The 144179-nt window shown below is 44.7% G+C and overlaps 3 protein-coding genes across 7 annotated transcripts; 1 reads left to right on the top strand and 2 right to left on the bottom strand.

Annotated features, from left to right (window-relative positions):
* Positions 1 to 55207: 55207 nt before the first annotated feature.
* Positions 55208 to 72318, bottom strand: MGST1 (microsomal glutathione S-transferase 1). 4 transcript variants are annotated; one of them, XM_033950757.1, is made up of 4 exons: positions 72160 to 72313; positions 68955 to 69103; positions 65339 to 65433; positions 55208 to 55933 (listed from the first exon to the last, which is right to left on the bottom strand). In XM_033950757.1, the coding sequence occupies exons 2-4, from the start codon at positions 69078 to 69080 to the stop codon at positions 55687 to 55689; spliced, it is 468 nt and encodes a 155-aa protein (XP_033806648.1). In that variant the 5' UTR covers positions 69081 to 69103; positions 72160 to 72313; the 3' UTR covers positions 55208 to 55686. The 4 variants fall into 4 exon arrangements, with proteins under 4 accessions (XP_033806648.1, XP_033806649.1, XP_033806650.1 ...); XM_033950758.1 differs by having other exon boundaries at positions 72131 to 72203; XM_033950759.1 differs by lacking the exon at positions 72160 to 72313 and adding an exon at positions 71925 to 72051.
* A 17489-nt stretch (positions 72319 to 89807) lies between these two features.
* SLC15A5 (solute carrier family 15 member 5) lies at positions 89808 to 119704 on the top strand. The gene is made up of 9 exons (XM_033951759.1): positions 89808 to 90183; positions 93900 to 94122; positions 103271 to 103440; positions 105371 to 105591; positions 108843 to 109029; positions 109928 to 110116; positions 113763 to 113894; positions 115681 to 115789; positions 119557 to 119704. The coding sequence occupies exons 1-9, from the start codon at positions 89808 to 89810 to the stop codon at positions 119702 to 119704; spliced, it is 1755 nt and encodes a 584-aa protein (XP_033807650.1).
* A 7569-nt stretch (positions 119705 to 127273) lies between these two features.
* LOC117364377 lies at positions 127274 to 134940 on the bottom strand. Of its 2 annotated transcripts, none has more exons than XM_033953514.1 (2): positions 134872 to 134940; positions 127274 to 128835 (listed from the first exon to the last, which is right to left on the bottom strand). In XM_033953514.1, the coding sequence occupies exons 1-2, from the start codon at positions 134920 to 134922 to the stop codon at positions 127606 to 127608; spliced, it is 1281 nt and encodes a 426-aa protein (XP_033809405.1). In that variant the 5' UTR covers positions 134923 to 134940; the 3' UTR covers positions 127274 to 127605. The 2 variants fall into 2 exon arrangements, with proteins under 2 accessions (XP_033809405.1, XP_033809406.1); XM_033953515.1 differs by lacking the exon at positions 134872 to 134940 and adding an exon at positions 131796 to 131829.
* Positions 134941 to 144179: the final 9239 nt, after the last annotated feature.

Here is a 144179-nt window from a genome sequence, read left to right as displayed (position 1 = left end):
CGGAGGAAGATATCTTCTTTTTCAAGGGTCCCACGACAACAAGAGGGCATCCATGGAAAATCAGGGGCGGGAAACTGCGATGTGACACCAGGAAATTCTTTTTCACTGAAAGAGTGGTTGATCGCTGGAATAGTCTTCCACTGCAGGTGATTGAGGCCAGCAGCATGCCTGATTTTAAGGCCAAATGGGATAGACACGTGGGATCTATTCACAGAGAAAGGTAGGGGAGGGTCATTTGGGTGGGCAGACTAGATGGGCCGTGGCCCTTATCTGCCATCTATTTCTATGTTTCTATGTTTACTAGGGTTATCAGATTTTCAGGAATGAAAATCTGGACCCATGGCCCCGCATCCAGGTCTGCCCTGTTCTGTCCAAGTCAAGCCCCATTCCACCCCTTGCCTCACCTTCAGCCTCGCCCCCTCAACCTGGTCACTTGTCAAGAGGGCATCGGCGTATGTGTTGGTGTGACGCGATGACATTGCACGCATGCGTGCATGTGCGTGATGTCACCGCGTTGCATCCACGCATGCGCAGATACCGTCCCGCCGACGCCGCTACCTTGAAAGCTTTTCGAAACCTGGACAAAGCGCCGGGTTTTGAAAAGCTGTCCACGGAAATTCGGACGTCTGGTAACCCTAGGCAGAACCAGCTCAGGACTTTTGTTTGTCAGGTCAAGAGACTCTTTTCCAGAGTGCCCAAGCCATGAAGCAACAGGATTTAGGGTGTTTTGGTTTTGTTGAGTCAATAAATAACTTTTCTGCACTACTGCTGGTCTTGTCTGGCTGAGTGTTTACAGGCCCAAAACCCCAAACACGGCTCATGTTGTTACAGGCTAGAAATTCTAAACCACATTTAAACCCCACTTCGATGGCCGGCCACCAATATTCAGTGACTCTTAACTGGGTAGGGCAGCTCAATATCTCCAATAACCAGCCATTCCCAAACCCAGTGTCCTGCAAACTTTTTTTTTTGCTCCGGCACACCAACGGAGCAAATGTTATTCTGGGGCACATCCACAACCCCTCCCCACTCCACCCCTCCCCCCGACGTCAATACGATGATGACGCACTCATGCACACAACGTCATCATGTTGACTTCCGCACATGCTCAAAGGCTCTCCAGACATAGCCCCAAGCTCAGGGAAAATGAGACAAGGTTCACGAGGGGATGGAAAGGAGGAGAGGCGCCGGCACCGGAAGTGACACTCTGTATACGTCATGTGTCCTTCAATCCCTGGCCGCACACCCGGAACCTCGCTAGTACACACTAGTGTGCCATGGCACACAGTTTGCGATTCACTGCCCTGACCAGTTATATTAGGGGCAGGCCAGATGCAGAGCCATAACTTAGACGGCTATTCATTCTGCTAACTGGCTAAGTAAGCGCATAAAGGTCCCCTTTTACTAAGGCACTAAATGCTCCAATACTCGTAGGAATTCCATTAGTATCGGAGCAATATCAGAGCATTTAGCACTCCGGGCCAAAACACAAAGAGTAGCAACATTCCATACAGAATCCCAAGGAATAGCAAGATTCTGGAATCCCAAAGAGTAGCAACATTCCAGGCCAAGTAAGACAAAAAAAAGGAAAAAGGCTGTCTGAAATTTAGGTGCTCGGTTAACCAAACATTAGGCTGATTATCGTCCATTGCCCAATCCAGCTTCTGGGTGCACATACCCAGTTATTCAATGCTGGGAACACACACTGCCTAGCATTGAATATCCAGGGTTAGTTCAACCCATGGGTGTGAGTAGCTTACACCTTCCCCCAGTGGAGACATTCGATGCCAAGCATTGAAGAACCACCAGAGCCTGCCTGGGAGGGACTTTTGCCAGGCCAACCCTAGACCCTTCGGTGTCTGCCAACTTTGCAAATTAAGGAGGGAAAATAGCATTGGGGAGGGGGTTCAAACTGAAAGTCTCAGACATCATTCGTTCAGCCTACCCTACCCCAGCACCTACCCTTTCTCCCTTAGGGAAATGAGTCATTTATAAAGTACTTTTTTCAACAAGATAAATTCTAGTTTGCCTGAGAAATCATTTATAAATTGCCCTATGATGTTAACTGTGTTCAAATTTCCTAAAAATCTCCTAAACAGGAAGCACTTTCACAAGACCTATCTATTTGAAAAATATACGATAGGTATTAGTTGACTTAGAGGTCTTTCATATATTATGTGAAATATTAATTTAATTGTTTTGTAATTCCTGGTTATGACCACTTTTATTGATTATTGTAAATGGCATTGAATCCTGTTTGGGGCATATTAGTGATTCATAATAAATAATGTAATATAATCTTCTGTTCATAGCTTTAAGGAAGCATTGGCAAGGCTGGGTATCTTTTAGGGAGAGGAGAAGATAGTGGATGCTGCGGATGGGCAGACTTGATGGGACTTTTGGTCTTTATCTGCCAACATGTTTCTATGTTTCTGTAACAATAAAGCTCTATGACCTCACAATGCAAGTGTAAAGAGCCAATGGGGAGATTAGATACAAATGTTAAGAGCCTTAGCCAATAGGGATATTAGTGTCTTGGCAATTGGCATTTGCACTGGCAGATATTTGCCTCCAGATATTGCTGTAACAATGCCTCCAAGAAAACGTAAGGCAATTGGCCAGATGCTATCAAAGGCTAAAAATATGAAACAACAACGTAGATAAGAAACTTCCGAGGACAGGAATGCAAGACTTAAGATGCTGCGCTAGAGAGTTGCTACATTTAGAGCTTCAGAGACAGTCCAGCAGCGTAAGTCCCAACTACAGGATATGAAAGAGAGAGCTACTACATCTAGAGCTCAGAGACAGTACAGTAGCGTGAGGCCCAACTACAGCATAGTTTTTGGGCTCGCTGAGATGAATACTGACATTCCCAATGCTATGTAAGTCCAAGTTCAGCCCCATAGAGAGGGCCATTCTTCCTTTTCCTGGGATAAATTTGAGATAAATTGAGATTGGGATAAATAACTATCCGGGCAACGCCGGGTGATCAGCTAGTGTTTCTATAATCATAAAGCTCTATGACCTCACAATGCAGGTGTAAAGAGCCTTAGCCAATAGGAAGAGGAGATGCAAATATTAAGAGCATTAGCCAATAGTGAGAGAAGGAGATAGTGGATGTTGCAGATGGGCAGACTGGATAGGCCATTTGGCCTTTATCTTGGGCAGACTGGATAGGCCATTTGGCCTTTATCTGCCATCATGTTTCTGTGTTTCTTTGTTTCTATCTCTAGGTGAACTAGAGCAGCAGAATTTGAGGGTGGCAGAGTAGCATGTAGATGGTAGAAAAGCAGCTCCTTAAAGTCACTGTCAGCATAACATGGGGTGTTTCAGGCAGGCCTATGTTCCAGCCCTGCCAGTCCCCTCTGACAGAAAGTTTGCATGGGAGGAGGCAGGACTTGTGCTGGAAAACTCTATCTCACTGAGTTACTTCTGCTTCTTTTGGCCTGAACATAGTTAGGGAGGTGGTGGCAAGAGGTGGACCAGCAGGGTGAAAGCAAGAGGGAGAGCTGCTGATACAGGGAATGGGGGGAGGGGAGATGCTGGATATGGACGATAGAGAAGGAGAGATGAGTTGCTGAACACCTTTGGGAGGGTAGGGAGGGAAAAGGGAGATACTGGACTTTAGGTAACAGAAAGAACAATGGTAGATTACAAGGGGGAATTAGGACCTTGAGTCCCCCTCCCCTAGGGGTGCATAGCTGAAGGTTCAGATAGGGTGTCAAATATCCTTCAACACCAGCATCCCTATCCAAATAAAGCACTTCACTGAGAGTTTTTGAAACCCAAAACATCTGAAAATATTAGCAGTCACAACTCTCGATAAAGCACTCTTTTGTCCAAATGCTGGGGCAGAGAGGAAGGGGAAAGGGAAGGGGTGTTCTAATTTTGACTTCCAGCACCTGGCAATACTTCCAGATTTGCATTTGTGCAATTTTTTTTTTTTCTTTTGCATACATTACATTCTAAGTGAGTCCCTGCCCAGTGATGAAAGCTCCTTTAAATCTGTGATTCCACCGTGGAGCCGGACAGGGCTGTGAACTTGGGTGGAAATAAGCCCTGCTACCTGTTTCAGTACACTTTTATCCTGGCTATAAGTGGGTATTTCAGTGCCATTGGGCTCAAATGGCACCAGTGAATATTAGCAAAGACAACAAACTTTTAAATAAATCTCAGCTCTCTACCTGCCCATATGAAGCAATTTTTGTGCCAGATGGCAGAAACGCATGCTGGCACTTGAAACACGGAAAATTAAAATGGATTTCAGAGCATAATTGATTTTAGTGTAAAATGGCTTTCAGTCCATAGCTCTCATTTTTGTTAGACTCCTTGTTTGAAAATAATATGGCAAGCGTGCAAGTGAAGTGCAAAGGAAGGATGGAAGGATCACTCTCTTGCTCTACAAAGTTAATTTGATTCAGCTATGTTAGAAAAATCCTGCACCTTTTAAAGTACACAAAAGCTGTCAATGCAGCATAACTGTGCTATCGTGGCTGCCATCGAGAGGGGCAGTAAAGAAAGGAGATACATCCATTCTCAGTCAAACACTAGACCTTCTGCTTGGGAGTCCTAAAGGTCCACTATCTCTTGCTAATGGGATCCCTTCTGTACAAGGGGTTCTAAAGGTCTCCTGTCATAAGAACATAAGAGCTGCCATACTGGGACAGACCGAAGGTTCATCAAGTCCAGGATCCTGTTTCCAACAGTGGCCAACCCAGGTCCCAAGTACTTGGCAGAAACCCACAGAGTAGCAACATTCCAGAGCTGAGATTGTGATGTCATAATGCCTCATTCCACCAATGCCTAAGAGCCAACCTCAGCAATGATGTCACAATGGCTCGATTATCCTAGACTTGGTTCACATAAGAGCATAAGAGTTGCCATACTGGGACAGACCAAAGGTCCATCAAGCCCAGTATCCTGTTTCCAACAGTGGCCAACCCAGGTCCCAAGTACCTGGCAAGTTCCCAAGGAGAAAAACAGATTTTATGCATGAATATACATGAGACATATTTGCATAGTATGAAATGCTTTGTGAGTAAGTAGGAATATTTTGAATTTAATTCTGTAACTAACTGATAACCAATGATAATGTAGAAAAAGGGGAGTTACAAGACATAGTCAAATTTATTTTGGAATCCTAATAACTTAGTGGCAGTATTCTGTAATGTTTAAAGTTATCTAATATTAAATTTTGTAAGACCTGCATAGACGACATAAAGCAGGAAATGTCCAAGTTGAACTTAGACGTCCTTTATGAAAATGACCCTCCAGGTCACATATGTTAGGCATGTAACACACACACATTTGGCTGCCCTTCCACACTCACACACCAAGCATCCCATCAATCAACTCTAAAGATCTCTCTTGCATAAAAATGTAGCTTAAATCTGAAGAAAAATGTAAAGGGATGAAATCCACAATGCAAACTTTTGTGCTATCTTGCAGCAGGACTAGCACCCCTGAAGAATCGAAGGTCACCAACATCTGGAAACAGGATACCGGGCTTGATGGATTCCAGTATGTCAGGGCTTATTTCTTTAGGTACCACAGAGGAAACCAGCTAATTATGGCAGCCTGGCTTTAGAATTTAGCATGCCTTCTTGGGGAGCAACACAAGAAATCAGGAACGAAGCCTCCCCCCACATGGTCACTCTTATTACATTGTGGTTGAAGGATTCTTTTACAGAACCAGTGTTGACCATGGGACATTATTTGTATCCTTTCACCCACTCTACATATAGAGGCAGACGGGCAATTCCAAAGTAGTAATCCACAAACCGTGATCAATCATGATTTGTTTTGGCTTATGAAACTACAGTTTCTCTATTGCAGACATAAAGGAGAGAAGGAAGCAAGTGGAAGGTGTTGTCACAGTGGCTGTGGCAGTGGCCGTGGCTGAGGTGGTGGTGACAGTGGTTGCAGCGGAGAATGTGGCGTACAATTGCCAATGTTTTCGCTCAAAGTTCCACCACAAAATTCTGCAACTATTCAAGGAGGTTTGTAATAATCAGAACAAGGCAACTTGCACATCTATGGAGAGGAGAAAAATGCAAGAATTTGACGAGCAACCTGCAATAAATATAGAGAGTTTAAAAGCAAGTTCATCTGCCATAAAAAAGCAATATTTTCCTTGTACTGTACAAGTGAGATTAATTGAAGAAACAATGAAATGAACTAAGCCCCTTCCCTAAATAAAGTTTCAGCTGTAGCTATGCATGTTAATGGAGCTATTTCATTCTTAATGTGACAGAGTTTCTATCGATTCCCACACTAATCCAGCCAGGGTTTCAGAGCGCAATTTAGTTTGGAAAGCACCGGGTCCAGCATCGAAGCTCAATTACAACTTTCAGAAGGGCAGATCAATAAAATTTAAATTGGTTATGGTAATCACCCCTTCAAATCACTGCGATCAGCATAAGCAGTCTTGCTGACCCCAGCCCGGCTCCTCAATTGAAACTTGTCATGAGTGGTCATTTAGTTCGGGGCTACTCATATTATTTCTCCTGCTCAGAATTCCTCTCTGAATCCCCAAAGTACTTAGGGTTCACATTTTTGATCTGCCTTAATGACTATTCTGTATGAATACGCAATGATGCTTCCTATGTAAAAAAAAAAAAAAGCACACCAGCCATTATAACACTGCTGAAGCAGAAGCTTTGCTAGGGAAGGATTAAGTGGCTCTGGTTGCTCAAATTAATTTATAGAACTGACAAATGTAACCAATTAAACAGAATTTCCTTTCATAAAATTCTACAATTACATAGTATGATGTGCTGTTGAATGTGGTGCATAAGAGCTTACTGAAGATATAAAAACAGACTGTGGTGTAGTAAGAGGGCCCTACTGAAACCTTCTGCTGCAACTGGGAAGTGGCCTGCTGGATTTAGGTAGGAAAACCACATTAGACAGAGATTTCCAGTAATGCCTTTTAGACAAGAGGCAGTAGAGTTAGCCTAATCACTGGGCAGACTAGGCCAGCACAATTTGGGAGCTGGTTTGGTATAGGGTTACCAGACATGTCTGGGGAAATCCGGCATCTGGTAACCCTAGTTTTCTACTCTGCATCTTTACACAGGATAGCGTGGGCGCTGCAGGGCCTTTATCACTCACACCAGTAAAGGTCTATCCTGTACATTCCTATCCCAAACAGGAGGTTTGGGGGGAAAGGAACATGGTAAACCTTCATCATGCCGGATGCTCAAGACCCTACACCAGCTTTTTAAAGACAATGACTGCCGCTCCAGTGCCTTCAAGCACATTGTACTGCCTTGGACAGGGTAGATCAGTGGTCTCAAATTCGCGGCCTGGGGCCACATGCGGCCCGCCAGGTACTATTTTGCTGCCCGCGGTCTATATTAGTGCTTCTGTGCTAGTGCTGCCTGCTCTTTGCAGCGTCCTCTGGCTTCCCCCCCTGGCCTTCCGCTCTTACCTTCAGATAATTACCGCAGCCTGCAAACAGGATTGCCGGTGCTGTAACGATTCTTGCAGGCAGTCATTGTCCTTAGCAGCACGTTTCCTCTGCCGTGATCCTGCCCCTGATGTCACTGCTTTTTCTGTACGGTTTACACAATCAAATCTAATCTAATCTTCTATTTGTGCGTCGCTCATACCTATATAGGCTCAAGGTGACTAAAGAGAGGTAAAAGGGCTGCAGGACAGAGACAGCTAACTACAGACCAGTGAGTCTCATGTCTATAGTGTGTAAGATCATGGAAACACTGATCAAACGGAATCTTGACACAATCCTAGATGAGGAAAACCTACGTGATCCCCACCAACACGGGTTCACCCAGGGTAGATCCTGCCAATCCAATCTTATTAGCTTTTTTGACTGGGTTACTAGACAACTGGATGCCGGAGAGTCACTGGACGTGGTATATTTGGACTTCAGTAAAGCATTTGATAGCGTACCACACCGAAGGTTATTGAACAAGCTGAAATCGTCCGGATTGGGAGACACTCTAACTACATGGGTTGGGGACTGGCTGAGTGGTAGGCTACAAAGCGTGGTGGTAAACGGTACCCCATCAGAAGAGTCGGACATCCTCAGTGGAGTACCGCAGGGCTCGGTCTTGGGCCCGATTCTATTCAACTTATTCATAAGAGATATAACGCAGGGATTTAGAGGAAAGGTATCACTGTTCGCCGACGACGCCAAAAAGAGGAGGGAGAGAGAGGAGGTGGATAAGTAGGAGGGAGAGGAAGGGGAGAGAAGAGGAAGGGGAAAGAGAGAGTGGAGAGGGTAAAGGAGATTAAGTATCGAACAGATGGGTTTTCAGTTTTCTTCGGAAGATAATGTGGCAAGGTTCAGTTCTGGTCCTTTCTATAAGGCCAGTCCAAGTTTTGACTTCTAAAAAGGTGAGCATGGAGTGGAAAACTCATTTATAGTGAAGATCTTTAGTGGATGGGAGATTTAGTAGCATCCAGTTGAGGGTGGTTTACATATTTTTTAGACAGGTATTTATTTTGTACCTGGGGCAATCAAGTGTGAAATGACTTCAACTTGCATAGAGACACAAGGAGCTGCAATGGGAATTGAACTCACAATCTCAGGGTGTTGAGGCATCTGCTCTAACCATTAGGCCATTCCCCCACGCCCAGTGGTCTTTGTTGCTAACTTGCCCTCGTTAGTGTGAGGAGTTTCAGTCTCTGGTCAGAGCTGAGATTGTGATGTCATAATTCCTCATTCCACTAATGCCTAAGAGTCAACCTCATCAGTGATGTCACAATATGTCAATTGCCCTTTCCTTGACTCAAACCAGTGGTTCATCTAGCCCAGTATCCTGTTTCCAACAGTGGCCAACCCAGGTCCCAAGTACTAGCTAGATCCCAAGTAGTAAATCAGATTTTATGCTGCTTATCCTAAGAACAAGCAGTGGATTTCCTCAGGCCATCACAATAATGGCCTATGGACTCACATCTCTCACTTCCCCAAAATTCCACCTTAATATTCTGTCCAGTAGACCAGTCTGCCCACCTTCTTCTGCTGAAGGATCCTGTGTGATCTCAACCTAATTCTCCCAGAAAGTCAGAAAAATTGAACTGGCACAACTCCCAAGGAATATGGTTTTCTTTAGGAAGTGCAGTCACACAATGACAAAAGCCCTTGCAGATGATAAAAACTATAAGGTGTTTGACACATCTGATGACAGAATGCTAAATATCACCTCTACCCTGTAGCCCTCACTCTCTTTGTTCAGATTGCACCTTCCAGACCAACTATCGTGTGCAAAGCACCCTGGTTAAGCAGGTAGATCAGTCTTGAAAGAAATAGCAACGATGTACACCCATTCCTACTTTGCAATACAAATGACATCATTATGTGTTCCTGGCTGGAGGGGGGACAGTTTATACAGGTCATTTTTTAAAAAGCAAATTATATTAAGTATTTCATCCCAACTAGCAAATGCAAAAAAAGGAGAACTGCCACTCTGAGACAAAGACGAAGAGCATGGCCCAAAAATAAACATTAAACTGGTAATGAAACATGAATGAAATCAGCCCACTGGAAATGGAATTGATTACACACTGAAATATGTTAACGCAGGGTAATGGTTAAATGTCAAAGTCAGCTGTACGATAATATCAAACAGAACGCTCCAAGCATAAACAGCGCGGACAAGGAGGAAAGGACTGAGGAGCTGGGACGTCGTAAGGGTTTCTAAGCTTTTGGCAGGTATGGAGTGGCAGAATGTCAAGACACACAACAAATAGTTCCGAACCTTCAGATTTGCCCCTTAAACCATCAGAATCAGATTCTGAATTGACGCAGGCAAAGGCTTCCTGAAATCAATGAAGACAGCTGGCGGTCCACCTGTTTCCCTAGATGTTTGACTTTTTTGTTGTTACCCCATACTGTTTAAGAATTGGAGTTCCTTTCATTTTACTGTGCTTTTAAATATTGTAAATACTAAATGGAAAGGAAACTGATTTTATGAAGCAAAAGCAAATGACTAAGAGAAGTGACCTAAGTCCAAAAAAATCGCTCAGAGAGCTGAAACTCTGAAGAGGGGGAGGTAACCCCCTCTTGGGGCAAGAGTTTACCATCCAGTCATAGCGTGTTTGATGATGATCTGAACTTCAACTTGTTAAGATAAGCCTGAAGACTTTCTTATTTAGCGATGCCTTTTCCTGTGTTTAGATTTTCCCTCTTATATATATTTTTTTTTTGTTGTTGTGTTGTTTTTTCTTCTCTTTCTCTTTCTCTTCTTTCTTTCTTTTTTCTTTCTTCTTTTTCTCCCCTTTATTTCATTCTTCGTCTTTTTTCTTCTTTTCATATTCAACCAACCGCTTTTATAAAGCAATCCCACCCTATTTGTTTTACCCTCTTCCCTCTTTCAACGTGTAACTTTCCCCTTGTGCACTTTTCATTATTTTTTATATTTATATTTATCTTCTTTTTTTAAAATTTTTATTGTAAACCGGCCAGATACTTGTTGATGGTCGGTATATTAAAAGTCAATAAACTTGAAACTTGAAACTTGATGTAAAAATAGGTCACTCTTCTAGACTTGCTTGTAAGTTTGTATTTTGTATCTTCTTAAATACAATAAAATCTTTCAATTATACCACTTGAATTTGTATATAAATATAACTGTATATTGTAGCATTCAGTTGTCACTGAATATAACTTAAACCTCACTTAGCTTTTAAGAGGAGTTCAATAGGGTCTCAACGTGGCCCCGATTCGGTGTCTGCTTCAGGAGACCCCACCGGGATATATGCAATGCTTGTTCAACAATTAGAATCCATTGTAGCTTTAAATATCCGTGAACATTGATCGTTTAAAGAAGTAACACTGTAATGCACGCGCCTGGCCCTTTTGGAGTTCTGGCAGCAGCAGGGGGGTAATTAAATGCAGTGGGAAGGTGGTGAGTGGCAGCGGCAGGTGGCAAGCAGGCGGCAAGAGGCGAGCAGCGGCGGCGAGTGGGCAGAGGAGAAATCGGCGGCGGGTCGGCTTGGGAGCAGGCAGGCAGGCTTTGGTGCGGCTTCAGGGGAGGGAGGGAATAGAAAGGGACAATTGTTGGGCCTGAGTGCAGAAAGAAAGAAAGAAATGTTAGGTGCACAGTCAGAAAGAAGTGCAACCAGAGACTCATGAAATCACCAGACAACAAAGGTAGGAAAAATGATTTTATTTTCAATTTAGGGATCAAACTGTGTCAATTTTGAGAATTTATATCTGCTGTCTATATTTTGCATTATATTTGTCTATTTTTCTATAGTTGTTACTGAGGTGACATTGCATATTTTAAAGTCATCTGCCTTGACATCTTTGAAAAAAAACTCAAATATAAGTGATAATTAACATTTTCTCTGCATACAGTGTGCTTTGTGTTTTTTTTTATTTTGTGGTTACCATTATGTATTAATAAGATTATATTGTGTGTATATGAAAAATGGACAGAAGAAATTGCATTACAATTAGTATTATTGTTATGGGGGTGGAGTGTGGCTGGGGGTACTCGGTTGGTATTTGTTAGGCTTTGGGGGTATTTGGTTTGAAAAGGTTGAGAAACTCTGCTGTAGGCAATCAGTCGGCACCAGTGCCTCTCCTTCTCTCCGCGTGTCTTCCCTGCAGGCACCCCGCACTGGCAGCTCAGGGCCCGTCTGGAGGGCCTTCGTGCATGCGCAGATGTCGACATGATGACATCACACATGCATGTGATTTCATCGTGTCGATGTCCGTGCTCTTCCGGATGCTTTGAGCTGCAGCCACTATGTTTAGTGTGCTGTAACTCGACAAAGTTTGCGAGACACTGCCTTAGAGAGAACTGGATATATACACGCATATCTTTTTAAGTACACTTAGGCCTGCCATAGAGCTGCTTAGAAGGGAGATACACATGAAATATGTAATAATAATAATAACTTTATTTTTCTATACTGCCTTAATCTTGCGACTTCTAGGCGGTTCACAGAGAAGAATAGCTGTACAGTCAGCAAATTACAACATACAGATAGAGAAGAGGTCACAGAGCAATCAGAGATGTATGTGTATCCTACTCGCCCTCCATCCAGACTCTGCTCATGTGACTATCTACCTGCAAAGAACATGCTATCATGCTATCTATGTGAACGAAGAAATAAATAGAATACTGGCATTTACTCATGTACATGCCACCCAGATCTACATTTCTGCCTCCACTGAGGGTGATTTTATAATAGAGCTCGACATTTAATAGGGCAGGCAGGCACCATTTTTAGAGTTTTATATAAAGACACCCAAGCAACTGCATCTCGATAAAATACCAGTATGGAATCCTGCAGAAATTGCACCTACACTGAAGGCGTTGGCCTCGACATTTACACCCATTCTGGAGCGCTGTAAATTCAGTACGTGAACACTCTAGAAAATTCATATGTAAACTGTGACTCCACCCAAGCTCTGCCTAAACTCCTCCCCTGAGCATGCCAGAGCTACAAATTTGCCCCTACTTGCACTGCCTGTACCTTTAGGCCTGGCCTACCAGCTCCTAGGATATAAGTCAGTGGTCTCAAACTCGCGGCCCGGGGACCACATGCGGCCCACCAGGTACTATTTTGAGGCCCTTGGTATGTTTATCATAATAAAATATATCCAAAATGGATATAATGGAGAAATGCTAAGGATCTCAAGCGCTCACAGCTATAAGTCTGATGTATTTTTCAAGCTAATAACCACAGGGTGAGCTATCATTGGTCCTATATATTCTCCTTATTCTTCAATTTTTATCAAAACACTTTTTCTTTTTTAATATTTTAAATATTTTCAATGTATTAAATACTTTGCCAGTCTTATTTCAATTTATGTACTGGTCTTCATTTATTAAGCAATACTCTCCCATTCAAGAATATAGTGAGCCATCCAAACCCACACAAATCCCACTGTACCTACATATGGTGGCACATCAAAAGCGCATTGGATATTGACGTGCTGATAATCCCACACCAACAACTACGCCACCGGTTCTGCCACTTTCACGCCTTACCGTTAACATTCTGAGCGTTCCCCTTCCCAAAAACACCCCCAACGGGAGCGTGACCAGTTCTAAGTGTACTGGGGGGTTTCCTCCCATCTCCCCTCAGAACGCTAACGATAAGGTGTGAAAATTGCGGAACCGGTGGTGCGCATTGGTCCTGTGTGCAGATGTTGGCAAAATAGGTGACACCTGCAGGCATAAGGGCAATTGGGGTGGTGTACAGTTGGGTTTTGGAGGTTTGTGTACCTGGGTCATTTATGTGAGGTTCACTGCAGTGCCCCCTAAGATCCCCCACTGTGCTGCTGGGAAGTCTGAAAAATGACCATTTTCAAAACAAAAAGATATTTTTCTGTTTTGAAAATAGTCATATTCGCTGCTGGATTTTTGTGCATGTTTTGCAAAACGTCCAAACTCGGATTTGGATGTCAAATCAAAAATGTCCCTCAAAGTGACATAGAGAGGCATTCTAGAAAGGACGTCCAATTCGGAATATGGATGACCAAGTCAGAACATCACAAATCGACATCCATTTCACATGTCTTTTAGAACAGGATACAGTCTTTTCTAAAAGAAATGTGAAATGGGTATCTACGAGTATGTCTAGCATGAAACCATTTTACTGAAACATCCAAATTATGACGGGGGGAAACAAGGGGCATAGATGTTCCTAGGCTTCCACATGACATCCATCTTACAAAACGGCCAGTCCATGCAAGTACTAGTGACCTGGAATGGCCACCATGAGAACGGGCTACTGGACTTGATGGACCTTTGGCCTGACCCAGTAAGGCTATTCTTATTAAGAAGGGTTTGGACAATTTCCTGAAGGAAAAGTCCATAGTCTGTTATTGAGACAGACATGGGGAAAGCCACTGCTTGCCCTGGATCAGTAGCATGGAATGTTGCTACTCCTTGGGATTCTAGAATCTTGTTACTCTTTGGGATTCCGGAATCTTGCTATTCCTTGGGATTCTGTATGGAATGTTGCTACTCTGAGTTTTTGCCAGGTACTAGCGACCTGGATTAGTCACCATGAAGATGGGTTACTGGACCTTTGGTCTGACCCAGTAAGGCTATTCTTATGTGAAGAGAAGTAGCCTAATGGTTTTTGAGCAGTGTGTTAAGAATCAGGAGAGAAAACCTTTAATAAAATAGGCCTCATAATCCAGATGCTGAGATCTACAATCCACATTGTCTTCACAGTGGTGTATCACCCTCTTTGCGAGGAAGAAAATGTGTAAAAGCTTAAGACATGGAGCAACTTGAATGGCTGACAATTTCATATTATCCTATAATGGTTTCCAGTTATACTCTGTAAACTTTAATTGTACTTCATGGGAAGGCCTTAAGGACCAGCAAATAAATAACATTTCTTCTGAATAACTTGCAAAATCAAGCCTAACTGAATCACAATAGCACAAAATATACAAATGTTTGCTATCAGGTAATGGGGCTAGCCGTGTTGGAAGAGCAGAAAATTCCATTAAAGCAATCAAAAGTGATTATCAAGTGCATGCATCTGTGAGGAAAGTTCAACAGCTCATTAACAAATTGGCACTTTTAAGGTTGCTAAAAGCTTTCTTCAGTCACAAAGGCGGCGCTAATAGGGATGGGAGTGAGACCGACTGAAGGAAATTGGGTGGCCACAAGAATCGACTTTGGATTTCCACTGCTGAATTTATTACTCTATCTTGTGGCAAGAGGTCACATTTGGAAATATTTTGCTGAAAACATATTCAAAGTTTATCTATTTGATTTATTTGTTAAAAATTTTGTGCTCATTTCTCAGGCTGCATGGGCACTTTGGATAATTCAAGGATGGAGGTCAACATTTGATCTTTTCCAGGAATGTCAGTTGGGGATAATCAAGTTTAAGCAGTCTTTATCCCACGTCGAAAAGCTAAAAATCTGGGATGAGTTGCAACCAGTTCTCCTTCCTGCACTTAGTTCCAGACAGGGCAATTCGGTTCGTGCCCCTTCACATATGTTGAGCACAGAAAAGTAGCACTAGTGTACAAGGGGCCGCTGAAAAGTTCTCAGCCCAGCCAACAAAGGCGGGGCAGTCTCCATCGAGGGCTAGACACTTAGGGCGAGATGCACTAAACATGGTCGGTAAGACCGTGTGGATTGCTGTGGGCCCGAAGTTTTGGCCGATTCTGAAACAGTGATCAATGCTCAAACAAGTTTGCAAACCTACGATTTGCATGGAAGATCGCCATAATCTCTGTTTGACCCCGTCCAATTGATCGCTGTGAGAGCGACTCTCACACATGCACGGAATAGTCCAGTTGATACAGCGACAATGTATGCAAGTGCCAGATTTGCTACGTCAGTCATGGGTGTGGATTATTGTAGCATATCATATGCATATGTCATTGGCATGCGTCAAAGGCGTCAGCCCTATGGAGGGGGTGGAGAGGTAGCAGCAGACTTCTCAGATATCGATCATAATGTGACACTATAAATCAGGGTTGTCCAACGTCGGTCCTTGAGGGCCGTAATCCAGTTGGGTTTTCAAGATTTCCCCATTGAATTTGCATGAAATCTATTTGCAAGCTCTGCTTGAAGAAACTTGGCCTATTCTCCCTTGAAAAGAGGAGATTGAGAGGGGACTTGACCGAAACGTTCAAAATACTGAAGGGAATAGACTTAGTAGATAAAGACAGACTATTCACCCTTTCCAAGGTAGGGAAAACTAGAGGGTACTCTCTAAAGTTGAAAGGGGATAGATTCCGTATAAATATAAGGAAATTCTTCTTCACCCAGAGAGTGATAACATAAGAATTGACACTGCTGAGTCAGACCAGTGGTCCATCATGCCCAGCAGTCCACTCACGCGGCTGCCCTCGGGTCTAAGACCAGCACCCTAACTGAGACTAGCCCTACCATCACACGTTCTTGTTCAACAGAAACTTGTCTAACTTTGTCTTGAATCCTTGGGGGGTGTTTTCCCCTATAACAGCCTCTGGAAGGGCGTTCCAGCTTTCTACCACTCTCTGGGTGAAGAAGAACTTCCTTACGTTTGTACAGAATCTATCCCCTTTCAACTGTAGAGAGTGCCCTCTTGTTCTCCCTACCTTGGAGAGGGTGAACAACCTGTCCTTATCTACTAAGTCTATCCCCTTCAGTACCTTGAATGTTTCGATCATGTTCCCTCTCAATCTCCTCTGTTCGAGAGAGAAGAGGCCCAGTTTCTCTAATCTTTCGCTGTACGGCAGCTCCTCCAGCCCCTTAACCATCTTAGTCGCTCTTCTCTGGACCTTTCAAGTAGTACCGTGTCCTTCTTCAGGTACGGCGACCAGTGCTGTACGCAGTACTCCAGGTGAGGGCGTACCATGGCCCGGTACAGTGGCATGATAACCTTCTCTGATCTGTTCGTGATCCCCTTCTTTATCATTCCTAGCATTCTGTTTGCCCTTTTTTGCTGCCGCTGCACATTGTGTGGACGGCTTCATTGACTTGTCGATCAGAACTCCCAAGTCTCTTTCCTGGGAGGTCTCTCCAAGTACCGCTCCGGACATCCTGTATTCATACATGAGATTTTTGTTACCGACATGCATCACTTTACACTTATCCACGTTGAACCTCATCTGCCATGTCGATGCCCATTCCTCGAGCTTGATTATGTAACGTTGCAGATCTTTGCAATCCCCCTGCGTCTTTACTACTCTGAATAACTTCGTATCATCCGCAAATTTAATCACCTCGCTCGTCGTACCTATTTGCAGATCATTTATAAAGATGTTGAAGAGCACAGGTCCAAGCACCGAGCCCTGCGTCACTCCACTGGTGACGCTCTTCCAGTCCGAGTATTGTCCATTTACCCCCACTCTCTGTTTCCTATGCTCCAGCCAGTTTTTAATTCACGTGAGTATTTCACCCTCAATTCCATGGCTTGCAATTTTCCGAAGTAGTCGTTCATGCGGAACCTTGTCGAACGCCTTCTGAAAATCCAGATATACAATGTCGACTGGATCGCCTTTGTTTATCTGTCTGTTTACTCCCTCAAAGAAGTGCAAGAAGTTCTTCAAACACGATCTGCCTTTGCTAAAACCGTGCTGACTGGTCTTCATCAGCCCGTTTCCGTCAAGGTGATCAATGATGCTGTCCTTTATCAGTGACTCTACCATCTTTCCCGGTACAGAGGTCGGACTCACCGGTCTGTAGTTCCTCAGATCTCCCCTCGAACCTGGACCTGGAACGCTCTTCCGGAATCTGTTATAGGGGAAAACACACTTCAAGGTTTCAGAACAAAGTTGAACAAATTCTTGCAAAACTGGAATATACGCAGGTGAGGCTGGACTCATTTAGAGTACTGGTCTTTGACCTGAGGGCCGCCATGTGAGCGGACTGCTGGGCGGGATTGACCACTGGTCTGACCCAGCAGCGGCAATTCTTATGTTCTTATCTCATGCCATTGGGGAAATCCTGAAAACCCAACCTGGTGAGGGCCAAGGTTCGACACTCCTGCTATAATTGGTTTGCAATGCACCAATATAATTTTGCAAACCAAAGAATATTTTCCCTTGTTTGCAAAACTGTACTGTATAACAAAATCTCCACAATTTGATATTTGACAGACATCAGACACCCTCCCCATTAAAAATCAGCACCATGCACAATCGCCATCCACAAGGGTTACTTAAAACTACCTTCGAACCTCTCAGTCTCAGCGTGCAAAGTCTTTTAAACCCAGAATATTAAAGAGGGATCAAAGAGTCACAGTTGCTTTATGTGGGGCTGATTTTTTAAGTTCTCTGCTCTCCGAGATAAATCAGTTTGCTTTGACCTTTTACTGCAAGAGAGTTTACAGGGAAGAATATGTGAAGCAGAGGAGAGATAAATAGACAGAGATATAGAAATCAATATAGGGAGATAAACACAGACAGAGAGAGTGGACATAAAAAAAAGCAAGCAGTTTTCTTCTAGAAAAGTTTTTCTCTTTTTACCTTTTCGTATTTCCTTTTCAAATAGTTCAGGGCATTTCACGGGCTGGATGTGACCTTTGCTTCTCATGACAGATACGATGCAAGGAGAAGAAATGCATAGTTTGGTCCTGCGCTCAAAGCCTTTTATTAGGCTTCTTGATGACTTATCCGCTATGTCCCATCATGCTTTACCACTGAAGTACAAATATCAAATACATCTAAGCTATATAAAGAAACTGACATGTCTGCCATTTAACTCCTTTTTTATTTTCCCTTTTGGAAGCCATTGATCACCTCTATATGTTCCCTGTATTAGCCCATTCCTTCTTTCTTTGTCCTAATCCTAATTTGTTCTGACCTTTCACTCTAATCCATCATTGGTTCCAACATGTGGCATACAAGTGACACTAAAGGACATTTTGAGGAATCTGTAAACGTACTCTGACTATATGTTTTCATGTTTGTTTGTTTTTTTTAAGTTTGACAAAGGTTTCATTATATGTTACTTAGTAAATGATGGCAGATAAAGATCTGAACGGTCCTTCCAGTCTGCCCAATAGTCAAACTCATTATATATTCATTATCTTTTCTTTAATATTTCTGGAGAATAGACCATAGAAGTCCACCCAGTAGCAAGAGGTGCACGAAAGTTCAAATTATGGGTGCTCATTGGCTCATTATTCAATTAAATTGTGTGTGCTATTTTGATCACCATTTATAGACTTGGGGGGATTATGGCCCTGATTCTATAAAGGCTGCCTAAAGACAGGCAATATCACTGATATTGATTTATAAGCTTAATCCAGGGTCTCGCAAATTTTGCGAAGCCGTGGCACATTCAACGTGGCGGCTGTGGCTCAAGGCATCCGGAAATGCGCGGATGTCAATGCATGCGTGATGTCATCACATTGCTGTCCGCAGATGCACAAAGGCCCTCCAAACGGGGCCCTGAGTCGCTAGTAGGGGGTGCTGGAAGGGAAGAGGCGCCGGCTGACTGCCTACACGCCATGAGACAGTCAGCTGGCACCTCTCTTCCTACCCGGCAACTCATGGCATACCTGGAATCTCGGGCAACACTCTAGTGTGCCACTGCACACTGGCTTAATCAATGCTGATATCGGCACTCAACACCTCGCAATCAGCTTTCATTGGACCTAATTGAAAGTTAGGCACCTAACTCAAAAACTAGATTCTATAAAAAGTAGGTGCCTAACCCAAAGGGCCTACACTAAAAGTGGGTGTGATTAGGTGTGGATCCTGGGAATGTTTTCAAGGTAGACATGTCTTTGTGAAACAGGTGCCGTTAGGCTCTGGTATTGGTGGCTAAGTTTAGGCATAGAAAGCCCTGACATCGATTGAGGATGCCTAAATATTAGGATGCCGAGTGTCTGTTTTATTAAAATGCCCCAACGGTGTTGTAGGTGAAGTTTACGAGATTAGAACTCACATGCAACAGAAGTGGAAAATCCTTCCGAGCTGTCAGTCTTTTTATTTGTCATGTGTCCTGTTGGATTTTTTTTATTGTGCATCTGGGAGATGGCTGGGGGATGTTGTCTTCCATTTTTTAATTTTCTTTTCGGAGTATTGCATTGTATTTATTGATATATTTATTTATGGGCACTTGATGACCATCGGTTATTGTACATGAGGGGCAGCAGGCTCAGGACAAATGTCAGGAAATTCTATTTCACACAGCGAGTGGTGAACTCTTGGAATGCTCTCTCAGAGGAGGTGGTGACGGAGACTACCATTTTGGGTTTCAAGCGTGAGTTGGATGCACACCTCCTTGCAAATCACATTGAGGGATACGGGTAATCAGGGTCTCCATCTGGGAGCACCTGGCTTGGCCTCTGTGTGTGCGGGTCGCCAAAATAGATGGACCTAAAGTCTGATCCGGTGAAGGCGTTTCTAGTACAGTATTGGGGTTCAAGAAGGGATTGGGCAACTTTCTAAAGAAAAGGGGATAGAAGAGTACGGATAGAGGACTACTGCACAGGTCCTGGACCTGATGGGCCTCCGCGTGTGCGGACTGCTGGGCAGGATGGACCTCTGGTCTGACCCAGCGGAGGCAATGCTTATGTGACTCTGCTTTGATTGAGAAGAGCAGGATATCGAATTTGAATGAATAAATACAAATAAAAGCAGCCTAACGTGTCTTGATCCCGTAATCTGCCAGCCAGCCTCTCTCACAATCCATACTTAAATGGGACCCGATACCCACTGAAAAATTTACAAAATATGTTGTCATAATACGTTATCACACAGCCTCCAGTGGCATCTGGATTTGACCTCATGCCTTTCAATAGGAGTTCAAGGTGAGCTACGAATATTCGGCTGTTAAGTTCTAGGTTCTTACACCTGCTGTTCACCGATCTGGAAGGAAGAAAAGTGACAGAACAGCAGCCTCACTTCCTGTTTAAGTAGCTGTACTTAATGCCATTAATGTGACAGCAAGCAGCTTCTTCGGTTCATTTCAGTCCTGAGAAAATGGAATGATCTCAGAACATTTAAAACCAACATTTTTAGCATCAGCCTTGTCTCATCAGCTGTACACTTGGTACTTAAAAAAAAAAAAGCATTATAAGATGTTCTCACCACAGAAGAAAAATGGTTTAACTCCCCTTTCCTCTGCTGGGAAACTCATGCATGTCTGTGGAGAACTGGAAGGGTAGAAGGGCTTCTGGAGCTGATCTGTGAGTGGGTTTTTGTTTATACCACTTTCGTTCTTTTTCAGTGCATGTGTGTGGTGGTGATGGGGCGGGAAGGCTGTAAAGGCGGTGAGTGTGGGAATCAAATTGAATGGAAGGGGGATATGTGTTGAAGTAGTCAAAGTGGGGGCCCCACTGGTATGCCTCTTTCTTCTGCTGGTGCCCCCTGCCAGTACAGAGCCTTTGCTGCAGGGAAAGGGTGTGTGTGGGTGGTATATGTGTGTTGTGCATAGGAGGGTAGGGCATATGGGAGAGGGAAGGGTGTGGGGGAGTTGTTGTAAGGGAGTATGTTTACAAGTTGTGTGTGGGGGTAGGGGGATATGTGGCTGTAGAAACATAGAAACATAATGGCAGATAAAGGCCAAATGGTCCATCCACAGCATCCACTATCTCCTCCTCTCCCTATTACCTAAGGCTCTTTACACCTGCATTGTAAGGTCATAGAGCTTTATGGTTATAGAAACATTGTAACATGATGGCAGATAAAGGCCAAATGGCCCATCCAGTCTGCCCTTCCCTAACATCCATTATCTTCTCTTCTCCCTGAGAGTTCCCACATGCCCGTCCCACACTATCTTGAATTCAGATACAGTCTTTGTCTTCACCACCTCCACCACCCTTTCTGTAAAAAAGTATTTCCTTAGATTACTCCTGAGCCTCTCACCTCTTAACTTCATCCTATGCTCTCTCCTTCTGGAATTTTCCTTCATTTAAAAAAGACTCACCTCCTGTACCACGAAAGTATTTAAACTTCTCCATCATATCCCCTCTCCCCCCAGTGTATACATATTAAGATCTCTAAGTCTTTCCCCATATGATTTATGACAAAGGCCGCTTACCAATTTTGTATCAGCCCTCTGGACGACTCCATTCTATGTATGTGTGGTATGGAGAGGTGGAAGGGAAGGAAATGGGACATATATTTAGTTCATGTTTTGTAACACCTTTACTGAATTATTTCAGTATTGTAACACCACTACTGAAGCTCATATATTGTAACATCATTACTGAAGCTCATGCAAACTAGTCTGAATTGACTCCCCAGTCATTAGTAGCAGTATAGAAGCTTCTAATAAACAATAAACTTGTATACTGCCCTTTTGTGGGTACATATATACAGGTATTCATTTTGTACCTGGGACAATGGAGGATGAAGTGACTTGCCCGGGGTCACAAGGAGCAGTGCTGGGATTTGATCCCACAATCGCAGCTCTACCACTAGGCTACTCCTCAAGGGAGGTATCAGATGTGGAATCTGTACAAACCAGGACCAGGACCAGAACTCTTGTCTTCAATCATATATCCCCTCAGCCATCTCTTTTCCAAGCCGAAGAGCCGTAACCTCTTTAGTCTTTCCTCTTACAAGAGGAGTTCCATCCCCTTTACCATCTTGGTTGCTCTTCTTTGAACCTTTTCTAGTGCCGCTATATCTTTTTTTTTTTTTAGATAAAGTGACCAGTGACCAGAATTGAATGCAATACTCAAGGTGAGGTTGCACCATGGAGCAATACAGGGGCATTATAACATTCTTAGTCTTTTCTAAGGGTTAAGTGACTTGCATAGAGTCACATGGAGCATGCATGCTGGGATTGAACTCACAACGTCAGGGTGTTGAGGCAACAGCTCTAACCAACAAACCTGCCCTTCCGCTCCACAGAAACTTCGTGAGAGTGCTGTGGGTTCGGTTTATATTCGAGTCAACCGTTTTCCCCTTTTTGGGGGAAAAAGTTTACCTTGGTTTATATTCAAATTGGTTTATAGTCGAGTATATATGGTAAGTAAAAAAAAATTAACTAAAAATGATGGAACTAAATTCCTAGAGTGGGTAGTCTGAAAATATTTCTGAAATGCATTATTTAAAATTGCCAAAACTTTGATTAATGAAGTTTTCTGTGTATATTTCCTATGATCTCGTGAGGGCTGCCTATAATTCAGCAGTGGGCTGAATTTGGCCCATGGTCCTCAGATTTTTATCCAGTAGTAAATAAGATCACCTGGCAAACCTTTGGTGACAGGATGTAAAGAGGGAAAGGCAGTAGCTTGAAGACAGGTGTTAAAAGGTTCTACCATACAAAGCAATTTCATGTGTTAAGATTCAGAGGAAGGGACCGAAAGGCCACAGAACCCTGGGAGACACCCACTCCTTGGATAATTCCTGTATTGCTCCAGTGAAAGCCATCATATGCCACAAAGGATCCAGTTGCCTCCAGTCCACTACTTTGGCACAACAGGTGACAGCCAGCAGGGCTCAGAAGAGGGTGAAAAAAGCTTCTGCCTTTTTAAATGAACACCCAACCGGTCTTTGGCTTCAAAGCAGCCAGAAATGTATAAATAGGTTTGCATTTCCATACTTCTAAATTGTTCTACTGTAACTGTTCTTTGAAGTCAGACATGATGGCTGGTTCCCAAAGGAGACCCAGCACTCTGGAAACAATTAAGAACAGAAAGCACTGTAGTTAAATTAAGCAGAGAATGAGCTTTCCAAGAGTCTGGGGACTAAACAAAGCCCAGAACGGCTTAATAAAAAGCACTTCCACAACACGCTTGAGCAGGGATAGAAAGTGATACATTACAAAAGGAAAAACAAAACCTGAAATTAAAGAAATTAGAGTTACAGTACTTTGGAGTATAATGAAACCAATTTACCACCAGAAACTGCCCATGGATCCTGAGAGGTATTTGAGCTGCTAATCGTGTGTGCGGTGCTTTATGGAAGATTGTTAAATCTAATTCAGCTGTGAGAAATGTTGTAACAAGTAACGTTTCGTACAACAAATACTTATCAAATCCACCTTCCTATTCCATGATGCTTCTGATTAGAACTGTTTCGTAGCAAAGCTCTATCAGTGGTGCATGAAAATCAAAACACGGGGCAGTTAATTTCACATCCTCTTGGGTTCACTTGGTGGCATCACAGAACGTTTGGTCTGCTACAGCCACTCAGTGCTCATAAATCCTAAGTCTTGGATACCATCAATGCAGATTCCTCCTTGGATACCATCAATGCAGCTTCTGTTAAATGCCATTGCGATTCCATTATTGGTAGAAGTTCAGCATTTAGGAGATTTTCTCCTTCTTTTTATTTTATTTCACTTGATCAAAGTACTACTACTTTTTAACATTTGTATAGCACTGTACAACAACATATTTAAGAGACGGTCCCTGCTCAGTAGAGCTTACAATCTAAATTAACAAACAGCAGGACAAGTAGGGACTTAAGGAGTTTCTCAGGGTGTTTAGGGTGAGGGTGGTTATGAGTTAAATGCATTTTCCAAGAGGTGGGCTTTTAGTCTAAATCTGAATAGTTCCAGCGAGGCAGTTTGTTCTAGGTGTAAAATGCAACAAGAAAGAAATCCTGAGTGGAGTAGAACAGGTACAAGTGGATCGATTTTTCACTCCATAAAAAATTACAAAGACTAGGGGACACTTGATAAAGTTACAGGGAAATACTTTTAAAACCAAGAGGAGGAAATATTTTGTTCACTCAGAGAATAGTTAAGCTCTGGAACGCATTGCCGGAGGTTGTGGTAAGAGCGGATAGAGTAGCTGGTTTTAAGAAAGGTTTGGGCAAGTTCCTGGAGGAAAAATCCATAGTCTGTTATTGGGAAAGACATGGGGGAAGCCATTGCTTGCCCTGCATATCGGTAGCATGGAATGTTGCTACTCTTTGGGATTCTAGAATCTTGCTATTCCTTGGGATTCTGTGTGGAATGTTGCTACTCCTTGGGTTTTGGCCAGGTACTAGAGACCTGGATTGGCCACCGTAGAACAGGCTATTGGGCTTGATGGTCGCTTTCGGTTTTGGCACATGCCATTTTGCCTACCCAAGGCTTCACGAACGTTTTAGGTGATGTGGGCGGTGGTACCGTTTTGGCGCTACCAGGCGATTCATCTAATTTCTTCTTGACTGCCTGCTTGATTCGGACGACTTCCAGTCGGGCCATTTGACTGACATGAAAAGGGTGATATCTTTTCCTCAGTTCTTTACACGTGCATCTTTGAATTTGCACAGCACTCTTTTCTCCTGTACTATTTATAGGTATATCGGGGTGATGTTTTTATTCATATAGGAGAGACATGTGTTTCTTTCCGGAGACTTGGGCGTGGGGTCTCGGTCTCAGATTGGTATTCTTCTTCGCTTACCATGACCAAGAGTATGGAATTCTGTACAGTTTCTGGGATCCATATTGCTGACTCCACTGGGGACTTCGGCTTGCTTTCCCCTTCTTACGCTACAGCAGTCGCTTTTGTTCCGGTGGTTCCCGGTATCTCAGGGCACCAATTATTTGGTATGCTCCTCCTGCATCACTCTGTATGATTTGGTGGCTCCGCGCGATTTCTCTTTTCAAGGCATGCCTCGGTCTTTGCTGGACTATCTCATGACCACCGACCATCCCGGTCTGTCGGGTTGGGGGGCTCCGTGGCTTCCATCCTCAGCTCCTGGAGTCTGGTCTTCAGAGGCGACTCAGTACTTGTTCATTCTTCTGCTCTTGAGCAGGGTCAGGCTACCTTTCTGGAGCTTCAGATCATTCTTCCGGATTGCCGCTGAGGGTCCTTTTGGTCAGTATTAGGATGGGGGTATTTCTCTACTGCTTGGGCAGTAAGTGTTGTACTCATTGGCAGGTGAAGTTGTTCTGCTTCAATGAGTGGACTCTCATCTTCGTCTTCTGTTGGCAGATCCTTTTATGGATCAGGATAAGAGTTTGGATAGACTTTCTCTCGGCGGAATCTGAGCATGGCCCATTTCTTGTATGTTACAGTGTACAGTGCTGTGTACGCTCTGGAAAGTGTGCATGTTAGTAATAGTGTAATCTTCTGCATCCTGGATATTGAGATTTGTGGCTCAAGCGTTCTAGCTCTTTTTATGGAAGTGAGATCTGCTTGACCTAGACCTCATGGCCTCGTCTCTCAATTCTAAGCTTCCTAGCTTCTTCGGCGGGCCCAGGGAGTGGGAGTTAGAGGGGGTAGCTGCATGGCTCCTTTCTCGCTTCTGCCTTCTCTTTTTCAGTGTTTTCCGATGGCTTGGATTTGCCACCTCGAGCTCGCTTTCCGGGCACAGTATTTGTAGAATCTCTGGATTGGCGGTGCCATCCTTACTTTGCGGATTTGATGAGTCTTTCAACAGCCGGACTAAGAAGTTTCCTGGTATCTCCGGCTTTGCTCGCCTAGGGTCCGTTCAACATGGATATTTGTACTACTTTAGTATTACAACCTAGTTTTTTGAAAAATCTTGGCTGACGTGTAAGGATTATGCGAAGCAGGTTGTTTCTTCTCTTATCCAGGTGCTACGGACGTCTTCTCCTGTGGCTTCTGCTTCCTTTTAGAGGTTTTTCCTTTCTTGGGTGCTTCTTAACGTTTGAACCACTCCAGAGTTCCTTTTTGGCACAGGTGTATTGCCGAGGGCTTAGCGTTCAATTCCCTTCAGCTTCTAGTGCCATTCTTAGCTTGTTACAAGGGCTAGGTATATTGCTCTTCGCTTACTTCTCAGCTTCATGTAGTTCAGGTCCTAAACAGAGTGCGGTATATTCATGCGCCTCTTAGAAAGCCCGGTTTGGAGTACAATCTTCACGTACTTCTTCTCAGTATACCGAAGGCTTCATTTCATCCTTGTCTTTTGGGACTCTAAAGGGCTGTGCCGTTGAACATGGGGTTTCTTGTGGCCATGGCTTCAGCTCTGCAGTTTTCTATGTTGCAGGCCTTGTTCAACGGGGATTCCTATTTCTGATTTCCGAAATATGGGGTATCAGTTCGGATGGTACCATTATTTCTTGCTAGGGGGGTGTCATCCTTTCTTTTATGTCATGCTCGCTTTTCCTTCCTTCTTCCTGGGAGGGGAAATTGGGAGCAGTGCTTTTATTCACTGCATTTTTTGATATGTACGTAGCGTTCTCTGTGAGCTCGGTTTCTTACGACTTTTAGTTGTTTATATCTCCTTTTTGCATTCTTCAAGGGACGCCTCAAACGTTTGGTGGCGTCCGAAGCCTCCATCGCTCAATGGGTCCAGGAGGACATTCTTTATGCTTGCTTGCTGGCAGGGAAGCGGTTGGCGAAAGAACTTCATGACCATTCCGCTGGAGCGATGGCTACTTCTTGGGCTCGGCCCAGAGGTTTTTTTTCCTTGGAGGAGATTTGTCTCGCGGCTAATTGGTCTTCCGAGCGTGCTTTCTCTCCCCATTTCTGCTTGGATGTGGGGGCGCATGCGGTAGGGGCGTTTTGTGTTTCGGTTGTTGTGGAGACGGCATTTGCTTCCCACCCAGATTGAGGATTGCTTTGCTACATCCCATTGGTCTCTGGATTCATCTGCTGCTGTTGCTAGGGAAGGAAAAATTATGTTCTTACCTGTTAATTTTCTTTCCCTTAGACGCAGCAGATGAATCCAGAGCCCCACCCTTTCTGGATATTGTCTCTCGGTTTTTTCTTTTGCAACTTTCGCAGTTTGTTATTATGGCAGGTTGTTTTCTGTATTTTTCAAGTACCTTTCTTATTTCTAATCTTAATGTATATTTTCTGTAAATCGCTTAGAACCTAACGGATGTAGCGGTATATAAGAAATAAATTACATTACATTACATTATTGCATTTTGAGATTTGTTATGGGAAAGAAGTTTTTTACATGCTATGCCTATTGCTGGTTACGTGTGCTTGGGCAAGGAGCTATACTGATGAGACAGGAGGAGTGCCAGCCAATAGGACCACCTGTTAATCAGTTTCTCTATCTCCGCCTGCTGGTAGATGTGAGCTATCCCATTGGTTTCTGGATTCATCTGCTGCGTCTAAGGGAAAGAAAATTAACAGGTAAGAACATAATTTTTCCTTAATGGGTATAACTGATGGGCAGAGTGGATGGACCGTTCAGGTCTTTATCTGCCATCATTTACTATGTTAGTTAGCTTGGCCATAGCAATAAACAAGTGATTGCATAACTCCTCTTATTAACTTAGGACCCCTTCTATCAAGCCGCATTAGTGATTTTATCACCAGCCACTACAGTAGAAGCTCCGACGCTCAAAGAATTCCTATCATCATCAGAGCTTTTACCACAGCAGCTGGCGACAAAAAAAACACTAACGCGGCTTGATGAAAGGGGGCCTAATTGATTTTATTTAAATGTTTCATCAGAGAAAGATTATTATCACACGGTCTGCAGACGATACCCAGCACAAATCATTTCAACATCATTTACTCACTCTGGTGCTCTCCAAACATTGTGTGCAAAGCGTATAACCAGTCAGAAGTCTACATCCTAAATACACCGAATGAATGCATTTCTGTATCCTACTTATTTTTGTAATTAACACAAAGGTCTTTACATCTGACTGTTTAGTTAAAATACCAGGGCAGATCAGAAAACGAGAGAGGAGAATGGAAAACAAGTGTATTAATTATTTGTGAGATTCGTGCTACCAACCCTTCGTTTAGCTAGGCAGCGAGCGAGGCCAAAAGACTTTGAAAGCCAGACTCCAAAAATATCACGCAGGCAACCAAGCCAGCTATAACTGGGGGAATTAAAATGTGTGTGTTCCATATGTTTGAGCTTTCAAATAAGCAGGATGAAATATGGAGAAGAGAGAGCGTGTGGAAGCAGTCTGTGATTAGCACGCAGTCCCCTGGGTACCAGCGCAGGCAGATGGGGACAGAGAAAAACTACTGAGGAAAGGAAGAACATGCAGAAAAAATGTATTGTGATGCTCCAGTGAAAGCTGGGCCCCCAAAGCAGGTTGCACTAAGACTCTCCATCAGCTAACTCCGCCAGTACTGTCAAAGCTCTCCAAACGGTTGCCTCTCAGGATTAATCTTCACTATCAGGCTGACATGCTGGGTACTCCTCCTCTGAAGGCAGGCTCAATAATCTGAAAGTTTACTGGGCTAGATGTTGAGAAACAGTTTAGAAGTGTCTCTGTGTTTTTTTTCTCCTCATGTGCTGACCGGATTCACACAATGCAATGACTTAAAGCTTCCACTGTCATTCTATAGGTTGCCTTCTCCTGAGGCATTCTGGGCTTCCTTCCTGTCACCTCTTTTTTCTGCACCATTTTGCATGCTACAAGGTATCAGGAATATCATATCACTTTGGGATAACAGTTAAATTAGTTCTTTTCTAAAAATTTTAACGGCCTCTTTTACAAAGCCGCGCTAGTGGCTGCGCTAACGGCCCCGAAGGCCATAGAGATTTAAAGGGCTTCGGGGCTGTTGCTGCGCGGCTTTGTAAAAAAGGCAATAAGTGTCCTTGAAAATGCAGGGAACACAGAGCAGGCTTCCTCAGCTATTTTCACTGTGCAGTGATTATGACTCAGTCATTCAGAAAAGATTTTTTTTGTTTTTAATTTATTTACATAGGCACATAAAACCGAAAATTCTTTTAGGAATAAAAGCCATGCTTATTGTATTTACTGAAAGGCAAACACAAGCAAAAAAATCCAACAGAACTGCAGTGGTATGTCAGACAACAAACAAAAAAGAAAACTGCAAATACATAAGATTTGGCTATAATACATGTGCTCAGGAAGCATTCTTTTGTCTATCCCTCTCCCCCAATAAAGACTAGAATTTATGTGAATTATGTAGGGTTATTTTTTTTCATAAGCCACAGTCAAAACACATGCCAGAGATGCGCTTTTCACAGTACCAGCCTCCCTAGATCGATCGCTGATTTTTGGTCGTCAAAAGCCGACGGCGCACTTAGAGAATCACTCGGTGATGTTGAAGAATCCACCAGAGTGCTCATTTAAATAATGATAAGCCCATTTGCATGGCAGAATCAGAGACTGCAAGAAAGCTGTTTTAATAATCCACCGCTAAAATACGTGTACGCTAAACTGGCTGAGAACTAGTTTAGTTCCGCGTTAAAGGCAATCTTAAGTTTTGAGAATCTAGCCCTCAATCTTTCTAGATTTAAACTGTAGAAACACTATCTGAAAAATCCCACTCTAGGATGGTCTGTCCTTGGAACCTCTGCGCTCATAAGGAAAGGGACTGGGACTTGTAGACTGCCTTTTTGTAGTTTTTCAACCACACTCAAAGCGGTTTACACATAGGTACTTCAAGCTTTTTTCCCTGTCTGTCCCGGTGGGCTCCCAATCTATCTAATGTACCTGGGGCAATGGGGGGATTAAGTGCCTTGCCCAGGGTCACAAGGAGCAGCGTGGGTTTGAACCCACAACCTCAGGGTGCTGAGGCTGGAGCTTTAACCACTGCACTACTCTAGAAATCAAAACGTAGCAAAAGTGAGCCAACTATGGGGCAATCAAGCCATTGTGACATCACTGATGAGGTTGGCTCTTATTGGTGGAATGAGACATTATGATGTCACAATACCAGCTCTGCTTATCATAGGCTGAAACTTTTCACACTATTTATTTAGTCAATTTTTTATACTGTTCTCCCAGGAGAGCTCAGAACGGTTTACATGAATTTATTCAGGTACTCAAGCATTTTTCTCTGGGGTAATGGGGGATTAAGTGACTTGCCCACAATCACAAGGACCAGCCTGGGTTTGAACCCACAACCTCAGGGTGCTGAGGCTGGAGCTTTAACCACTGCACCACTCTAGAAATCATAATGTAGTGAAAGTGAGTCAAGTACAGGACAGTGAAGCTATTGTGACATCACTGATGAGGTTGGCTCTTATTGGTGGAATGAGGCATTATGATGTCACAATACCAGCTCTGCTTATCAGAGGCTCAAAGTTTTCACACTATTTCTTTAGATTTCTATCCCATCTTCCCGTGAGCTCAGAATGGGTTACATTAAGTCAATTTTCTATACTGTTCTCTGAGGGGAGCTCAGAACGGTTTACATTAATTTATTCAAGTCCTCAAGCATTTTTCCCTGTCTATCTAATGTACCTGGGGGCGGTGAGGGAATTAAATGACTTGCCCAGGGTCACAGGAAGCAGCGTTTATTTGAATCCACAACCTCAGGGTGCTGAGGCTGTAGCTCTAACCACAGTGCAAACATTCTCCTCCTGTCTCTTTCACATGTTAACATTATATCACATCTATGTTACCTGAATGTTCTTCCAAGCTGCCTATTATGGAATCATTCATATTCTGATGACATTTATCGGATTTCAGTTATTTAAGTGTTTCACAATGCTGTTAAAGCTTTATACTGCTGACACCATTTCATGTCAGTTTGCCATTTCCAAGTTTACCTCACTGATTCTATTTATGTTTAGATTTGGTTATTTTACTGTTATGCTGTTAACAAAATTATAAGTTTTATGTCGAGCTGTAGCTGTTGTGCACTGCCTTGGGTGAATCTCTTCATAAAGACAGTTAATAAATCCCAATAAATAAATGTATTTATAGACCACCATAAACTTCAAAAGACTGGTTCCTTGGGGATGATTTTTGTAAGTTATGTTTTAGGCATTTCAATTATACTTGTTTGAACGAAATGAATTTTTTTGTGCGTAACCCGTCTCGTATCACATTTTAGAAGTGGGCCCTAAATGTCAAATTTAATTTAATTCAATTCAGCATGCAGGAAGAATAAGCCTCTGGCCCAAAACCGTTATAGCCTTCGTGGATATCTAAGTGAATGGAGTGTGTGGCACAGTGGTTGGATCTACAGCTTCAGCACCCTGGGGTTGTGGGTTCAAACCCTGCGCTGCTCCCTGTGACCCTGGGCAAGTCACTTAATCCTCCATAGCCCCAGGTACGTTAGATAGATTGTGAGCCCACCGGGACAGAGAGGGAAAATGCTTGAGTACCTGATTGTAAAAACCGCTTAGATAACCTTGATAGGCGGTATATAAAATCCTAATCAACTTGAAACAAGGCGCACCAGCTTTCTCCCGTGACTTACCCAAGCGCCCAAATGTCAGTGGAAGAAGCAGAATTTGAACCCAGGTCTCCTGGTCTCCCACCCCCTAGGCTGCCCTTTCTCCCATGGGACCCTGAACAGGCTGTCACCTCTCCTTCCTTCCAGTGCACCCTGGCTCTGCCATGACACCTAACTACTTATCACTTATAGAGACGGAGCCTGCCATAGGGATTCGGGCAGCTTGTTCCAAGCATATGGTGCAGCAAGGCAGAAGGTTTGGAGTCTGGAGTTGGCAGAGGAAGAGAAGGGCACAGATAGGAGGGACTTACCAGCTGAGTGGAGCTCACAAGGGAGGAGGGAATATAGGGGGAGATTACTGAAGAGAGATAGTGAGGGGCAGCCGAGTCCAATCAAATACAATGGAAACTGCATGTTTAATGCGCATTACCATCAATGCCTTAACACTTAACATTTATTAACATTAAAATGCATGAGTGCATTAAGGACATAAGTAAACTGCAGATAATCAGAATTGCACGCGCATTAAAAGTGGGTGTTTTACTGCACATGTCACATTATATTAATAGACCCCCAGAGATGGGGGATTATGAGATCCAGTGAAAAATAACAAAATCACCCGTAATGCCACTGCAGCAGAGCCACAGAGAGAGCTGGACTAGATGGGACTTCCAGAACTTGTCTGGCCCATTGCAGATCCTCAGAGCAGGGAGAAGCATCACACACAGACTTGTGCTCAAACTTTATGAGGACTTTATGTTGGACTCTCTAACTGAGGGAACAAGTTTCCTAGAGAAGTTTATACCATAATTTAAGCACTTTCCTTCTTCTCCTGACCTCTAAGGGGTTCTGTTTATAATTCTACTCTTGGCATCCTGCAACCAAAGCAAGCTTTAACTTTGTTTACAGAAAGGGTGGTAGATGCGTGGAACAGTCTTCTGGTAGAGGTGGTGGAGACAGAGACTGTGAAAACGCTGATCTCCCTCACTTTACAAAACAATCTAATAACAATAGTAATAATAACCAGGCATTACTGCAGCATAATTGCCCCACAATAAGTGGAAAGACATCACCTAGCTAAACTAAAAGGTTTTCAGGAGAAGGAGAGGGCAACCAGTGCTTAAAAGCCATTCACATGCTCTAAAAAGGAATTTTAAAGTCAAGCTATCGAGTTCACTAATGTTCTCTCAAAAGCATTTGTCAGAGAGCAAATTGCACAGCATAAAAATATATATATTTTTAAATGACACAGATCCATTTCCATCTTTACAATAGCGCACACGTTCTCTGGGAATTGCTTTCCACCAAAGCCACGCTCATTAGCTGACAAGAGCAGAGGCATCAGATTTCCCATGTGAAGCCAAGAGAACACGGGGGCAAGAGGGCATTTTCATGACCCCTGGTCAGTCTCAGGGCTCCAGGTCCTGTGGGGGAGGGGGAGAAGCCGTACAGTTCCCATCTGCACAGTGTCTTTCCTCCTACACCCTTCTGTTTTCACTTCTGTCTCTTGATATTAGCAAGTTCTTAGTTCAGTGGAGGTTTGATTTATGACTAGAAGCCGTCCTGCGCATTATTTCATCATATCTTAAGTTAGTCACCAGTGGCAATTGTGCTACATTTCAGAAAAACACTCGAAGGGCAATGCCAGGAGCGGGTGCCCACCTTTATGTGCTACTTAAGTGTATACTGTATATGTACGTTCACAGGTAAAATGTACAAACACCTGTCTAAGGGCTAGATGCACTAAAGTGTCCGATCGTCTAACGACTGTCGCTAAACTGGTTTGACAGGTTTAGCGACCAATTGTATTTGCTGACCCGATGCCCAAAACACCTCACCACATGGTTTTCCATGTGATCCTACATTTCTCTGATTCTGACATGCAAATCAGGTCATTAATATTAAAGCCAGGCATCCAATCGATGCCCTAATCTTGCATGCCAGAATCAGGTCAGTAAGACCAACCTGGAAAAGCACCTGTCGATAACCTGTTTTTTTCTATGGGCACAGATGTTGTGCCCTTAAAAAAAATGCTGTGCCATGCCAGCAACCCCCCTTCCAATGACCCCACCCCTGACGACCCCTGTACCAAAAAATTGGCAGGAGGGATGCCCACTCTCTCCTGCCTCTGGATGCCGACTGGTCCCCTTTGAACCATCCCCACATCCCCCGAACCTCCCCTGTACCTTAAAACTAGATGAAAGCAGGAGGGATGCCCAATCCCTCCTACTATCCAGGCCCAACACTCCAAAATGATGGGCCTTCCCCTTCCTGGTTCTGATTGGCCCTGTATCCTGGGATACAGAGAGAGGAGCCCAAGGCCCCTCCCTGTGCCTAAGGGGGGAGGTTCAGGGTGGGGGTGGTACAGGGGGCTGGGGGGCATCCAGTGGCAGGAGGAAGTGGGCATCCCTCCTGATGATGCTTTTTTAAGAAGGGGAGGGGTCAAAAAAAATCAGCCAACAGCGACTTGTACAATCTCAGCAACTGCTGTGGGCCCAATCTGTACAAATGAAGCTGAAAGAGTCCAAGACAGGGCTACTTTGGCTCGGCCCAATGTTGGATCGTTTACACACCTTCATCCCACTGCCTTCCGGCCCCACTCTTCAGCTTGAGTTTTCGAGCAGGGTCCTGGGCATCGTCATGGACTCCTCTCTCTCCTTCAATGGTCACCTCGACTCCTTGGTAGAGAGTTGCTTCTTTAGCCTTCGTATGTTGAGGAGGGTAAGATCCTGCTTTCATCATTCTCACTTCGCCGTCCTCGTTCAATCGACCATCCTCTCTAGACTGGACTACTGCAATTCCATCTATATGGGCCTAGCTGAGAGAGACCTCCGTGGACTTCAGCTGATTCGGAGCGCCGCGGCTGAGCTTATTTTCGCAGGGGACAAGTTCGATCACGTCTCCCCCACTCCTCTCCAAGCTTCACTGGCTCCCAGTATACTCCAGAGTCCTCTATAAATGTGCCTGCTTAGCCTTCAAGATCTTACATGGCGTCCTTCCTCCCGTTATCCCACTCTTTTGGAATTCCTCAAACCCACACTCCACCAGACCCTCCCAAGGACTGAAACTATCATTCCCCTCTATAAAAGGTATATCCCGCGCAGGAAAACTCGGAACATCGGGTAGGGGTAGGCTAGATGCACTTCTCTTTACGAGAAGCTTGGAGCGATATGGGGGCCAAAACTATGCCAGGGTACACCTGGCGGGGCCTCCGCGTGTGCGGATCGCCGGACTTGATGGACCTAAGGTCTGTTCCAGAGATGGCGCTTCTTATGTTCTTATGTGTTTAGTGCATCTAGCCCTAAGTGGGAGCAACGTGTCCAAGTCCTATTCTGTAAGTGGCATAGAGTGTAAATGCATGGAGGCGGAGCATGGGAGGTGCATAAGGGCATGAGTAAGTCTAAATGCATGGGGGTGCTCCCATGGGCGGAGCTTGAGAAGGCCATAAAGAGCATGTGCAAGTCTACAGTTGAGGTTACAAGGTCATTCAACTTGCTGGGTTCCAACACAACAGAAAGTTGGTTAGGGGGGGAGGGAGAGAGATATGATTGAGGTCTAGAAAATCCTGAATCATGTAGAATGGGTAAAAGTGAATCAATTTTTCACTCTTTCAAAGAGTACACAGACCAAGGGACACTAATGAAATTACATGGAAATTCTTTAAAAACAAACAAGGGGAAATATATTATTTTGCTCAAAGAATAGTTAAACTTGCTGCCAACTTGCTGCCAATGGAAATGGATATGGTAAAAGCAGTTAGCATATCTGAGTTTAAAAAAGATTTGGACAAGTTCCTGGAGGAAAAGTCCATAGTCTGCTATTGAGACAGACATGAGGGAAGCCATTGCTTGTCCTGGATTAGAAGCATGGAATGTTGCTACTCTTTGGGGATTCCACATGGAATCTTGCCACTATTTAGGATTGCTGTTCGTTGAGATTCTGGAATGTTGCTACTCTTTGGGTTTCTCCCAGGTCCTTGTGACCTGGATTGGCCACTGTGAAAACAGGATACAGGGCGAGATGCACCATTGGTCTGACCCAGTAGGGCTGTTCTTATGTTGTTATGGTGAAATTTCAGCAGTTTAGGATAAAGCCATTTACATATGAGGACAAATATTAATTAGGAAGGATGCAGGAAACGCCATGCTCTGGATGAGGGTCAGGTGGAAGACTTGGTTTATCAGGGACAGGAAAAGGACATAGAAATCAGTATGGTTATGATTTATTAGTCTTGTTATACCGCTCGTTCATTTTACTGGTCCAAGTGCTTTACAGAATACAATAAAAGTAAAAAAAAAGAACTCCATTATTCGATAGGATAGACCTGACCCATTCAAATAGCAAGCATACTAAGAAACTCCTTTATTGAGCAGGATAAATCTAACCATACAAACAACAACCGGATACCAAAAAGCATTCATTCCTAAATAAAATCATAAAAATAACATTGTGTGCTGTACAGTGCTGTGTACACTTTCCTGCATTATCTGTACTTGGCACCACGCCTAAGCAATGTTTCTCAAATCCCTCCAACTTGGTTAAAGCACTACCCTTTCTATTCTCAGTACCTTTACTGACCCATAAGACTCTGTGAAGTTCCTGAGGTCTTTCCAACACAGGCTCACGAGATTTCGGCACTACTGGCCTGGCTGCATCATGACTCTCCTCCTCTCCACCTTCTACCTCTCCCACAGTCTTTTATACTGACTGTGATATCAGTTTATGTAACTTGTAATTTTTTTTTTTTACTTTTTGAAGCACCTTGATATGAAAATGTAGGCGGTATATGAAATGCAATAAAACTCAACACTGTTGAAGTAACAGAAAAACGGGGTTTATAGCAAAGAACTTTTCTGACTGCTTTCACAGTGTAACGCTGTCACTGAGATATGAAGACAAGAATAAAGCAACTTAAAATTACCACCAAACATCTCCATGTTGGGAAGGATTTTACATAGCTTCTGCAATGAGGCAGTAGGCGACTTAGACGACCCAAGTTCTTTGGCTATTGCTGGATTTCAACCACTGGACTGGACATACTGTATATTGCCATAGAGGGTTAATTGTATAACACAAAAGCTAACATACAGTATATACATAAAGAGTAACATGAACCCTGGGCAGGGCTCCATAAAACCATGTTCTCAGTACAGGGTCCTGCTTGTTGGAACATGCTGCCGCAGGACTTGTGGCAGGCCAGCAGTGTGTTGCAGTTTAAGAGGGGGTTTGAAGACTGTGCTGTTTGTGTGCTCTTTTGCACCCTGAAGTTCAAGTTCAAGTTTATTTGATAAATCGCCTATATAAAACATTCTAAGCGATGTACAATTTAAAAACAGCTTATGGGGGAACAGACAAGCTTAAGACATTTTTAAAAACAACAATTTAAAAAACAAAAATTATTAAAACACATGTAAAAAAAACTCTGGAAATTTAAAGATTTCTCTATACATGTGGTTTAGTGACAAACAAGAAATAAAGGGAAAAGGGAAATAAAGTTACAAATATCTCAGTATAGAAAAAACATAAAAAGGGTAAAACACAAGGAAGGGGGGAGGAAAAAAGAGAGAAAAATAAATAAATAAATAAAATAAAAATAAAAAAAGGAACATTGGCATGAATAATTAGTCAGTAAAAGCATCATTAAATAAAAATGTTTTTAAAAGTTTTTTAAAAGAGATAAGATCTTTTTCTTTTCTAATAAAAAGTGGCAGAGCGTTCCAAATTTGAGGAGCTAAAACAGAGAACATTTCATTTCTCCTTGTTCCCACTATAGACTTTTTGTGCCGGTATTCTGTTTTTTTTCCTTATTGTATTAAAACTATCTACAGGACAGATGGTGGTTTCGTGGCTTGCTGAAATGTGTGATGTGTTCCTGTGTTGATGTGGCTATTGTCTGTGTTATGGTTTTTTTTGTGATTTTATTATGTGTGTTATTCTGTAATCCGCATAGAATCGCTGGATATGCAGAATAAATTTTTTTTTAAATAAATAGTGCCTGAAATTAGCTAATTCCTTTTTTCCTATTTCCTGGAATTCAGGGCTGTATCCCATCCCAGGACAGATATAAAACATACTCACTTCAAAATGATCCACTAGATTGTGTACAGCTGTACACTGTTAGCATACAGGACTGTACCCCACTGAGGAGAAAAGGAAGGTGATTCACCTCCCCAAAGTCTTATGCAGGAAAGAACATCTTTCATTCCCTTTGTCCCTTTAAAGAAACTCAAAATAAGTCCCAGAACAACTGCTGTCAAATTTATTGTAGCTCTGAAACTGCTCTCATGAAAAGCAAGTTTCCTACAGGTTATTGTCAAAGTCACGGTGTACAGTGGGAATACATTTTAAACTCATCTGAAATCACTTAAAGAATGTAGAGAACGCAGAACCTTCCTGCAGACAGGTTCAGGCATTACACACACAAGATGCAATGTGCACACAGGGAACCATCCTTTGGTCCAATGACTGTTGAAAGGCAACCATCTCAGGTCTGGAGGAAGCTAGCTCATGAAACTAGGCGGCCAGGGTTATGGCCAGCAGTTTCAAAGTTTATTTCATACTTGATATACACTTCTCCCTCTGTGAATAACCCAACCTGCGGTTTGCTCCGTACTACGCCAGGAACAGCAATTACCTCCATGAACCACCAGGAGCAGCAATTTCCAATGTGAAACGCCAGGTTAAGTGACGAAAATTAGGGGGCTGAGTCAGCAGCCAAAAAATCGTGAATAAGCGAATCCGTAGATATGGAAACCGCGGATATGGAGGGAGAAGTGAATCATCTTTCAAAGGTTACCTAGATGGTTAACAATACTAAATTTTAAAAAGAGAGAAAAAAAGGGATGCATTCATAGTTAAAATATCAAGGACAGATCAGACAAAGACATATGGTAACAATGGGATTCGTGGGTAAGGAGGAGCCTCATACAGTAATGTTTCCCAAGTCTATTGAGATGGGATGCAAGCCTGAAGATTCATCTTTAGACAGAGACTGTGTCTGATTTCAAGAAAGCCTGGGATAAGCATGTGGGGTCTCTTAAAGACAGGAAGAGATAATGGTTACTGTGGATGGGCAGACTGGATGGGCCATTTGGCCTTTATCTGCCATCATGATTCTATAACCATAAAGCTCTATGATACTCAATGCAGGTGTAAAGAGACTTAGCCTATAGGAAGAGGAGATGCAAATGTTAAGAGCCTTAGCTAATAGGGAGAGGAGGAGATAGTGGATGCTGCGGATGGGTAGACTGGAGGGGCCATTTGGCTTTTATCTGCCATCATGTTTCTATAACCATAAAGCTCTATGACCTCACAATGCAAGTGTAAAGAGCCTTAGCCAATAGGGAGAGGAGGAGATAGTGGATGCTGCAGATGGGCCATTTGGCCTTCATCTGCCATCATGTTTCTATAATCATAATCTATGACCTCACAATGCAGATGTAAAGAGTCTTAGCCTATAGGAAGAGGAGTTGGAAATGTTAAGAGCCTTAGCCAATAGGGAGAGGAGGAGATAGTGGATGCTGCGGATTGGCAGACTGGAGGAGCCATTTGGCCTTTATCTGCCATCATGTTTCTATAACCATAAAGCTCAATGACCTCACAATGCAGGTGTAAAGAGCCTTAGCCTATAGGAAGAGGAGATGCAAATGTTAAGAGCCTTAGCCAATAGGGAGAGGAGGAGATAGTGGATGCTGCAGATGGGCCATTTGGCCTTCATCTGCCATCATGTTTCTATAATCATAATCTATGACCTCACAATGCAGGTGTAAAGAGTCTTAGCCTATAGGAAGAGGAGTTGGAAATGTTAAGAGCCTTAGCCAATAGGGAGAGGAGGAGATAGTGGATGCTGTGGATGGGCCATTTGGCCTTTACTGCCATCATGTTTCTATAACCATAAAGCTCAATGACCTCACAATGCAGGTGTAAAGAGCTTTAGCCTATAGGAAGAGGAGTTGGAAATGTTAAGAGCCTTAGCCAATAGGGAGAGGAGGAGATAGTGGATGCTGCGGATGGGCCATTTGGCCTTCATCTGCCATCATGTTTCTATCTGACACAGCTGCACTGTCCCTAACTATGAACCTAGAACTCACATTTATCAGAACTCAGAGGACTAAGTACAGTACTTAAATTTCTTCCCATGCAAATTGTAAAAACAAGGCAAAGGAACAGTGAACAGGGCAATAATTTAAAGTTTTGCCTCAGGGCACTTATAAGCCTGGAGCACTTGCTCTTGGAAAAATGTCAAGGCCATAAATTTGAAGGGGCTGCAAAACCAGTACTGGCTCAGCCTGTTCCCTGTGACATGGAGTCATATGGTAACTTTAGTGAGTTAATATTTGTGTCTTTGGCATAGAAGGGCAAGCTGCAAGAGACAAATTAGAATCCCCCAAAAGGGGCAGCTGAAAGCAGGTGCAGTCAAAGCAAACTAACAGATCCCGACAGCCACACAAACTCACTTTTATCTGCCAGGAGGGTGGGTAATTTTATTTTCCATGGCAAGAGACTCCATATGCATTTTTGCTTTAGTTTTCCTTTTAACTGTCTTGGGTGAATCTCTTCCTAAAAGTGTTTAAGAATAAACAAACACGTGCCCAATTTTTCTGTTTCACAAGAGAGGGGCATGACTGCTGACCAGTGAAATTTGACCTGCATGTTTTCAAAATTAGGACTATATGTTAAATAGCCACAGAATATAATGTTAAACTCTCTGCTCATAGCTTCCTCCTCTGTAAATAATTGTATTATAAGAGTAACTTTTATCTAGAAGACCAAGACACATTTTTTTTAATTATTTAAGTAACCTAAGTGAAAGTGTGTGATGCTAAAATGTTATAAGCAACTAATGAACAGCTGCTTTTCTTCGGCAATTGATAAACAGATAAATTCACACAAATTATTTGCTAGGCATTAATCTACCTCCATGGGGTTTCTTGCAGCTACAGAAATAGCACTGCAGTTACTCAATAAAAGCCATATGACGACACCTAGTGGCAGTTTTGCCATCTTGCACTTTCTTCTTCGCCACTCTCAGGATATCCATTATCCAAGTTTCCAAGTTTATTAATTTTTGATATACCATCTATCAAATATTGGCTAAACAGTTTACAATAAGCTTGATAAAATAAAACTTAAAATAAACATAAGATCAAAAATAATAAATATTTTGCAAGAGGGGGTAGTGGACAGACAAATCAAACATGAAAAGTTGGAAAGAACACGAGGTAGTTAAATTACATTGAGATGGATAAAAAATGAGAAAGGGGGTGAGGGAGAGGGGGGTTACTTCTTAGGAAGCTTTTGTAGTTCTCTGTCAAAAACTTATACGCACATCAATGGAAGAAGCAAGGTTTCAAGTGTTAAAAGCGTCTTTAAAAGAAAATGTTTTGTTTTGATTTTGGATCAGAATATGTCTATAGAAGATTCAAGTTTAATGTCCAAGAGAAGGACATTCCAAAGCGAGGGTGCGGTAACTGAGAATGTAGTTAGAGAATGACACGGGGACAAATTTTTCCACTTCCCTGCAGGAACTCAATTTCTTCGTCCCCGCGAGTTTTGCCGCTGTCCCTGCCCCATTCCTGTAAGCTCTGCCTTAACCGCATAAGCTGCGCATACTTATTTTAAAGTGTTTGAGGCTTGTGCACATGAGGACGGAGCTTGTAGGAATGGGGCAGGGATATAAAAAGAATTTGCAGGAACAGGATGGGAAAATAAATTCCCTTGGGGATGGGGAAAAGTTTGTCCCTGTGTCATTCTCTAAATATAGCCTTTTGAGTGGTATCATAGAATAATTCACAGACTGATGGTATTACTAGTAGGTGATGGTTGTTGGATCGAAGTGTTGGGATCAGATGTTTGTCAATAAAGGCAGAGCTATGTGCATCTTTAATCTTGTAGGTGAGGGGGAGTATTTTAAATGTGATGCGATGTGTAATGGGTAGCCAATGGGCATCACGGGGAAGGGGGTGACGTGATCAAACTTTTTCGCTTTGCATTGCAGTACGTTCTTTGAAAGTGTCTTTTTAAAAAAAAAAATCTTTATTCATTTCAAATCTTAAAATCAAGTACAGTAAATGATGTTTAACAATTGAACATTTAAAAACACCTGAATTCTTACATTTGATCGTATCATTCTAAAATATTGTACCCCCCTCATTTATATATATATATATATAATGATCTATTTCTTTAATAATCAAATTTTCCCTCCCCCACCCTCCCTCATATGTCATATAATATAATCAGGGAAGAATATTTTTAATCTTTGCAATAATCTATCAATGGCCTCCACATATCCTGAAATTTGCTATAATTTCCTTTTTGGACAGCTAATGTCCTTTCCATTTTACATATGTGGCACACAGAGTTCCACCAGAAACAGTAATTGAGTCTATTCCAGTTTTTCCAGCTGTACGTGATCTGTTGAATGGCAACCCCTGTTAAAATGAGCAATAATTTATTATTATTAGAGGAAATTTGTTTCTTTGCCCTCATTTCCATGCCAAATAATACTGTGTCATATGATAATGCCACATGATCACTTGTTATTCTATTGTCCATATATACTAGAATTTTGGAAATCAATTTGGAACCAAATTGCCTTTGAAAGTGTCTTACCGCATTTATGCAGACAATGTTCCATTTTTCTTTCCAATTACATTACCCATCCCCGAAGAGGTAGTACGTTTACAGATGACTGTTGGTATTGTTTCTAAATGGTTGACATGTAATGGCTCAGTATTGAACAACAAAAGGCTAGAACGAATATTACTGTCCAATGATTCATCTGTGAACTTGAAAATGTCATTGCATGAGATACCTGTGAAAGTCTTACATCAAGTTGGGGAATTTTGTTGGATTCCAACTTTTGACTTTTCAGTCACAATGTCTGATTTGCAATTTATTTTTTGAACTTTGCTTATTGAGTAAGTTGAACTGCTATCGAAGAATGACTTGACAGGTTTTGCAGGCCATGATTTTAGGCAGAATGGACTTCTGCAACATTGTATACCTGGGTTTACCGTCTTCCATCATTGCAGGTAGTCCAGAACTCTGCAGTACCATCTACTGTATGGACTAATGAAAACTGAGCATGTGCCTTCACATAGGTAGGGTTCCAAGATATGCACATAACTTACAGAATATTGGCTTTTAGGCATCCACAATTCTGCCGGGTCTATGGTGTGTCAGTGTTAGATATGTCAATATCAGGTTATACTGATATTCTGTAACAGAACTTGGATATCCAATACTGGGTTATGCCATTGAGAAAAGACATGGGGGAAGCCATTGCTTGCATGAAGTCTTGCTACTCTTTGGGAAATCCGCATGGAATCTTGCTATTAGCTGGTGTTCTGGAATTTTGCTACTATTTGGGTTTCTGCCAGATACTTGACGTGGATCAGCCACTGTGGAAACAGAATACTAGGCTCCAACTACTATAAAACACAGCTGCAAGCCTAATCCTCAAAAAGAACTGATAAGAAAGGACAAGTCCACTATTGGAACAACTGCACTGGCAAGAGAATCCATTCAAGATAGCCTGCATGGTTCACAAAGCGATCTACAGAGAAAATTCAGAGAGACTAACATCTGATATCAAAGTTCCACATTCCTTCCTCAACTCACGCACAACACACTTCAAACTACCCCTCCCATCACCTCAAAAAATATGGCAGTAAAAGATGGTTGAGACTAGTGTTGCCCGATTCACGATTCGAATCAATTCAATTTTTTTAAAAATCGGCCTCCCAATTCAATGGCCAACCCTTCCCCCGTGCCTTCCTAAAACAGGAGCTGCAGCGCTGCCTCTTGCTGGCCATCCGCTGCTGCTCCTGCTTGAGGGGGGAAGGTCAGTCAGAAAAGCCTCCCCCAGCTTGCCCGCTCTTACCTCTTTAGGCTAATAGGGCAGTTTGCAGGCTTGCTGATGTTATAGCGATCCCTGCAGCTGCCCCGATGAAGAAAGCATGGGCTACTACTCATACACAGGAGGGGACGACCTCACAGCAAATAAGGAAGACAAGGCAGGAAGGAACAACTCAGACACAGGAGGGGATGACCGTACAGCAAACAAGGCAGACAACACTGGAGCGGTTAAGGATACCGTGAAAGAAACAGTAGACAGTAAAGAGTAGAAAGTCCAAAAAGGTAACACGAAGAGAACTCAAATGTATGTATATGAATGCTAGAAGTCTAGGAAACAAAATGGGGGAACTAGAGACAATAGCAAGACATGATAAGTTGAAAATCATTGGCATAACAGAAACATGGTGGAATGAAGAAAACAAATGGGACACAGTACTACAGGGATACAAACTATATAGAAGAGATTGAGTAGGGCAGAAAGGTGGAGGTATTGCCCTATATGTTCAGGAAGGAGTAGAATCTGTTGAAGTGGCTACGACGGAAACGAAAGAGAAGCTAGAGTCCCTCTGGATCAAGATTCCTGGCCAAAACAGCGCAGACACGAAAATTGGCCTTTACTATCGTCCCCCAGGACAGGCGGAGGAAACTGACTCAGAAATGATAGAGGAAATAAAACAAGAATGCAAGACGGGCAATGTAATAATATTGGGAGACTTCAATTTCCCGAGGATAGATTGGAAACTAGGAACCTCCAACTGCGGCAAGGAGGCCAAGTTCCTGGAGGCGCTAGGGGATTGCTTCCTTGAACAAATGGTAAAAGAGCCGACAAGAGGCAACACCACCCTGGACTTGGTACTAAATGGCCTCACGGGTCTGACAAAAGAAGTAGAAGTTACGGTACCGCTGGGGACGAGCGATCACAATGCTTGACATCGGGAATAGAAAACGTGCCAAAACCTTAACCAAAACCTTAAACTTTAAAAAGGGCAAATACGATCGCATGAGAGCCATGGTGAAACAACGACTCAAGAAAAAGGTGGACAAACTTGAAACGGTAGACCAGGCATGGTCCCTACTGAAAAATACTATCACAGAAGCACAAAATCTCCACATTCCGAGGATCTCCAAAGAGGGGAGAACAAAAGGTAAGGGAGAACCGGCATGGCTTACCAGACAGGTGAGGGATGCCATAAAAGAAAAGAAGGACTCTTTCAAAAAATGGAAGCACATGAAAACAACCGAAGCATGGAAAAAACATAAAGATGATCAGAAGAAATGTCACAAGGCGGTGAGGGATGCCAAAAAGGACTATGAGGAAAAAATAGCGCAAGAGGCCAAAAACGTCAAGCCCTTCTTTAGATACGTGAAAGGGAAAAAACCCGCAAAAGAGGCGTTGGGACCCCTGGACGACCAGGGAAGAAAAGGGTACATCAAGGAAGATAAACAAATTGCAGACAAACTAAATTCCTTCTTTGCGTCCGTCTTTACGGAGGAGGATACCGCAAAAATACCAGAAGCAGTGAAAGTGTTTAGTGGAGTAATAGAAGACAGCCTCATCACAGTTGAAGTGGAGTTGGACCAGATATACCACCAGATCGACAAACTTAAAAGTGACAAATCCCCTGGACCAGATGGAATTCACCCGAGAGTCTTAAAGGAATTGAAGGTTGAAATCGGAGAGTTATTGCAAAAACTTGCCAACCTGACAATCAGAACTGGACAGATACCAGATGACTGGAAGATAGCGAACGTCACGCCAATCTTCAAAAAAGGATCGAGAGGGGAAACGGGCAACTACAGACCTGTGAGCCTTACATCTATCCCTGGAAAGATGGTTGAAGCACTGATCAAGGATAGCATAATCCGGCACCTAGATACACACGACTTGTTGAAACCCAGTCAACATGGGTTCAGGAAAGGGAAATCATGTTTAACGAATTTACTTCAATTTTTTGAGACCGTGAACAAGCAAATTGATAGTGGAATGCCGGTGGACATAATATATTTGGACTTCCAGAAAGCATTTGACAAAGTTCCACATGAAAGACTTCTCAGGAAACTACAAAGCCATGGAATAGAGGGAGATATACAAAGGTGGATAGGCAAATGGCTGGAAAACAGAAAGCAGAGAGTGGGCATAAATGGGAAGTTCTCAGACTGGGAGAAAGTGACTAGTGGTGTGCCCCAGGGCTCGGTACTTGGGCCGATCCTATTTAATATTTATATCAATGACCTGGAAGACGGAATATCCAGTGAGATCATTAAGTTTGCAGACGACACAAAGCTATTACGGGCAATCAGATCACAGGAGGATAGCGAGGAACTCCAGAGCGACTTGTATCAGTTAGAGAAATGGGCAGAGCAATGGCAGATGAAGTTCAACGTGGAGAAATGCAAAGTAATGCATTTAGGTAGTAAGAATAAGGAACACGAGTATAGAATGTCAGGCGCAACTCTGGGTAAGAGCGAACAAGAAAAGGACCTGGGTGTACTGATAGATAGGACCCTGAAGCCATCGGCACAATGCACGGCAGCGGCAAAGAAAGCAAACAGAATGTTAGGCATGATAAGGAATCACGAGTAGATCGAAGAAAGTCATAATGCCGCTTTATAGAGCAATGGTCAGACCACACTTGGAATACTGTGTCCAACATTGGTCTCCCAACCTAAAGAAGGATATAAAACTGCTGGAGAGGGTGCAGAGACGAGCAACGAAGCTAATAAGAGGTATGGAGAACTTGGAATATGAGGAACGACTCAAGAAACTGGGACTGTTCTCCCTTGAGAAGAGGAGGCTGTGAGGGGACATGATCGAGACGTTCAAAATGCTGAAAGGCATCGATAAAACAGAGCAGGAAAATAAATTATTTACATTGTCCAACGTGACACGGACAAGAGGACATGGTTTGAAGCTAAGGGGGGACAAGTCCAGGACAAATGTCAGGAAGTTCTGCTTCACGCAGCGAGTGGTGGACGCCTGGAATGCTCTCCCAAAGGAGGTTATTAAGGAATCCACTGTGCTAGGATTCAAAGGCAAATTAAATGCACATCTCCTTACGAGAGACATAGAGGGATATGGGTGACTAAAACTACATCAGGTGTATACCTGACTGGGCCTCCGCGTGTGCGGATCGCCGGACTCGATGGACCATGGGTCTGATCCGGAGATGGCAGTTCTTATGTTCTCAGCGGCACATTCTTTCTGCCGCGATCCTGCCCCTGCTTTGACATCAGGGGCAGGATCGCGGCAGAGAGAACGTGCCGCTGAGGACCAAGGGCAGCTGCAGGGATCGCTATAACACAGGGCAGAGCATTATAGCGGGAGAGCATCCTCTCTGCTGGGCCTGAGCCCTGGAAAGCTACCCCCGGATGCAGGTTCAGGCCCAGAGGATGAGCTGCTTGTCTCCCAGTACCGCCAACTCTGACTGGGAGCTGGAGGCCACAGGAGCCGGCACTGGAGAGCGCTGTGGACATGCAGGTGAATGGCGGGAGCTCCTCTGGGAACCCGCCGCCGCCATGGACCAAGGATGAGGAGCTGCAGCGCAAGCGGGGAGCAGTCAGCCCCGAAGACATGCTGAGACTGTAGAGAGTCACCACCGGTCAGTACTGGGCTCTGTAGCCGTGTGCTACCTTATTACTGGAGCCTGGGCCTTAGGATGGGGTTAACTAGCTGCCTTGGGCCTTATAGGTACGTTATTGCCTTACTGTCTCTACAGTCTCCTGGAAGAGGTGGTGGAGACAGAGACTGTCTGAATTCAAAAGGGCCTGGGATAGGCACCTGGGATCTCTCGAAGAGAGAAAGAGATAATAGTTACTGTGGATGGGCCATTTAGCCATTATCTGCCATGTTTCTATGTTTCTAAGACTTCTGAGGAAATTTTAAAAAGTTATAGGATAGGAGGTAATGTTCTATTATGGATTAAGATCTGTTTAAAAGATACGTAGCAAACAGAGAGTAAGGTTAAATGGTCAGTTAGGGCGCTGGCTTTGACTGGAGGGCCATTGCGTGAGTGGACTGCTGGGCATGATGGACCACTGGTCTGACCCAGCAGTGGCAATTCTTATCTTATCAGCGACTGCAGACTGCCCTATTAGCATTAAGGAGGTAAGAGCAGGGAAGGTGCAGCCTGCGGGGGGAGCAAGTGTTCGTTTGCTGCGGGGGGGGGGGGGGGGGAGAGCAGGCCTTCACAGTGGGAGCAGGCCTTTGTGGCGGGGAGGAGGAGAAAATGTGCCTTCGGGCAGGGGGGAATAGGCCTTCCTGGAGGAAGCAGGCCTTCGTGGGGGGAACAGGTCTTCATGGTGGGGAGCAGGACTTCAGGGCAGGAAGGCAGGCCTGTGCAGAGGGAGGAGGAGGAAGGAGTAAGAGAGGGGAGGGTATATGCCAGACCTGGGGTGAAGTGGAGGGAAGAGAGAGATGAAACCAAAAATAGGGGGAGGAAAGCAGAGGAGAGCTGCTGGACTAATGGGGAGAGAGGGAGAAAAAAAATACAAGACCACAAGGGGAAGGGGATACAAGAGGTAAGGAAGAGAGAAAGAAGCTGGATATGGGGAGAGATAAGATGCTGGGCATGGAGGGAGCATAGGAACGGGGACAGTACTGGAGAGGAGAATAGGGACAGGAACACAGAAGAGAGATGCTGGATGAAACAGTAGTTGAGAAAAGGAGAGATGGTGGATCTGTGGATGGTGGGGGGTCCATCGCTGCAGCTGCGGGGGGATGGAAATGAAAAAAAGGAAAGATGGCAGACCTCTGGGGGAGGAAAGGGAAACATAAGGGGAGGACAGAGATGGAAGATGGATGGTTAGCACGGAGAAAGAAGGAGAGCCTGATCAGAAGACAACCATTTGAAAAATGACCAGACAACAAAAGGTAGGAAAAATAATTTTATTTTCTGTTTTGTGATTACAATACGTCAGATTTGAAATGTGTATCCTTCCAGAGCTGGTGTTGGACCGCAAACGTGAGCTAAGATTTAATAGAGAAAGGAAAATTATTTTTTGTTTGTTTATTTTGTTTACACCACAGTGTAAACATGGTTAGGAGAAAACAAAGGGGGTGAAGAGGCTATAAAATAAACCCACCAGGATGTTTAAAAAAAAAACCATCCAATTGGGCAGGAAAATCGAATCGAATAAAAAAAAAAAAAAAAATCGATTCAATAGGCTGAATCGAATCAAAATTTTTTTTCCTGAATCAGGCAGCACTAGTTGAGACTACCTTCGAATACCAAGCTCCCCACATCAAGAATTACCAGTACAACCAAGACATACCTTGACCTATAATCTCTTTCTTATCTTCCCCCTTCCTTCTAACAACCACCCCCACTCTTAACAATGTAACTTCCAAACTTGATCCAATTCTTATTGTAAACCACAGAGTCCTTGCAGAGACTTGTATACAAGACACTGTATTATATTGTAAATGGACTATGTTTAAATCATTTTTATTAAAGCATAAACAGAACAATGAACACAGCATAGCACAATTTTCAAATAGCATACAAAGCCAATCCCCACCCACCCAACCAACCCACCCCCCTCCCACCCTCCCCCCCACCCTGGCAGCAGCGGTAACAAATCAAGAAAGATAAAGCAAAAAGGGGAAAAAGAATTCAATTAAGTACCCCAAAGTTGGTTTCGAACATAAGGTGTAAAAGTCAAACTAAAAGGGTACCAGCACTGAGTGTATAACCGTCCAGCTTTAGTTGACAAGTCCATCACTTCACGGCGCTCCAGGAACATTTGATGTAACATTAAAGCTCTCCATTGAGGGACGGTCGGAGGTTGTGGAGAAAGCCATTGCAACAAGATGCATTTCCGTCCCAGCAATATAGTTTTCCGTAAAAATGCTGCACAACCTGGTCTAGGTGGATGAAATCGAATCTGCATCGTGAACAGGAAGTTTGGATGCAATCTCCAAGAGCACTGCCAAAGTCATGCCACTAAAGACACTAACTGTATCCAAAAGGAAGATATCATGGGGCAAGACCAAAACATATGTCCAAACGATGCCATAGGACCAGCACATTTCCGGCAACAGTGATCCGCACTTATCCCAATCACATGCGCCCTCTTGGGCGTACAGAAGGCTCTCAGTATAAATTTGTAATTTCGCTCCCTCTCAATCGAAGACACCGTCGTAGTCCTTCCCGAACGAATGCCTCTGCGAATCACGTCCGCTGCAATGGGCAATTGAAGATCAGCAGACCACCTCTGAGCCAAGGCAAGAAAATCCAATTCACCTGCCCGTTTCTGTAGCCACTTATGGAAGAGTCTGAGGGACATTGACTCAGGAGCTGTGAGTGCAATCGCTTCTTGCAGTCTGTCTTGCACATCCTCCTGCAACCTCACCGGAGTCAAGGACTGTAAATAATGTGTAAGCTGGTGATACGCAAACCAGTCCGTGGATGATAGCCGAAACTGTGTTTGTAGGTCTCTGAAGGGAATCGGTGAACCATTATCTTGTACGGTCAGTGACACATATTGTAGGCCCTCACGAGACCAGCGTCTGAACACTGCGGAATCCATGCCAGGTAAAAAGTCACCATTTCCAAGCAATGGAAGGCAAGGTGTATGATGTGGAGAAATCTGCAAGCCCTTGCACAACCACTTCCAGGCTGTACGCATCGCTGGCAAAAGTGGATGGGACTTCAACTGAGGTAAGTCTGGTAACTGAGGCGCATGGAGGAGATAGCTAAAATGATATGGCTGCAAAGAAAAACGTTCAATCACAGGCATAGAAAAATCAGAAGTGTCACAGAACCAATCATGTATGTGACGCAATTGACATGCTAGGTTAAAACGAGATACACATAGTAATCCCAGCCCCCCTTGATCCACAGGAAGCCTTAACTTAACCAAGGAAATCCTCGCTCTTTTACCCTGCCATAAATATTTAGAGAGATGGGCACCATGTAGTGCAGTGTGAGATGTGGTTAACATGAGAGGGAGCATTTGTAAGACATATGTCCATTGAGGCACTACCATCATGTTATAGAGCGCTATGCGGCCTGACAGGGAAATAGGGAATGACCGCCAGCCCTGCAGTGTACGAGCAGTTCGATGAAGCAGGGGTATTATATTTGCGGAGTAGAGTCTATTCAAATTTTGGGGGATAATTACACCCAAATATGTCAATGAAGAAGTAGCCCACTGTAGTGGAAAATCACCCGGCCAAGTGTGTCTCACCTCTAGAAGAGTGGGAAGTGCTAAAGATTTTTGCTTATTCAACTCTAAGCCAGAATAAAGGTGAAACTCATCCAAGAGTTCTAACGCTCTTGGTAGTGAACTGTGTGGATTATCCAATGCAAGTAAAAGGTCATCCGCAAAGGCCAGCACCCGTAATTGCGACGTGCCCTCAGGTAAACCCACAAGTATGTCATCCTTTTGTATAGTGCGCAGTAAGGGGTCTAAATACAGCAGAAAAAGCAAGGGAGATAGCGGGCATCCCTGTCTTGTCCCCCTACCTATAGCAAAGGGAGAAGATCTCACTCCGTTTACCAATACTGAGGCTGTCGGACTATTGTAAAGTGCGTGTACAGAGGATAGGAAGCCTGCGGGGATCCCTATATAGTGCAAGACCTGAAACAGGTAGTCCCAGTTAACTTTATCAAAGGCTTTTGCTGCGTCTAACCCGACAAGCAGTCCAGGGCGGTGTTCTAATTGAGCTCGGGAAAGAGCTAAAAGTATACGCCTGACATTAATGGTGGAATGCCTGTTGCGAACAAATCCCACCTGTTCAGGCACTATTATGGAGGGCAGAATAAGGGCCAATCTATCAGCTAGGACTCTAGCTAGGATCTTAACATCCACATTCAGTAGAGATATCGGTCGATAGGATTCTAGATCGTCTGGGGGTTTAGATGGTTTCGGAATCAAAGTAATCAGGGCGTCATTACTATGACGGGGGAAAACCCCCTGTTCCTGTATAGCTATGTAATAATCCAAAAGAGAGTTACCTATATAGGGGGATAAGATCTTATAAAACTCGGGGGAGTAGCCATCCGGACCCGGTGCTGTACAAGATCGCAGCTTTTGAATAGCCAAGGTCACCTCCTGTACATGTAACGGCCTGTCTAATCTGGATGTCTGGGCCTCTGTCAGTCGAGGCATTCCCGCATCCTCCAAATAGTCCTGTACATCAGGACCCGTGTACAAGCCAGGGGATGCATAAAACGCCTCAAAATATTTCTGAAAACCCGCCGCGATATCCACCGACGAAGTCAAGAACCTCCCCGAGCTCTCCCTTATCATGGGTATGTATCTGGACCCCTTCCAACTTTTCGTTATAGCCGCTAGCAACTTCCCCGCCTTATTACCATATTTATGAAATTGAAATTTACGGTAAAACAATAATTTCTTGGTGCGTTCGTGGATGAGGGGATTAAGCTCCACCAACACCGCCCTGTATGCCTCGGTATTAGCCTCGGATGGATCACGCAACAAGTCCTGTTTCAACATTGTCACTTGTCGTTCAAGATATAATATGCGATGTGCTATTCTACGGGTTCTAGCAGTGACATATGCAATAATTTCCCCGCGTAATACCGCTTTGGCCGCATCCCAAAATAAAGTTGGTTGGTCAACATGTTGGGCATTGTGTGCACAGTAAGCCTCCCACTTTTCTTTGAAGAATTCCTGAAATTGAACATCTTTGTGTAAATAGGAGGGAAATCGCCATCCAGTTCCCGGACCCCGTGGACCCCCCAATGCCACATCAATCCAGATCATGTTGTGGTCCGAAATCTCCAAAGGGCCTATCGTGGCCTCCGAGACCTTGGGAAACAAAGTCTCAGAGAGTAAAATGTAATCTAGTCTAGAAAAAGAACCGTGTGCTCTAGACTGGTGTGTATAATCCCGTTCAGATGGATGTAGTAGTCTCCAGGGGTCCACCAACCCCAAGGCTCTACACAAATAGGGAATGCCCTTCGTTTGTTTCACTCTGGCCATACTTGTCGACCCAGAGCGGTCCACAGTGGGATTATGTACTTGATTTAGGTCACCCACCAAAATTAGGGGGCAGCCCAGATCCTGCACACAAATATTCACCAAATTCTGGAAAAATGCATGTTGATAGCTATTGGGACCATATCCCACCAATAGTCGGAATATCCCACCAGGTCCCTCCACCCTTACCAATAGATACCTACCCTGAGGGTCACGTCGCAATACCCGCACCGTACCTAAGAAGCCCTTGCGAATCAATATGGCCACCCCAGCTCTCCTCCCAGGTGCAGAAGCAAAGTGTAAATCCCCGACCCATCCTCTCTGAAGTTTCCGGTGTTCACTATCAGTAAGCCTAGTCTCCTGTAAGCAAGCTATATCTGCAGAGTGATGTTTCAATTGGGAAAGTATTTTAGTGCGTTTTACCGGAGACGTTATTCCTGAAACATTCCAAGAAAGAATACGTAAGTTACGATCACCCGTAGAGATCCCTGTCCCACCCGTCAAGAACACCACTTCCAATAGTTTGAGGAGTCCCAGGACGCCCAGCCTTGCCCCGAGACCACACAGTCCCTTCCCAAGCAGACCACCCTCTCCGCTGGAATCCATGCAATAAAACAGAAAAGACATTATACATACAAACATCCCCAAACCTTACCGCTGCTGCCCCCAAGAAATCCCCAGCCCCCACATCCCCGTTAACTACTCCCAGAACCCCCATCTGGAGGAACTAGAGTCACAGAAATGGCCACCCCCCAGGGCAACCCCGACCTTCAATAATCTGTCTTCAACCATAATACATGAAGAACATTGTCCCTGCAAACAGCAATTAGTACAAAAGTCTTATGCAGGCACCAACCCTACCCAGCCTATTTCCAAACCCAGGTTAAACCGCTCCCGGCTTTTGGGCGCCCAGTTGCTGTATGTAGGCATCCGCCTCCTCTGGGGTCTGAAAAGTTTTCCAGACTCCATTGCAGTGAATCCTCAATGTGGCTGGATAGTTGAATTGAAAGCGCTGTTTCAGATCCGCCAGGCGTGCACATAGAGGGTAGTAAGGTCGCCGCCGTTCCTGCAAAGCTACCGAAAAGTCCTGGCTCAGTCGGACTGGCTGACCATCATAGTTCAGGTCATCCTTCTTGGCTCTGTATTGGCGCAGCAAATCAATTTTGTGTTGGAAATTTAACAATTTCAGTATCACAACCCGCGGGCGCATGTCTAGGCCAGGTCGTGGGCCCAGCCGATGCGCCCGTTCTATGCGTAAGGGCCCCAGTGAAGGTCGCAAAGTGAACTCGTCCCGCAGCCAGGTCTCCAGTAGTTCGGGTAAGGCTCTCTCCGGCAGCGTCTCCGGAATGCCCATCAGACGCAGGTTAGAGCGACGAGATCTGTTCTCTAGATCCTCAATCTTATCATTCTGAGCCCTAACCTGCGCCTGCAGCGTGCTAATATCTGTGTCCCGCGCCGTCGAGGAATCCTCCAGGTCACTCTGCCCTCCAGCTCCGCGGTGCGAACCGCCGCCGTAGCCAGCAAATTTTCAATATTGGCAATTCGGGAGGTGAGTGTCTCCATTTGGGGCCCCAATACCTGTGAGAGCGCTGTTTTAATATCGCTCAGAGCCGACTCAGTCAAGTTGGAGACCGCCGCCGCGGGACTCGCCGCCATCTTGGGCTCCACCGGTCTCGCACGCGGTCCGGTTTTCTTTCCTGATTTCGGCTGCATTAATTCCTGAGAGCGGGTAAGGTAACGATCCATATATATATGGATCGCACCCGGCGTCTCTCACTGCGATCGGGTCGGCAAATCAGTGCAATTCAGTGCAATTCGGCAGGGCTGCCCCGGAGTGAACGAGGAGACGTCCTCACTCGTTCATATCATCACGTGACTCTCGTAAATGGACTATTGGTTATGGTTATGTTCTTATTCTATAATAGAATCTGACTGCCCAATATCAGGTTACGTTAGTATTCTATAGGAGAACATGGGCGCTCCTGTGCTTTTATCCAGTTGGTCCTGAGAGTACCCAACTGGAGGCGTCCAGTTGCTCAACAGCCACCTTTTAGTGCTACCAATACATCAAGATTATTTCCAAGGCATTTCATTGAAAATTGATCTGCTTATTTACAACGCTCCTGTCTCTTCGATGCTTCAGGCTAGTGCTGGGTTCTGTAGAGAGATCATTACAGGATTCAAGGCCCTCTGCCCTAATATAGACACTCTCTCACTCCAATAGGAAAGACACTTTCCAAACAGGTTAATCCAGTGGTCTCAAACTCGTGGCCCATCAGGTACTATTTTGAGGTCCTCAGTATGTTACCATTGTTCTGGACCATTGCCCACCTCAATGCTGTAACCTCATGCAAGCGCTTTCCTGTGTCTGTATGCGATTGTGAGGTGGAGAAATTTGTTCAAACCTTTCTTAAAACCAGCTATGTTAACTGCTCTTACTACAACCTCTGGCAATATGTTCCAGAACTTAAAAACTATTTTCCGAGTGAACAAATATTTGCCACTAAATTATCACCATAGACCACTCCTGTACAGTCCAGTCTGTGAGCAAAGTTAGAACCTAACTGGTTAGTGACTACAATTAGGACATCATAAAGACTGTCCTGAATTTAACTGCAAAGCTAACTGGGCATTGGTCCGAATATTGGCTGGTGCCTGGTTAGCTTCCGGGTGGATGGATATTGCTGTCGTGCTGCCCCCCTCCCTCACCCACGACCCAGATCACTAATCCCACCCTGCATGTATCTGAAGCTGTACAATTCCCCCCACTCCCAGGGCAACTAGAACTACCTGGTGGTTCAGAGGGGCCCATGGGCAGGAGCGATGCCCACTTGCCCCTGCTGTTGTGGCAGCCAGTGCAAAATGCATATTGTGACCTCTAGTGGAAGTCTCACTGTACATGCAGGGCCCCAAGAGTCGCCCAAGAAAAGGATAATTTTGGATCACAGACAGATCCTTGCTTAAGTTCCTGCTTGCTGCAATGTTTTATTTCTTTGTTGATAAATCACACCATCAGTAATTTTCATCTGAACAGTTTATTGTCAACAGTAATGCAACAACATTTTATTTATCAGTGGGCATGAGTAAAGTTATCCGACACTCCACTCAAATCTATCAATTAATATAAAGAAAGAGTGACATGCTTTAAAGCTGGACTCTGGACACTAGCCCTTCCCCCAGCATAGGCCCACATCAAGGCTATGGAAATAGTGAAAGGAGGAAGGGTGGGGAGATTCATTTTTGGTACCAAGTGTGGCCTACCTCAGTAAAGGACCAGCATGAGAAAATTTACATTAGTAACAAGCTTTCAAATCTAAACGTTTAAAAATGCAGTTTTCCATCCCCCTTTATTGAATGCAACTTACCAGAAAGAGGCAAAAAGAACAAAAGAGTATAATCAACCTTAATAAGAACAAAAACAATTACTATCGGGGTTGAGTGCTGGAAAACACTGAGCTGGGAATGTGGAAACGCAGCATGCCAGTCTCTCAGGAGCTACAGGTACAAGGTGGTTTTCAGCACCGTGTAGGCCATCGAGAAGGTCACTCCATACCCAATCATCCAGCCCAATCCTCTGTTAGGCTGTGGAAGGGGGATCAGGTAAGAGATGGTGTGATAGATTCTGCTTGCTGTGAAGATCCTGAAGTGTATCAACGCCATAAACAAATCAGGGCTGCTCAGAGCATACAGCAGGCCGATGCCAACAAAAGGTACGATGTTCTCCAGGTCATTGTGATGGCACCTAAAAGAGAGAGGTCAAAACTTTTTAAAAGTTATAAGTACAGTATTTTAGCACTTTGTTTGAGGTTTTGCTGGGTACTTGTGACCCGGACTGGCCACCAGTGAAGCAGGGTTTGGGTTTGGTGGACCTTTGGTCTTAACCAGTCTGACTATTCTTATATTCTTAACCTATTTCTGTTGACCTTAATCTAATTTTTTTCTATTTGCATTTTTTGTAGCTTTAAAGCGCGAAAGATTGATGAATATTTTTTGGCCTCTTAGGTTCTCGAATAAAATCCAGATTGTGCATTTCTTCCCCACGTCTCATTCTCTTGGTCAGATGTTATTCCTCCAGAATAGGAAGAAAAGAGGGAACAATTGTTCTATAATTTTAAACTGCCTTGCAATTACCTCTCTGTTTATTTTAACAAACCAGAAACTTTTGGGATCACACCCTGGCTGTACTATGCTGACATATAGATGCTATAGTATTGTTCTGGAAACTTGTCAAGAAGAGAGGGCAGCTTGCAAAGATCGCTAGCACCGGTGATCTTCTCTGCAGGCTGCTGATATGAGGTAAATTGATGCGCGGGAGGCCAGGGGAAACCCGCAGGCCTTCCGGGGGGGAGGGAGAGAGACGACAGGCCTTCAGGGGTGGTAGTACAGGCCTTTTGGGGGGACAGGCACGCCTTCAGGGGTGATGATACAGGCATGCCTTCAACGGGGGGTGGGGGGGAAGACAGGCCTTTAGGGGTGGTGGCAGAGGCCTTCAGGGATAGTGGTACAGGCTTTCAGGTGGGGGTTCAGAGACGTGCATATGCTGGACTTTGGGGGGAAGAAATAATGGGTCTAAAAACAGAGGAGAGGGAGAGATATGGTGGACAATGGGATTTAGGGAAGGAAGGAACAGAAAGGGAGAGAAGTTGGACACAAGGGATGGTGTGGAGGGGGGGATAGAGATACTGGACAGGAGGGTAGTTGGGAAAAGAAAAGGAGAGATGGTGGACCCTGGGGTGGTGGAGAAGGAGGTAGATGTTTTGGATGAAAGAGTAGTTGAGAAAAGGTGGATCTGTGGATGAAGACGAAAAAAAGGAAAGATGACAGAGCTCCGGGGGAGGGAAGGGAAACGGAAGGGGAGGACAGAGATAGAAGATGGATGGTTAGCACGGAGAAAGAAGAAAGGAGGAGACCCTGGCAAGCAAGTTATCAGAAGACAACCAGAGCCTGGGACCAACAAGATTTGAATAATGACCAGACAACAAAAATTTAGAAAAAATAATTTTATTTTCTGTTTTGTGATTACATTTTGTCAGATTTGAAATGTGTATCCTGCCAGAGCTGGTCTTAGACCGCAAACGTGAGCTAGGATTTAACAGAGAGAGGAAAAGTTTTTTTTGTTTGTTTACACCACAGCGCCAGTATGGTTAGGAGAAGGCAAAGGGGGTGAAGAGGCTATAAAATAAACCCACCAGGATGTTTGAAAAAAAACAAACACAAACACAAAACACCCCCCAAATTGGGCAGGAAAATCGAATGAATAGGCTGAATCGAAATTTTTTTTCCTGAATCGGGCAGCAATACTGTGTACAGACAACCGATTCCATAAAAAGGACCTTTATGTACACATGTACTGGCACAACTTTGAAATCCCCTGGAAAATACAAAGTCTACTCCGTAGTCATTAATAAGTAACCTATCCTGCAGATGTCTTAAATTGATCCTAAACCCAAATGATTCGTAAATGAAAACCAGACTCGATGCAGAGCAACGGACTTTGTAGGAAAATACACTTTTCCACACTTGCCAAGCATGCTGGTGGCTGTCTCGGCATATCTCTGTGTTAACCCTTTATTTGGCATTGTTGCTCAGAAGCAACATGTGTTTCCATGGCTCTTATGGGAGATCCGCATATCCAAATGCCTGTTACTTGGCACTGTTACTCTCATTACGCAAAGCAGCCATTTCAGCATCTGCCAATTAAAGGGTTAAGGTTATTCAGCAATGGTTACGCAATCTCAGTGTAGCAATCTCTTCTGTGGCAGATCGAGCCACAAAAGTTGAGCCAAACACCTTTAATTAAACAGTTGCAAGAGAGGGTAAAACTCTACAAGGAAAGAAAATGAATTTGCAATCGAGAGCATCTGAATTGTCCAGAGATAAATAGTCTTCTAGATATGGAGTAACCTTGGCTGGCAAAGATCTAGACCAGGGGTAGGCAATGCTGGTCCTCGAGAGCCACTGGCAGGTTAGGTTTTCAGGATATCCACAAGAATTATCCCAGGACAAGCAGGCATGATATTCTCACATGTGGGTGACGTCATCTACGGAGCCCCGGCGCGGACAGCTTTTCAAGCAAACTTGATTGAAGTTTCAAGTTTGCACACTGCACCACGCATGTGCATGCCTTCTCGCCCACTAGAGGGCGCATCCCACCTCGTGGTCCTCAGTTCAAATTTTTCCGCGGAGCAAGAAAGCCCTGTGGATCTGAGCTCCAGTGTTTTTGCCTTCTAGCTGCCGCGTTTAGTTTGTTTTCCCTTCGAATTAGTTCGCGGTGCTGTTTTTCTTTTCGGTTCCTTTCAAAAAAAAAAAAAAAAAAAAAGTCTTTCGTTTTTCCTCGGACTCCGGGGGCTCCCGGAATCCGTGGCCGCGGGACGTCGGTACGTTCCCGGCCTTCTTCTTTTTCTTCGTGGATGTCCCGTCCTGTTACGGGATTCAAAAAGTGCAGCCGGTGTGAAAGGTTGCTTTCCATCACCGACCCTCACCGGTGGTGCATTGTCTGCCTTGGGCCCGAACATCCGACAGACTCGTGTGATCGCTGTGCTACCTTCCAAAACAGGGCCCTCCGTCGCCGTAAGGCAAGAATGGCCGAATTGTTCGCCGTCGACGCACCTAAGGCCTCGACGTCGGCCTCGGCTTCGGCCCCGGCCTTGACCTCGGCCTCGGCGTCCTTGGGGGCCTCGGCCTCGCCTCGGCCCTCTTCCTCGAAGGCGTCGTCAGTGAAGCAAGCTTCGGGTAAGTCCTCTGTTCTATCCCCTTCAGCAAAGAAGCCATCCTCGAGTCAGGCCAAGGCGGGTGGGTCGACCCCGGCCCCGCATCGGACCTCGACTCCGCACACCCCGAGGGAATACTCGAGACCGAGGTCGCCCTCCAGGGAGTGTGCCCCGGACTCGGAACTCCCCACCTTCGTGGGGATTCCGGCCTTCCAGGATCTCCTCCGAGCTCTGATCTCATCGGAGCTGTCGGGAGCCCTGGAAGTGTTGCAGCGTGCTGCGGTTCCGGCGGCCTCGACCTCGGCCGGGGCGCCTTCGGTCTCGGAGGCCCCGGCCTCGGCTCCCTCGGGAGCCCCGACCTCGGCGACCTCGGTCTCGGGTACGGTGGCCCCGTTCACCTCGGCCTCGGCCCCGCCCCGGACCTCGACCTCGGGGGAACCCCCTGAGCGGAGTGTAAGGCCCAAGGAAAAGTTGCGCAGAGTGCGCCGTCTTTCCTCAAGTTCAAGTTTCAAGTTTTATTAGGATTTTATATACCGCCTATCAAGGATATCTAAGCAGTTTTTACAATCAGGTACTCAAGCATTTTCCCTCTCTGTCCCGGTGGGCTCACAATCTATCTAACGTACCTGGGGCTATGGAGGATTAAGTGACTTGCCCAGGGTCACAAGGAGCAGCGCGGGGTTTGAACCCACAACCCCAGGGTGCTGAGGCTGTAGATCCAACCACTGCGCCACACACTCCTCCTCTTCCTCCGGGTCTTCCAGACACGCCTCGCCCTCGACGCGACCTCGGACGGGGCGTCGATCGAGGAAGTCTAAGCGACCCCGAGGCTCGCCTCGGCGCGACCGCTCCTCGTCGTTCGGGGGCGAGGCGCTGCAGGTGTCGGAGTTGCGCCTCGACAATCCGAGGCTCCTCCGCTCACCTCATGGGAAATCTTCCCGGGCCGCCTCGCCGAGGAAACGGGAGAGTGTCCCACGAACCCCTGGGTCCTCACCCAAGGGCTCTGCGAGGAGGATAACTTCCCCTTCCCCCTCGAGGGCCCTCGAGAGGGGATCCTGGGATTCGGGATCGGTTAGGGATCCTCATTATTCCCATGAGGCCTCCCCCCTCTCCTCGGTGGGGCGGTCGAGAACCCCGTCTCCCCAGGCTAGGCCGTCCTCATTTTCATCCTTCGTTCAGGACATGGCCCAAGCCCTGGGGATTGACCTGATGGTAGGCTCTCGGTATTCCAAAGAATTTTTGGAGGAACAGGACCTCCCCACTCTTCCTAGGGAGGTGCCTAGACTCCCTCTCAACAGTGTCCTTCTGCAAACCTGGCTGAATAACTTGTCAAACCCTCTTACAGTCACGTCTGTGCCTTCAAAAATGGAATCGAAGTATAGGACGATTCCCCCTAAAGGGTTCGATAAGGCGCAGCTCTCACACCAGTCTCTTCTGGTGGAGTCTGCTCTTAAAAAATCACAGCCCTCACGGGTTTCTGCGGCGGTTCCACCAGGCAGGGAGGGGCGGACCCTGGACAAGTTTGGCCGTCGCCTCTATTCAAATTCCCTGATGGCCACCAGGGTTCTAAATTACGCCTTCACCTTTTCCTCCTATTTGCGTGGTATGGTGAAGGACCTTCCTCAATATCGAAACTCGTTACCGGACTCCCAAAGAGCAGGATTCGATAAGTTTATGTCCAACCTGTCTCAATTGCGGTTGTACCTATTCCACGCAGTGTACGACGCCTTTGAGCTGGTTTCGAGGGTGTCGGCCCTCGCGGTGGCCATGCGCCGCTTGGCCTGGCTTCGCACCCTCGACATGGACCCAAACCTGCAGGAACGCCTGGCAGACTTGCCCTGTGTGGGGTCCGAGTTATTCGACGAGTCATTGGATGCGGCGACCAAACGCTTGTCGGAACAGGAGCGCTCTCTAGCATCCCTGGTCCGCCCCAAACCTAGACCCCCGCCGCAGAAACCCTTTCGGCCTCCGCCGCGCCGATACCCTCAGAAGTCGACTCCGGCTTTCTCGAGACCGCCTCCGAGACGTCCGTCTCAGCGAGGCAGAGGGGGACAAACCCAAGCCCAGGCGCAGGGCCCTTCTAAGCCCGCGCCTTCTTTTTGACGGGCTGAGCGGACGGGGCGGGTTCCCCTCCGCACTTTCTCAGGAACCCCTTCCTATCGGGGGCCGTCTTCGGTCCTTCCGGGAGGCATGGACCGGGATTACCTCAGACGCTTGGGTGCTCCGGATCGTCTCCGAGGGCTACTCGCTCAACTTTGTGTCCTCGCCGCCGGACAGTCCCCCAAGTTTAGTCCCCTGCAACCGTTCGCAGCTACCGACCCTTATAACCGAAGCAAAAGCCCTCTTGAAGCTTCGGGCGGTCGAGCCGGTCCCCAAGGATCAGTGGGGTACGGGGTTTTACTCCCGCTACTTTTTGGTCCCAAAAAAGACCGGGGACCTGCGCCCCATACTGGACCTCAGGAAGCTCAACAAATTCCTGGCCCGGGAGAAGTTTCGAATGCTATCTCTCCCGGTTTTGTACCCCCTCTTGGGGGAAGGGGACTGGATGTGCTCCCTCGACCTGAAGGAAGCATACACCCACGTTCCGGTGCACCCCGCCTGTCGAAGATTCTTACGATTCCAGGTGGGGGACCTCCACCTCCAGTACAGGGTACTGCCCTTCGGCCTGGCCGCGTCCCCACGAGTATTCACGAAGTGCATGGTGGTGGTTGCAGCAGCCCTCAGGTCACGTGGACTCCATGTGTTCCCTTACCTGGACGATTGGCTCATCAAAGCCCCGACCAGGGAGGGGGTTATCTCAGCGACCCGACAGTCTATTACCTCCCTGCAAACTCTCGGGTTCGAGATAAACTTTCCAAAGTCTCAGTTGAGGCCGTCGCAGTCTCTTCAATTCATAGGTGCGGTGCTGGACACGGTGCACCTACGCTCCTACCTGCCGACCCAGCGGTTGGAAGCCTTGGTACGGATGAGCCGCCAGGTCTCCCAACTATCGAGGGTGTCGGCCAAGCGCATGATGATGCTGCTGGGCCATATGGCCTCGACGGTACATGTCACGCCGTTTGCGAGGCTACACCTGAGGATCCCTCAGTGGACCCTCGCGTCCCAGTGGCGTCAGGAGTGCGACCCGGTGTCTCGCCTCATTTCGGTAACTCCGCCCTTGCGGAAATCGCTGCGTTGGTGGACAGACTCTTCAAATCTGTCCATGGGGCTATTGTTTCGCACTCCGCCTTTTCGCAAGGTCCTGACCACGGACTCCTCGGAGTACGCGTGGGGAGCCCATCTCGACGGTCTTCGCACGCAGGGCCTGTGGTCGACAGAAGACCGTCAGTGTCATATCAACGTGCTAGAGCTGCGAGCCATCTTCCTAGCACTTCGAGCCTTCGTTCACATATTGCAGGACCAGGTGGTCCTCGTCCGCACGGACAATCAGGTGGCAATGTATTATGTGAACAAGCAGGGAGGAACGGGGTCATGGCCCCTCTGCTCCGAAGCTCTTCGCCTCTGGGAGTGGGCGGCCTCCCGGAACATCTTCCTCCGGGCGGTCTACATCCAAGGAGAACGGAATTGCCTGGCGGACAAACTGAGTCGACTTCTGCAACCGCACGAGTGGACTCTACACTCAGCAGTTCTACGCGAGGTTTTCGCTCGCTGGGGAACGCCACAGGTGGATCTGTTTGCCTCTCCGGAGACACACAAACTACCACTATATTGTTCTCGGATGTACTCGCAGGACCGTCTGGAAGCGGATGCCTTCCTACTCGACTGGGAAGGGAGGTTCCTGTATGCATTCCCTCCGTTCCCTCTGATCATGCGAACGTTGGTACACCTAAAATCGTCCACGGCCACGATGATTCTCATAGCACCTCGGTGGCCGCGTCAGCACTGGTTCTCCCTGCTGCTCCAGCTCAGTGCCAGGGAGCCTCTCCCCCTGCCTGTCTCTCCTTCTCTGCTGTCTCAGAGTCAAGGATCCATGTTACATCCCAATCTGCAGTCATTGCACCTGACAGCCTGGTTTCTTGTTCCCTGACTCCTCCGGACCTGTCTCAATCGGTGAAGGAGGTGTTGGAAGCCTCCCGCAAGATCTCGACGAGGCTTTGCTATGCGCAGAAATGGACCAGGTTTTCCACCTGGTGCTCGTCTTTTCACCTGGATCCGGTATCAGTTCCGGTATCCTCGGTTTTAGAATATTTGTTTCATTTGTCGCGCTCCGGCTTGAAAACCACTTCGGTGCGGGTTCATCTCAGTGCGATTTCTGCTTTCCACCAACCTCTGGAGGGACGCCCTCTGTCACTCCATCCCTTGGTGACACGCTTCATGAAAGGGTTACTCAGGGTTTGTCCCCCTCTTAAGCCTCCGTCTGTCGTGTGGAATTTGAATGTGGTTCTGGCTCAACTGATGAAACCCCCGTTTGAGCCACTCAACAAGTCCCTCTTGAAATTTCTGACTTGGAAGGCGGTGTTTCTAATTGCCCTCACCTCCGCCAGGCGGATTGGGGAGTTGCAAGCCTTGGTTGCGGACCCTCCTTTCACTGTCTTTCATCACGACAAGGTGGTTCTCCGCACCCATCCTAAGTTTTTACCTAAAGTTGTTTCTGACTTCCACCTCAATCAGTCCATTGTCCTTCCTGTGTTCTTCCCGAAGCCCCACTCCCATCCTGGCGAGACGGCGCTTCACACGCTTGACTGTAAGAGGGCGTTGGCATATTATCTTCAACGCACCAGGTCTCATCGGAAGGTTCCTCAATTGTTTTTGTCCTTCGATCCCAATCGATTAGGGCATCCAGTTTCCAAGCGCACTCTGTCTAACTGGTTGGCCGCTTGCATTTCCTTTTGCTACGCTCAGGCTGGCCTTCCTCCCCCGGGTCGAGTCACGGGGCACAAGGTCCGGGCGATGGCAGCTTCGATAGCTTTCCTCCGATCCACTCCGATGGAGGACATATGTAAGGCTGCCACTTGGTCTTCGGTTCATACATTCACCTCTCATTACTGCCTGGACACTTTATCCAGGAGTGACGGCCGGTTTGGCCAGTCAGTTTTGCAAAATCTGTTTTCCTAAATTGCCATCCTCCCACCTGCCCTTTTTTGGTTAGCTTGGAGGTCACCCACATGTGAGAATATCATGCCTGCTTGTCCTGGGATAAAGCACAGTTACTTACCGTAACAGGTGTTATCCAGGGACAGCAGGCATATATTCTCACAACCCGCCCACCTCCCCGGGGATGGCTTCCTTGCTAGTTATGGAACTGAGGACCACGAGGTGGGATGCGCCCTCTAGTGGGCGAGAAGGCATGCACATGCGTGGTGCAGTGTGCAAACTTGAAACTTCAATCAAGTTTGCTTGAAAAGCTGTCCGCGCCGGGGCTCCGTAGATGACGTCACCCACATGTGAGAATATATGCCTGCTGTCCCTGGATAACACCTGTTACGGTAAGTAACTGTGCTATATGCACGAGATAGATTTGATTCTCAAGGAGGCAGTGCATGGAAATCCTCAAACATATTCATTGTGGATATCCTGAAAACTTGACCTGCCTGAGGCTCTTGAGGACCGGAATTGCCTACCCTGGTCTAACCAAAGGAGACCCCACCCTCCCCCACCCAAAATCATTCTATAAGGAAGCATAAAATCAGAATGCAGCTCAGCGAGCCACTGCTTTGTAAATTTTAAGACTGTAGCATTAAGGTGTGAAAAGCAACTCGGATTTTTCGTGAGTATGAAGCTGTAGAGCAGTGGTTCCCAACCCTGTCCTGGAAAACCACCAGAGTCTCGGGTTTTTGGGATAACCCTAATGAATATGCATGAGAGAGATTTGCATATAATGGAGGTGACAGGCATGCAAATCTGCCCTTGCATAGTCATTAGGGCTATCCTGAAAACCTCTCTGGCTGATGGTTCTTCAGGTCAGGGTTGAGAACCACTGCTGTAGAGGATCGGTCTAGACCCCTGGTCTAGACTAGAGACATTAAAGATAGCTTTGCTACTCCACTGAATCTGCTATTTGTGGCCAACTGTTACACACTTTGGGGAGTGTACAAATAGCACAGTATACCTATCTAGGCAAGAAGGGCATCTAGACCCCGTTAGTTCAAATGCGAATCACATTAGCCAACGCGTCACCCATTCGTTCAACATCTGACCATTTTAAAGTAAGCTCTGATGGACTTCTCTTGAGGCTTTGATCAGGACTTGGGTGTTGGGATAATTTTCTATTTCCACTGTACACACCATCAGACCACATACGGCATGGCAGATGCCAACTTGGTATCAAATGTGTTCTCCAAAGCAAAATGGCGCCATTTCCTTCAATGTGTACTATAAGTTCCAAGAGAGAGCCGACACCCCCGCATGAGAGGATTTAGGCAAACAGGGAATAAATTGGAATGATCCAGCTTTGACCAGCCCGCACCTTGCGTAATTAAGAGATGTTGCTTTCCTACCTGCGCACCCGCTCCACGTCGTCATCAAACCGCACAAATTTCTTAACACTTTCGTCTTTAATGTTATGAACAGCGTCTTCCGGATTGGCAAATGCCTAGACACAAGGGATGAGTTGATTTAGTTTCATTTGATACCATAAAATTAGATTATAAATCTAGGAAAAGAAGTACAATTACAACTGGAAACAAACATTGGCACAAGGAAACTAAGGAATACCACAAAGAGGACACCGAGAAGAGACGGGTAACAAGACTTCTGAACAAATGCATTCTACTTAAAGCCCTATGCAGTGGAAGCCCCGGCACCTCTCCACCCCCTCCCCCACAACACGCTCGTGTCCTCCCTTCCCCGCCTCTCCCACCCCCCCACCATACCTCTTTAAAATCTTTGCCAGTGCGAGCAACTACTCCAGCCTGTTGCTCACGCCAGCCTGGCTCCCTCTGAAATCACTTCCAGGTGACATCAGAGGGAAACAAGTGCAAGGAGCAGGCTGGAGAAGCTGCTCATTCTGGCAAAGATTTAAAGAGGTACGGGGATGGGAAGGAAGGGGGCGAGTGTGGCATGGAGGCACGGAAGGAGCATGGGAGGCGGGAATGCTATCACCCTGGGCGCCTCCCACCTGATCCAGTCCCTCCCCTTTCCTACCCACCTTGTGAACCTTATCTTTCCAAAAGAAGTGAGCTCAGGATCAAAAGTAATATGTGCTTATATTGCACATTGGCTTGGAGCTTGCATTCTCACTATTGTCTTTAGGCAAAGACAGGAGAGGAAGCTGTAGTATACAGTTTACCAGACTTACAAATGTGATCCACTGACTGAAAAGGTATGAGAAATGGGGTTAAATGTATATACTAGTATTACCCAATTCGATTCAGCCTACGGAACTGATTTTTCAATTCGATTTTCCCACCCAATCAGGCATTTTTTTATTTATTTATTTTTTTTCAAACGTCCTGGCAGGATGATTTTGTAGATAACAAAAAGAAGTCCAACAGATATGCAGTGAAAGTCAGTCAACCGAAGCAAGAAAGAGCTGCACTGTTTTACTTGAATCTTATGCCAATTCATTCTACAACACAAGGTTCTCTTTTGAGCGACATTGATATTATTGGACCCCTGAGGAAGGAGTGTTCTTCAAAACACAGACCAAGTTGGGTCCCTTCTTCTCATTTATGAGAATCACCAGTTGGATCATCACAAACTATTTATTTATTCCAATAAAGTTGCCGTATTCTGTACATCAACTCTGCAGTTCTCTTTTTTGCTTAGGTTCATTTTGTAACCTTTCCACCCACCCTGCCCCCCTCTGCCCTCTCCAACCCCATGTTGGAACTTTTCCTCTCCGTTAGGGTCTAACTTATGCTCGCTGTCCAACACCAGCTCTGGCAGGATACACATTTCAAATCTGACCTATTGGAATAAAAAAATAGGAAATAAAATTTTTTCTTCTACCTTCTACTGCCATATCTAACACTTGTTTCTTTCCCACTGTTTACCATCCCTCTCTCTCCCTGCCTTGTGCCCTGGGTCAAACCTCTCTATTTCCCTCCATGCAGCACCTTTCCCTTCCTCCCCTCCATTATGATGTACATTTCTTTCTCTCCCCATGCACTCTCTCTCCCTGCCCCCCACCCTGTGTGCAACATGTCTCCCTCCCCTCCATCATTTGAAGGATTTCTCCCTCACATCTTTCTACCTCTGTTTCATCTCTCCCTTCCTCTCCTTTGCCCCAATTCTTCCTATCCCCCCATGCAGCATCTTTCCTCCCCTCCCAAAGAAGCACCCCCAACTTCCCACCGTGAGACTGACATACCTCCAAGGCATCCTTAAGCAGCGGCAGCGCTCTGAACGGCTTGCTTCGCGGCCTTCCCCGCCAGGGCTTCCCTCTGTCGCATCCCTGATAACATCATTAGGGACACGGCAGGGGGAAGCCTGCAAACCAGGCTGTTCAGACTGCTGCCCCTGTTTTAGGAGGCCTTGGAGGTATGTCAGGGTTTGGGGGGTGGGGTGGAAGGGTCGCTGAATCAGCGAGTCCGATTTTCTTGGACAATGAAAATTGATTCACCGAAGTGAGTCAGCAAATTGGGCAGCACTAGTATATACTGCCTCTCTTGCATCAGGCTACAGCATGATTAATGATAAAAAGTTATAAAGCAATCAAAAAAAACCCCAGCAAAATCTGAGATATGAGCAAAAGGGGCATCAAATGGTGACTTGAGATAAAAAAAAAAGGTTGTGTAAAGAAAAGTGAGTAATCCACAGCTGCTAGCACAGTGGAGGAATGTCTTGGGGAACCAGGTCAAATCCCCACCGCAATTTATTTTGATCTTGGGTAAATCTCTGAACTCTTCCCTGCCTAGATTATAAACCCTCCAGGAACAGGAAAACACCTACTATGCCCAAAAGTACCTTCAGCTACTCAGCTAAACCCAAAATTCCTTCCCTAATGCTTCTGGAAGGTAATAGTATCTTTCAAAGGGTTACCATAGGGCTCCAGAAAAAAGGAGGAAGGATTGAGACATCCATTGCTTTCAGTGGGAAGTAAAAGCCGGATGTCTCGATCCATCATCCTTTTCCGGGAGCTATAAGGTTACCCTAATCTTTCATCTCATTCAGAGACAGTGAAATAAGTTTCCAAACAGACATAAGAAAGTTCCAGTGCATAGCTTTAAGCGTAGAGAGCTGATATGGACAGAAAGCTCTCCCCGGGCTATATGGCTGAATCTAAGAACTCAAAAGGTGCAGGGGCCAAGCCATCCAAAACTGTGAAAAACTGAACGACTAACCCACAGACCTAGAGCTACAAAAGCCTCCCGACATCTCAGAGATTCTTAATGGTAAACTCCTTCCACAGCCACCATGGATTTCATCTAGCTGCCCCCATTGCCTGGAATAAATTACCAGAGTTTGTCCGCCATGCCCCTTCCCTTGTTTAAAAGCAGACTGAAAACCCACCTTTTTTATACAGCCTTCAATCCTTAACCCTACTCGGCTGCCCACCAACCCAGCCAGCAGATTAACCATTCCCCTTAACTGTGTCCATGACATCCTATTTCTCTGTTTAGATTGTAGTTCTATGGAGCAGGGATTGTCTACTGTCTGTTTTACACCTTTCAGCGCTATAGAAATAATAAATAGTAGCAGTAGTAGTCTTCTTTGTGGCTCTTTACAGTGCTGTGTACGTCTGGTAGCGCTATAGAAATAATTCATAGTAGTAGTGTGAAGAGTTTCAGTCTTTGGGAAGCAGAGCTGAGATTGTGATGTCATAATGCCTCATTCCACCAATAAAGCCAACCGCATCAGTGATGTCACAATGGCTAGATTGTCCTGTTCAACCCAGCCAGCTGATTAACCGTTCCCCTTAACTGTATCCATGACCTCCTGTTTGTCTGTTTAGATTGTAAGATCTTTGGAGCAGGGACCGTCTTCTTTGTGACTCTGTACAGCCCTGCGTACGTCTGGTAGCGCTAGAGAAATAATTCATAATAGTGGTAGTAGTAGATCTATCCCTAAGCAGGTCACCAAACACCATTACAGATCACTTTTGCCCCAGAACGGGACACCACAGTTTTGAGATCTCAGTCATAGTGCATCTCGGCAGCCTCTTCATCTTACCTTTCTCGTTATGCGGAAGTAAGCCGTGACTAAGCTCATCAGCATCATTTTCACTAGCACAATGGTTGAGTGGGTGACATAAGCCAAGAACACTTCATTCTCCATTAACTTGGTTAGTTCGGCCATGTTTTGTGCGTTCCGTTCAAATCCTACAAAACATTTCACCAAAAAAAGAGAAGGAAAATGGGCAAGTGAACCAAAATGGCTTCCCTTTCCCTCCAAGTCAGTAAATGATGAAGCCAAGAATCGCTTTGTCCAGTATCTCCCCCATTTTATATCTAAGTAAGTAATTCCAAAGTTTGATAAAGTATCCAAAAAATGGCCAAAAGGCTAACGGGTATTTCTATCGCGAAACTAACTTGAGGTCTTTTCCCCAATGTCCAAGTGTTTTGAACTGCTAAAAGCAAAAACACTTTAATGGGGCCATAAATATCATCATTGGTCACACACCCCCAGTATATTTTTTCTTTTTTATTCGTGTTAATTACACCTAAATTTATGTGCATTGAAAAGGCATACTTGTGTGACCGATAACAGGCAGCATTAATGTGATTCTTCCTAAACAATTCTCATTACTTCGCGATAGAAATAAAATCTGAAATATTAGTAACAGAAACTATCCTATCCATTATTGTTTTGCCTTTTGATATCTAAGTAAGTAAACCACTCTGTGACCCAGGTAAAGATGAAGGAGTTTAAATCACAGTGCAGCAGCTTGGACATAAAAAAGGAATTTTTATGTCCTGAAGCTTTAAAACATAGACCCCAGTCCCATTTCCATGTGACCACAACCATCTCAAGCATTGTGTCCTCGACGGAAAAGCTGGCACATGTCACCTTTGGAGTCCAGAACATCCACAGCCTTGCAAACGAGTCCTGTATTTGGAGTGTGTGTCACTAGCTAAGTCTGAGGACAGAGAGCTGAAGCGACTTGCTCCAGGTCACACAGTGAGTGATAGAGATGAGAAGCAAAGTGAAGAGTACAACAGTCCCTAATGAATATTCATGAAAGGGGTACCAGGCATCAAAACTGGTCATGCATATTCACCAGGGATGAAAACTGAATTTGTGGACCGCACTACCATAGGGGAAGGGATTGTAAACCTAAGGTCCTACTTCAATGCCAACTTGGCATGCTAGAATATTTGTCTTCCAAAACCAAACCCCACAAAATAATCAAAATATTCTATAGAAACATAAGTGACATGCAATAAAGATGCTAGAGGAGTTGGGTCCATGAGATCTAGGAAATGGGACACCTGACAAAAGGGTCTGGATTTGGTAGGGGGAACATATAATGAGACGAGGCTGGCAGATCTCAGTATCATGAGAACATAAGAATAACCTTATTTATTTATTCATTCATTCAATTTTCTATACCCTTCTCCTAGAGGAGCTCAGAATAGTTTACATTAATTTATTCAGGTACTAAAACATTTTTCCCTGTCTATCCCTGCGGACTCACAATCTATCTAATGGGCAAGGGGGGGATTAAGTGACTTGCCCGGGGGGGGGGGGGGTCAAGGAGCAGTGTGTGTTTGAACCCACAACCTCAGGGTGCTGAGGCTGTAGCTTTAACCACTGCACCACTCTAGAAATCAAATTGTAGAAAAAGTGAGCCAAGTAAAGGGCAATCCAGCCATTGTGACATCACTGATGAGGTTGGCTCTTATTGGTGGAATGAGACATTATGATGTCACAATACCAGCTCTGCTTATCAGAGGCTGAAACTTTTCACACTTTATGTAGTCAATTTTCTATATTGTTCTCCCAGGGGAGCTCAGAATGGTTTACATGAATTTATTCAGGTACTCAAGTATTTTTCCCTGTCTATCCCTGCGGGCTCACATATCTAATGTACCTGGGGCAATGGGGGGATTAAGCAACTAGCCCAGGGTCACAAGGATCAGTGTGAGGTTTGAACCCACAACCTCTGGGTGCTAAGGCTGTAGCTTTAACCACTGCGCCACACACTGGGTCAGACTAACGGTCCATCTAGCCCAGTATCTCATCTTCATGGAGGCCAATTCAGGTCCCAAGTACCTGACAAAAATTCCAAATAGTAGCAGCATTCCATGCCGGTTCATAGACAACGGCGCGAAAGACAAAAGCGCACGCCTACAATTGAGCGCAGCGTGCGCCGCTCTAAATTACAGTTTTTAGGTGCTCCGACAGGGGGTTTTGATGGGGAACCCCCCCCCCCCCCCCAGTTTACCTAATAGACATCGCGCCGGTGTTATGGGGGGTTTGGGGGGTTGTAACCCTCCACATTTTACTGTAAACTGAACTTTTTCCCTAAAAACAGGGAAAAAGTGAAGTTTTCAGTAAAATGTGGGGGGTTACAACCCCCCACACCCCCCCACAATGCGGCACGATGTCTATTAAGTACACGCCCCCCCCCCGTCGGAGCACTAAAAACAGTAATTTAGAGCGGCGCGCGCTGTGCTCAATTGTCTGGGCGCGCCTTTGTCCCGGCGCGCTTTTGACCTGACACCTTCCATGCCACCGATCCAGAGCAACCAGTGGCTTCCCCCATGTCTGTCTGAACAGCAGTTTATGAACTTTTCCTCCAAGAACTTGTCCAAACCTCTTTTTTTAAACAAGCTACATTAACTGCTCTTACCACATCCTCTGGCAATGCATTCACTGTAAAAGAAACCACCAAAAACATCTCACCCTCCTCCCATAAAAAACTGCTTCAGAGGTGTAAAGGTTGGGGAAAGGGGCCTTTGGGGGTCGTTCAGTACCAATTAAAAAAAAAAAAAAAAATCACACAAAACCCTGCAACCAGCCATGAGACACTCCAGTTCTATCCTGACACCCCACTTTTCTCAGAGCCGTTTACAATAACCGCGTTAAATCAATAAAACACAGGCAGAAAACGCCGAGTCAGCCTCTGGCATCTGAGGAGCAGGCGGGTACTTTAAACAGCAGAGGTGCAAGTTTAGGAAAATCTCTGAAACACCCCACCCCAATCCAGATCTCTTGCTGCCCCAGAGAACCTCCGACAGACTTTACGCGACTTGCGGAGATAAAGCGCGCAGTCTGTAGGGATCGCTTCAGACGTAGCCGGGAGACGCCTTCTTCTTCCTCCCAGCCTCTGACCTGCTAACTCCAAAGTCCTCTGCTTCCCCCTCCCTGGGCTGTAAAGTGCAAAGCCCACCCTCTGGACTCACAGGCCAAGGGGGAAGCTAGCAAAGCCCACCTGCACCGTGCTGCCTCGCTCCTGGACTGTGCCCGTGTGGGAGCCTTGTGCAAAGCAAAGTCGGGCTCCTCCTCTTCCTCCCGGGGCTTTGCTTAATGAATCCTCTCCCAGGAAGCCACCCCAGGCTCTGAAAGAAGTGGCCATTTGCAGGACTTTCTTCCTTATTGATTTAAAAAAAAAAAAAAAGTTCTACACTGGTTTGGTAATATTTTACTTTTCTTTTTATAAAGGCATTTCCCCATACACCCATATAAAATGCAGTTAATTAATTACTCCCAGTGGATGGTAGGCACAAAAGATGCAAAGCCCAGTTTGCACTGGTTTTTAGTTATAAAATACCTCATTCAGTTTCAAGCTTTACTTGCATTGTGCCAAAGAGGGCTGGAAAAGTCCTTTGTATCAAGTCTGTGGTTCACAATAAAACCCACCACACCTCTATCAATCAGTTGGGGAATGCATTGCTTTCTCTTGAGTAAGGAACACCAGAGAGTAGTTTAAAAGCCCAGCTCTAAATGTCAATCAAAATCAGAAATGTCTGATCCAGGGGCAGCTACTTTCCATCCTAAAACGTGCAGTTTGCATGACAATTAACACAAAAGAAGGATAGGCAACTCCACGAAGAAAACCACTAGAAGACTTAAAATGATCCAGAACACTGCGGTCCGCCTCATATTCGGCCTGAAAAAATGGGAACATGTCACCCCTTTCTACCACAAACTTCACTGGCTACCCTTTGAATCCAGAGTCCTATTCAAATTCGCCTGCTTCTGTTATAAAACAGTATTTGGCCTATCCCCAAGCTACTTAAACCCTCACTTCTACCTGAATCGCATAAACAAGCACTCCCGCAGAATTCAGCTCTTCGCCTTCCCCTCCCTAAAACTATGTCACTCCAAAAGATTCCTTGATAAAGCTTTCGCCTTCCAGGCTGCCAAACTGAACCCATGGCTAGCCCAAATTGTCCTTGAGGCCCCCACCTACCTCAAGTTTAGAAAATCTCTCAAAACTCACCTATTCCATGGACAAGACACCTAACACCCCTCTCCAATGAACAACAATCTCCTCCTGCCCCCTTCCACCTCTCTTTTCCCAACCTACCCACCTCCAACCCCCCCCCTGACCTACACTCCCCCCTCTCTCTCTAACTTCAACTACCTCCTTGCTCCTAATATTGTTCAATTGTTTCAAACCACTTGTAATTTATTGCTTGCTTCTAATAGTGTTCAATTGTTTTTAAAATACTTGTAATTTTTTTTGTTAATCAAATGTAAACCGCCTAGAACTCCTTGGGTATGGCGGTATACAAAAATAAAGTTATTATTATTAAAGTTATTATTAATGCCAATTCTTCCCACTTGCCACTTAATAGATTACATTACATTACATTAGTGATTTTTATTCCGCTTGTGCCTTGCGGTTCAAAGCGGATTACATAAGAAGAGAGCTGGACATTTCCAGGAGGGTACATGACATTGGAGAATACAGATTGAGGGTATAGACTAATGACAGAGAGAGTGTGTAGACATAATAACAATGGAAGATAAATCAGGTTACATTACTATACATATCAAATATTCTGTTTCCATACGTTGGTAGGCAATCGGTTTCGGTAGGGTGAATTGGTTCCAGGGAATTTTTATTTTTTATTTTTTATTTTTTTATTTTTTTTTATATGTGTATTTTTTGTCGATTGATGGTATGGTGCCAGGGAGTGATCAAACCTGGTTGGTGGAAGAGGAGAGGGAGATTAGGTAGATTGTAAATACTTTTTGAAGAGCAGCGTTTTGATTTCTTTACGGAATGCTTTGAAGTCAGATGTTGAGGTTAACAATCTAGTGATGGAGGGTTCGAGTTTTGCTGCATGCGTTGCTATGAGGTTATCATAAAGCTTTTTTCGATGAGTGCCATTGAGTGGTGGATATGCGAATGGTGTCAGTGTTCTTCTTATTCTGGGTGGAAGGTTACGTTTTAGGCGATCGTTTAGATAGGCAGGTGCGGTACCGTTGAAAACTTTGAAGATTAGACAGTACAGTTTGAATTGAATTCTGGCTTTAATTGGTAGCCAATGAGAGTCTAGGTAGGCGTTGGTGATGTGGTCATATTTTCCGAGGGAGTAGATTAGTCTGAGAGCTGTGTTCTGAACGGTCTGTAGTTTTTTGATCATGTTTGTAGGGCATGGTAGATATAGGGTTAGATTAGATAGCTTCGAAAAGTTTTACAAGTCTACATTCCTCATTACCTTTCATGCATCTTAAAGTGCATTAAAAACCATCACTATAATAAGATTCATCAAAGATAAAGATACACCTTTGGTGATCTCACTGGTAGTGGGCGTCTATCTATTGGCTCTTTAGAATTTTTTGATCACGCTGGGATTTAGATTAATTCCAGCTATGGTGGCCCGTTGCCACACACAGAGAGGAACACATGGGGTTCCTTTTACGTTAGCGGTTTAATGCGCATAAAAGTGCGTGCTAATTTGCCGGCTGTGCTAGCCGCTACCGCCTCCTCTTCAGCAGGCGGTAGTTTTTCGGCTAGCGCTGGGGTTAGCATGCGATAAAGCAATAACGCAGCTTCGTAAAAGGAGCCCTTGATATAGGTTATTTGCATAGGCACATACCGAAGCCTACCACTTGGAAACGAAGCAAATTTGTATTTATTTAAAAAACACTTTTGTCCTGCATATCCAAACAGTCTATGCGGGTTACAGAAGTACATGCACAAATCAATAAACAAACATAAAACAACAACACTGAGGGCTAGATTCAGGAAGCAAATCGATCGTGCACCGATCGGTTTGCAAGCCCTTAGCGACCAGATTTCCCTCCTGCCGTATTCACTAACCTGTGGAGTGATCCGCTTCTGGTGCGTGCATGCAAATGAGGGGAACTGCATGCAAAGTAGGCAGGGACGCGATTCACTAAACTTTTTTTCGATCCCTCTGGGCTGAAGCCCTTTGCAACTGCCCTGCCTTCTAACCTGTCAGCCCCATCTCCTGCAGCCCCGAACCCCCTGCCTGCCTGCCCCGATCTCTCCTGCTCTCTGCTCCCTTCCCCTGCAGACCGCAGTGCAGCACCAGCTTTAAACCTACGGGCTCGCACTGAAGGGAAGGAGGGAAGAGGCTGCCACTGCCGCAAAAGTTTAAGAGGGAAAAGGCTGCCGCCACAGCAAAAGTTTAAAAGTTTTTTTATTTAAAAAATTCATGGCTAGGAGGGGGTCTCCGATCGCCCCCATCTGTATATTTTAAGTTAGTGAATTCATCGGACCTGCCTGAATCGGAAACGAATTGTTCCAATTCAGGCAGGTTAGTGAATCTAGCCTTAAAATCATATATTTTTTTAAAAAAACCAAACAAACAAAAGCTAATGATTCAAATATTTTATAATAGGCTAAACAAGCACTGAGCTTTCTATAAAATACAGTGTCAGGTCAAAAGCGCGCCAGGACAAAGGCGCGCGCAGACAATTGAGCGCAGTGTGGAGGTGCGCGCCGCAGAAAATTACTGTTTATAGGGCTCCGACAGGGGGGCGTGGGGGGGAACCCCCCACTTTACTTAATAGAGATTGCACCGCGTTGTGGGGGTGTTGTGGGGGTTTGGGGGGTTGTAACCCCCCACATTTTACTGAAAACTTCACTTTTTCCCTGTTTTTAGGGAAAAAGTTAAGTTTACAGTAAAATGTGGGGGGTTACAACCCCCCAAACCCCCATAACGCTGGCGCGATCTCTATTAAGTAAACTGTGGGGGCTCCCCAACAAAAACCCCCGTCGGTGCGCGCCTCCGTCTTCCGCTCAGTTGTCGGCGCGCACCTTTGTCTTTTGTGGGATTGTCTATGAACCATAAAATATGGGGTAATTCTATAACTGCGCCTGCAGAGGGCGCCTGTTTTTTTTCTGTTGTATTTTTTTATACTACCTTATTATGAAGGAAAGCAGGTGAACTGGGTATATACATCTGTACGTTCTTAGGTGCAAGCACTTGCTCCATACAACTACCACTTATCATTTCTATAGTGCTGCTAGACATACACAGCACTGTACATTAGAACATTCAAGACACGATCCCTGCTCGGAAAAGCTTACAACCTAATCAAGAGACACACCTGACAAGTAGGGGAGAACTGAGTCATAGTAATAAATGTGTAACCTTTAGTATTTCATAAGTTATATCCCTAAATATGTGCCCTGCCCACACTCCAGATTGCACATAACAAGTATTATGCACATATGTGGACACATACTTGTAATCAGGCTACACTGATTCTGTAAACTCACACACACACACAAATTAATTTAATCATTGACTGTTAATTGGAGTTAACATTTATTGGCTTAAATTGACATTAAGTGATGTTAATTAGCTTCTGCTACTTTAGCGAGAAAATGGATACTCACTATTGGATGATAATTTGTGCAGTTACTGAGGAAATGTACCTGCAGTACCAACAGGTAAAGTTCTGCTCTTTCCAAAAATACTAGGACAAGGACTGAGTTACTAAGTAGCAGATTTTTGTTTTTAAATGGAGAAAATATTTCTTCACTCAGATTGCAATTAAACTCTTAAATCTGTTTCCAGAGAATGTGGTGAAAGCAGTTAGCTTAGCAGGGTTTAAAAAAGGTTTGGATAATTTCCTAAAAGTCCATAAGCCATTATTAAGATGGACTTGAGAAAATCCACTGCATATTCTTAGGATAAGCAACATAAAATCTGTTTTATTCCTTGGGATCCTACCAGGTACTTATGAACTTGGTTGGCCACCATTGGAAACAGGATACTGGCCTTGATGGACCTTTGCTCTGTTCCAATATGGCAACTTTTATATTCTTAGTACATAGTATACTTTGAAGCTATAAATAATTGGATACACATACTTTGCTGTACATACTGGAAGGGGCCATCCAAACACATTTCTAATCTAATCAAATCTTTGATTTTTTTAATACCGATTCATCCCAACAGGAGGGCTCGACTCGGTTAACAAAGTATTAATAAAATTATACAGGAGATTAGAACAGAAACTATCAGTGGCTTCCTCAGGAGGGAGCACTGACTGTTGGCTTTCTTTCCTGGGAAAACACTCCCTACCGGCTCTGCCGGAAGACAAAACTGACTGTGGCTACTGGATCAGAGCCGGTCGGGAGTGCTTTCCTAGGAAAGAAAGCCAAGAGCCAGCGCCCCCTCCTGAGAAAGCCGCTGATAGGGCAAAACTCGAGTCAAATCCAGGCAGTGGGACTTGATGAAGCCATGATGGTCCCAATATAACCCGTGTTTGTGAATGATGTTTCACAATATAAACGAGGCAGTGGGTCTGAGCACATGGACGTATTATAAGAGTCATTAACTGCTAGAGCATTATTTATTTATTTAGAAGAGTTCTGTGATAGTGATCAGCATATATTATATAGCACATATTTCACAGGTGGAGTCTAGACGGATCACGAGTAGCGCTCTCATTTAGGTTTCAATGCTTATATTAGCTCTACGGCTGACCTAAAGGCTTGTGTCTAAATTAAATGGCCCCTGTATTCAGCCGGCAGCAATCAGCGTTTTGCTGACTGCCGCCGGTGTTAAGCCTAGAAATTCAGTGTCAGGCCATGTTCAGGCACCGCTAACACATAGACGCTTAAGTAGGATATTCAGCACTTAACCAACTATAAGTTACAGCAAAAATATAGGACAGACTTTCATATGGTCCTATTTATGCAGCTACCTTGACTGGGTTTTTTCAATATGTTTAATGAAAGTGAAGCTGTAACATCTCACAGAAACAAATACATAACTCACTTAACAGTTAGAAGTTCATTTAGTCAAACAGAAACAAGATTTACCATTTTCATCCTTCCCCTTCCATTCTCCCCTTCCCCCCAATCTCCAACCTCTCACTCATATGCACTACTAAAATTCTAAAGCCTTGTGTCAGAAAAGATAGCATTACAAATGTAGCAGGTGGCTCCAGGCAACAGGCATTAAACAATTCCAAAATGATCAAGTTTATTATAAAAATTTGATTAATTGCCTATTCCAAGTTCTAGGCGATGTACATTAAATAAAAATACAAAATTATGGGAAACATATCTCACAAACATGAGTTAAGACAAGTTAAATCAACAAATACAAACAATCCTAGGCTAAATCTAAGTCTGTTAGGTATAATAACTTATACAAACAATATCAAAACAAAAGGGAAAATTATTTAAAAAATTACAATCGGTGTTTAAAGGAAAAACATTTAAGGTAAAAAACAAGAGGAAGGGAAACAAATGTAGATTATAATAAAATATATGGATAAAAAGAGTCAATAGCATTCCGTTTACTCATTAAATGCATCTTTAAAAAGAAAACTCTTAAGTTTGCTCTTAAATTTGTCCAAATTCTTTTCCTCTCTTATATATAGTGGAAGGGCATTCCACGATTGAGGAGCCGGGAGCCAATGTGCTTTTTTCAGTAATGGAGACACATGATCAAATTTTTTGGCTTTATAGATAATTTGAATAACTTGTAATTTTTTTTTTCCCGCCTACAGAATCCATATCCAAAATCATCTGGCGTTTAATGATGAATATCGGCACTTAACTATGCTGACGGCAGCCCCAGAATGCCGCAAAAATGGCTGGAAATAGGCACTAACCAGACCTTTTCAGAAGCACTAACCAGTTAAATGTTGCTTAGGGTTAACACATTTCTTCATTTAAAAAAGAGGGCACATGGTCCCGCCCCAAGCCCCGCCCCCACACGGACATTGTCTTTTCTTCCTCAAGCTCTTGGCTGCATCTGGAGGACCTCTGAGCTTGCACGGTTGTGACGCAATGATGTTGGAAATCCATCTGAGCACCCAGACAGTCCTCTAAAAAGAGGACATGTCTGGGCTTTTCCAGATATCTGATAACCCTACTGAATATGATCGTTTAGCCCCAAACAAGTGATTTAACTGGCCTAGAACTGTTTCTGGCAGGTTAAATCACTTTAAGTGTTATCTATCCAGCTATGCTAACATTCTATAATGGAAAGCAGATGCTTCCTTTTCTGTTTAGAACAGACCTTATAGACACCCTCTAGATGCCTAAATATTTAAATAATTACCCCCTTAGTGTCTGATTCTTTTGACCATGAACATAGCCTGGCAGAAAATCCTTATTACACTCACTGCTATTTATCATTTAAATCTTTAGAAGATGGTCCCTTCTACAGAGAGCTCACAGTCTCTTCCACTGACACTTTACAGTCTGGTCAAGACAAGAAACACGATTCAAAGACTTTAAACATAAAAATAGGAGTCTGTGACATCAATAAGAACATAAGAATAGCCTTACTGGGTCAGACCAATGGTCCATCAAGCCCATTAGCCCGTTCTCAGGGTGGCCAATCCAGGTCACTAGTACCTGGCCAAAACCCAAGGAGTAGTAATGTTCCATACAGAATCCCAAGGAATAGCAAGATTCTGGAATCTCAAAAAGTAGCAACATTCCATGCTTCTGATCCAGGGCAAGCAGAGGCTTCCCCCATGTCTCTCTCAATAACAGACTATGGACTTTTCCTCCAGGAACTTGTCCAAACCTTTCTTAAAACCAGCTACGCTATCCGCTCTTACCACAACCTCTGGCAATGTGTTCCAGAGCTTAACTATTCTCTGAGTGAAAAAACTATTGCTTGTTTAAATCCTTTGTACAAATTAAAATAATCCGCCAAGATGAATCCCTCGTGAATGTCTCGCACGCTTTCACATCTTATCCTCGTGCTCTTGTGTGTTAGTCAGATGTTACGTTTATAGAGCACCTTCCGGTATCGCAAGTACCTTTCATGTTTATCCAAATCCTGCCAAGAGAAGGAACCCAATCACTGGGTGACAATTTACATTGCAGTGTCGAATTGACACCAGTCAAAGGTAGGTCAGAAGGCCTTGATCCCTCAAGAAGACCAAACATGGCAAAGCCCCTCACCTGCCTGCAGCAGGGGCTTCTTACCATTTCTGTATCATTGACTTCCGTTCAGCAGGGGCACTAAATCCTTTCTCCATAGTTTCCATGGCCTGAAGGACTTGAAATCAAATCCTGACTTTTCAAGTTGGAACAGTGAGAGCGAGCTGCATCTCCAGGGCTTGGTCCTCTGCACAGGGCATGGGTCCTCCTGCTGATTCTGGCAGTTTCAGGAACCTGGAGAGAAAAACCAAGCCAACAAGGGACTAATTAGAGTTTGCAGCCGACTGTTTGCAATATTTCTGCTGCCCACAGTCCATCTGTAAGAGCGAACTTAGAGCTGTCTGCTGCTAATTGTTCCCAGCTCAGCCACCGACTGCCCAGGGCCCAGCCCTTTTCAGAACAGGGATCGTAGAGGTCTGCAAAAAGTATCTGCTTTTAATTCTGGGCTCAGATTAGAACGAGGCAAAAGTTCTTTCCAAACTATTCTCATTTTACTTTGGAAGACAGTGTAGGAGGCCTGGTGATGCTAGGAATAGGTACAAGTCTAGAAGATGCTTATTTATTTTTTCAAATATTAAATGTCGGCTCATTACTACTAGATGTGCATAGCGCTGTACACATTATGTGCAGGTACTTTTTCTGTCTCTAGGGGGCTGTTGTTGTACCCGGGGCAATGGAAGGTTAAGTGATTTGCCCAGGGTCTCAAGGAGGTTCAGCGGTTGAAGATGTTCGAAATGGCAATGAATCCCTTTGACAATGAAAACGAAAAGAGAAAATATTTGGCTTTCCGTTGTCCTTTTTTGAAATAATGTTTTAAAGATCCTTCCCCTCCAGCTAACTCACACCCACCCCCTTTCTCGGTCTCCTCCTTATTTGGCTTGAATGGTCAAGATGACTGGAACCATCAGTAGCCCAGAAGCAAAGGTGTCGTGATGAGCGCAATGAACTGTGTGTCACGGCCAGGGGATCCTGTCCTTGTTCTAGGAGGTCCACTTGAAAAGACAAATTACATGCACTTGAAAGGAGCAGATAAATTACAGTAGATGTATATGAACTGTGAAATTTAGTAGCACTTCTTATTCACTGGGATCCAAGCGATAAACTTTTAATCTAAAATACTGAGCAAAAAAGAGTCACAATTTAGCATGTCATCAGAATCTCCAGAAACTGACGGATCATTTACAGACATTTCACGGGAAACCGTTTGAAACGTCACAAGATCAAACCATGCGCTAAAAAAAAGTTGTCTTTATTTTTCTCTGAGAGGAGGAGAATGGGTGGGGCAGCATGAAGGAAAACTCTGGAAGGAGAGGGCATAGGATGAAGTTAAGAGGTGTAATCTAAGGCAGTGTTTTTCAACCGCTGTTCCGCGGCACACTAGTGTGCCGCGAGATGTTGCCTGGTGTGCCGTACGGTCAGGGCCGCCATCAGGGCAGTACCACCAGTCTAGGGAGAGGGGCGGTCCGCCCCACGTGGACAGGAGAGAGCTGGACGGGGGACCCGCGGAATTCAATACATCTCGAGCCGCGAGGCTCGTCTTCTGTTCCTGCCTGCCCTGCAGCTAACATATAGCCGATCGCAAGCGTTCCCCGATGTCAGCGCTGACGTCGGAGGGCGGGCTTAAGCAAAGCCTGCCCTCCGACGTCAGCGCTGACGTCGGAGAATACTTCCGTTCGGCTATTTGTGCGTGGCAGGGCAGACAGGAAGCAGAAGACAAGCCTCGCGGCTTGAGCTTCGTTTTGCTGAGAAAGTTGCAAAGATGGGCTGGGAGGCAAACACGGAACACAAAAGGGGGGAGGGAGTGCGTTTTGGACACAAGGCATGAATTTGGGAGAGAGGAAGGGAGGGAAAGAGATGCTGAGGTGGAGGAGGGAATGGGTTTTTGGACACAGAAGGCATGGACTTGGGAGAGAGGAAGGGAGGGAAAGAGATGCTGAGGTGGGGGAGGGAATGGGTTTTTGGACACAGAAGGCATGGACTTGGGAGAGAGGAAGGGAGGGAAAGAGATGCTGAGATGGGGGAGGGAATGCGTTTTGGACACAGAAGAAATGGACTTGGGAGAGAGGAAGGGAGGGAAAGAGATGCTGAGGTGGGGGAGGGAATGCGTTTTGGACACAGAAGAAATGGACTTGGGAGAGAGGAAGGGAGAGAAAGAGATGCTGAGGTGGGGGAGGGAATGAGTGTTTGGACACAGAAGGCATGGACTTTGGAGAGAGGAAGGGAGGGAAAGAGATGGTTGTGTACACGGGGAATAGAAGAAAGGAGAATTTTTGGTCATAGGGAGGGAGTGAGGTACAGATAGTGGCATACCAGGGTGGGGAGGGGGCGGTCTGCCCCACCCCGGGTTTACGTCCCAAGGGAGTGCACAGCTGGCCACCCTCCAGTGTTGTCCCTAGGCCGGCAAACTGCAGCTCTTTAGCCACTTGAGTGCCACCGCCGCCATCGGGAACAGGCTGGCGCCAAGTTCTCCCTGCTTTTCCCTGTGGGGCCGGCCAACTCTCGCCACTCGCGTCAATTCTGACGTCGGAGAGGACGTTCTGGGCCAGCCAATCGCTGCCTGGCTGGCCTAGAACGTCCTCTCCGACGTTAGAATTGACGACGGGTGGCGAGAGTTGGTCGGCCCCGCGGGGAAGAGAAGCAGGGAGAACTCGGTGCCGGCCTGTTCCCGATGGCGGCAGTGGCAGCCTATTCCCCAGTGGCGGTGGCAGCATTATAAAATACTTTCTTTGTGTTTATTTGATTCCTATTCAAGAGAATTACTTTATATATAGTCAATATAGGCACAGAGTTAAATTTTTTAACATTTTCTAATGGTGGTGTGCCTCGTGATTTTTTTCATGAAACAAGTGTGCCTTTGCCCAAAAAAGGTTGAAAAACACTGATCTAAGGTAATACATTTTTCAGAAAGGATGGTGGATACGTGGAATAGTCTCCCGGAAGAGGCGATGGAGACAAAGACTGTGTCTGAATTCAAGAAAGTGTGGGACAGGCAAATGGGATCTCTTAGGGAGAGCAGGAGATAGTGGATGCTGCGGATGGGCAGTCTGGATGGGCCATTTGGCCTTGATCTGCCATCATGTTTCTATACCCATACAGTTCTATGACATCACAATGCAGGTGTAAATTGCCGTGGCCTATAGGGAGAGGAGGAGATAGTGGATACTGTGGATTTGGTAGACTGGATGGGTCTTTTGGCCTTTATCTGCCATCATGTTTCTATAACCATACAGTTCTATGACATCACAATGCAGGTGTAAAGAGTCTTAGCCTATAGGAAGAGGAGATGCAAATGTTAAGAGCCTTAGCCAATAGGGAGAGGAGGAGATAGTGGATACTGTGGATTTGGCAGACTGGATGGGTCTTTTGGTCTTTATCTGCCATCACGCTTTTATGTTTCCATGTTGGGATAACTCAAGAAATTCTGTAAGATCTAAACTCAGGAGAATTTATAGTATCATAGTCCCTTTCCTGATTAATTAATGTAGACCCTTTAGGGAGGTAATAAAGATTTTTAATTTCCAAAGCCTCAAAAGTAAGTTGTACATCCTCCTTTACATGCACTTGAGAAAGTTCTAAGGGAGGCAAATATTGTGCAAGAAGGACATTTAGAAGTCTCAAATGAATGTGGCGTAGCCAGGGTGAGAGGCGCCTGGGACGGTGGTGCCCCTCCCCCACCCCCAATTCCCCCTGCCACACAACGAGCAACAACAACTTCAATGTGCTCCTCACCAACTCGTCTTCTCTCCGGCTGACATCACTGTCTTTACACGGCACCCGGAAGTGACGTCAGCTGGAGAGACGATGCGGTCGCGGGGCACGTTAAAGTTGTTTCTTATTTTGGTGAAGGGAAGGGGGGCATGCAAGAGGAGGCGGGGCGCAGAGGAGGAAGGGTGCCAGCACCCCCACCAACATGGCCCCCTTGGTAGACTGCCCCTCACCACGCCACTGCCGTGTAGTATTTTCCAGGGCTTCCATTTGCAAGTGAATTGCCAAACCCAAGCACTTTACTTTTTCTAAGACTGTTGTACAGATGGAGGAAACAGTAAAGGACACAAATTTGTTTCTCTGCCCTAAATACCTCCTGCCCCTAGAGGAGATCTGACTGGGGCACAGTCCATGAAGGAAACAAGGCACCTGCTACACAGTTCTATAAAGAAAGCAGGTGCCTTGTTTCCTTCATGGACTGTGCCCCAGTCAGATCTCCTCTAGGGGCAGGAGGTATTTAGGGCAGAGAAACAAATTTTTTCACTTTCACATGTAGGATCACTAAGCTCTCATGGCAGGAACCCCCTCGACAAAAAGGAAGCAGATGTGGCTCACCAGGTAAAAGCCCTGTGACACGCTTTACAGAATCAGGGCCTTAGTCCAGTGGTTTTTCCACTTTTTTTGTTCCATATTTTTCCGAAATAATTTAAAAAAGTGAAAAATCGCTGGACTAAGTGTTTAGCCCTTGATGGAGACAAACCCAACTTTGTTGGTTGGGTTGAGAACTTTTCATCAGCCGCTCATACATACCATCACATCTAGGAACCATATTATAGGATAGTACGTAGCTGGAATACTGCCTGAGTGCAAATTCACTTCATATATATGTCATCTACACGCGTTCTTGGTATGTAAACGTTGGCGTCCTTCTTATAGAATTACCCCCATGAGGCAAATGTATAACTGGGTGACAGAGTACAGGCGCCCAACAAACGCATCCCATGCTATACAAACAGTAAAACACGCAAGCGTTTCTTATCTAGCAGCATCAACGTGCCCATTTGTGTCAGATCTTTGGTTGGTGTATATGGGCCTATTTAAATGCCTCTGCCTCACCCAGGCAATTCCCCAGTGAATATCCCCACCCCCTCACATTTGCATATATACCTTATAGGATACTGCTAAGTATGCTGATAGCACATGCATTAGAGCATATTCATCAAATAAGTGCTAATATTCTAAACATTTAAGAGCTTAAATGGCATACAAATTTGAGCAACTTTCTATAGAACTAGGTGGTATTTGCTTTTCGCACTATTATTTCACGGCCCAATGATTTGCCTAGTTTAAACACACCCTGGTGTAACTCTAATGTTATTATGTAATGTGATGTCCTGAGTTTGATATGTATTCATGTCAACTTTCAATAAAACATACCAATGTAAAACTATGCTCATACAATTTCTCAGGGTGAAGTGAGCAGCGGGTTTGGTGTTTTTTTTTTTTTTTTTTTACAAACACTAATCTTAACACAGCAAACAAGTAACTTTACAGTGTCTGTCTTTAAACCTTGCAAAATGTATTTGCTGCATGGTTAATGGGTGGCTCTGGTGTAGGAAGTAATTTCCTTTAAGTAGTTTTCTTAGCTTTTCTGGTTTCATAAACATGTTTTTCCCCCCCAACTTCTTGATAATTGCATTTCAATGTTTAAAATTATCCCCTACATCAAAGCACTTGGTTTCCCTTTCTCTCTGTTTGTTATTCTGTGTGTTGCTCCTCTGAAAATTAGTCCATGCGTTTACTAAAGTTCCTGGCAAAGCTCTGATTATATTTTAAATGTGATTCATCCATTTGAAATGAACCTTATTCATCCTTGTTAATTCAATTTCAAGCTGTTTGCTAAACAAGATATTGGAAAATTTGAAATAAACACATTTTGCTATCAGCTTCACCTTAGCATAACTTAAAAGAATTTATAGGACGTTACATCGGGATGACAAGTAGAAAAGACATATGAATTATCTGGCAATGAGAAAAAAAAACATTTTGACACAGTGGCTAGCACAGAGACCGGTCTCTCTCTCCAGTAGCACAATGTCCTTTGTTAGTTTCAGGGATGAGGAGCCCTGTGGAGTGAGGAAGAATATTGTATGTTTGATCCTAGAGGGAGATTTTTCCCTGGTACCCCTTCATCAGATTAAAGGCTAGATCCCACATAGTTCGACCATGGCAAGGAAGCGCTGAATTCAGAGGAGAGGAAATGTGCAAAAAAAATCACTGTTCCTTCTGTTTCTTGCAAGACCTATGAATTAAGAACCTGTGAATTATCTCCCAGATTCTGTCAAGTTCACCCAGACTTGGGTCTAGAATGGATCCTAGATCCTAAAGGAAACTGAGGCGCTACAAATTAATTTAACTTAATTGGCAGTAACTAGGAGTTACATACAGATCTGCCCTTTGCATAACATGTGCAATAAATTTCACAGCATGCTGCTCCAAAGAGGGTGTGGCCAGGGGAGGTGTGTGGGCAGGTAAGGGGCTTCCCACATTGAGCACCTATTGCCATCAGCTTAAGCATTTACACCAGCTTTTGTCAGGTACGAAACGTGTTCTAAGCTCAAGTTCTTTAAAGGCGCTCCACACAGAGAACTCTATGAAATACCAAGTTAGTGTGGATCATCCCAGAGCTTAACTTCAGGTGCCATTTATTGGATCCAGCCCTATGTGCAAAAAGGATAAAAGAGGGATGACATTTGAGGGAATCACAGCTGCGTCCATCTTATCTGTTATTTCTTTGTTTACTGGTCAAAGGAAGCAAAAGCTTATAGCAATAAAGAAAGAATACCCAATCCCTCTTGGTTACTTCACTTGTTGGCAGCCATGGAACTGTCTTCTCCAAAATATCCTGGCAGAGAGAGCCGTAACCTGAAGTTTGTGCTTGGACATGATGAGAGTTCAAAGTGCTGGCCCAGATGAGGAACAGGAACCGGGTTTTCTCACCTAGAAGAGGGTTCTTGAAGTGTAGACATTAATGTAGTGAAAGGCTCTCACATCCTCCACTCTTAGAATTAAACATGATCCGTTAGATGTGAGCCGTTGTGTTGGTCAGGTAGAGCAAAATGGTATAAAAACTCCATCCTAGGTGATTATTGTTTGAGAGATAAAAACTCCATCAACATGATATGGCCTTTCACCAGCCATGGGATGCCAGTATCCGCGGTCATGGCAGTACATTTTCTAAAATTACTTGGTCTACCTAATACGCAACAACAACCATCGGATTAGCTCTCTTACCTGATCCTCTCCTAAAGACCGCAGATATGACATTGAGGGCCATTTTCAAAAAGGACGTCTAGGTCTATTTTTTGCATTTCCCAGAAGACGTTCAACTTCAGAAGCTAAGAAAGTCCATTTTCGAAAGGCGAACCGCTAGACATCCAAAATAATTTTTTTGAAAATCGCCTACTTGGACATCTTGGCCGACAGGACATACAAAGGATGTTCAACCTTAGGATGCCTAACTTTATACCCCATTTTTGACCACAGAAATGTCCAAGTTCAAAAAGTCCAAACTCAGACCATTTGCACATGGGAGGGGCCAACATTGTAACGGACTGACCTCATAGACATCCAAACAGAGCAGTGGGACACCTTAGAGCAGTGGTCTCAAACTCAAACCCTTTGCGGGGCCACATTTTGGATTTGTAGGTAATTGAAGGGCCGCAGAAAAAATAGTTAATGCCTTATTAAAGAAATGACAATTTTGCATGAGGTAAAAAGAGTTTTACCTTATGCAAAATTGTCATTTCTTTAATAAGACATTAACTATTTTTTCTGTGGCCCTCCAAGTACTCTATTTTTTCTGCAGCCCTCACATTTAAAGTTTAATATCTTTTCTTTCTCAAAACTGACACATTTCAATCACTATATTGAAAATAAAATCATTTTCCCTACCTTTGTTGTCTGGTGACTTTATTTTTCTGTGCTTTCAACTATGTTTCCAGGGCCTTCTTGTCCTTTGACTGTTTTTCTCTCCGTCTTCACTTTCTGCCTTGCATCCATCTTTGGCATTCACTTAATGTTCAATTTTTCTGCTTTCTTTTCAAAATCTACGTTTCCATGTCTTACCTTCCCTTCCTATCTCTCTCTTCTTCCATCCTATTTCCATGGTCTGGCATCTCTTTCCTTCCTTTCTCTCCCTCCCTCCCTCCTTCCTTCCTTTCCCCTGGTCTGGCATCTGTCTCCTTCCCTTTCCCCATGCCCTGGCATCTCTCCCTCCCCCCCATGGCCTGGTATCTCCTTTCCTTCCCTCCCTCCCATGAACTTGGCTTCTCTTGTTCCTCTCCTCTCCCTTGTCTTCCTTCTCCTTCCTTCCCTCTCTTTCCCCAATTCGGTGCAGCAGCAACAGAAGCAGCATTTCCCTTCTTCTTTCCTGTGTAGCTGAAGCATTTCTCTTCCCCTTGCCCTCCCTCTCCCTTTCCCTGTACAGCAGCAGCAGCAGCATTTCCCTAGGGTCCCCCTTTCCTATGCAGCAGAAGCATTTCTCTTTCCCCTCCCCTTCCGTTCTCTTCCTTGTGGAGCAGCAGCGTGTCTGGCCGGCTCAGTCGATCGTTCCGTTCAAAGCCGTGGGTAGCGGCTCCTCGCGAAATCCGTGCCTGCGTCTGAAGCCTCTCTGATGTTGTGATGTCAGAGAGGCTTCCGATGCAGGAGTGGATAGTGCGAGGAGCCGCCAACCCGCGGCTTTGAACGGAACAATCGACTGAGACGGCCAGACACGCTGCTGCTCCACAAGGAAGGGAAGGGGGAAGAGAAATGCTGTTTTGATCGCGTCCAGACTGCGGGCCGCAAAATAGCACCTTGAGAGCCGCATGCGGCCCGTGGGCCGCGTGTTTGAGACCGCTGCCTTAGAGGGTACTGCTGGGAACTTCACATGAAGGGTGCCAAATATACATCTCATCATATGCCCCTTATAATTTATGGTAAGCCCCCCTAAAACCTAGTATACCCACCTGTCTATTACCCCAATAGCCCTTATAGCTGCAGTTGGCATCTATATGGCCGTAGAGTAGGGTTTTGGTGGGCTAACATTTTCCACCATGAATGTAGTGGTTAGAGTAGCTTATAGGCCTGGCTCCTCCTCTCTATGGTTCACTAGCCCACCCCCCAGGCTACTTAAGACATCTGTGTGATGTTCTACTAGGCTTTCCCATACCAAGTGCTGCTTTCTAGAGACAGGTATGTACTGTTTCATTCAGGTCCTTGTGGGATGGGAGGGGGTTAGTGACCACTGGGGGAGTGGATATCTAGTAATTTTGGGTACCTTTGTGGCACTTAGACGCTTCTAAAAACAGGTCTAGCCCAAAATGTCTAAGTTCCGTCTAGGATATCCTGGGAAAGGTTCAGTTATTGCCACAAGATGTCCAAATCTGACCCACCCAAGCCCACCCACAAGCTTCAAAAATCAGCCCTTGGGTGCCCCAGCGATTAGGACATCCAAATGCCACTTACGATGGTTTTTGGGCATCTTTATTTTTTGATTGTGAGCCCTTTAGTATACCTGGCCCACAACCTACTTGATTTTCTCTCTCTCTGGTTTTGGTTTCTAGCACTAGGTTTAATTAATCCAGCAGTAATTGATACCATGAAACAAAATTATTTTTAGGCTTGATTCCTACTGTCTGCAGGCATAGTCATTTTCAAGCGCTCTGTTATTTTTAAATTCAATTCATTATGCTATTCTAATTCAATAGAAAAGCTGGCCTATTTAATTATAAACTGGAAGTTCACTAAAGAGTTCCCGTTCTACAACAGCTGGGCTTCCCGGTGTCCAAGTACTCATGTCTCCTATGTTCTTTGATCATAGGTGTAATACAGTGCCACCAGAGTGCGAGAAGCCCTGGGAAATTGTAATAGTGCCGTGTGGAATTCAAGGCAAAAGTCTTCTCCCCATGTTAATTGCAGTAAATAAGAGAAAGAGAGATAGAGGCTAGACGCGGCAACTGTGCTAGCACTGGTCCAGCTGCCCAAGAATGGCAGTTACAGACCTTGCAAGTTTTCAAGAGAAACGCCTGAACCGAGCAAGCTCAGAGCGAAAGGGGAGAAAATTCTTGAGGAATGATACCAGACAGAGCAAGTCACCTGGGTCCAGCTCAAAGAACAAGGCGCATGTGATGATCTGCCTGTTGCTGGTAGAGTTTTGTGAGAGGTTTGCTTTCTTCGGGATTGTCTGTAATACCATTCTCTTTTGCACCATTAAGCTTGGATACCAAAACCACCAGGCTGCCACGGTGAACCTGTGCTTCATCGGAGCTTCCACCTTGATGCCTGTGTTCGTGGGATGGTTTGCTGAATCTTGTATGGGAAGGATCAAGGTGGTGTACATCTGCATTTTTCTTCATTTCATAGGTAGGTGCTACATCAGTAGTTCATTTAATGTGTTTGCAAGGAGTGGTTGCTACAACTTTAAACACCAGGTATAGAAACATAGAAAGTGACGGCAGATAAGGGCCAAGGCCCATCCAGTCTGCCCACACCAATGACTCTCCCTTACCTCTCTCTGTGAAGAGATCCCACGTGTTGATCCCATTTAGTCTTAAAATCAGGCACGCTGCTGGCCTCAATTACCTGTATCGGAAGACCGTTCCATCGATCCACCACCCTCTCGGTGAAGAAGTATTTCCTGGTGTCGCTATGCAATTTCCCTCCCCTGATTTTCCACGGATGCCCTCGTGTTGTCGTGGGTTCCTTGAAAAAGAAGATATCCTCCCCCACCTCGATAGGGCACGTGAGGTATTTGAACGTCTCGATCATCTCTCCCCTCTCCCTGCATTCCTCTAGTGTGTAGAGCTGCAATTTATTCAGCCGTTCCTCATACGGGAGATCTCTGAGTCCTGAGACCATCCGGGTGGCCATTCACTGGACCGACTCAAGTCTCAGCACATTTTTGCGGTAATGTGGCCTCCAGAATTGTACACAGTATTCCAGATGGGGTCTCACCATGGACCTATATAATGGCATTATGACTTCGGGCTTACGACTAACAAAACTCCTGCGTATGCTGGAATAGTCTTCCACTGCATGTGATCGAGGCCAGCAGCGTGCCTGATTTTAAGGCCAAATGGGATCGTCACATGGGATCTATTCACAGGGCGAAGGTAGGGGAGGGACATTAGGGTGGGCAGACTAGATGGGCCGTGGCCCTTATCTGCCGTCAATTTCTATGTTTCTATGCAACCTATGATTTGTCTGGCCTTAGATGAAGCTTTCTCCACTTGATTAGCAGTATTCATGTCCTCGCTGATGATCACCCCTAAGTCTCGTTCCGCTACAGTTCTCTCTAGGATCTCACCATTAAGAGTGTAAGTCTTGCATGGATTTTTGTTGCCAAGGTGCATGACCTTGCATTTTTTGGCATTGAAACTTAGTTGCCAGGTCCTGGACCAATGCCCCAGTAGGAGAAGGTCGTGCGTCATACTGTCGGTCATTGATTTAATGTCAGGCCCTGTTGTGCTCTTGCCTACTATAATGCTACTAGTTTGGCGTCATCGGTGAATAACATTAATTTACCTTGAAGCCCCTCAGCCAAGTCCCTTATGAACATGTTGAATAAGATCGGGCCCAAGACTGAGCCCTGCGGTACTCCACTGATCACCTCTGTCGTTTCGGAGAGGGTGCCATTCACCACCACCCTCTGAAGTCTACCTCCAAGCTAGTCCCCCACCCATGTAGATATCAAGTGACATATATTAGGCATGTGACACATGCATTGGCCTGATCAAACACACTCATGCACTAATGTCCCTCCTCTCATGCATTCGGGAAGCATAATGGATATAGAGTGAAGGTACAGCCAGCCTAATATGTATTACTTGGTATCTATGCTGTTAAAGAATATAACCAGGATGGAGGCATTTTCTTACCAATTTCCGCTCTGTGAGCTTTTGGCTTACAGTCTTCTCCTTCCCTTCCTCCCTCCGCTAGAGTCCCATTTCCACTATGGTGGGTTGGAGGGGAGGACAGGAATGTACTCTTCATTTTGGCAAGATTTTCCTTGGCCCGCAGTAAGCATGACATCAAGAACAGTAAGCCCAACGAGTCAGAGAGGCTAAGATCAAAGCCACAATGAACACAAAAAACCAAAGATATCGTTTCAACACTTTGGGGGACAGTTTACTTCTACACCCTGTTACTGCCTCTGATTACAATAGACCATTTCCATTTTCTCCCACCTTGTAGAAGATGCCAGAATGTCCAGCTGGTCACATATAGGTCTACCTGCCTATTGCTGAGGTCAGACAAGAGTCATTATCCCATTGATTAAGGTCATTGCAGTGTCAACCAGAGCATGTCTCTCACTGCCAGATTCTGCCTTAATTCAATATGCATGCACTGAGCCTCTAATATATGTAAATTATCTCATGCATATCCTGACAATCTGACTGGTGGTGATGAACCTGGAACAGGTTTGGGAAATCCTGGCTTCTGTGGTCAATGGTGCCCCCGATCACATAAAATAAGTGATTTTTTTACAAAATATTCATAGCTCTTATATAGATAAGCTTTGTCCAAAGTTATCCAATTAAAAAGAAATGTGACAAGGTGTTTCAAGTGGTTATATTCAACTGCTAAACAAATAATTTATCTATCCAAGTGGTGCTGTAGATATAGCAGGTAAAAAGTTAAACAGATATCATATCTCTCTCTTAGCCATTTAACTGTATCCATGGATTTGAATGCTGCTGCAAATCCGCATAAAGTTAAATGGATATGCTATAATGCACATTTTTTCTCATCACCATTCACACCAAAGGGCATCATAATACCCAGAGAATCACAATCATCCATCTAACAACCACACATCACATTTTACCCACACCAGTCGTGGGAAATAATAATAACTTTATTCTTTTATACCGCCATAACGAAAAGTTCTAGGCGGTTTACACTAAAAAGAGCTGGACAATCAGCGAAATGCAATAATACAGTAAAAAAAATGCAAATATTTGTAAAATAGAATTTCAATAATAAAACTCACCAAGTAATAAACTTATCGAACAAAGTGATCTTAATTAATTTCCGAAAACTGCAATAGGATAACACAGCTTGCTGAATACATTTACCTAACCAAGATTGTTGCCTACCGGCTTGAAATACTAGGGTCCTATCCATTAATTTTTGGATAAGCAAATAAGCAGAAGTTTCTAGTTTCTCTTGATGGTCTATGCAACACAAAATGAGGAAAAAGGTAAGCTGGAGACAATCCCGATATCAGCTTAAAGCAGATACCGGAAAATTTGAATAATACTCTTGCCTACAAAGACAGCCAATGAAGTAAACGATAATATGGACTAATATGGTCATTCTTTTTTAAACCAGAAATCAGGTATTCTGAATTATCCTTAATTTCCTTAGAATTTTTTGGGTGCTCCTAAATAGATGATGTTACAATAGTCTAAAATAGATAAAACTAATGCTTGCACCAATAGTCTGAACGATAAAGGATCAAAATATTTTTTTATGGTTCTTAATTTCCACAATGTAAAAAAGCATTTTTGTACCACTAAGTTCATGTGTTCTGCTAGTGTTAAATGTCAGTCTACTGTGACTCCCTGAATTTTGATAGATTTAATAATCGGGTAGTCTTGACCATTAAGATGTAGCAATGAGTTTGTTATTTTGTCGTTGGGACTAGCCAAGAAGAGTTTGGTCTTTTCCATATTAAGTTTCAGTTTGAAATTAATTGTCCACTGTTCTATCTGAGTCATAATAGAAGATATCTGGTTTAAAATTTCAGTGGTAAAATTATTTAGAGGGATTAAAATAGAAATGTCATCTGCATATATATAAAATTTTACATTTAAACTCTGTAATAAATGTCCTAAAGGGGAAATGTAGATGTTGAATACGGTAGGCGATAGCGGAGAACCTTGGGGCACACCAGATGGGTTGCTCCATGAATGAGAATAGTTACCGTCACAAATCACTTGACAAGATCTTTTCTTCAAAAAACCTTGAAACCAGTTCCAGACCCTTCCTGAACAACTCAACAATGCATGCATTTGAGAGTCATGAAGGAATTCACGCTATTTTCAACCATTTCTGCTTGTTCTCTCCCTTTGCAGGCACTGCCATGCTCCCGGTCGTTGCCTTCCCTTTTGAAGACTTTTATCTGGACACACACCACGCTGCTCACACCCTGGCTAAGAGAGAACAGAACCTGCTCTTCTACATAGGTTTACTGGCTACTTCTCTTGGCACGGGAGGCATAAGGGCTATCATTTGTCCACTGGGTGCTTACAGCCTTCAGGATCGTGGGCAGAAGGAATTACTATCCTTTTTCAACTGGTTTGTACCTTCTTTGTTGCCATTGTGGACGATTTTAATGAGTGAACTATAGTGCAACTGACCTTGAGGTCTTTGCTTTGAAAGAGGATTCCTGGCAGCTTCCTTTCTATCCAAGAAAAGGAATACACATGTCCCCTGCTTCCACAAAGGGTGGGGGTGAGTAGAGGTGCAAGATTTAGTAACCTATCATAAAATAATTTCTTTCTGAAGCAGAAACACCAACACCAAGGAACCCTTTTCAAGGTACCGTATATACTCGATAAATCAATCCGATTATAAACCGAAGCAACCCTTTCCCCCCCAAAAAAATGGAATATAAACTAGAAAATAAACTGGGAGGTTTATATTCAATTGCCCTGACTTGCACCCAGCCCTTTTTCCCCCCCTCCTTCCTTCCTTCCTTCCTTTTCTCCTCTCCCTTCCTCCTTCTCTCCCTCCTTCCATTCTTGCCCAGCTCTGCACCCAAACTTTGACACCCACTGCAGGCCTCCCTTAAGCCCTGGTGGTCCAGCAGTGAGCTGGAACAAGAGCAATCCATCCTACATCCTGTCCCGGCCAACTGTTAACCACCCTGCTTCCCAGGCCCCTTTCTAACATACTTTTTGAATTCTGGTGGTCTAGCAGTGAAGTGCGGCAGGAGCGATTTTTTTTCGCTCCTGCCCCATGTGGAGCCGCAATCAGACATGGCTGCGCAAGTTACTGGGACAGACTCACAAGTTCTCACAGTCTCACGAGACTGCCCTGGGAACTTGCACTGCCATTTCTGATCACAGTTCCACACGAGGCAGGAGCGAAGAAAACTTACTCCTCCCCGCTTCACTGCTAGACTACCAGGGTTCGAAAAGACTGTTGGAGAAGGGTCCAGGAGGTGGGAGGGAACTGGGGTGGTTAACAGTTGGCCGGGACAGGATGCGGGAAGGATCGCTCCTGTCCCGGCTCACTGCTGGACCACCAGGGTTTAACGCAGGCCTGCAGGAGGCCTGTAACGGGTACGGGTGGGGGATGGGGGAGCGCTCAGACATGAGGACCTGAATATAAACCAAGACCCCCATTTTGGGGCCCAAAAATCTTGCTAACAATTCTGTTGGTCTGCTCCCATAAAGCATGCAAACACACTACTATCCAGTCAACTAAACCAGCAGCCCAGCATCAACAGGGAAAACTCTATTTTTCCAGAATTTTGACTGTATACAAACAATTCACTTACTGCATACAGAAGCTCCCCAGGGCAAGAGTCTTTGAACTGGGTGTTAAACAGATGCAGACAGGCTGTCAATATTGCAGAGAGATGGATCTACAGTGTCTGAAGGATGGGCCCTAACTTATTGCAGAGGTCCACTGAGTTGAAACCCAAAATTGACGAAGCTGGGTAGTTACGTGAAAAAGGGAAATTCGGTTGGGCTTAAATACATATGGAGGGGCATTTCTGGTAGGATGTTGCACACACGACATGCAAAGTCGGGGACAAAGAAACGCTCATTTTCGAATCCGGCGAAACAGCTAAACCTCCAAAAATCTTTTTTGAAAAATCGCCTATTTAGACATCATGGCCAACAGGACATCCAACCCTTAGGACACCTTACGTTACACCCCCATTTTCGACCACAGAAACTTCCCAATTGCAAAACATCCAAATTCAGGCCGTTTGGATGTGGGAGGGGCCAACATTTGAATGGATTGGCCACACAGACATCTCAACAGAGCAGCGGGGTTCATTCATCTCTCTTTAACATTATCAGAATCCAAGTTTGCTGCATTTTGCAACTAAGACAAAGTCCAAAAGAGCTGTTTGATCCTAGTATCATCTGTGCAGTCTAAAAATATCTTAACTTTACTCTAATTCATAGGCCTGACACTGTACAATAGTCTGCTATAATGCTTTAACAGGATTAGTGTAAAGAACTCATTTATCTAGAATGTGCTGATTTTAAGTTCACATCCTTTCAACTCCTCATACCAAATACTGTACTTTATCCCCAGATCCTCAGAAGTACCACCTAGGACTCAACTGTTTTCATTGTCCCCGGATTTACGTACTACTTCCTCATTGGATCTTACTTCTTGATTGAAGTGATACCAATTAATAAGTTTTAAATTTTAAACACCATTTCAGCGCATTTATAAGTTAGAAGTACTTAGCTTTAAATGTGGTCTTCCTTTCAGGGATATTGCAGCCAACATGTTTCACATGAAAGTTTTTTCAAGGCTAATCATCCCTTTATAAGCTTTGTGACACTGTAACAGACCACTGAATCTATTTCCACTGAATCTATTTCTTTCAGGTGAAACATGTTGGCTGCAATATCCCTGAAAGGAAGACCACATTTATAGCTAAGTACTTCTAACTTCTTTTATCCCAGGACAAGCAGGCAGATATTCTTAACGTATGGGTGACGTCACCGACGGAGCCCCGGTACGGACCTTTTTAACTAGAAAGTTCTAGTTGGCCGCACCGCGCATGCGCGAGTGCCTTCCCGCCCGACGGAGGAGTGCGTGGTCTCCAGTTTCTTCGTTTCCGCGGAGCGAAGAAGACGCATGTGATATTCAACGGCTGTTGAACACTCCTTTTTTGCCTTCCCGCTCGCGTTATTCTGATTTTTTCTGCTTTTTTCCTTCGGGTTTTTCTTTTCTGTCTAATTTACAAAAAAAAAAAAAAAAAAAAACTTTATTTTTTCCTTTATTTTTCAACAGGCCCCGGCGGGGCCTGTTGCCATCATACAAGCCTCCGGCTTTGATTTCGCTGAGGCCGTATTCCCCTTCATGCCCCCTCAGCCGGGTTTTAAGAAGTGCCAGCGGTGTGCACGCCCGATTTCCCTTTCGGACCCACACAACTGGTGCCTACAGTGCTTGGGTCCGGAACATCGGGCTGACACCTGCACCCGCTGCGCGACTCTTCAAAAACGCACACTTAAAAATAGACAAATTCAGCAGAATCTCCTCTTCGGCACCGGTTCTGCTATGGATCCGACCCCGACGTCGACGGCACCGCCGAAATCGGCACCGTCAACATCGACACCACCTGATCCTTCTGCGGGGTCGATGGCGCCAGGTAAGCCAGCTAAGAAGCCTTCCACTTCCCTCGAGCGCCCTCCAGCCACGGCGGTGACACCGGTCCTTCCGACGTCCCGCAAGTCCCGTAAGCGCTCCGCTCCGATAACGGTGAGTGCCTCTTCATCGGCCTCCTCATCACCGGAGCGTAGAGCGGCACCTATGGTACCGAAGAAAAGTAAAACGGTACCGGTGCCCCCATTGGAGGACCGTATCTCGGCCATCCTCCAAACTAAATTACAGGAGCAACTCGAGCACCAGCTTCAGGAACTGCTCCCAACCCTGCTGGCACCGCTCCTTCCGGTACCGGTCCGGCCCGAGCCTCGCACCACTACGCCAGTGGCCACCCCCTCGGTACTGATGAATACTTCGATGCCGGTCTTATCGGCACAGCCTACATTACAGACCTGCACAGCGGAGGACCCATCCCGAACCCAAGATCGACATCGATCGTCTCGGGACCGGGATCGACACCACTCCTCCCGGGACAGAGATCGGCACCGGTCTTCATCCCCCGGCACCGTATCCATGAGATCTGGCAAGTCCCTTTCTAAAACCCGCCATGCTGAGCCGGCCATCAGGGACCCTGACTTATGGGAGCAATCCCCCCTCGGTACCGAGGAGGATGCCTCTTCCACTGATGAGGAACCCTCCATGGCTGAATCCACCTCCAAGCCCGAGCAGTCCTCATTTACAAAATTCCTTCGGGAGATGTCTGGGGCTCTTTCCATCCCACTCGAGTCCGACTCCAAGAAGTCCCAGGCCTTTCTAGAAGCCTTGGACTTCGACCAACCCCCCAAGGAATTTCTCAAACTCCCCGTCCATGATATTCTGCGGGAGACGTTTTATAAAAACTTGGAGAACCCCCTTACTGTTCCAGGTGCCCCTAAGAAACTGGACAGTTTATACAGGGTCATCCCTATCCCGGGATTTGATAAACCCCAGTTGCCACATGAGAGCCTCCTAGTAGAATCCACTCTCAAGAAATCTCATGGTTCCAGTGTCTATGCCTCCACCCCTCCTGGCAGAGAGGGTAAAACAATGGATAAATTTGGAAAGCGCCTATACCAGAATGCCATGCTGGCTAGCAGAGCCAACAATTATTCATTTCATTTTTCTTTTTATATGAAATATCTGGTACAACAACTTTCTGCTCTGCAAAAGTACATCCCTGAACGCAAGGTCCCTTTTTTTCAGCAACAAATTTCCACCCTCCTTCAGCTCAGGAAGTTCATGGTACGCTCAATCTATGACTCCTTCGAGCTCTCCTCCCGTGCCTCTGCTCTGGCAATTGCTATGCGACGCCTTGCCTGGCTGAGAGTATCTGACCTGGATGTCAACCACCAAGACCGCCTTGCCAACGCGCCCTGTCTTGGTGATGAACTTTTTGGGGAGTCTCTAGATACCACCACACAAAAACTTTCGGCTCATGAGACCAGATGGGACACCCTCATTAAGCCCAAAAAGAAGACTCCGCCGACACGACCATACAGACCTCAGTCTTCTTACCAACGTCGCTTTTCTGCTAGGCCGCTGAATCCTCCTCAACAGCAATCTCGTCGGCCTCGCCAACAACAACAACAACACTCTCAGGCTCGCTCGCAATCTCACCAGACAGCTAAGCCTCTCCCTCAAACTAAGCCTCCTCAGCCCTTTTGACTCCTTTCTCCAGGGCATAGCCAGTCTCCAACCCTCGCTGCCTCTGCCTCAACCTATCGGGGGCCGCCTCACCATCTTTCTACGACGCTGGGAGGCCATCACATCAGACCTGTGGGTTCTAAACATCATCCGTCACGGATACTCACTAAGGTTTCAGACTCTTCCTCCAGACCACCCTCCCGTAGAGTCTGCTTCTCACTCCTCCCAAACTCCTCTCCTCCTCAGGGAGGTCCAATCCCTCCTCCTTCTCAATGCCATCGAAGAAGTTCCACCAGACCAAAGAGGTCAGGGATTTTACTCCCGCTACTTCTTGGTACCCAAGAAAACAGGAGATCTTCGTCCTATCCTCGACCTCAGGAACCTCAACAAGTGTTTGGTCAAGGAAAAGTTCAGGATGCTCTCACTTGCCACACTTTATCCTCTTCTGTCTCAACACGACTGGCTATGTTCCCTGGACCTCAAGGAGGCCTACACTCACATCCCAATCCATCAGGCTTCACGTCGCTACCTCCGATTCCAGATACTCAATCACCACTATCAGTACAAAGTGCTTCCCTTTGGTCTCGCATCTTCGCCCAGGGTGTTCACCAAGTGCCTGATTGTGGTAGCGGCCTGTCTCAGGTCCCACAACCTACAAGTGTTCCCCTACTTGGACGATTGGTTGGTGAAAGCAACGACCGCTCCACTTGTGCTGCAATCCACTCACCACACCATCTCTTTCCTCCATCTCTTGGGGTTCGAGATCAATTATCCCAAGTCGCATCTGCTTCCCACGCAGCGCCTTCAGTTCATCGGAGCACTTCTCGATACCAACTCCATGAGAGCGTTCCTTCCTGCCGACCGGCACCGGACACTGCTTCACCTCTGTCGACAGGTGCTCCTCCAACCATCCATCCCTGCTCGCCAGATGATGATTCTTCTGGGTCACATGGCCTCGACAGTCCATGTGGTTCCTCTGGCGCGACTCCATTTGAGGATACCGCAATGGACCCTCGCCAACCAATGGTCGCAGACCAGGGATCCTCTTTCTCATCCCATCTCTGTGACATCGTCTCTTCAGCACTCTCTTCAATGGTGGTTGAACTCCTCAAATCTTTCCAGGGGCCTCCTTCTTCATCCGCCCCCTCATTCCATGATCATCACCACAGATGCCTCCCCCTATGCATGGGGAGCTCACATAGGGGATCTACGCACCCAGGGACTCTGGACCCCTCAGGAGCGTCAACATCACATCAATTTCCTGGAACTCAGAGCCATGTTTTATGCTCTCAAGGCCTTCCAGCACCTTCTCTATCCTCAGGTTCTTCTCCTGTGCACGGACAACCAAGTCGCCATGTACTACATCAACAAGCAAGGCGGCACCGGATCTCGTCTCCTTTGTCAGGAGGCCCTCCGAATTTGGACCTGGGCCACAGCCCACAATCTTTTTCTCAAAGCGGTCTATATCCAGGGCGAACAGAACTCCCTGGCCGACCAGCTCAGCCGCATCCTTCAACCTCACGAGTGGACCCTGGATCCTCCCACTCTCCACTCCATCTTTGCTCGATGGGGCACTCCACAGGTGGACCTCTTTGCAGCTCCTCACAACCATCAGCTGCCCCAGTTCTGCTCCAGACTCTTCTCTCCACATCGTCTGGCCCCGGATGCATTCCTACTCGACTGGACGGATCGGTTCCTCTATGCCTTCCCTCCACTTCCTCTGATGTTGCGGACCCTGTTCAAGCTCCGCAAGGACAGGGCCACCATGATTCTCATCGCCCCTCGGTGGCCCAGACAACATTGGTTCTCCCTCCTGCTTCAACTCAGCTCCAGGGAGCCCATTCCTCTTCCTGTATTTCCTTCTCTGCTTACGCAGCAACATCAGTCTCTGCTACATCCCAATCTGTCTTCCCTCCACCTGACAGCTTGGTTTCTCTCGGGCTGACCTCTCCAGAAAACCTGTCTCAGCCAGTCCGTCGCATTTTGGATGCCTCCAGGAAACCCTCCACACTCCAATGTTACCATCAGAAGTGGACCCGGTTCTCCGCTTGGTGTCTCCTTCATCACCACAATCCCACCTCTCTGGCGGTGGAAACTGTACTGGACTATTTGCTCTCTCTCTCCGACGCTGGCCTCAAGTCGACCTCAATCAGAGTCCACCTCAGTGCCATCACTGCGTTTCATGAGCCTATCCTTGGAAAACCCCTCACGGCTCATCCTCTTGTTTCCCGGTTCATGAGAGGCCTCTTCAATATCAAACCACCTCTTCAGCCTCCCCCAGTCGTCTGGGACCTCAATGTGGTTTTGTCAGCCCTCATGAAACCTCCTTTTGAGCCTCTGGCTACTACCTCGCTCAAACTTCTCACATGGAAGGTGCTTTTCCTCATTGCCATCACCTCTGCCAGGAGGGTTAGCGAGCTACATGCACTGGTCGCCGATCCACCGTTCACTGTTTTTCACCACGACAAGGTGGTTCTGCGTACCCATCCTAAATTCCTTCCTAAGGTGGTTTCAGCCTTTCACCTCAACCAGTCCATCGTGCTGCCTGTTTTCTTCCCTAAACCCCATTCTCATCCTGGGGAACAGGCTCTTCACACGCTGGATTGTAAGCGTGCCCTGGCGTACTACCTTGACCGTACCAGGGCTCACCGCTCCTCTCCTCAACTTTTTCTGACCTTCGATCCTAATCGTCTGGGTCACCCTGTATCTAAACGAACGCTGTCCAATTGGCTTGCTGCCTGTATTGCGTTCTGTTATGCTCGGGCCGGCCTGTCACTGGAAGGACCTGTCACGGCCCACAGGGTCAGAGCTATGGCTGCTTCTGTGGCTTTCCTCCGTTCCACTCCTATTGAGGAAATCTGCAAGGCGGCCACTTGGTCTTCAGTTCACACATTCACTACTCACTACTGTCTGGATGCCTTCTCCAGACGGGATGGACACTTTGGTCAATCTGTGTTACAAAATTTATTTTCCTAATGGCCAACCATCCCTCCTCCCTCTCTGTTAGCTTAGAGGTCACCCATACGTTAAGAATATGCTGCCTGCTTGTCCTGGGATAAAGCACAGTTACTTACCGTAACAGGTGTTATCCAGGGACAGCAGGCAGATATTCTTACGACCCACCCACCTCCCCGGGTTGGCTTCTTAGCTGGCTTATCCTAACTGGAGACCACGCACTCCTCCGTCGGGCGGGAAGGCACTCGCGCATGCGCGGTGCGGCCAACTAGAACTTTCTAGTTAAAAAGGTCCGTACCGGGGCTCCGTCGGTGACGTCACCCATACGTTAAGAATATCTGCCTGCTGTCCCTGGATAACACCTGTTACGGTAAGTAACTGTGCTTTCTGTACACTTTGTGTTTCATTTCATATCATTGAAACAAAAAGTGTAAAAAAAAAAAGTGTGGAATAACTTGTAAGTTTCGTGGCTCCATGTCATTCCCTTCTTGGTTGGGCTGAGAACTTTTCAGCGGCCCCTCGTATTGTGACATCATAATGCTTCATTCCACCCATGCCTAAGAGCCAGCCTCATCGGTGATGTCACAGTGGCTTGATTTTCCTATACTTGTGCCAATTTACTAGATGCATTTGCCTCGTTGAAACAAAGTGTCAAGAAAAGTCTGGAATAACTTCTAAGTTTCATGGCTTCACGTCATTCTCTTCTTGGTTGGGATGAGAACTTTTCAGCAGCGTCTCGTAGTAAAGGGCTTGTCTAGTTGGCATTCAGCTCAGAACAGTCACTGTGGTTTTCCAAACTAGCTCTCATGATTTAACACTGATTAAAATATAGTGCACAAAATGATTGGAATCTATTCCAAGTACCATAAAACATGCTTTTAAGAGAGTTATGGAAAAGATTTCATAGTGTGCATCCTCCATCAATGTCTTTGATTTGCCCAAAGTAAGTAAAATCCTATTTTTTTAAATTCTATTTTGAGATTTAATTTGTAGCATCATCTTTGATTAACTAAAGCTCTCAAGGACTAGGACTGACCAGTATTTGTTTTTGAAAAATAGCTTGGGGGATTTTCTAATGTTGGGATCTCACATCTTTCAGAACTGTACCTATTCAATGGAATTTAATCTCTGTGTTTGGAAAGGAGATACAGTTAAGAGGAAATGCTAGATGCAGAAATCCCAATGGGTCATTCCATTTAATCTCAGAGCTTTAAAACTAAATTAACAGTTCTGGTAAATGATGAATGAGGGAACCACTATTGATTAAATCTAAACCCCACTGAATCAGAAGAGATTGAAGCACTTGGAGTCAAGCCAAGACAAGGCTACCAGCCAACTTGGAAAAATCTGAGGCATTGAGGGCGGTTTGGTTAACTAAAACCATTTCCTGGAATAGCCCTTGTTTAACCTGAGTCAATCCAAACAGTTTCCATTGGATATTCTTTTCATGTAATGACCATTGATTTGCTGTCAGTGAAATATTGTATTTGATGTTAATTTGTTCTAGGTTCTATTGGTTGGTGAACCTCAACTCTCTCATCGTCTTTTTGGGCATCGCTTACATACAGCAGTCAGTGGCTAAGAATCTTGGCTTCCTCATTCCATTTGTATCTGTGATTATGGCTCTGATCACTATCCATATGATACGCAATGAACTGATTTATCAGCCTAGGAAAGGTAAGATTTGTACAACAGTCGTAAATTGTGGGAATGGATAGAAGGCCAAGCAGATGGAAGGAAGCCACCAGGGTGTGCAGTCGGAAAATGTCCCTTTTCTGTCTTTTCCCATATTGTTTACAAGAATTTTTATTTTGGGGTCTTTTTATTAAGGTGCGCTAACCAATTAAGCACATGCTAAAGATTAGCACACATTAAATGCTAAGGCATCCATTATGTCCTATGGTCATCTTAGCATTTGATGCCCCTTTGTTTTTTATTTTTGTCATTACAAAAGAAAATATTGTTAAGAGGGTGTGCTCTTTTGGAAATGAGCATGCCGTCTTTGCAACTGCCCACTATTTGTTTAAAATGCACTCTTTCAGAAGAGGGCTGACTTAAATAAACTCCCAATCTAGGAGGTTAAACAACATGAAACAACATCAGATATGTCTTTGACATGAACACACCCATCCCTAGAAGCCACTGCTCTGAAACCCACTGCCTGGAAAAGTTCTTCTGTGGGAATAAAATATTGCAATTTTCTGCCATATCTGGCAGGGGAAAAATTTGCTGCTTATCCCAGCGATGAGGGACATGAGGTTGATTAGACAGTGGAAAAGGGCTTTATCCCAATGAACCTCGTAAGGAGACAGATTTGTTGGGGTTTGGGAAGGGAACAAAGATATCTGTTTTATTGTGCATTTAAGGAGGCTAGGGCTGAGGTGGAGTGATGACTTTTTTGAGAATTTATTGTTGTTTTTTAAAAATTATTATTATTTCTGTTTGTTTTTGTAAATAACTAGCCCCCTCTTTTACGAATACATAGCGCGGTAACTCATAGAATTCCTAAGAGTGTCGAAGCAGTTACCGCCACTGCCGGCACTATGCATTCGTAAAAGAGGACTTAAATGATAAACTGGAGCAGTTTCTGACAGTGGTTTGGTCCCCAGTCTAATGAATGAGGTAGAAAAAGCCAGTGTCAGAATGATGTTACTGCTGGATGTAAACTGGAAACGATCTACAGCTCCAGAAGGATCACTATCATATTTAAGAAACATAAAGATAGAATGAAAAAGGATATTTAAGAAAGAAATTAATCTAGTATTAATTTCATTTTATACATTGATTGAAATACAATGACACTTGTCCTTGAATTAAACTTTTAGGTGATGACAGAAATAATAATGCACTTGTTATAACTTCCAGTGGACTTAAAGATTACTTACAGGGAAATTTCTGTAAAGTCAGTATACCACTCTAAAGCCCCCCCCCCCCCCATGTATTAACATACAAACAACATAACTGGTGTTTCAGTAAGCCTCAGCCTTATTACATATTTCAGTAGGAATGGCAAAGTTCAGTTGTGGATTAGAAATTGGTTATCAAATCGAAAACAGAGGGTAGGGTTAAATGGTCATTTTTCTCAGTGGAGGAGAGTAAACAGTGGAGTGCCACAGAGGTCTGTACTGGGGCCGGTGCTATTTAACTTATTTATAAATAAAATGGAAATTGGAATGACGAGGGAGGTGATTAAATTTGCAGATGACATTAAACTGTTCAAAGTTGTTAAAACACTTGCAGATTGTGATAAATTGGTGGCAGACTGTAGGAAATTTTAAGACTGGGCACTTAAGCAGGCCTTTCTCGCATGCTACGCTTATTTCTAGCATAACCAGGTAAAAGGGCTTTTTTTTTTTTTTTCAATTTGTTTCATTCAGAATTAACGTGCAAGCACTTACTGCCTCCTATTGGTGGCAATAAGTACTCCCACATTATGGACATGCTAACCAGTTAGCCTGACGTTAATATGCATGCACTAGCTAATTAGTGCATTCATGGCCATTCTTCACCCCTGACACGCCCTCACCCGTGCGTGTGTTTATTCTGCCTTTCTGAAATCTGCCGTGTACCCAGACTCCCGCCCCACACATCTGTGCTGTATTTGCAGGAAGCTCCCTGTTCACCGCCTTTGGAGTATTTGCCAACGCACTGAGGATGTGCTGTGTTTGGCATCGGCATCTTGGCGGGCAGGTGAGCAGCTGGCTGGACCGAGCCAAGGAGAACAACGGCGGCTGCTACAGTGAGGCTCACGTGGAGAGCACACGGTCTCTTGTCAGACTTCTTCCCTTCTTCGGTTTTCAAGTTCTGTACAGAACCTGCGTCATGCAGGTAAGAGAATGGCTTGGTACGCTGAAAGGCTCAAATAAACCGCAGGCTTGTATGGGATTATTTTTACTCTCCTACAGAGGCAGAATTATAAAGCGTTCATAGACAAAGAAGAGGCAGAGGAATCACTACAAGAAGGCACCTCCGGGATTTTATTGATTTTTTTTTTTTTCTATAGACACAGAATGAGAAAAAGTCCTTTTCTATAAGGTCCTATGTGTTTACTGCATCTTTTTATCATGGTGTCATAAAAAAAATGTCACAATTACTGGAGATGTGCTTTGTTTGAAAACCACATAACAACTGAAATGAAATTTGCTGCTATTTGTCATTTTCAAATCAAAACAAAAGAAGATTTAACTTTACAGGCATTAAATTATGTTAAACACATACTAAAACCACTCAGTGCATGTTGAGACCATTTCACATACTTGTAACAAAAATAAATTTTACAAAACTCACTAATGAAACAAACTATTAAAAAAAAATCCCTTCCACACTTACTAAGAGTACACAGTTCTGGACAGGTAGGAGACCCCACTCCAGTGAGCTTCCAATCTAGTGGAAAAACAGAATAATCCAGTTGCAGGAGGGAGATTTTAGACCAGGCCTGGGATTTCTGCCAACCTCATCAAGGTGTATTGCTCCTTCATGAGACTCAATCCGGCTTTAGACCGCTTTTCAGCACAGAAACGGTAATTGCGGCCATCTTAGATTACTTGCACCTATTTTTAAGCAAAGGCCTCAGTGCCCTGATCATGCAATTCAACATGAGCTCTGCCTTTGACCTTGTAGACCATGCAAATTTGCTACAGTGTCTAGACGCTATTGGCATCAGAGGCGAAGTGCTAAACTGGTTTCATGGTTTCCTTTCATCCCGAACCTATCAGGTTCGCTTCAATGATCTCTCTAACACCTGGAGCAACCCATCCGGCGTTCCGCAAGGGTCCCCACTATCCCCTCTGCTTTTCAATATCTACATGACCTCACTGAGCGTTCAATTAACCCAGCTGGGGATAAAATTATTCAGTTACGCTGATGACTTCACAATTATTATCCCATTTGCCAACTCCATCTCGGAAACAATTCCAAAAGCATCAGAAGCCATAAACTTGATGGAATATTGGATGACAGACTTCAAACTCAAGCTCAATACTGAGAAGACAAAATTCTTTGTCGCTTCACCGGGCCCTCTTGACACCAAAACTCCACTAGACATCAACAAACATAACTACCCCATACAGCCCACCATTAAAATACTGGGTGTAACTCTGGACCAATGCCTCACCATAAAAGATCAGGTGGACTCCCTAATCAAAAAGAGTTTTTTCACCCTCTGGAAACTTAAATCCATTAAAGCATACTTTGATAACTCTGCCTTCAGAATCTTGGTACAATCCCTCGTATTAAGTCAACTCGACTATTGTAACATCGCCTACTTAGCAATCCCCCAAAAGAATATGCGACGATTACAACTAATGCAAAACACTGCGGTCAGACTAATCTTCGGTCTAAAGAAGTTCGATCACGTGACGCCATACTTCAAACAGCTACACTGGCTGCCGATGGAAGCTCGTGTAAAGTTTAAGTTCGCCTGCCTCTGTTTTAAAGTTTTCTACGGTCTAACCCCTAAATACATCACTGACCTATTCTCCTTCTCAGCCAACAAACACAAGAGAAGCTCCCACTCGCACTTCGTTTCTCCCCTGGTTAGAGGATGCAAACTAAAAAAACACCATGAGCATCTTCTCTCACATCAGGCTGCTCTATGGGGTAAAGACCTAGAACAACTCCTATTGCCCACCACTTATGAGGTATTCAGGAAACGCCTCAAAACTCACCTATTCCTGAACTACCTAGAGAGCTGACCCACTTCCCTCCTTCCCCTCTCTTGCCCTTTCTCCCCATTGTTCCCACATCCCTTAAGTTAACTCAACTTGTACGTCAACTCAACTTGTACTCCACTAATCTTCTGTAAACCGCATAGAACTTAACGGTATTGCGGTATATAAACTGTTATTATTATTATTATGGGATCTGCAACACTGATTTCAAGGGATGGAATTGGGGAGTACAAATCCCACACTGCCTTGGGACATAAGTTTAAAACTAGGACAGGCCAAAAACTGTCTCTCCCGGCATGGGAAACTGAGGCAAAAATACCATCTAGATTTCAATGGCTCACTTAACTATTTCAATAAACATGTTTAAAGACTGTGGTAAGTATGTTTAAATATATGGAAGTCAGGGATGTGTGTATCTGAAAGCTATTTCAGAAAGGAGAATAGATTAATCAGACTTCAGTATAGCTGGACGTGTCGTCATCCCACTGTGACACCTTTAAGAGGCAGATGTAGCAGGAGCCCTTAGAAGAAAGTGCTGACGACATTGAGGCATGTGAAATCAAGGCCAGACTACTCAGCTTCAGTAAAAAAAAAAAAAATCTGTTGTTATCGTTCCTCTAATAGACTTCCTTTCTAAGGGTTGATACACGATAGGGTTACCATATGGCTCCAGAAGAAGGAGGACGGATGGAGACATCCGGGTTTCACTTCCATTGAAAGCAATCCGTCCTCCTTTTTCTGGTAACCCTATAATATGATCGTATATGTGTGCAAGGCTGCAGCTCACTTCAAAAACATTGGAAAGTTTCTCTGTCTCTTCTCCTCTTTATACTACAACTAATTAATGGGAAACAACCAATGAATTGACATTCACCTAGTCAATTTACTAACAAGAAATGTCTTTTAAACAAAACTATATTCTCACTTTAAAACTGTTGTAATTATAATTGTTTTAAATTATTTTAAATAATTAAATGTGATGTGCTAGGTACACCTCCTTCACAGCCATATCAGAGATAAGGCCACAAATGGCATCGTTGTGTTCCCTTAATTAGCCACCATTCACTTTTTTGATGTAAATTCTTACTCAGTTCTTATTAATGAATAACCAATAAAGCCTTGTACTTATCTGGGTCGATGGATACCATTGAATGCTAACGACCTTCTCAGGTATGGCCGAACCCCTATATTCACCGTGTTTGTGATGTAAGTGTTCATAAATCGTTATCTACGTGTATCCATGCTTTCCACTCAATAAGTCTTGGGAAAAAGCTGCACACACTGACTCTCTTGTATGCAGATCAACCTGATGTATTATTAATTCCGAACATCCTGGAAGCCCGCCTGGGTGCGCCCCACGGTTCTCAGAAACCACCCAGACCAAAAAATATCTTCTCTTTTCAAATACAGATTCCTTCAGGCTATTACATCCAGACCATGAATTCCAACTTGAATCTCGAGGGGTTTCTTTTGCCGATAGCAGCGATGAACGCAATAAGTATCGCGCCCTTATTGCTCCTTGCCCCTCTCCTGGAGGGCATCAGCGCGAGCCTGTTAGTGACGGGAAGAGGGAGGATGGTGCTCTCATCGTACATAAGTGAGTGAATTTCCTACTCCGCTGTTTTCATCTCACTCCCTATTTGAGGCGTTTAAATTCTCCAAATGCTCCAGATTAGTTGAAAGAACTGTAGATCCTGGCACAAACATTATTCTTATTGATTTAGACATTCATTTACAGTTAGATACCATTAAAGAAAAGGAAGCTACCGACCTTGGCTGCTGTTAAGAGGATTTACTTTATTCTTAAACCTAGTTATTAGTAACTAGTCTCCCCCCCCTTTTTTTTTTTTTTTTTACAAAGCTGCACTAGCGGCTGCCGCTGCAGTAACCGTCCCAAAGCCAAGGCCACAGAGATTTAAAGTGCTTCGGGACTTTTGCTGTGCGAAAGCCACTAGCAAGACTTTGTAAAAAAAAAAAAAAAAGATGGGGGCAGATCTTAATACATAAAATGGGACCTGTGGTAAAATAACCTGTCTTAATAGGAGTCCGCTTTGATCAGTTTCCCTCTTACTGCCTCCTTTACAAAGCCGCACTAGTGACTGCCGCACGACAACAGCCCCGAAGCCCTTTAAATCTCTATGGGCTTCGGGGCCGTTAGCGCAGGGATAAAAACATCCAATTGCCACTTTACACCATTTTTTTTATGTCTTTTGGTTTTGAAAATGAGCCCCATGGTGGTTTATTAATCTTCATATACCGCTTTTTACAAGCAGTGGCAAAGCAATTTACAAACAAAGTGCAAAGAAATAGAAAGGAACGACAAATTATGTATAGGAAAGAAAAGAAAAAGCAAGTTAAAGTTAAGAGTGTCTGATTATTATAACTCACCTTGGTCTCCCAATGAAAAGGTCTGAACCAACTATACACTCATAATAGTAATAATCAAGAAAATACTGGATGTTATCTTTGTTATTTTCCCTCCTGTGTTTGCCTAGTTGCTGGTCACATCTGCGCTTCCCTCTCGATGCTGGTGGCTGGCTGCTTTGAAATGCTCAGGAAGCATTTCTCCGTGGTGGAACAGACACTTTCTGGCAAGGTTCTTCTGGTTTCTTCCATGCCCTGCTACCATTTGGCACCTCAGTATGTCTTACTTGGTTTGGCGGAAGCACTGGTAACTCCTGCCTGTAAGAAGCTCTTTACTCTACTTCTCCCTTCCGAGAACAATTTGAATATCCTTGAATTATTATTGAATAGATATAATATCCTTACCATTGCTAAGAACAGCTCCTCTGTACTCGGCCCTATGGTTACTTGGTGAGAGGAAAAGTTCAAAGCTATGGTGAGCTAGGATGCAAATTAAAACACTTCTGCTATCTGGTGCCAAATCCCATTAAGAAACATAAGAATAGCCTTACTGGGTTCAAGTTTCAAGTTTATTAAAAAAAAAAATTTAAACCGCTTAATCAAATTTCTAAGCGGTGTACAGTATCAATAAAAGAGACAAAACATGTTAGAGTTAAAATATTAAACAAGACAATGTTATTTTAGTGGACGTTAACAGAGGACAAGTATACTAACTGCACACAATTGGGAAAAAGGGAATGAACTACAATGTTTAAATAAAGCACATTTAAGGATAAGAACAATAGGTAGGGAGAGGAAGTGTAGTTGATTTGGTCCTGAAAAGGACATTTTTATCGAATTAAAAAGTTTTGAGTTTCGCTTTAAATTGCTTTATTGAAGTTTCCAATCGCAAAAGGTAAGGCAATGAGTTCCATAGAGTAGGCGCAGTAATGGCAAAGTTATTAGATCTCAATGTGTTAATTAATTTTAAGGAGTCTGTCAATAAACTCTGGTTGATTGTATAAATGAGTAGTGAAGGTTAGTAGTAGAATTTTATAACTAATTCGATGTTCAACTGGTAACCAGTGGACATTGATTAAGAGGGGGGAAACATGATCGTATGGACCAATGGTCCATCAAGCCCAGAAGCCCATTCTCACAGTGGCCAATCTAGGTCCCTAGTACCTGGCTAAAACCCAAAGAGTAATAACATTCCGTACAGAATCCCAAAGAACAGCAAGATTCCAGAATCCCAAAAAATAACAAAATTACGGAATCCCAAAGAGTAGCCACATTCCATACAGAATCCCAAAGAATAGCAAGATTACAGAATTCCAGAGAGTTACAAGATTCTAGAATCCCAAATAGTAGCCACATTCCATGCTACTGATCCAGGGCAAGCAGTGGCTTCCCCCATGTCTGTCTCAATTACAGACTATGGACTTTTCCTCCAGGAACTTGTCCAAACCTTTCTTAAAACCAGCTACACTATCCACTCTTACCACATCCTCTGGCAACACATTCCAGAGCTTAACTATTCTCTGAGTGAAAAAAAAATTTCCACCTATTGGAAGTATTTCCCTGTAACTTCATCGAGTGTCCCCTAGTCTTTGTAATTTTTGACAGAGTGAAAAATCGATCCACTTGTACCCGTTCTACTCCACTCAGGATTTTGTAGACTTCAGTCATATCTCCCCTCAGCCATGTCTTTTCCAAGCTGAAGAGCCCTAACCGTTTTAGTCTTTCCTCATACGAGAGGAGTTCATCCCCTTTATCATCTTGGTCGCTCTTCCTTGAATCTTTTCTAGTTCCACTACATCTTTCTTGAAATAAGGAGACCAGAACTGAACGCAATATTCCAAGTAGTGTTGTACCATGGAGTGTCAGAGGCATTATGACATTCTTAGTCTTGTTAACCATCCCTTTTTTTAATAATTCCTAGCATCTTGTTTGCTTTTTTGGCTGAACCACACATTGGGCAGAAGATTTCATCGTATTGTCTACAGGGACATTCAGATCTTTTTCTTGGTCAGATCTTTTTTTAGGTCACTTAAAGTTAGGCGTCAGAATGATACACAAAGTCTCTATCGGCATTTATAATATAGTAGCGCAAGCCCATAATTTCACACCTAACACTTGAGTGAAATGGTGTGGTGGCCGTGTTAGTTCACTTTCTAAGGGAGTATAAAGAAATAAAACAAAAAACAAAGGAAATCAGGTGATACCTTTTTCATTGGACTAACTCAATGCATTTTATGATGAACTTTCGAAGATCTTCTATAGATCAGAAAAACCCCACTAAGACTGACACTAGCTTAATGGAAATTTTTTAAAAATATATATATCTAATCTAATCTAATCCTTAGGTTTGTATACCGCATCATCTCCACGTTCGTAGAGTTCGACGCGGTTTACAGTAAGAGAAATAGGAAGGAACTACCACAGAGGGTTAGAGGTAGAAGTGTGAAGAAAATTTACAGGACTTGGGATGCCAAGATATAAGAGTTTCCTTGATTCCTAAGTTGGAGGGAGACTTACATTTTTTGAGAAAAGCCAGGTTTTCAGATGTTTGCGGAAAACTTGGAGAGAGCTCAAGTTCCGAAGAGGGGAGGTAAGGTTGTTCCAGAGCTCAGTGATTTTGAAGGGGAGGGAGGTCCCTAGCTTTCCTGTGTGGGAAATGCCTTTTAGCGAGGGGAAGGATAGTTTTAATTTGTGGGAGGATCTGGTGGTATTAGGGTTTGAGGAATTCCAAGAAAGAGGGATAAAGGGAGGGAGGATACCATATAGGATTTTGAAAGTTATATATATATATATATATATACCACTTGGACAAGGTGTATTAAAATGGTTGCTGTAAATATGTCTAACTACTGTTCGTTAGGTGTGTACCTGCTATGACTCTGTAACCAACAGGTGTAAGTGTTGGATATGCTCCTGACCCACCCATCAGGTTCACGCCCCCTTGCAGCTGGGCATTATGGCTTTTGTAGCATTCAGACTAAGGATGCATTACTGCAAATTAGCGCCAATTAGTACTAATTAATAGCAAACCCACTACCTGTTCTTCTGATCCCATTCCCACAGCGCTATCTGTCCCACTTTCATCCCTCCTATCTCTCTCCACTGCAATTGTTCCCAAGGTCTTCAAACATGCTGTAGTTACGCGTCTCCTCAAAAAACCCTCACTAGACCCTATATCCCACTCCAATTATCACCCTATCTCCCTTCTCCCCTTCTTATCCAAGCTCAACATGCTGCTCACCGCCGCTACCTGGACTTCCTTTCTTCTCAAGATATTCTTGACCCACTTCAATAGGGCTTTCGTCCTCTCTATTCTCTGGAAACTGCCCTTGTTAAAGTCTCCAACGACTTGTTCCTGGCCAGATCCAAAGGCCTCTTCTCTATCCTCATCCTTCTCGATCTATCTGCTGCCTTTGATACTGTTGATCACCACCTACTCCTTCATACACTGTCCTCGCTGGGATTTTCTCCTGGTTTTCTTCCTATCTCTCCCACCGCACATTCAGTGTATGCAATGATGGATCCTCTAGCCCACTATCAATTGGTGTATTCCAAGGCTCCTTTTCTCCCTCTATACCCACTCCCTTGGTGCACCGATCTCCTCAAATAGTTTTCAGTATCACCTCTATGCTGATGATTTCCAGATCTACCTCTATGCACCAGATATTTCTTCAGGAATCCAGGCCCATGTCTCAGCCTGCCTGTCTGACATTGCTGCCTGGATGTCTCAAAGCCACCTAAAACTGAACATGGCTAAGACTGAGCTTCTAATCTTTCCACGTAAACTCATTTCCCCCCTCCACTGTTCTCTATTTCTGTAAAATGGAGGGTGTGATGTTGCTCTATTTTGGAGGGGGTGGGGACTGGGGAAGGGGGTATTTACTAGCAGTGTCTGAAATCTTTGTCGGTCTGTGGTGTCCTTCATGGTGCTTGTCGGTCTAACCTAGCTGTGTTCTCTCTCCCAAGGCTCAGTAATAACCTTCAGGTTCGTGCCAAGCAGAATCCGAGGCATCTCAATGCACTTCCTGACAATCTTTAACGGTGCTGGTTGTTTCATGGGAGCATTTATTGTCCAGGCAGTACATTTAATATCAGGAGGTAAGAACGCACTCCAACTGCAAATGGGTTTTAATCTTGCAGAATAATTTGATTTACAGGTAAAATATGGGCTGAGTAGAAGGAGACGGGTCTTTCTAATGTCCCATAACAGTCCTGTAATGGTTTAAAAAGACTTTAACTACTGAGAAAATGAAAAGCATTAAATCTAGGCTGGCCAAAGCTCTGCTTAGAGAGACAATTATCACAGTATCCTGTGACAAATCCTTCCCAAACTGATGGATGCCAGCCAGGTTTCATGAGCCCACATTGGAGCCCAAATGCTCCTCACCCGACAGAAAGCGTTCCCATGCCAGTCTTCTGAAACAAGTCCAAAATGCAGCACAAAAGTTCTGTCTCATTTTCTGTAGCCCCTCTGCCCTTCCATTAGTCATTTCTATTTCAACACAGTGGTTGTGCGGCTTAGTGAAACCAGTCAAGCTCATATCTTAAATTCACTTCTAGTTACAACGGTTGTTCAAACTTTCTCATCCATTCAGAACTTCAAGAGCCATGAAATACAGGCTGGACTTTTCTCTGTATCTGTAGGATGGTTAGTAGGGGGCTGATGCAACTGATTTTCCACAGTCACACGGTAACTAGTAACTGTGGGCTCAAGAGTCAGCGGGGGAAGCTGCAGGATAAAGTTCAGCACTGACCTTAACACCTACCAAGTTTATTTAAGCTTTGATATGCCACAAAACACAGAGTATCAATGCAGTTTACATCTAATATAATAATACGCTAGCCGCGCATGCGCACTTAGACCTGCGTGATCTGAAATCCATGATCTGTGAGATGTATGTCCGTGGCTTTGCAGGAGTGCGCATGCGCGAGTCCCCAGCCTTACTGCTTCCCAGTACTGCTTCGCATTGCTTTCCAGCCGCCAGCGTTGGACTCCCTGCTCTCCAGATCGCGGTGTACAGACCGGTAGGGCACTGGGAGCTAGGGAGAAAGCAAGGGCTCAGTTCATCTTCGCCGTAGTCTTTGCCCCTCCCCCCAATCCCTGTTGAGCCTCCCACCCGATTTTCTCTTCTGCAGTCTGGCCGGCTACCTTAGTCTCTTGCCGCCGCCGCCGCCACCCTCTTCCCTTCCCTTCCCGCGGTCGACAAACCTCTTGGCTCCAGCAGCAGCCGCAGCACAGTAAACACGCTGCTTTGCGGCCTCTACTGCCTTGATTTGCTCTTCCGTGTCGGCTGGAGGGCCCTCTGCGTTCTTGTTTTCGTCGGGGGACAGGTTCCTGAAGAAGGGCTCCTCCCCGAAACCAGCATGTTCCGGGGGGTCTGGCTGGCAGGGTTCATTTGGGAGTCGCTCAGGTATTATTGTTTGAGTTATACTTATTTACTCACTGGTTTATTGATTTATTGGATTATTTGGTGAAAGGTTGCTTTAATTTTCAGCACACTCAGGGTGCTCGATGATGGTGTGGGGGTGGGGGCTTACCGCCTTGACCCAGAAGTGAAGTGTCGGAGCTGGACTCCTATCGCTGATGGTTCACACTGAGAGCACCCTTTACATTGTTACAATCACACGACTTTGTTTGTGAGCTGTGAGTAAAGCTTAATTCCCTGAGCGTCCTCCGAATGAACCCTGATGTGACTTGGTTTGCCTCTTTGTGTTATTACTATATTAGGATTTTTGGCAAAATTGGAGTGTAATTGTTGTGTCTCACCTACATGAGGCAATAGCAGAAGTTTGTATTTTTTTTTTTGTGACTGGATTACTTGGAAGTATCTTGAGTCAACACTGAACCCTTTTAGACTATGTTGAAATTTTGCTGTACTTACAGGTGTTTGGTTTCCAGACGTCTTAGCAGAGGGTCATTTGCAAGGCTTCTTTTTCTTCCTGGCATCGCTGCTGGTTTTGAACACCTTGGCATTCTGGAGAGTTTCGCCCAGGTTTGTGCTGATTCATTCCTAATAATTATTTCGTCAGTCTTCAAATGGGGAAATTCCCTTGGAAATCGAGTTGGGGAAAAGTGTGTGCAAGAGTCTATTATGAATTGTGTTGGCACTTTTCCCACTCAGGCTTATTTGCACACAGTTTTAGAAATCCTCACATGCACTGTATATGCAGCAGCCGTGCCCAGGAACCCCTCTCTAAAATGCAGGTAAGTTATGCACACACTGTTTGGCAGACAGTTTTCACATACTATTTCTGCACTGTAAACCCTGTAAATTATAATAGGGCCTCTAACTTGAGCCTCAGAAATATACATAAGGTACACCTATAGTATAAAGGGTAGTTATTTACATACCACTCACACTTATACCTACCTGCTCTCTCTGCCTTTTCTGTGCGTATGTATAATGTCCATGGCTTAAGTCCCCACCTGGGACTTCCTGTCCTCATTAGGTGAAAACATGCACATATAACGCATGAATTCACTGCCTGCAGATACTTCAGGCTCCCACCTAGATCATTAACTCCCTGAGCCTACACATAAACAGTTGTACAATTCCTGCAGTTGGCCATGTGCCACATGGATGTAGAGAATGACACGGTGACAGAATTTGTTACCGTTCCTGTGGATAACCACAGGAAACCATTCCGTGTCATTCTTTAGTGTCTATCTCAACCTCAGTCCTTCTACACCAGCTTTCTTCAATGCAAGTCTTGAGGGTCAGTGGCTGGAAACCATCCTGTGTCATTCTTTAGTGTCTATCTCAACCTTGGTCCTTCTACACCAGCTTTCTTCAATGCAAGTCTTGAGGGTCAGTGGCTGGAAACCATCCTGTGTCATTCTTTAGTGTCTATCTCAACCTCGGTCCTTCTACACCAGCTTTCTTCAATGCAAGTCTTGAGGGTCAGTGGCTGGAAACCATCCTGTGTCATTCTTTAGTGTCTATCTCAACCTCAGTCCTTCTACTCCAACATTCTTCAATGCAAGGCATGAGGGTTAGAGGCTGGGCCCATAATGTGTGGGAGTGTGTGGCACAGTGGTTAGAGTCACAGCCTCAACACCCTGAGTTTATGGGTTCAAATCCCATGCTGCTCCATGTGATCCTGGGTAAATCACTCATTGCCTCAGGTGCTTCAGTGTGAGCCTGCCAAGACAGATAGGGAAAAATGCCTGAATGTACATACACCACTTATGTTATAAGTGGTATATAAAATTAACAAATACTCTGATTCTTCCCTCTCTCCTTAAAGAATGACACGGGGACAGATTCTCTCCCCTTGTCAATCTCTAATATGGACATTGCTGCTTATAGGTTCAAGGAGGCATTGTTCTTGAGCTGGGTCCCTTTATAAAGCAGGCTTTTAGATCAGTCCTAAAAATGTTAAGGTTCAAATGCAGAAATCTACCTCTGTTCCGAAGCTGTGTAAATACGATTTAGTGTATAAAATAGGTCTTTATACACTGAAAAATCTTTCGAAAACACCCTATAAACATAAATCCTCCTTTACGTGTGCTTCACACACCAGGTGATTGCTGGATAGTGAAATTCATTGGGTCATGCTTATGGATTTGTTTGCAACCCACATTGATCCTTTCTAATTTTGACCCAATGAATTCCACTACCCGGCAATCATCTGGTGTGTGAAGCACACGAAAAGGAGGATTTATGTTTATAGGGTGTTTTCGAAAGATTTTTCAGTGTATGAAACTTTTTGTATACACTAAATCGTATTTACACAGCTTCGGAACAGAGGTAGATTTCTGCATTTGAACCTTCACATTTTTAGGGCTGATCTAAAAGCCTGCTTTATAAAGGGACCCAGCTCATGAACGATGCCTCCTTGAACCTTAGACTTCCATGTCCTGTTTTAGAATTTTCTTCCCAGGGCTTACTTTATAAAGTTATTTTCACACACAACCAAGGTCTGTTATATTACAAAGAAAGATGAGCATATAATAATACAGAAACTATAATTATAGAATATGTACATAGATGGTATGAATAGATAAAATATACATATATTTAGCTCAAGTATTGTAACACCTTTACTAAAGCTCAAGCTAACAGCTCTGAACTGACTCCCCAGTCATTAGTAGCGGTTGAAGCTTCCAATAAACAATCTACTTTCCTTTACAGGAAGCACAATGTTTTGTTTTATTTCTATTACCAGACCGCTAATGTAATTGAGTATTTTGCAAGTGAATGGGTTTAGGAGCGAGCGTTGGAGGTGGTGCAACTTCTCACACCTAACCGCTGGGGCTATGCACTTAACTGTAGTATAGTCTATGAATGATGCCCATAAGTGGAAGCCCCGCCCAGACTCCACCCACCTGTCTGCTAAGAGGTTCTGTTGTGTATCGGGTCAACATTTTCAGCAGCACATTAAACCATCATATGTACTGTAATATTTTTTCTGCTGACATCGTCTGTTTCCTAAGTTTAGATTGATCTTATTGTAACTTCCTGGGGTGTATTTCTTCAGAAAACAGGTACATAAAATCCTAATAAATAAATGAAATGAATGACATAAGTTCTGCATGCATTTACATTATGGCACTTCGAAGCGATCCTCCCCTTTCTCTTCCCTTCCCTCTTTTTTTTACTTCGATATATTGTTTGCTTTCCAGCTCCCTTTACTCCCTATTGTTCCTCGTGATCTCTGCCTTTCCATGACTCCTTTTTTTTAAAAAAAATTTCTTTTCTCTTTTTAACTGATTTTATATGTTTTTTACCTTTTTATTTTTTAGTATATTACATTATTGTAAACCTTTTAGGTATTTCTTGATAAACGGTACTGTATATCAAGTGACAAGGAAACTTGGATTTCCAGCATTTGTGCACATATGAACGGATGTAGACTAGAGAGTTGCGCGGGGAAAGAAATCCCACTCATCCCCGCCCGTCTCTGCCAGGATCCTCTCCGTCCTCACCCATCCCCGTCAGGATCCTCTCCGTCCCCACCCGTTCCCGTCAGGATCCTCTCCGTCCTCACCCATCCCCGCAAGGAATTACCTCCATCCCCGCCCGTCCCCATAAAAAGCAGCAATTACTTCTGACAGGATCATCAATTCCACAGTTTCTTTTGTGTTTGCGCTGCTGTTTTCCTTGTGGAATCTCTTTGGTGGAACCCTTTTTTTGTTTTCTGTTCGGGTAATCTAATCTAATCTAATCTAATCTAATCTAAACCTTAGGTTTGTATACCGCATCATCTCTACATTCGTAAAGCTCGACACGGTTAACAAGAGTTAAGGTAGAAAGGAACTCCAATGGAGGGAAGAGGCAAAATGAGGAGAAAAATTTAGAGGACTAGAATGACCAGAGAGGGAGGAGAAGTTACATTTTTGAGAATAACCAGGTTTTCAGATGTTTACGGAAGAGTTGGAGGGGAGCTCAGATTAACCTATAAACCCCCTCTTTTACTATATGGACGAACCCTGCTTCCAAAGCCTTCCATCCCCGTGGGAGTCCCATAGGCCAGAGGGGGGGTCCCCGTAGGATTCCCCTGGGTTAGGGGGGATTCCCGCGATCCCCGTTCCCGTGCAGACCTCTAAGGTAGACAAAGATATATGCCAGAATTCTACACGTTTACGTATGTAATTGTTTCACCTGCCCCACAATGCCTGGTGGACTTATGGAAATCTTTTGGAGAGCCAGACCAGTGAATTTCACATGAATCAGAGGCAAACAATCTGGCCTTCCAGGCTGAACTTCAGCTCAGACTCATTCTTCGGCCACGGTGATTTCTATTTCTCTATTTCCAGGTACAATAATCTGGATGAACAGACTGAGCAAGGGGTTAAAGGAAGTCTGCTGGAGGAAAAACTGCTTCAGCATGAAAAATCTCTCAAGTTTTATGACAGTATCTGGGAAAGTTCTTCTACGTTCACTCCGCTAGACACAGCCCTATAGACCATCACCTAAGGTGGTGGCATTGGCACTGCCTGCTCATCACCCTTTCCACTAAGCCTGGCTAAGCCTACTTAGGCAAGGACTTAGCTTTACGGGCATTTCTCTAGTGGTGGAATGGAAACCCAGTTGCCAGCAGAAGGTACAGCAACCGGTTGTGATAAGTTGCCTCATGTTTGTACATAAAAAACATGACTTGGTAAATTCCTAGCAGCAGGGTTTATATTACATGAGCACTGCTGGCCCAAAGAAATCTGTATCATATAATAATACGAGAAACCGGTATATGTTGAAATCAGTTGTTTTAATAAGTATGAGTATGCCTCAGCCCCACCACTCCACCGCTGTGCTATAATAATAATAATAATAATAACAGTTTATATACCGCAATACCGTTAAGTTCTATGCAGTTTACAGAAGATTAGTGGGGTACAAGTTGAGTTGACGTACAAGTACTTAACTTGTATGCTTAGCTGTTATCAGCCAACGCCTGGGAGTTTAATCCAACATGTTTCGCACCAACAGGCGCTGTGTCAAGGGTCTCCCGAGGTCGCGCGTGTCATCCGACTCAGGTGGTATCCAGAGTAAGCTAAGCATACAAGTTAAGTACACTCACTATATTAAAGCTAGAAATAATTTTTAAAAATATTTAAAAGCATTTCAAATGAATAGCAGCACATAAAATATGGTTATGAGCAGCCAATGATGAAGGGCCACATAATTCTCTCCGCAGTCAAGAGATAGCACAGCGGTGGAGTGGTGGGGCTGAGGCATACTCATACTTATTAAAACAACTGATTTCAACATATACCGGTTTCTCGTATTATTATATGATACAGTGATATTTGATCCCGGTAGAACAACAGACATTAAAATAGCCATATTTTTCTGGAGGCCAAAGAAATCTGTGGCAGGTCACTGGGACATTAATACACATTTAGAGAAAGATAAAATTCTCCACGAATGCTTGTAACTTTTCAGCTGGGAATGAAGTACTCACAATGTGCATGAGTGGTATTTTGTGATGTCTTAAATTCTGAATTAAATGTTGTTGTTTTTTTTTAAATTGCTTTTCATATAATGTTTTGTAGCAGCCATATAACTTGATACAATATGAAATAAAAAAACAGAGCACATACCCTTAAAGAGAATAAAATGATCAAGAGATTCAACAAACAGTGGTGAGGATCCTGAATTAACGGAGACGCGAAGAAGATCTCAGTTCAGCTGCAGTTCATAGACTCGAAGCAGAGCAAGTCACGATAGCGTAATATCAGAACTGGCGAAGCAGCCCCGAAGGCTCAAGGCAAACAGAACACATAGGACTCAATGCTGTCAATTTGGGCACTAAAAAAAAAAAAAAAAGCACGCTCAGTGCTCTTCTGTAAATAGCGGTCACAGTTAGCGTAGGGTTACCAGATTTTCCCAAAGGAAAATCCGGACCCATGACCACAGCCCCAGGCTCTCATCCTCCTTGTCTCATCAGCTCGCAACCTTGAGATCATCTTTGACTCATCTCTTTCCTTCTCTTTGCATATCCAACAGAGTACCAAAACCTGTCATGTTATTCTCTTGCAACATCACTAAAATCTGGCCTTTTCTTTCTCAGCACATGCCAGAACCCTCATCCACGCTCTCATCACCTCTCGCCTGGATTACTGCAACGTACTTCTCACAGGTCTTCTGCTAAACCATCTCTCTGCCTTTCAATCTGTTCAAAATGCTGCTGCACGCCACATATTCCACTAGGGTTGTTATGCTCACAATACCCCTCTCCTCAAATCCCTTCACTGGCTCCCTGTCTGCTTCCACATATAATTGAAATTCCTCTTATTGACCTCCAAGTGTATTCACATTCCTCAGTACCTCTCCTCTCTTATCTCTCCCTATAATCCGCCCAGAACTCCATTCATCGCGTAAGTCCCTCTTGTCTGTACCCTCATGGCGTACCTAGCATATGTGACACCCGGGGCCCATCATTTTTTGGCATCACCACCCCCATCAGTACGAAAATCATGATTTTTAGTAACAAGCGAAACATCACACATGAAAAGGCAGCATCTTACATATTTCAGTGAGCAGTACATCAATACACCCATTGTAAAACTAAACAAGCCAAACCAGTACAGATCAATCCTACACCATCAATCCTAACAGAAAACCCTGTCTTTCGAACACACAGAACACAGAAAACACCTTCGCCTAGTATGGAACATGTCATCACAAACTAAACCCTCCCCCTTATACAAAACTGTAGTGTGAATTTTAGCCATGGTGGTAACAGCTCTGACGCTCATAGAATTCTGAGCATCAGACCTGCTACCACCACAGCTGGTGCTAAAAAACGCTCCACAGTTTTGTAAAAGGGGGGATAAAATAGAAATACATAGACAAAGGTTAAATTGAACCAGTAAGAAGCTGGACTCTGCATACAATGCAATACCACAGAAACAGTGACATATGTCTCCTAAAGCAATAAATAAATAGATAATTTTTGTTCTACCTTTGTCTTCTCTGGTTTCTGCTTTCCTCATCTTCTTGTTACTGTCTTTCTTCCATCCACTATCTGCCATCTCTCTGCCCCTCCCTATATGGCATCTTCTCTCCTTCTATGCCCCTTCCAGAAACTGTATGCCTCCCCCTTCCATCTCTCCTCTAGATCCCCCCCCTTTGGTCTGGCATCCATCATCTTCCCTCTGTTCCCTTATGGCATGGCATCTCTCTCCTTTCATCTCTCTTTCCCTACCCCCTATGGTTTTTAGCATTTCTCTCTTCTCATTTCCTCCGCTCAGATCTGATATCTCTGTCTCCTTCCCCATTCTCTGGCATCTCTCTGTTTTCCCTTTCCTTCTCTGGTCTTCCTTCTTTATTTTCTGCCTCCGTCTAAATTAAATTCATTTTTACTGTGCAGTCCTCAGTTTCCTTCTTTTCATTATGTCTACCCACTTAATGCCACCCCTTTCCTTCACCCCTCCACTATCTCACTAACTCTATCTTCTTCCCCCATCCAGCATATGTCCTTTTTCTTTATCCCTCCTTCCATCCAGTATGTGTTCTCTTTCTCCACTTCCATTCAGCATTTGCTCTCCCTTCTCCCCACTTCCATCATCTGACCTCTTCTTTCTCCCCTTTCTCCCCACTTCCATCATCTGCCCCCTTCTCTCAATCTCCCTTCCTCACCTTTCCGATTTTGGCAACAAGATCTGCAACGCCCCCCCCCCCTCCCTCCCCCCGGACAACAGGCCCGGTCCGACAAACCTCCCTGCCCTGTGGCCGGCAATGTCTAAACTGCCTTCTTACAGCAGCCGGAGTGTTGTAGTTGCATATGGCTGCCGTAAAGGTCGTCTCTGATGCAACTTCCGGTTGTGTCAGAGATGACATTTACGGCAGCCACACGCAGCTTCAACGCTCTAGCTCAGAGGTGCCCACACTTTTTGGGCTTGTGAGCTACTTTTAAAATGACCAAGTTAAAATGATCTACCAACAATAAAATTAAAAAAAAAACACAAAGCACACTGTACGCTGAGAAAATGTTAATTATCATTCCTATTCTGGGGTTTTTTCAAAGAAGTCAAGGCAGATGACTCCATGCACTGTTACCTCAGTAATAACCATACAAAAATAGACAAATATACCCCCTCTCTTTTTACTAAACCACAATAGCAGTTTTTAGCGCAGGGAGCTGCGCTGAATGCCCAGGGCTGCTCTCGACGCTCATAGGCTCCCTGCGCTAAAAACCGCTATTGCGGTTTAGTAAAAGGGGGCTATAGTGCAAAATATAGACAGCAGATATAAATTCAGACACATTTTGATCACTAAATTGAAAATAAAATCATTTTTCCTACCTTGTCTGGTGATTTCATGAGTCTCTGGTTGCACTTTCTTCTTCTGACTGTGCATCCAATCTTTCTTCCCTTCTTTCAGCCTGTATGCTTCCTCTCCTCCAGACCTCATTCCCTCCCCCAACTTTTTCTTCCTCTCTCCCTGCCTCCCTTTCTTTTTTCTCTCTTCATGCCCCCTTTCTTTTTTTCTGTTTCCCTTCTGTCTCCCTGCCTGCCCCCTTTCTTTCTTTCTCCCTGCCTGCCCTCCACCAAGCCACTGCTGCCACCATCGAGGAACAGGCCCCAAAGCCGCCGCCGCAGCCACCCCAAGCTCTCTCTGCTTCCCTGCGTCGGGCCGACCAGCATTCCTCTCCCTGATGTCAATTCTGCCGTCGGAGAGGAAGTTCTGCCCAGCCAGGCAGTGATTGGTTGGCCCAAACTTCCTCTCTGATGGCAGAATTGACATCGGGGAGAGGAAGGCTGATCGGCCTGGTAGATCGCCAAGGCAAAGTGAGTCTATCACGGAGCCCGGGATGGGCTCCGCGATCGACTCACTTTGCCTTGGCGATCGACCATTTTACGGACCTGGCCGGCTGTGCACCTCCCCTAAGGCTGCACCCGGGGCGGATCGCCCCCACCTTGGTACGACACTGTGTACCCTTCTCCTCTACTGCCAGCTGCCAACTCTCTCCCTTCTCCTTTGCTGCGTCTTATGCCTGAAACAATCTGCCTGACTCAGTGGTATTCAAATCCAAGCTGAAAGCCCACTTTTTGAAGCTGTGTTTAAGGCGTAACCCGACCCACTTGTAAAGCACCCATATCGGTTTGTCATTCCCTCCTTAGTCCCCTACCATTTCTGCCTCCTCATTCCCTTTGTAATTTCCAACCTGTGCAGCCTGTATAGATTCACCCTTTTGTCCTGTTTGTCTGTCATAATTAGACTGTAAGCTCTTTTGAGCAAGAACTGTCTCTGCATGTTTAATGTACAGTGTTGCATGTATCTTGGTAGCACCGTAGAAATAATAAACAGTAATAGTGGTACTTCATTCAATCAATTGAGTTTTAAACTATCACAAGAAATATCTGCCCCTTTCTGACTCCCACCATCACCATCACCGCTACAATTATTCTCTTCTATAAAGAAAACAACCAAAGAGCTCTACACAAGGCTTCTCCCTCTTTACCCATCCAATGTTAGATTTAATGCATAAAATTAGGGGAAACTTATGCTCCTAAATTGGCAGCTTAGAAAATTTACAGGGCTGAGTGTCTAAATTTATACTTAAACTGTCACTAACCACCTACATTCAAGGTGGGTTTAGGATGAGGAAAAACATTAGGAGCTTAGCCATGATTTTCAGCCATAAGGAGTTGCTCTTTAACCCGGTGCCTCCATGCCTTTCAAAAGGAACAGAAAACAATATTTTTTTTTCTCCAAAGCTATGGATGTGTGTCCTGTAGAGGTATTTGCTGAATGATGACTATGCTCTAGTAGAGAATGACATGGGGATAAATTTTCCCCCATCCCCGTGGCGACTCATTTTCCCATCCCATTACTGCAAGTTCTTTTTCTGTCCCTGCCCCATTCCTGCAAGCTCCATCCTCATCTGCACAAGCCCCAAACACTTTAACATCCTAAGTAGCAACATTCTAGAGCTCAGATTGTGATGTCATAATGCCTTATTCCACCAATGCCTAAGCTCCGTCCTCATCTGCACAAGCCTCAAACACTTTAGAATCCTAAGTGGCAACATTCTAGAGCTCAGATTGTGATGTCATAATGCCTCATTCCACCAATGCCTAAGCTCCGTCCTCATCTGCACAAGCCTCAAACACTTTAGAATCCTAAGTAGCAACATTCTAGAACTCAGATTGTGATGTCATAATGCCTCATTCCACCAATGCCTAAGCTCCATCCTCATCTGCACAAGCCTCAAACACTTTAAAATCCTATGTGTTCGAGGCTTGTGTGGTTAAGACAGAGATTACAGAAATGGGGGAATGACAGAGACAGTGACAAAACTCACGGGGATGGGACAGGGAAATTGAGTTCCTCTGGGGATAGAGAAAAATTTGTGCTCATGTCATTCTCTAGCTCAACAAAAAATTTTGATTGACTGTATCGTCTATGTCCTGATGTAATTTAATGTTTTATTATTATGTTTTATGTTATTGTATTCAAATTTATATTGAATGGGTTTGTTTTTTTTTACTGTAAGTCACTTAGAATTTGCAGTCTATAAGTGCTGATATAAATAAATAAAAGTATAGGTACCCTGAGACCATGTCGTAGGAGCTTGTTGTATTGGTGCTTAGGTTCCATTACAGAATACGAGCATAACCTGGTATCAGTCTGCCTAATATTTACATGTCCGCTGTTGCATCTATGCCAGCTACATGCGGCAAAGATAGGCACAACTGATAACACTGTGTAAGTAACCCACAGAAGTGGGAGAAAAGCTTTGCTCCTGTATATAGGGTTGCCAGACGTCCAGGAAAACCCAGACATATTCTCTTTTTAGAGGACTGTCTAGGTGTCCAGATGGACTTTCCAAAATCCGGCAGTTTGTCCGGGTTCTGTAAAGCCCCGACGAGCTCTGGCCACATCTGGAGGGCCACTGAGCCTGCGTGGATGATGTCACACACATCCGCGTATGCTCCAGGCCTTCCACGCGGCCAGTGCTTGTTGGGGAAGAAGAGAGGAGGCTTTGTGGAGGCGGGTCAAGGGGGGCAGGGCAGGGTTGGAAGCGCAACTGGGCGGGGCTGGAGGTAGAACAGAGCAGGGCCATATATCCGGGGTTTTGCAGCCCAAAATATGGTAACCCTACCTATGTATACTGCTTGCACATACACACCCTGTAAGCTGAGCAGGTATTTGCAGAACTGTATTCTGGTGGATAATTTTTTTTTAATGGAAGATAGGAAATGTAAGGTCACATTCAATGGGGGATAGTCAAAGGTGCAGAGATTGACTTGGGAGGTGCCACAATGCTCACCACCTTCTCCACTGTTATTTAATGCCCTTTGGGTAGGATTATGCTTGACTGGGAGCAGTGGCGTAGCGAGGATGAGAGGCGCCTGGGGAAGTGGCACCCCTCCCCCGCCCCCCCCCCCCGAAACCACATGCGTGTACCCACCGCTCCTTCCCCAATCCCGCCTGTTGTGCACGCCCCTCTTCCCTTCCCCCGTATCTCTAGTTGAAGATATAGCTCGCGGCGGTCAACAACGTGGTCCTCGCGACCCTGTCGGCTCTCCCTCTGTCACTTCCTATGCGTGGCACCCGGAAGTGACGTCAGCGGGAGAGCCAATGGGGGTCGCGAAGAACAGGTTGTTGACCACCATGAACAACAACTTCAACTAGAGGTACGGGGAAAGGGAAGGGGGCATGTTCGTGGAGGGGAGGAATAGGAAGAGGAGTAGGGGGTGCAGGTGCCCCCACCAACATGGCGCCCGGGTCAGACTGTCCCCCCTTACTATGCCACTGACTAGGAGGGTCTCCTTTTCTCATTGCCCTTAGATAGTGATGGTAATTTGCAAAAGGGACTAGTTTCTGCCTTATGAAGGGGATTAGGAATTGGATAATAGGTTGTGGGTTGGTGATATACTGTGGGATGGATTGCGGTTGAAGAAGTCCAGGGTTCCACACTCTGAACTGCATTTATTGTAAATGTTCCTTTATTTGCATAATCTCTGGCACAGCAAAGATTATAGTAATAAGTTTGTTTTTGTATTTATATCATTTTGTGTTTTGAAAAATCTTCAATAAAGACATATGGAAAAGAAAAAAAAAGGTTACAGCGTCAAGGCTTGTATATTTAAGCATTATGCTAATTATAGCAGAGCTATACCGTCACTATGGTCTGAAAGTCGCCATAAGATTTCATCAGACATTAGGTCTATTCTGTGTTTCAAATAATGTTATTCGGAGTAAAGGAACAGGAGGGAAATAAAATATCCATGCAGCCATTTGCATAACACATAATGTGCAGGCATTGATTAAAGCCTATATATATCACAACAGTGTTTGGTCAAATTGCTTAGAACTAAGGTCATTCATGTGCTGACTTTGCGTTCTTTCCCCCTTCATTCAATGCTTGGAGGGGCAGGAACAGGAACGACTACTCCTGTCACATCCTGTTCCACGGCTGTCATAGCCCAAGGCTCTGGAGAGGAGGTGTGTGGACTGCAGTCTGGAACTCCTTGGAAAGAATTCTCACCCAGTGAAGGTCCACTGTCCAATGCCTTTGCTGGCTGTGCTGTTTCAGCTCCTTGTTCCTTCTCGTCTGCAATTCCAGCAGGGAGCAGAGAAGGTCTGATAGAAGATAAAGCAGGTGCATGAGATCCTGAGGCAGGGACTGATCTTTCATGGAAGCACACTTTACAGACAGGATTTGTAGCAGAACAAACTTCCACATTAAAGCCTCTGCTTGGAAGATTGGTTTGTTCGTCCAGATTATCACAATGATCCACAGCCACTTTCCTAAATAATTCTGACCTTGAAGTGGAAGTCCACTTATCTTGTTCTTTCAATGCTTTTGGCTTCTGCAGGTAAAAGTCACCGAGGGTCTGAACAGCTGTGTCTTTATGAGCATGCCTCCTCGCTTGAGACGGATGATCTGGTGTTTTCAAGAGCATCTTTGTATTACTGCTTGTAAAGGGCTTCTGGAAGGAAGCCCTGTTTACTGAAGATACTCCAGTGGAAATAATGTGGCTAGACCGATAGCCGAAGGCTAAGTAAGAGGCTTGCTCTTGTTCTCTGGATGCATGCGATAAAACACTACAGGCCACTAAATTACACTGCCACGAAGGCTGAGTCAGTGGTGGAGCTGAGGGTTTGTCTAGAAGGCCCCTCAGCAGTGAGTGAGAAGCACCGAGCAAAGGGATTCCCTGGCTTCTTGTCTGCAGAGGTTTACAGAAGGGTCTGGTGGGGGAGAAGTTGTCCCCCTGAGAACTGTACCGTGTTTTTTCTTTTATCGAGCCTTTCTTGAAGACAATACCTTGGACTTCATTCTTTGGCATATATTTTGGCTTCCAGATCTCTTTTCCTTGGCATACGATATTCCTTTGACCCACTGAGACACCTACAACCTTTAGTTTATGCTTTGATGCTATTGTGAGCGGTGGAAACTCTATTGCTTTTGAAAATGTTCGCTCTTGCCTTGTAATTGTTTGATATTGCAAATTGTTGAAAGCGTTCCTTTGTCTTTGTTGCCAAGGGTGAATGCTGCATGCTGTGATTTTCTCTGTAATTGTATTTTGAACTGAATTAGGCCTTTTGACATGCACTGAATTTTTATGATGAGGTTTCTTCACCTATAAATGAACAGAGATAGCTGAGTAATAGATGTGTTTACCTGGCTTTACCTCACTTTTATCTACAGACAGTAGACAATGAAACAAATAAAATGAGAATCTCCAGCAATCAATTCCTAGAACATCCCGGGCAGAGGGGAGGAAGAAGGACCCCCCTCCCCCCTCCTGAAAAGCCATCAATGTAAAATGTCTATTATCAGTTAATTGCCTGTAACCCAAGTTAAGCACAGGGAGTCTAAGGTGAGGAATTATCTTAAATAGAATCTGTAAAAAGGCCATCACTTTTAAAAATGCAATTTAAAATAATATGTAAAAAAAAAAAAAAAACCAAAACACTCAATTGAATATTTAAAACTCAAGAAAGACCAATAAACATCCGAGTTAATGAAAGTGGCTTCGTGAATGGTATGGGCAGCTCCAGTGACAGATGGACACAATTGCTTTAGCAGCGATTTTCATATTGGGGAGATAAAACAAAACTACATTTCTAGTTTCAGGTATCAGAGTTCTTTTCCTCCTAGCCTGAGACGCTGGACAATGAAAATAGTGACTTGGGGTGAGCTACTGATTTCACCAGCAGCTAAACAAATAGTGCACCTCGCTGCTAGGTGGACCTGAAGGGAAAGTGGAGGGGCCCAGGCCAGCCCAGTCCTACCCTAAGAACATAAGAGTTGCCATACTGGGACAGACCGAAGGTCCCTCAAGCCCAGTATCTGTTTCCAACAGTGGCCAACCCAGGTCACAAGTACCAGATAGAAACCCAAAGAGTAGCAACATTCCAGAGTTCAGATTGTGATGTCATAATGCCTCATTCCACCAGTGCCTAAGAGCCAACCTCATCAGTGATGTCACAATGGCTCAATTATGCTTGGGTTACTAATATATCTAAAATGGTGGAAGTGGGTCAATAAATAATAAATAAATATAAATACTCCACTTTCTGGGTTAAGAACATAAGAACATAAGAAGTTGCCTCCGCTGAGGCAGACCCTAGGTCCATCCTGCTCAGCGGTCCGCTCCCGCGGCGGCCCATCAGGCCCATTTCCTGAGCAATGGTCTATACCTATCTATACCCCTCAATCCCTTTTTCTTCTAGGAATCTATCCAAACCTTCTTTGAAACCATTTAATGTTTTCTTGTCTACAACAGCCTCTGGAAGCGCGTTCCATGTATCCACCACCCTCTGAGTGAAAAAGAACTTCCTAGCGTTTGTTCTAAACCTGTCCCCTTTCAATTTCTCCGAGTGCCCCCTTGTACTTGTGGCGCCCCTTAATTTGAAAAATCTGTCCCTGTCTACTTTTTCTATGCCCTTCAGGATCTTGAAGGTTTCTATCATGTCTCCTCTAAGTCTTCGCTTCTCCAGGGAGAAAAGTCCCAACTGCTTCAATCTTTCGGTATATGGAAGTTTTTCCATTCCCTTTATCAGTCTAGTTGCTCTTCTTTGTACTCCCTCAAGTACCGCCATGTCTTTCTTGAGGTACGGCGACCAGTACTGGACGCAGTACTCCAGGTGCGGCCGCACCATTGCACGATATAGCGGCATGATGACTTCTTTCGTCCTGGTTGTAATACCCTTCTTAATGATACCCAACATTCTGTTTGCTTTCCTTGAGGCCGTGGCGCATTGTGCTGATGCCTTCAGTGTTGCATCTACCATCACTCCCAGGTCTCTCTCCAGGTTGCTGACCCCTAGTGATGTTCCCCCCATTTTGTATGTGAACATTATCTCAACGGAAGAAAAGGCTCAGGTTTTATCTTGGTAGAGCATAAATGCTCAGACCTCTTCTTGCATTAAAACTGAGTCATGGTAATGACACATTCTCCTCGGAAGTTTTTGCCAATGATGTGGGTGGAGGAGGTCTGAGCATTTATGCTCTACCAAGATAAAAACCTGAGACTTTCCTTCCGTTGAGATAGTGTTCTCAACTCAGAAAGTGGAGTATTTATATTTATTTATTATCAATTATGCTTGGCTCACATAAGAATTGATGTACTGGGACAGATCAAAGGTCCATCAAGCCCAGTGTCTTGTTTCCAAGTACCTAGTTAGATCCCAAGTAGTAAAGCAGATTTAATGCTGCTTATCCTAGCAATAAGCAGTGAATTTCTCCAAGTCATCTCAATGCCTTATGGACTTCTCTTTTAGGAAATTATCCAAACCCTTGGCTACATCCTGTCCTAACAGTAAAAATTAGGGATAACTGCTTAACTATTTCTCCATGGACAAGCAGGATGAGTCAGCCACATATGAGTGACATCATCCGACGATACCATGTGTGGCTGACTTATCCTGCTGTCCATGGAGAACGCCTGTTACAAGTAAGTAACTACACTTTCCCGACCTAAGCATGCCCTCTGTGGTATCTCACTTTCTAGGAACTTCAGTTTAGATGCCTAGAGAGAGAGGTTCTTACATTTAGATGGCAGCCTTCATCAGTGTTCAAAGAATCTAATTCAAAAGGGCTCCAAAATTGAACCTTTTGAAAATGAACTCATGATAGCATTACACCCTCTGATATTTGGCCGTGGCAGTCAGTGTTTGATTTAAATGCCAGCCACTGCATTGTATTTATATCTGATAATTAGTGCAGGTACTTGTCTCTGGCTAGTGCCAAATATCAAACCGATACCCAGGATAGAAGGAGTCCTAATCTTATGAAGGTACTGGGTAGCCACTGTGTTTATGTTAAGAAGAGCAACACAGCAAATTTTAAACAAGCATAAACCTAGGTGGGCTTTGGGCAGTCTCAAGGGCATGAACATCTTGCAGTGATAATCAAACATTTTGCAAGACATCCTGGACGTTTGGAACTAGACCTGTTTAGAAAAGTCTAAGTGCCACAAAGGTGCCCAAACTGACCACATGATCACTGCATGCATCAGGGTAAGACACCCCCACACTCCCCCAGTGCTCACAGACCCCTTCACACCCACAAAGGTCAGAATACAAATGTACATACCTGTCTCCAGAGCATCAGCACCTGGTATAGGAAAGTCTAGTAGAGCTGCACACAGGTGTCTTAAGTAGCCTAGTGAACCATAGAGAGGAGGACTTAAGCCCATTAGCCACTCTAACTACTACATTTATGGTAAAACGTGTTAGCCCACCCAAATCCTACAATACTGCCATATAGGTGTCACCTGCAGCCATAATTGCTGTTGGGGTGGTATTCAGGAGGGAATAGTAGGGTTTGAGGGGCTCACCCTAAATTATAAGGGGGTTATGGTGAGATATACAGCTAGCACCCTTTATGTGAAGTTCACAGCAGTGCTCTCGAAGGTGTCCCATTGCTCAGGATGTCTATGTGGCCAGTCTAATACTATGCTGGCCCCACCCACATCCACATGGTCAGGATTAGGACGTTTTCAACCTGGATGTTTTTTGATCGAAAATGGGGTACAAAGTTAGACATTCCTGTGGCCAAGACATCTAAGTAGACTACTACTACTACTACAATTAATTATTTCTATAGCGCTACCAGACGCACGCAGCGCTGCACAGAGTCACAAAGAGTAAGGAAAGAGCTTATAATCTAAACAGGCAAGACAGACAAACAGGATGTTATGGATACAGTTAAGGGGAAGGGTTAATCAGCAGGCTGGGTTGGAGGGCAGACGGGAGTACAGGACAATCAAGCCATTGTGACATCACTAATGAGGTTGGCTCTTATTGGTGGAATGAGGCATTATGACATCAGAGGAGCAGGGTTAAGGATTGAAGGCTATATCAAAAAGGTGGGTTTTCAGCCTGCTTTTAAGCAAGGGAAGGGAAGGGGCCTGATGGACAAACTCGGGTAATTTATTCCAGGCATAGGGGGCAGCTAGATGAAAGGAACAAAATCTTGAATTGACAGTGGAAGAGAAGGGTACAGCTATGAGCGGCTTATCTGAGGAACGAAGTTCTCTGGGAGGTGTATAAGGAGAGAGATTGAGAATGAACCCACTTGTAGATCAGCAATAGGAGCTTGAACTGTATGCGATGGCGGATAGGGAACCAGTGAAGTGATTTAAGGAGAGGGGTGACATGAGCCTAGCGAGGTTGGTAGAAGATGAGTCGCGCAGCAGAGTTTTGCACAGATTGCAAGGGGGAGAGGCGACATTGAGGGATACCAGTTAGGAGTAGATTGCAGTAATCTAAGCGTGAGGTTACGAGAGCTTGGATAAGGGTCCAGGTAGTGTGCTCAGAGAGGAAGGGGCAAATTTCGGTGATATTGAAGAGATAGAAGCGACAGGTCTTAGCAGCTTGTTGGACATATGTAGAAAATGAGAGGTCAGAATCGAAGACGACTTCAAGGTTCCAAACAGAGGAGACTGGAACAATGATAGTGTTATTTACCGATATGGAGAAAGGAGGAGGAGGAGCCGGGGGTTTAGTAGGAAAGAGGAGCAGCTCAGTCATGGATATATTTAGTTTCAGATGATAGCAGGACATCCAGGCAGCAATGTCAGCCAAATAAGCAAAGACTTTTTCTTGGACTTTAGGTGAAATTTCAGGTGTAGAGAGGTAGATCTGGGAGTCATCAGCATAAAGGTGATACTGGAAGCCATGGGAGGAGATCAGGGAAGAGGTGTGTAGAGAGAGGAGAGAAGAGAAGAGGTCCTAAGACAGAACCCTGGGGTACACCAACCGCTAGCGGGGTAGCAGAAGAAGAGGACCCACCAACACATACACTAAAGGTTCTTTGGGAAAGGTAGGAGGCAAACTAGGAGAGGACAGATTCACGGAATCCACAAGAGGACAGCTTATCAAGGAGTAAGCTGTGATTTACAGTATCAAAGGCAGCAGACAGGTCAAGAAGGATAAGGATAGAATAAAGGCCCTTAGATCTGGCTATGAACAAGTCACTGCAGACCTTAGTGAGGGCAGTCTCTGTGGAATATTAGGAGCGAATGCCAGATTGTAGAGGATTGAGAATCTGTCGAGTTGAAAGGAAGTCCAGGCAGCAACGGAGAACAGCACGCTCGAGTATCTTGGATAGGAACAGTAGGGAGACAGGGCAATAGTTGGACGGGCAGGAGGGGTCCAGCAAGGGTTTTTTGAGAAGCAGCTTAACCACCGCATGTTTGAAGGCAGCAGGGACAGTTGCAGTGGAAAGAGATAGATTGAGAATATGGCATATGGAAGGAATAATGTGAGATGGGGTCGAGTAGAGGGGTGGGCTTGGCTAAAGACAGAAGTTTGGCAGTTTCTTCCTCTGTGATTACAGAGAAGGCAGAAGTCAGCAGTAGTTAACAGAGGGAAAAGGCGGGACCAGACAGGAGAAGCTTCCTGAGCTGTTTGGGTGAAGGATGAAGGGGAGGTGCGAGGCTGAAGTTCAGGAGATTGGATAGTAGGTAGGGGAGAAGGATGTGACTTTGTAGTGAACTCAAGGGCGATCTTGCAGACCTTGTCATGGAAGTAATCAGCCATAATCTGGGGAGAGAGAGAGAAGGAGAGGTCGGAAGTGGGGGCGCTTTGAGGAGGGAGTTAAGCATGGCAAAGAGATGACGAGGGTTGGAAGAAAGGGAGTTAGTTCGTTGGATGACATCATCGCTTCGTACCCGCACATGCGCGGATGCTCTACTACGTGAAGGCCAAAGTGCCAGGTTTTGACAAGCTGTCCAGACCCCCAGACATGTCCTCAAAAGGAGGACATGTCTGGGGAACCCTACTTTGACCTAGTTCTTTAAACAACGCTGGCCATATGGATGTGTTGTCCATGTACATTCTGGGCCGCTGCCAGGATTAGACCAAATAATTCCATTGTGCCATGGCCAATTAGAAAGACACCGATTTTTCGGTTGCTGACAGCAAGCCATTCTGGATGTGTCATGAGAAATCCGCTAGCGGTGGAGCTCTAGTATCTTTTCTATACCAAGTGTAACAGACTTGTGCTTTTATGCAACAGTTTCGTGGATGCTACTCTTCAAAAGGGTATTTTTATGTCTCTCTTTCTCCATAGAAAAAGTTGGAAAACAGCTCAGTTTAGTGCTTTCTATTTTCAGCTGTAGCTCAAGTCAAGTTCCCTCCGGTGCAATAACAACTTTGATTTCTACCTTTTCCAGTGGCATTGCAGCTTCTCTCCTGTTCAGTCTTTGTTTGTCCATCTTTCAGTGAGTTTCATTCATCCCATGCACACCTAAAGAAGAGAAAAAGATGCAGCATCTTCCTAGTAATTAAAGGGGTAATTCAATAAAGCTCACCAAATATTAGATGCCCCAAATCTGGGTGCTGAGATAATATTCTGTAATGGCATCTGGGCACCAAGATTCTCTTATAGAATAGAGTCTAATTTAACATTTGGTTGTCAACAATTACACATTATAATCTCTGTGACATTAAATTCTTCCCTGGACAAGTCATACTCTATTCTCATGCCGAGGCATAAGAGGCCGCTGCCTGCTACTTTCTGCACACACCGAGGGGTATAATCAAAAGAAACGTCCAAGTCCGTTTTGGATGTAGGGCATTAGTTGCCCAAAGTCGGCAGCAGGAAAAGGTCCATTCTCAAAAATACATCTACTTTTTTTCCCCAAAAATCATCTACCTGTATGTCCAGGCGTCTAATCATCCAGACCGCCACTATGTCCAAGTCCCAAACGCCCAGAACAAGACCTTTTAGACGTGGGATGGCCAGTCACTTCATTACAGTAAGGACTCTGTGTTGAAAGGGGGTACTATCGTCCTCAGATATAATAAAAGTAAATAGTTCATAGTTCACTTTTATTTGATATGCCACAAATCTAAGCAGTGGGGCTAGATAGACTATGAGGAATTAAATTATGCATCCCTTAGGTAGACTTTACTTATGAAATCCATACAAAGGTTTTCCAGTACTAGCTGATTCTCTCAGAGCTTCCTCGTTCCTCCTCTTCTCGTGACCTTGTCAAGCAAACTAATCAGATTCATGGAGGTCTCTCCCATTGCCAGCTGGTTTTAGTCGCAGGATCAATCTGGAGCAAACCCAAACCACAGCGATAAATTTCGCCAAGACCTTGCAGCAAACTCTCTCTCTCCACCCCCTCCCCATTCGGTTTGTCTGTTAGCAAGTGACCCTGAAAAACACCAACTCTCCCTCTGTCCCCTTTTTACCCAGGAAATAATCCTACCAGCAGTATGCAGGGCCAGCTGAACCATTAGGCAGACTGGGCACATGCCATGCGCGGCTGCTTCCAGGGGGTAGCAAGAGCTGCTGCGGTCAAAGGAAAACACGTCCCAATATTGGATACTCTTACCTACAAGGAAGGACAGCAGCTTCCAAATAGCTCATTTACTTAATAAATGATTGGACCTGATTTTACAGCAGGCACCTATGTGACAAATCAAGAAAGGTGCCTCTTATAAGTCTATGTTAAAAAAATAACTTAGTGTAGGCCACATATGTACCTGTATCAAATAATCTCTCTCAAAAAAAACCCCCAAACCTTAAGAGTGCACAAATTTGATGATGTAAATGTATGCACATATTTTACCCTTGTATAGAATGTTTTATAAAATATATGCACATATCATGACACCATCCTTTATCCAAATTGTTTCCCCTGGGAACATCTACCCATAGATTACCTAAACTGACATAAGACCCAGAAAGTTAATTGAGCAACACGTGCCACTTGTAAGTAAGGGAAAGGGGACTTGTATACTGCCTTTTTGTTGCTTTGGCATTTCAAAGCTGACATTCGAAATGGTGGGCAGTGGAGGATTAAGGACTCGATTCATTAAGCCCACCGATCGTGTTTGCGATCGTGTACCGACCCAATTTTCCTCTGACCCAATTCACTAACCTCACGGCCAATCATCCTCCGATCCGATCTGCGCATGCAAATGAGGGGAAACATCATGCAAAGTAGGAAGGCAGCGATTCACTAAACCAAATCAGGAACACCGACTGGGCTGGCTGATCAAAAAATAAGCGACTCTGCCGCCCTGCCTCTCTGGACTAACAGCGCACCCGTCCTCTGAAATAGAAGCAAACCTGCTCTCTGCCGCAGTGCAGCCCCGCTTTAAACCCACGGGGTTAAAAGCACGGGCTAGCGAGAAAGTCATAAGTAAAGCCTCCTACTTGCAAACAATCAATGCGAATAAAAAAAAAAGAGAGAAGACTTATGCGACCAGCATTGGTGCCGATCTTATAACTCCCGCTGCATTATTTAACACAACAGCGGTTTCTGGCCACTGTACAGCAACTGCTCACGCCAATAATCTCTCTGCCGGGGCTTATGCTAGAAGGCAGTGCTTGTTTACAGAGGGCCAGCGCATGGGCAGACCATCTACAGGCAAAGAAGTTGGTCTGTGCATGTGTTGGGATTGCTCTGCAGTGATCCGGGTGGTTAGCGTGGGGCGTGCCTCCGATCACCCCCATTTGCATGAGGACGCATTGTGGATCAGTTGGCCGGCCAAGGAGTGGATTGGATTGCCCACGGAGCAGGAAGGTTAGTGACCTCAATTCCTTTAAAAAATCTTTGAAAACTTTTTTATTTAAAGACGCTTTTACTATTTAATTTTAAATTCTGTTTAAAAATTTATTGTTTTTCAAGCTCAAATTTTTAATCTTCTAAATTTATTTTTGCCCCTTCCTTATGTGTTTACCTTTTAATGTTTCTTCCATTTTAGATTGAGAAAATTGTAACTGTTCCCCTTTTTCCCTAATGTACCTAGTTAGTGATGTAACCCCTTAAGTTCTAACATTGTATGTCATAAATTTTTGCATTTCAAAAATTTGTTAAGAAGTTTTGTTTTTAATACTGTTTGTTATCATATATGATATTTTAATTGTACATCGCATAGAAAGTGTTATAGGCGATTCATCAAATAAAATTGAACTTGAACTTGAATCTAGCCCTAAGTGACTTGCCCAGGGTCACAAGGAGCAGCACTGGGACTTGATCTCACAAACTTTGGGTGTAGAGGCAGCAGCTCTACCAGCAAGCCACAGCCCTTCCTAGATATTGGTCTAAGATAAGCTCTAGATCAGTGGTTCCCAACCCTGTCCTGGAGGAACACCAGGCCAATTGGGTTTTCAGGCTAGCCCTAATGAATATGCATGAAGCAAATTTGCATGCCTATCACTTCCATCATATGCAAATCTCTCTCATGCATATTCATTAGGGCTAGCCTGAAAACCCGATTGGCCTGGTGTTCCTCCAGGACAGGGTTGGGAATCACTGCTCTAGATAACGGAAGAAATCCACCAGTGTTATTGGACAGCCAAAGAGTAACAAATGTATTTATTCAGTTTTCTATACTATTCTCTCCAGGGGGCTCAGAATGGTTTTTACATGAATTTATTCAGGTACTCAAGCATTTCCCCCTCACAATCTATCTAATGTACCTGGGGCAATGGGGGGTATTAAGTGACTTGCCCAGGGTCACAGGGAGCAGCGTAGGTTTGAACCCACAACCTCAGGGTGCTGAGGCTGTAGCTTTAGCCACTGCTCCACACACTCCCCATCCTTGCCTCTCAGTGGTCCAATAAGACACAGAATTAGCTAGAGTAAGTATAAGACAATTGGTAGAAAACCAGAAGACAGAGATACCAAGACATAGTTGAAGTTGTGAACGATCAGGATAATGAGGGCACGTGGCAGCCACAAAAATATCGCCACTGGCACAGTAATAAGAAGAGATCCCTTGAGCTTGCCCGAGAGGGGTGGAAGCACTAAGGAGGATATTCAGAGGGGTCCAGAGCCACAGAGGTGGCCAAAGAAAGAGACAAAACCCACTAGTTTATACTTGAGTCTGGCCCGGAGAACTGAGTTTGTTGAGCTTATGGTGTTTAAGGCACTGACTTTGTTTCAGATGGTTTCCCTCCCCTCCTTTCCCCTTGCCCTCTTGTCCTTCTTTTATTTCCTCAGTTTTTCTTGACTGATTTGTAGCTCTTTTCCTTCTTTCCAATTGTTGTAAACCACTTTGATATTTCGAGCAGCAGTAAATAAAACCTTTTTAAACGGTAAACAAAGAGAACCAGCTGAGTTCAATGCCACTAAGACCAATAAAATTGCTGTTCATAATAACACGCTGTGATAACATGAGCAGGGCAGGGTGTGACGTCTCCACAGTCAAACCAAGTCACAGTGTGAAACTAAAGCAAGATTCTTTCAATGACATTTTTCAGGCAAATATGCACAGACGCCTGTTCTCTTCATAGACCTGGAAACTCAGGATTAAACATAAATCATTTCATAATTCAATTTCTATCATCTTGCCAGGCTACAAAAAGTCCCAGTATAGCAATGAGAACTTTTCTTACTTTGACAAGTCTTCTCTTTTACACATAAATTATGTCGGTGTAACATAAGAACATAAGAATAGCATTACCGGGTCAGACCAATGGTCCATCAAGCCCAGTAGCCCGTTCTCACGGTGGTCAGTCCAGGTCACTAGTATCTGGCCAAAACCCAAGGTGTAGCAATATTCCTTGCTACCAATCCAGGGCAAGAAGTGGCTTCCCCCATGTCTTTTTCAATAACAGACTATGGACTTTTCCTCCAGAAACTTGTCCAAACCTTTCTTAAAACCAGCTACGCTATCCGCTCTTACCACATCCTCTGGCAACGCGTTCCAGAGCTTAACTATTCTCTGAGTGAAAAAGGATTTCCTCCTATTGGTTTTAAAAATATTTCCCTATAACTCCATCGAGTGTCCCCTAGTCTTTGTAATTTTTGACCGAGTGATTTTGTAGGATTTTGTAGACTTCAATCATATCTCCCCTCAGCCGTCTCTTTTCCAAGATGAAGAGCCCTAACCATTTTAGTCTTTCCTCATGCAAGCGGAGTTCCATCCTCTTATCTGTCCATGTTGGTCGCTTTTTGAATCTGTGCAGGAATATTCCTTTCTACTCTAGGCCTCTCTGGCTTGTCTCTGCTCTGGGTTTTTATCTCCGCTGGCTGAACCACACTTTCCCTGCTGAGCACACTAGAATTATTGTAGCCCTGTGAGAATATATGCTTAAGGCAGACTGGCAATTTCCGATACATTCCATTATACACCCCTACACCAGATAAAAATTGCCTTATTGGGACAGTAAGCCAATCCAGGTCCCAAGTACCAGGTACTTGTGGCCACCATCCCTCAACACTTGCGTGACCTCCTTGAACGCCCTGCGCTTCTGTAGTGTAGACCAAGCCAGGTCCTGATAGACGCCCACTTCCAACTCATTCCAGCGAAATCGGGGGTGGCGCCGTGCCAGCTGTAAAATCTTCTCTTTAAGGGAATAATCCGCAAAACAGGCGATGATATCTTTAAAGCCAGGACCTCTCACAGGACCCAAGCTCCGATGCGCTCGCTGCAGCTTAATCTCCTCAGGCATTTCAGCTCCATCCACACCTAGTAGGCTCCGACAGAACTCTCGCACCACACTCTTGCAGTCACAATATGCCTCCCCTTCCGGGATTCCCTTAAAGCGCAGGTTACACCGGCGTGACCTATTCTCAAGATCTTCCACCTGCGCCTGTAACTCCTGCAGCTCAGATGATAAATGGGCAGTGGATTCCTTAACCCCGGTAACTGTAGCAGACAATGCCTCCACGTGCTCCTCAGAGGCTGACACTCGGGCTCCCAGCTCCCCCACATCCGCATGGAGCTCCGCCAGAGCAGCTTTCACATCCACTCTCACCCCTACCATTTCATTTTTCAGGTCCTGGAACCACGTTTGGAAGGATTTGTGCACTGTCTCGTTGAGCTCCCCCGAGAGCGCCACAGTCCCAGCCTCATGCAGCTTCGCCGGCTCCGACGGCCCCGTGGCCATTTTGAGCGCGTCTCCTGCACTCCCCTGCGGCTCACTCGCTGCTTTTTCCCCTCCGTCGCTGAAATATTTGAATTTGTCTAGCTTTTTCCTCGTCGCCATAGTTTCACCCGCTAAATGCGATCCGAGGAATAAGCGCGGTTTAGCGCTAGAAGCTTGAAAAGCACTTTTTCACAGCGGCCCCTACGGAGCTCCCGATTCAGGCAGCCATGCGCTGGGATGACGTCACTTCCTCCGACCCTATTAAATTTTATCTTATTATATTGTCATTTTGTTTACCTTTTGTATTTTTCCCTTAATGCTTCTTCTTTACTTTATAGATTTGTATTTCTTTCCCCCTTACCCAATGTTATGAGTATGTTAAAATTTAATCCTGTATTGTTTTTTTAAACACTGCTGTTTATTGTATTGTTACCTATCAAATGTAATTTTAAACTGTACATCGCTTAGAAGTATGATTAAGCGATTAATCAAAAAATTATTCAACTTGAAACTTGAAGACTGATTTACAAAGCTGCGCTAACGGCTGCTGCGCGGTAACGTCCCCGAAGCCCTTAGAGATTTAAAAGGCTTTGGGGCTGTTGCCGTGCGACTTTGTAAAACAGGCTGTTAGTTTGTTAGAGAGAGAGATGAATTTCTCTCTGATGAAATTTTTCTCATTGTTAAGAGAATCACAAAGTTTGTGCAGCCTGGTCGTCTTACACCCAAGTGGTTTAGGAGTTAATTTTCAAAAGTACTTGTGTGTTTATGTGCTTTGAAAATGAACTCCGTAGAGTCTCAGGTAAAACCGTTCTTTGGCATGGGCAAGTCTCTGAGGTAAGTGTGTAACATAGAATTGTATAATTCACCTCCAGGAGTGTGTGGCGCAGTGGTTGGATCTACAGCCTCAGCACCCTGGGGTTGTGGGTTCAAACCCCGCGCTGCTCCTTGTGACCCTGGGCAAGTCACTTAATCCTCCATAGCCCCAGGTACGTTAGATAGATTGTGAGCCCACCGGGACAGAGAGGGAAAAATGCTTGAGTACCTGATTGTAAAAACCGCTTAGATAACCTTGATAGGCAGTATATAAAATCCTAATAAACTTGAAACTATAAATTACACACAGTTCAGGGCACATTTAGATGCCAACATTTACAACTGCCATGGACTCGGCGTAATTATTGGCACGCGACTTTAGATGCACCAATGTCAACTTATGCTCAAATTCTAAGACGGAATTTGCACTAAGTGCAGGGCGTTGGGACATGTAAATCTTAGTAGCAATCGAAAGATTTACCAGCTTAATGACTAAGTTGAATCAGTCAATTCCACTAAGCTGAGACTAATTTCAGTGCTCCTGAAAAACATATAACAATTTATTTATTTTCTCAATTTTCTATACCAGTGGTTCCCAAACCCTGTCCTGGGGGACCCCCAGCCAGTCGGGTTTTCAGATATCCCTAATGAATATGCATGAGAGAGATTTGCATATAATGGAAGCGACTGTTCTATACCATTCTTCCAGGGGAGCTCAGAATGGTTTTCATGAATTTATTCAGGTACTCAAGCATTTTTCCCTGGGGCAATGGCGGGATTAAGTGACTTGCCCAGGGTCACAAGGAGCAATGTGGGTTTGAACCTACAACCTCAGGGTGCTGAGGCTGTAGCTTTAACCCAGGGGTAGGGAACTCCAATCCTCGAGAGCCGTATTGCAGTCGGGTTTTCAGGATTTCCCCAATGAATATGCATTGAAAGCAGTGCATGCAAATAGATCTCATGCATATTCATTGGGGAAATCCTGAAAACCCGACTGGATTGCGGCCCTTGAGGACCGGAGTTCCCTACCCCTGCTTTAACCGCTGTGCTACTCTAAAATCAAAACATAGCAAAAGTGAGCTAAGTTGTGACATCACTGATAAGGTTGGCTCTTATTGGTGGAATGAGGCATTATGATGTCACAATACCAGCTCTGCTTATCAGAAGCTGAAACTTTTCATACTATTTATCAATTTTCTGAACTTGTCTTCCAGGAGAGCTCAGAAAGGTTTACATGAATTTATTCAGGTACTCAAGCAGTTTTCCCTCACAATCTATCTAATGTACCTGGGGCAATGGGGGGATTAAGTGATTTGCCCAGGGTCACAAGGAGCAGCGTGGGCTTGAACCCACAACCTCAGGGTTGTGGCATTAACCACTATCCCACACTCTGCCCTATGTATAATTTACCCTTTCAATACCAATTGTTGCTTTGTGAGTGCAGAGTGTCTGATCTGCACCATTTGCTATGAAAAAGTTCTGCTGGTTCATGTTCAAAGGTCCATCTGTTGCCCATTGCTCTGAGCGACAACGTACCTGTGCTAGATATGAAGGTTTTTCTCCAAAGAGATGCAATATTTATCACAGCATATTCAGAAAGAGACGAGGCGTCTGCAGACCTTCCCTTCAGCTCCTGCCACTGCTCAGGTGCAGAGTGTCCCAGTTGTTTTTCACATCGCGTCTTACCTCAGCTGAGTGTACTGAAGTCGGTTGCCCATAGGCTATTAGGAAAGGCAGCTAGCCAATGCTCACAAGTACTAAGTAAGTCTCTGGGCTGGCTCCCTTCCTGCTAGATGTCTTACTTACAGAACCGTATAAATAAAAGATTTTAGTGAAACCATCATTTCTGTAGTAGTGATTATATAAACATGGGCCAGTGGTGATTATTCAGGTTGATAAGAAATTAATTTAGGATCTAACTATTAATTTGTGTTGTAGCTTTAATGTGAACCATTTGCCAAGAACACGGTTTAATGCAAAATTTAGAACTTGATGCGCATTTCCTGATGATGAGTTCAAAGCATGCAAGTAGTTATTCATTTTGCATATTAATGATCTAAGATTGTGTTAAACAATTTATGAAACGTTCACACCTCAAGAGGTGTCACTGACACACACACACTTCCAACAGGAGCAACTGAAAGGAGCTAAACTGAACTAATGGCCTTTTTTACAAAGCCGCGCTAACAGCCCCGAAGCCCATAGAGATTTAAAGGGCTTCGGGGCTGTTGCCATGCGGCAGCCGCTAGGGCGTAAAAGAGGCCGTAAAACAAATTTATAGACCGTGTCTTTTCTATACAGATAGAGCTCGACTCGGTTTACAATAAAATTAATAATGATACAGATAAAAGATCAGGATTTACAGTTTTGAGAACAGCCAAGTTTTTGGATGTTTGCGAAACATTTGGAGAGAGCCCAGGTCTCGCAACTCCAAAAGAATATTATTCCATAAGTAAAGATTTCCCCAGGGATGCCTTTGAGTGACGGGAAGGAAAGTTTCAGGTTTTTGTATGGTTCTGGTTATATCAAGTCTGTTTGAATTTCAAGACAAAGGGATTCGTAAAGGACAGATGCCAAACAGGATCTGAAATGTTAAGCAGGCACATTTAAAGGAGATACGTGCTCGAATTTGCTTTGCTTTTACTGCAAATCAAGCTAGCCCCCACCTCATCAACCTATCCCCACCCTCATCTAACAAATAGCAGATCCCATGAACCCACCCCACCCCAATTCAAAGCCTCCCATCCCCAACTCCACAAACCCAAGTTATCACACTTAAGGCAAACAAGGAACCAATTACTACTACTAAGGTACTTATTTCTGTAG

Source organism: Geotrypetes seraphini, chromosome 7, assembly GCF_902459505.1.
Source record: "Geotrypetes seraphini chromosome 7, aGeoSer1.1, whole genome shotgun sequence".
Classification (NCBI taxonomy): domain Eukaryota; kingdom Metazoa; phylum Chordata; class Amphibia; order Gymnophiona; family Dermophiidae; genus Geotrypetes; species Geotrypetes seraphini.
The sequence above is the reverse complement of the archived record's forward strand: the minus strand, read 5'-3'. Positions and strand labels throughout refer to the sequence as shown.

Bases quoted from the DNA above. Each gene is read 5' to 3' on its own strand.
- MGST1 (XM_033950756.1), bottom strand. From the start codon at position 72,303: ATGGCCACTTCTTTCAGAGCCTGGGGTGGCTTCCTGGGAGAGGATTCA. The intron at 65,434-72,159 runs GTGGGCTTTGCT...CCTTGTGTCTAG, and splicing joins AGCGAGGCAGCACGGTGCAG to GCATTTGCCAATCCGGAAGA. The intron at 55,934-65,338 runs GTAGGAAAGCAA...TCTCTCTTTTAG, and splicing joins GACGTGGAGCGGGTGCGCAG to GTGCCATCACAATGACCTGG.
- LOC117364377 (XM_033953514.1), bottom strand. From the start codon at position 134,922: ATGGACAAACAAAGACTGAACAGGAGAGAAGCTGCAATGCCACTGGAA. The intron at 128,836-134,871 runs GTAGAAATCAAA...GTTCATTTATAG, and splicing joins CTGCAATGCCACTGGAAAAG to GTGAAGAAACCTCATCATAA.
- SLC15A5 (XM_033951759.1), top strand. From the start codon at position 89,808: ATGGCAGTTACAGACCTTGCAAGTTTTCAAGAGAAACGCCTGAACCGA. The intron at 110,117-113,762 runs GTAAGAAGCTCT...CTCTCTCCCAAG, and splicing joins AGCACTGGTAACTCCTGCCT to GCTCAGTAATAACCTTCAGG. The intron at 113,895-115,680 runs GTAAGAACGCAC...CTGTACTTACAG, and splicing joins AGTACATTTAATATCAGGAG to GTGTTTGGTTTCCAGACGTC.